The sequence below is a fragment of the Dasypus novemcinctus genome, chromosome 5 (genome assembly GCF_030445035.2).
Source record: "Dasypus novemcinctus isolate mDasNov1 chromosome 5, mDasNov1.1.hap2, whole genome shotgun sequence".
Classification (NCBI taxonomy): Eukaryota; Metazoa; Chordata; class Mammalia; order Cingulata; family Dasypodidae; genus Dasypus; species Dasypus novemcinctus.
The window spans coordinates 13833328-13977506 of record NC_080677.1 but is presented as its reverse complement, the minus strand read 5'-3'; the positions used below and the strand labels follow the sequence as shown (position 1 = coordinate 13977506).

At 41.6% G+C, this 144179-nt stretch overlaps 1 protein-coding gene across 7 annotated transcripts; it reads left to right on the top strand.

The window, feature by feature from the left end:
• The first annotated feature begins 27027 nt into the window (after positions 1-27027).
• LOC101425218 (zinc finger protein 596-like) lies at positions 27028-102729 on the top strand. 7 transcript variants are annotated; one of them, XM_058296734.1, is made up of 9 exons: positions 27059-27371; positions 30567-30651; positions 70217-70410; positions 82434-82508; positions 94624-94709; positions 96353-96479; positions 97228-97323; positions 97942-98024; positions 98429-102729. In XM_058296734.1, exons 5-9 carry the CDS (start codon positions 94698-94700, stop codon positions 99572-99574), a joined length of 1464 nt encoding a protein of 487 aa, XP_058152717.1. In that variant the 5' UTR covers positions 27059-27371; positions 30567-30651; positions 70217-70410; positions 82434-82508; positions 94624-94697; the 3' UTR covers positions 99575-102729. The 7 variants fall into 7 exon arrangements, with proteins under 7 accessions (XP_071071174.1, XP_058152718.1, XP_058152722.1 ...); XM_071215072.1 differs by having other exon boundaries at positions 27071-27371; positions 98456-102729; XM_058296737.1 differs by having other exon boundaries at positions 27077-27371; positions 98453-102729.
• Positions 102730-144179: the final 41450 nt, after the last annotated feature.

Genomic DNA, 144179 nt, shown 5'->3' with positions numbered 1-144179 from the left:
AAGAACACAGACTAAAGGGACTATGAATAAAGATTAGACTCTGAGAAGTTCTTGCTCACACATGGATATTAACAACTGTGAAACTACTATACATGTATAGTGGAAGAGGACAGTCAATCTCAATAGATGGCAGATGGTGGGAGAGAAACTTATCACTGTTGAAATGGGAAGTTGCAGGTAAGTCACTGGAGAAGGTTAGAATGATCCATTTGATAATTGATTAGATTTTTAGAATGGGTATGACTTCATGATTGGCTTATTACAGATTGTTCCATAAAGAAATATTTGTAATAGGTGTACATACAAAGCTTAGTATAGTCACATAAATTTCCTGACATTGTCAGTTGAGACTGGGGAGATGCAGGGATACATATGGTAAGCCCCTAGATCTCAGTTTTCAATTCTATTCTCCAACAAATAGAGCCATTTTCTCTGCCAGAAATTGCTGATTCTAGGGCTGGGGAAGGGAATAAACAAGGATGTTTTGTAGAACCTTCTAGTACCAAAAAGTAAGGAATTAGGTGGCAACAACTAAAAAAAATAAAAACCACAAATGCACAAACACACTCACACACACAGACACACAGTAAAATATGTGTAAAATTGAAGGAACTCCCAATTGCCAAAGATGGAATAATTTGAGCAACAATATAAATCATATAGAATTGCATTATAATCCAAAGTACAAGATGAATATACAAAGATCAGGATGATATGAGTAAATTGATGAATAAATGGGGGAAGGATAGAATTATCCAATCCAAATTGTTTTTCCAATTTATTGATATACACAGTCATCCATGGAGGAGATACATAATTCCCCACTCCTTAAGGGTGGCTATGTATAGTGACTTACTTCCAAAATGTCTATACTATGGGGGAGGAGAAAAAGAGTAACTTACCAGAGAAGAAACCTGTCAAATAACATTGTAGGTGGGAATGAAAGTAATCATGCGTTAGTCAGCCAAAGGGATGTTGATGCAAAATACCAGAAATCTGTTGGTTTCAATAAAGAGTATTTATTGGGGTAGAAGCTTACAGGCACAAGGCCCTAAAGAGTCCAACTCAAAGTTACTTCCACAACAAACTCTGTTGCCACATGTTGACATAAGATGGCAGACGATGTCTGTGAGGGTTCAGCCTCCCTTTTTCATTTTAAGGCTCCATGGGTTAAGCGTCTTCCAATTTCAGTTGTAGGCTAGCATAAGGTTCATTTATCTCCTTGGGGCTTGTTTCTGTCTAGGCTCAGTTGCTCTGTTCTCTTCACATGGGCAGTTGTAGACTATCAGGCTCATCTCTCTTTGAGGGGCCTTTGACATGTCTAATGAGCTGTCTCTCCTCCTCTGTGTTCTTCTCTGTGTGTCTACTCCCCTGTGAGTCTATTCTATCAGTTTACCATGGGAACTGGGACTCAATATGGAGTTTCACTCAAATGATGAAGTTGAATCAAAACAATAATCTCAGCATAATTTCTTTTACAATCTAATTATATTATTTATTTATTTATTTATTTATATTTTTTGAAGATACATAGATAACAAAAAATGTTACCTTAAAAAATATGAGGTAAGGCAAGATGGCATCTGAGTAAGTATACTGTCATCATCTCTCTTACAAAAGACCAGCTGTGTGGTGATGGAGTCCTAATGGAGCAGGCTGTTTTGGGAACCTGCAGAGCTGGAGGTGTTTGGACATCGATCTGGAGAGACTGCAGCAGTGTTTGCTCAAGGTAGAATTGCGGGTTTCTAACACTGAACACAGAAGCCATGGGAAGGTAAACACCTCCCCCCTCAGGGCTAAGAGCCTCGGCATTCACTGAAAATTGCCAGTCATGGGGAAGAATTTCCAAGCCCTGTGTCCCCCAAATGTGTGACTCCTAATCCTGTGTCCCCTGGACCCCCGTGGCCCATGCTAAATACCCTGAGTCCACATTCTCCCAGGCCGCTGTTTCCCCAGCCCAGCACTTCTGGAAATCCGGCATTGCTTTACCCCTCCGGACACGGACTAAATCTAGAAGTAGGAGAGTTTGGTGGGAGGTGCAGAGGGGCCAAAGAGTGCAGGTTCAATTTTCTGGTCCCCCCCTTTGTATTGAGTTTGGAGGAGATATTAGCTGACTTGGGGAGAGCCTAGGAATAGAGAAGAGGCAAATCTGCTGAGAGAGCCCAATTTACTTAAATACCCTGGATAAGAAACTTTGTCTAGGAGAAGGTGGAGTCAGAAAATTAACCAGCCCCTTGTAGCACACCTAAGGGAGAGGGACAGTAGGACATGCTTTACAGGCTTCCAATAGCATATTTAGGGTTCCTGGCAAGGGGTGGGTGCTCTCTCTAGAAATTAAGAGTCATTATTTTCTCAGGTGTTTTGGTTCACCAGGGACACATTTTAATTTCCCACAGGAGCCCTCACACAGCCTTCCTGCTGCCTTGGGAGAGAAGGAAGTGAGGAAGGGAGAAAGGGGGAAGGTCAGACTCCTAGGCAGTTTATTCAATTGCAAAGAGGATTCTTTGCCTGGGGCCTTGCTGGTCTATTCTGTGTGTCTGTTTTCTTGTTTTTTCTTCCTCTTTATACCCCCCACAGCCCTTTTTTTCTGTTTCTTTTTTTCTCCCCTCTCTCTGTTTTTTCTTCTTCTCTCTTTCTTTCTCCTTTCCCCCCCCCCCCCATTTTTTCATTTTTTTATATTAGTGCTGCAGGGAACATTTCTTATTTGCTGTGCTTCCTCATCCTCAATTTTCTCTTTTCTGTGTGTACTGACTTTGGTTACCAATGCTATCCCCTTTCCTTTACATCATTCTATCCTCCATCATTTATTGTTTCTCTTACATTCCACCTCTCTCTGTTTAACCCCCAATATTTCTGATTTTTATCTCTAATACCTCTAATCTGTTTTCTATCATTTATTCATCCTTTATGTTATTGTCCTCTCTTTTCTTTTTCCCTCTCTCCTGACCACACTGAACTTTTAATTCATAGTATATTCCTCCCCATATTCAGTTTAACATCTCATTATAGGTACTCCACATTTTACAGTTATAACTATACACAGCTTCCAAGAGTGTTATATACATTCTCCTAGATCTCACATGGTTCTTCTGCTAACACTCACTATCAATAATACCATTATATTTTTCTTTTCTTACCCCTTTTGCTTTCTCTGGACCAAATATTTTCCTCTGAGGGAACTTAGCCAACAACAAGGAAATAGAATAAGAAGAAAAAAGTGACAACATGCACACAAAAACAACTAATTAAACCCCAAGGCTAGAATAAGAAGATAATCAACAGAATAAACCCATCAAGATAAAATGATGACCAGACAGCAACAAAAAACTGCAGACCATACCAATAATAAGGAAAACATGGCCCAACAAAATGAACAAACTAAAAACCAGGAAGAGAAGTGGAACACCAAACAAAACATGTATCATTGACCAGTTCAATGAAGTGAAGGAAGAGATTAAGCACATTAAGAAAACACTTGGAGAGCATACAGAAGAAATTGTGATCATACACAAAAAGATCACAGAGATGATGGGGATCAATAGCACAATCCAAGAAATCAAAAATACATTCTCAGCAAATAACAGCAGATTTGAAAAGGCAAAGGAAAGAATTAGTGATGTGGAAGATAGTACATCTGAAATCAAATAGATAGTAGAATTAATCGATAAAAAGATAGAAAAAATCCAGCAGGGACTTAGGGACCTGAATGACAATGTGAAACACACAAGCATAGGCATCATAGGCATCCCAGGAGAAGAAAAGGGAAAGGGACAGAAGGGGTGTTGGGGGAAATAATGGATGAGAACTTCCCAAACATATTGAGGGAGATGAATATACATGTCCAGGAAGCACAAAGCACCCTGAACAGCATAAATCCCAACAGGATTACCACAAGACATATACTTGTCAAATAATCCAATACACAAGACAAAGAGAAAATACTAAAAGCAGCAAAAGAAAAGAGAGCCATCACATACAAGTGAGGCTCCATAAGATTAAGTACTGATATCTCATCTGAAACCATGGAGGCAAGAAGGCAGTAGTATGACATATTCAAGGTACTAAAAGAAAAGAATTTCCAACCAAGAACACTCTATCCAGCAAAGCTAGCATTCAAAAATGATGGAGTGTTCAAAATATTAACAGATAAACAGAAACTAGGAGAGTATGCCAACAAGAAGCCTGCCCTTCAAGAAATTCTAAAGGGAGTTCTGCAGGAGGAAAGAAACAAACAGGAGAGACAGAGTTGGAGGACAGTGTAAGAACAACTAAAACTACAAAAAGAGAAAAAAAAAATCAAACCACATAATACAAACACATTTCAAAGAAAATATGGCTAATATAAGTAATTCCTTGAAAGTAACAACACTAAATGTTAATGGATTAAACTCACCTGTTAAGAGACACAGATTGGAAGATTGGATAAGGAAAAAAGACCCATCTATATGTTGTCTACAAGAAATTCATTTTAGACCCAGGGATTCAGGGAGGTTGAAAGTGAATGGCTGGAAAACAATCTGACAAGCAAACAATAACCAAAAAAGGGCAGAAGTAGCTATATTAATATCAGACAAAGACAAAATAGACTGTAAATGCAAAACAATTGTGAGAGACAAAGATGGACACTACATATTAGTGAAAGGGATAATCTTTCAAGAGAAGGAACAATCATAAATATTTGTGCTCCTAATAAGGGTGCCTCCAAATATGTGAGGCAAACACTGGAAAAACTAAGTGAAAGAATAGATGCCAGGGAAACGGACTTTGGCCCAGTGGTTAGGGCGTCCGTCTACCATAAGGGAGGTCCGCGGTTCAAACCCCGGGCCTCCTTGACCCGTGTGGAGCCGGCCATGTGCAGCGCTGATGCACGCAAGGAGTGCCGTGCCACGCAAGGGTGTCCCCCGCGTGGGGGAGCCCCACGCGCAAGGAGTGCGCCCGTGAGGAAAAGCCGCCCAGCGTGAAAAGAGAGAGCAGCCTGCCCAGGAATGGCGCCGCCCACACTTCCCGTGCCGCTGACGACAACAGAAGCGGACAAAGAAACAAGATGCAGCAAATAGACACCAAGAACAGACAACCAGGGGAGGGGGGGAAGTTAAATAAATAAATAAATCTTTAAAAAAAAAAAAAAAAGAATAGATGCCTCTACAATTATAGTGGGGGACTTTAATACACCACTATCAACTTTGGACAGAACATCTCAAAAAAGAATCAATAAGGAAACAAAATTTTGAATAGCATATTAGTGGAGCAGGACCTAATAGATATATACAGAACATTACACCCAAATACAGCATATACATTCTTCTCAAGGGCACATGGATCATTTTCCAAGATAGACCATATGCTAGGCAATAAAAAAAGCCTCAATGAATTCAGAAAGATCAAAACCATACAAAATAATTTCTCTGACCACAGTGGAGTGAAGCTGGAAATCTGCAAGGGCCAGAGGCACAGATTTTGCAACAAGATATGGAAATTAAACAGCTGACTCTTTGAAAAACAGTGGGTCAAGGAGAAATCTCAGAAGAAATTAATAACTACCTTGAAACTAGTGAAAATGATAACACAACACACCAAAATGGATGGGATGCAGCAAAAGCAGTACTTAGAGGGAAATTTATAGCAATAAATTCATACATCAAAAAAGAAGCAAGACCTAAATTAAGGAACTAACTGCACACTTGGAGGAATTAGTAAAAAAACAACAAAGTAACCCCACAGGGAGAAGAAAGAAATAACAAAGATAAGAGCAGAACTAAATGAAATAGAAAATAAGTAGGTTCTTGAAAAGATAAAACCAACAGCTGGTTCTTTGAGATCAATAAAATTGACAACCCTTAGCTATACTAACAAAGAAAAAAGAGAGAAGATGCAAATACACAAAATAAGAAATGAGAAAGGAGATATCACCACTGACCCCACAGAAATAAAGACTATTATAAGAGGATACTTTGAAAAACTATATTCCAACAAGAAGGACAATTTAGAGGAAATGGACAATTTCCTAGAGACACATAAGCAGCGTCTATTGATGAAAGAAGAAATTGATGATCTCAACAAACCAATCACAAGTAAAGAGATAGAATCAGTCATGAAAAACCTCCCAACTAAGAAGAAATCCAGGCCAGAGGGCTTCAAAGGTGAATTCTACAAACATCCTTGAAAGAACTAATACCAATCTTTCTGAAACTCTTCCAAAAAATCAAAACAGAAGAAACATTGCCTAACTCATTCTATTATGCCAACGTTACCCTAGAACCAAAGCCAAACAAAGACACCACAAGAAAGGAAAATTACAGACCAATTTTCCTAATGAACCTAGATGCAAAAATCCTCAACAAAACACTAATCGTATTCAACAACATATTAAATGAATTATACACCATGACTAAGTGGGATTCATTCTGGGTATGCAAGGATGGTTCAACATAATAACATTTATCAATGTAATGCACCATATAAACAGATTGAAGGGAAAAAAAACATGACCATATCTACAGATGCAGAAAAAGCATTTGACAAAGTACAGCACCCTTTCTTGAAAAAACCCTGCAAAAGATTGGAATACAAGGAAATTTTCTGAACATGATAAAGGGTATATATGAAAAACCCACAGCCAACATCATTTACAATGGTGAAATCCTAAAATCTTTCCCTCTAAGATCAGGAAAAAGACAAGGAGGCCCACTATCACCTCTTCTATTTAACATTGTCTTACAAGTACTTGCCCAAGCACTGGAGCAAGGACCAGATATAAAAGGCATTCATATTGGAAAGGAAGAAGTCAAAATTTCATTATTTGCAGATGACATGATTCTATACATAGAAAACCCTGTGAAGTATATAAAAAAGCTTCTAAAATTCATAAATGAGTTCAGTACAGTTGCAGGTTCTAAGATCAATGCACAAATTCAGTAGCATTTCTGTACACCAATAACGAGCATCTCAGGAGGAAATCAAGAAACAAATACCATTTACAATAGTAAATAAAAGAATCAAATACCTAGGAATAAATTTAACAAAAGATGTAAAAAACTTACACAGAAAACTACACAACACTGTTCAAGGAAATCAAAGAAGACTTAAATAAATGGAAGAATATTCCCTGTTCATGGATAGGAAGACTAAATATTATTAAGATGTCTATCCTATGAAAACTGATCTACACATTCAATGCAATCCCAATAAAAGTCAACACAGCGTTCTTTAAGGAACTAGAAAAACTAGCTATGAAATTTATATGGAAAGGAAAGAGGACCCAAATAGCAAAAGATACATGGGAAAAGAAAAACGAAATTGGAGGAATCACACTACATACTACAAACTACATACTACAAAGCTACAGTAGTGAAAACAGCATGGTATTGGCACAAGTAGAGACACGCAGACAAATGGAACTGAATTGAGAGTTCTGATATAGATCCTCATATATATAGTCATATAATATTTGATAAAGCCACCAAACTGTCTCAACTGGGAGAGAATGGCCTATTCAACAAATGGTGCCTGGAGAACTGGATATCCATAGGTAAAAGAATGAAAGAGGATTCCCGAATCACACCTTATACAAAAATCAACACAAGATGGATCAAAGACCTAAATATAAGAGCCAAGACCATAAAGACTTTGGAAAGCAGTGTAGAGAAGCATTTGCAGGACCTTGTAATAGGAAATGGCTTCATGAACTTTACACCAAAAGCACGAGCAGCAAAAGAACAAATAGATAAATGGGACTTCCTCAAAATTAAAGCCTTCTGCATCTCAAAGGAGTTTGTCAAGAAAGTGAAAAGAGAGGCTACACAATGGGAGAAAACATTTGGTAACCATATATCTGATAGGAGACTTATAACCTGCATATATGAAGAACTCCTAATCTCGAAAATAAAAAGACAAACAACCCATTTAAAAAATGCTCCAAATCTCTAGCTATAAGGGAAATGCAAATCAAAACTACAATGAGATACTATCTTACTTCCATAAAATTGGCAGCTATGAATAAAACAGAAGACTACAAGTGCTGGAGAGGATATGGAGGAATGGGAACACTCATCCACTGCTGGTGGGAATGCAGAAGGATCCAGCCATTCTGGAGGAGAGTTTGGAGGTTTCTCAAAAAACTAGCTATAGATTTGCCATATGACCCAGCAATGCCACTGCTGGGTATTTACCCAGCAGAACTGAAAACAAAGACACAAACCAATATATGTGCACCAATGTTCATAGCAGCATTGTTCACTATCGCCAAAAGTTAGAATCAACCCAAATGCCCATCAACAGATGAATGGATAAAGAAAATGTGGTATATGCATACAATGGGATACTACTCAGCTTTAAGAACAAATACACTACAAACACCTGTGATAACATGGATGAATTTTGAGAACCTTATGTTGAGTGAAGCAACCCAGGCAATGAAGGACAAATACTACATGACCTCAATTATATGAAATAAGTAAACCAAGCTTCCTCAGAGAGCTAGAGATCAGATGATAAACTTAAAGGAATTTGGAGGGTAGAGGAAGTTTGCAAGCTGACACCTACCTGGGTGAAATCTATGATAAGCTGGAGGTAAGTATTTTTACAGGGAAAGGATAAAATGGGGGTATAGGGATACCTTTGGGTGGGACTTTGTGGGCTTAAGGGGGGTAGGGATGGGAGGATGGTAATATGGCCCAAGAAATTGGGCAGAGGATGGGGGAACATATGAACATAGAAGATTGTCAAGTATGTGGTTGAGACTATAATGCTGAGAAAACTTTTTCAAAAATATAGTAAGGAAGGCTACCTGTTTAAGATGCTTAAAGGGAAGAATCTGACACAGAACAGGCTTCTAGGGAGTGTGTGAGTGCTCATTTTGTCATAGTGGGTTATATAATTGAATGGAGACCCAGTCAATGAGAGTGAAGGTATACCCACATACTGGGGAGGAATGATGTTCTCAAATAGAGGGAACTGTGTCTCTTAAGAGAAATGGTGGCTCCCAATGCATTAGGGCAGTTTTGAGCATGTCAAACCCTCAACATTGTTGCAATTGTCTATGAACATGGCCCTTCACGCAATGAAGAGTGATTGTTACTGTGAGCCCTGAGGGGAGGGGAAAGAGGTATTGAATAGTTGGAATCAGTGTAACTGTGGGGCAATGGAAGTGTTCCACAAGATTACACAAGGATGGATATAGGACATGTTAAATTACACCAAAAATGTATTGGGGCATATAGGCTAAAATGTAAATCATAATGTAAAACATAAGATAACTAAAAACTTAGACAATTGTATAGTCTAAAATATAAACCACAGTGTAAACCCAAGTGTAACCTTGTTTGAAAGCTCTTGTCTCAATATCTGTACATCAGTTGCAGTAAATATAGTATGAACATGTAAAAAGATTATTGCTGGTGAAGGGACAAAGTGCCTGATGTTGAATATGTGGGAGTACCATATATTGTATATATGAATTACTGTGGTCTAAAACTTTTGTGAAGACAAGCTTAATAATTAAAAAAAGAAAAAGAAAAAGGACGTAGACACTGAGGAAGAGATGGAAGAAGTTGCCTTGCCAATGTGCATACAGGGCAACAGTTATTGCAGTGATGGAAAGCAAAACACGAAAAACTAAGTTTTTCATTTTTTAATTCTTGATACCCCAATTTATTTTTACTTTAATTAATCTAAATTAGTATGTATTCTCTATTTAACCTTTAAACCCATCACTATATTCCATTTTGCTATTAATGGAACCTGACAATATATTGACCTTCATTTTCAGGGAGGTTTTGGACCACAGAGATGTTTGATGGTGGTGGGGGAGGAATAGTGGTGTGGGGTGTTATTGGTGGGGGTCACATGGTTGGGAGGGAGTTCTCTAGGGCTTATGTGCAGGGTGCATTAAAATGTTTGGGTATTTTCATAGTAGTTACAGTTGGGAACGACGGCTGGGGGATGCTGAGTTCCTGGTAGGGGGAGCTCTGTCACTTTCCCTAACAGAACAGCAACAATCCCCTGAGTGCAATGGCTAAGACCAATAAGGAAGGATGGTCCAACAATGAGCCCTTGATGCTAATGACTAATGCTTGTGTGCCTGTGTGACTGAAATAAGAACTAGGCCTAGAGCTGCAGGGTGCCTAAGAGTTACCTCCTGGGACTCTCCATGTTGCTCAAATGTGGCCAGTCTTGAAGCTAAACTCAGCATGTAAATGCATTGCCTTCCCCCCAGTGTGGGACATGACTCCAGGGGTTGAGCCTCCCTGACACCGAGGGATTACTACCGAGTACCAGCTGATGATGTGGCTGGAGAATGACCTTGAACAAAAGGATCAACTCACCAGCAGAATATCTCAGTCTACATGTAATATCAGGAGTTAAAAATGCTTTTTGACCTTGAATAAATGGGGTAAATGGAAAGGACAAATGAGTTTTTATGGCTATGAGTCTCCAAAAAAGAGCCAGGAGGTCATCAGAGGGGTCACCCTTCACACACCTCAGCAGAGTCCCAGAGACAGCTAAAGTAGATACAACCCCAGGTATTGGTTCTTCTGTGGGCTACAGAGACCCACAGGTTATATGGTCATGGCAGATGGACCTCAGTGCCTTGTCATTTGACCCTATTTTGGAGTTTGTGTTCCTGAGTGTGATAGAGTTGGACTCCATCTTTGTTCACAAGCCTCTCCTGTCACTTTTACCAATCCTGTGGTTGGCACTGGGGTTTAGTGTATACTCAAGGGACCTGAATCTCTGAACTGACCATGTGATAGCCAAGTCCTGAGCCTCAACAGACTTGCAACTCCTACCCTCTGGTTTATTGGACTTACCCCAGCCAGCTAACAGCTAGGTGAAGGAGGTTAACAACCACACCAGGGAGCCAAGAGTGCCTACAACTGCAAACAGGAGAATTGCATCCATCATCCAAGTGGAATCTAAGGACCCTCTAGATACAGAGGTGGAATGGACATAACCATCCCAGGGTCCACAGAATGGAGGAATAGAGTATGGATTAGAGTGGATTTACTGATATTCTATTCTGAAACTATTGTGATTAGTAATGGAAGTAAATGTAGCATTGAGATGGAGAAAGTGGCCATGGTAGCTGCTGAGGGTGGGGAGTGGGAAGAAGAGATGTGATGTGGGGGCATTTTCAGGACTTGGAGTTGTCCTGGGTGGTACTGCAGGGACAGATTCAGGACCTTGTATGTCCTCCCATGGCCTTCTGGGTAGACTGAGGGAGAGTGTAAACTATAATGTGAACCTTTGACCATGTGGTGCAGCAGTGCTCAGAGATGTATTCACCAAGTGCAATGAATGTCCCATGATGTTGGAGAAGGTTGTTGTTATGGGAAGAGTGGGGTGATGGGGGTGGGGAGATACATGGTGACCTCATATTTTTTTAATGTAACAAAAATAAATAAAGACAAAGAAAATAAAAAAATATATGAGGTTCCCAAATACACACATCCCACCCCCACCCCCACCCCTCCCACATCAACAACCTCTTTCATCATTGTGGCACGTTCATTGAATTTGGTGAATACATTTTGCAGCACTGCTGCACTGCATGGATAATAGTTAACCTTGTAGTTTACACTCTCCGCCAGTCCATTCAATGTGTTTTGGCAGGATATACATTGTCCAGTATCTGTCACTGCAATATCATTTAGGACAAATCCAACTCCCAAAAATGCCCCAACCTCTCATCTCTTCTTCCCTCTCTCTGCCCTCAGCAACTACCATGGCCACTTTCTCCACATCAATGCTACAATTTCTCCCATTACTTGTCACAACAGTTCTATAGTAGAATACCAGTAAGTCTGCTCTAATCCATATTTTATTGCTCCATCCTGTGGATCCTGGGATGCTGATGTCCACTCCACCTCTATATTGAGAGTGGGCTTAGACCCACATGGCTGATGGATGTGATTCTCCTGCTTGCTGTTGTGGGCACTCTTGGTTCCCTGGTGTAGTGGTTGACCATCTTCACCTCCCTGCTAGCTGACCTGGGTAACTCCAATGAAGAGGAGAGTAGGATTTGCAACTCTGCTGAGGCTCAGTGCCCATCTGGAACATGACCAGTCCAGAGATTCAACTCCCCTGAATATTCACCAACCCCAGTGCCAAGCACAGGTTCAGTAAAAGTGACAGAAGAGGCATGTATAGAAAGGTCACATCTGAGTCCAACTCCATCACACTGATGGAACACGAATTCCAAAGTAGGGCCCACTAACAAGGTGCTGAACTCCAGAGCCATCTGCCATGACTGTAGATCCTGTGTGTCTCCATAGCCCTCAGGAGCACCAGTACCTGGGATTGTATTTACTTTGGCTGTCTCTGGGATCCTGCTGAGGTGTGCATAAGCACAACCCCTCTGATGACCTCCCAACTCTTTTTTGAAGACTCTTAGCCATATAAATTCATTTGTCTTTACCATTTCCCACTTTTATTCAAGTCTTTTTCTAGTTGAAATTAACATAATTTAATTATCAGACATCTCAGCTGACTCTAATACAATCAAAAGGTTATCATTCCCAGAGGAACTGACCAGTTTACAAACATAATCTATATCTTTTTTGGAATTCATAAATAATATAAAAATGCTATACAATAATAGTGATAAATCATCTTGAGAGTATGTACCCTTGAGATGGAGTGATGAGAAAAGTACTTTTCTAATGTGGTGTTAATCTCATAAAACACTGAAGCATAATCATGAGAAGAACATCAGGTAAATATCAATTGGAAGACATTCCACAAAATTCCTCACAAGTACTTCTGAATATTTTCAAGGTCATAATAAACAAAGAATGCACTATCTTCATAATTTTTCTGTAAATCTGAAATTATTCTAATATAAAAATTTATTAAAATACATTGTTATACATTTCCTAACATACTTTTGTTTAATCATTCTTACTATTCATTGGTATTAAGACTCTCTCTTTGTTACTGTGGGGGGAGTGGTGGGGTGGGGGTGGTGGGGGCGAATGGGGACCTCATATTTTTTTAATGTAATATCTTTTTAAAACATGAATAAATTGGGTAGAATTTGGAAAAAAAAAGACTCTCTCTTAACCAGCCCTATTGTTTTTGTAAACACCAAAATAAATAATCCAGAATATAAAATATCAAATGGAAGTATATTATATGTGTTTTATGTTTGAAAGTCAATGCATATATGTATAATTACTTACTATACGTTACAATATTATCAGGGCTTTTGGATGTTTTTCTGGTTTATCTGAGTCTTGTGTTCCCTCTCTAAACAGTTGGTCATCAAAAACCAGGGACAAGATTCAGGTATCATGGAATATATTTCGAATCATTTTTGAATATTTAAACACCTGGCTTATTGGGGGGAAAACACTCCTAGTATGTAAAGGCCAGGAGAGAGGAGAAAGATAAAGAACTACTCATTCAGGATCCTCACATGTGTCTGGGTAGTCAGGGTAGAAGAGAAAAAGGAGGGGACAGTTGGGAAGTGAGTTTATTATTTAGAAACTTAGGACCTGTAGTCGTCTTTCTTCCTTTCAATGTTTCCCTGCAGTTTGGGTGACTTTTCTCTATAGTCACAAGATGAAAGACTGGATTTAAGGTAATCAGAAAAGGGGAAGAAGCATGAGAGGAGTAAAAGGAACAGCTTGGTCAGGAGAAAGAGGACTGTCTTTGTCAAGGTCATTACTGTTTCGTTAATCATTTTACCCCCAATGACTTGCACTATGCCTGCTCTCTGGCAGATATACAACAATTGAATGAGTAAATAAATGAATGAATGAAATAGATTCTGGTAGTCACTGGGGAAAAGTACCAGTGCATAAAATGGGAATATTTTTAAATTATATTGAGAAGAAATAAGGAGCTGAGTCACTAGAAACAATTACGAACATGGTCATGAAGGATAGTCTGGAAAATAAGCTCAGTCTTCTCAGTTTCTGACATATCTACTTAAAATCAAAATTCAAATTGAGGGCATTAAAACTGATATTACAAAAATAAAGAGAGTTATAAAATAATACTATTAAAAATTGTACATCAAGAAATTAGATAGGGAAGTGGACTTGGCCCAGTGGTTAGGGTATCCATCTACCACATGGGAGGTCCGCGGTTCAAACCCCGGGCCTCCTTGACCCGTGTACAGCTGGCGCATGTGCAGTGCTGATGAGTGCAAGGAGTGCCGTGCCACGCAGGGGTGTGCCACGCAGGGGTGTCCCCCACGTAGGGGAGCTCCACGCGCAAGGAGTGCACCCCGTAAGGAGAGCCGCCCAGCGCGAAAGGAAGTGCAGCCTGCCCAGGAATGGCGCCGCACACATGGAGAGCTGACGCAACAAAAAGAAACACAGATTCCCGTGCCGCTAACAATAGAAGTGGACAAAGAAGAAGACGCAGCAAATAGACACAGAGAACAGACAACCGGGGCAGGGGAGGGAAGGGGAGAGAAATAAATAAATAAATCTTTAAAAAAAAAAAAAAGAAATTAGATAATCTAAATAAAATGGACAAATTTCCAGAAGCACACAAATATCTCAAAGTGTCCCAATAAAACCAGAAAATCTCAAGAGCTATATCAAGTACAGAGATTGAATTAATGTCCAAGAACAGATGGCTTTGATGGAGAATTCTACTAAAGATTAAAAGAATAAGAAAGTGTCAAGAGGAGAGAACATTCCCTAAGTTATTCTAAGGGGCTAGCTTTATTCTGGTACCAAAGTTAGATAAAGACAGCAAAGGAAAAGAAATTAAAAAAAAAAAAAAGATTTATTTATTTATTTATTGTCCCCCCCTTCCCCTCCTCCTGCCCTGATGTTTTTGTTGTCTGTGTTGTCTTTTTTCTCATTTTCTCTCCTCCAGGATTCATGGGGATTCAATCCTGGAGACCTCTGATGGGGAGGAGGTTCCTTGTCAACTGCACCACCTCAGTTCCTGGTTTCTGCTGTGCTTCACCTTGACTCTCCCCTTGTCTCTCTTTTGATGTGTCATCATCTTGCTGCATAACTCATGTGCGGGGCACTGGCTTACCAAGCAGGCACTCGTGCAAGCACTTGTGTGGGCATTCATGTGGGCACTGACTCACCACACAGGCACTTGTGTGGGCACTGGTTTGCTGTGCAGGCACGCTTTCTCTTCTTTTTCACCAGAAGGCTGCAGGGAACGAACCCAGGTCCTCCCATATGGTAGGTGGGAGCTCTATCACTGGAGCCACATCTGCTTCCCAAGGAAAAGAAACTTTGAAAACAAATTCCTTTATGTATAAAAATGCAAAATAAAAACTTCAACAAAGTCTAAATTCAACAGGATATTAAAAGGATTATTCACTACAGCAAAAGAGGATTTATCCCAGGAATGCACTGATAGCTCAACATAAGAATATCAATCAATCTAATATATTACATTAATGGAATGAAGGGAGAAAAACACAAGGTCATCTCAGTTGGTGCAGAAAGGATTTGGGGGAAAAAATCCGAGACTCTTTCATGAAAAAGACACACAATAAAGTAGGATTAGCAGGGAACTTACTCAACATGTTTAAGGCAAATTCAGAAAAAAAACAACAATTATTATAGTACTCAGTGGTGTAAGGCTGAACGTTCTCCCCCTAATATTGCACAAGCAAGCCTGTTTTTATCTCTACTATTCAGTATTGTACAAGAAATTGTAGCCAAAGAAATCAGGAAAAGCAATGAAAGGCATCTAAATTTGAAAGGAATCAGTATAACTATCTCTATTTAAAAATGACATGATCCTATATATAGAAAATCCCAAAGACTCAAAAGGAAAACTATTACTATTAATGAAATCATTCAAAAACTTTGGGGATGCATTTTAACATGTAAAAATCAGTTGTGTCTGAAAGCAGGAGAATTGCATCCAGCATCCATCTGGAATCTAAGCCCCCTCTTGATATAGATGTGGAGTGGACACAACCTTCTAAGGTCCACAGGATGGAGGAATAGAGTATGGATTAGAGTGGACTTATTGATATTCTATTCATGAACTATTGTGATTAGTAATCAGAGAAAATGTGGCATTGGTGTGGAGAAAGTGGCCATGGTGGCTGCTGAGGGTAGGGAGTGGGAGGAAGAGATGTGATGTGGGGGCATTTTCGGGGGTTGGAGTTGTCCTGGATGGTGCTACAGGGACAGTTACCGGACAACGTATGTCCTCCCATGGCCCACTGGGTGGGATAGTGTGGGCTATGGTGTGGACCATTGACCATGAGGTGCAGCGGTGCTCAGAGATGTATTCACCAAGTGCAATGAATGTCTCATGATGATGGAGGAGGTTGTTGTTATGGGGGGAGGAGTGGGTGAGGGGGGTGGGGGTTATATGGGGACCTCATTTTTTTTAATGTAACAGTAAAAACATAAATAAATAAATAAAGACAAAAAAAAAAAAAGATCCTCTGCTACTAAAAGGCAAAGAGAAAAAATCAGTTGTGGGTCATTGGATTTTTTCTTTTTGCCAAGTGCTTTTCTAAGAACCCATCATCATTAATTTTAATTTGGAGAAGATGATAGTACCAAATTCTATTCTTTCAGGCCAGCCATGTAGAACTACAAACTTCTCTTTTTAAAATTTATTTTAAAAGAGAATACAGATGCCAACAGCCATGTGCCCACCAAGGAGAAACTTGAGAAGGTTCAAGTTGCTCACAGATACCCACAAGCCTTTTCTGACTCCCAGATGGGACATAGAATCCTTCCTGGGCATGGTGATTCACTGATTCACACCCAAAGTACTGGGGCAGCTCTGTCACTTGCATCATTTCATTTTGCGGACCTGCAGTATAACAACACGAACTCACTGTTTTGGGTAAGACAATTCTGTATGTCTTCCTACAATCTTCAACTAAACACTCCTGAGTAAAATCTTCTCCAGCACCAAACATCAAGGGAAAGTGAACCTGCATGAGAGGGAGAACCCTGTGATCTTTGTATGCACGGTCAAAATTCCAAGGGAAGAATGAAACTCATCTCAGGAGAGTAAGTCCACCCAGGGACATGGAAAGGCACAGAAGACTGCTGCATGCCCCACCATTACATCCTGGCACAATGTGCAGGGGAGGTCATGGCAATGCTTAATCCCCAACATTTGCTGTATGCCTGGGTGGGAAGAGAGCACATCAGCCAGTCTCCCTGCCTGCCATCAGCCAACCCCCTTTGCTTAACATACAGTACAATTAACACCACTTTCTATTTGTACAAAGACCAAAGTTATAGAGCCCTGTTTTACAGAAACTTGCTGGCCTCCTACCGCTTGCCTAAGTGACAATGTGTCCTGGTTGCCAGGCACTTCTTTTCATCTAAGACAGAACCCTCCACAGGATTCTTTACAGTTAGTTTTGGCTAACAGGATAATGACACTCAGAAGCAGAGCTCCAGGTTGTCCCTGGGCAGCTTTGTGGTGCTCTGTTGATGATGGATGAAAGCTGGAGACAACTCCAAGTTCATAAAGTAAAGTACTGACATACTCTAAGGAGGCCAAAAGAGCCAGTCAAAATGATTTCTGCCTGTGCTGAAGAACATCATTCAGTCTGTGAGAAGACTGCCCTGATGACCAGCCTAAGAGGCCATGAAGTCCTCTGTGATGGAGGCTGGTCCTCTGCTTACTCTGTGTTTGGCAGCTCTCAATTCAAATCTGAACAGCTCTTCACTCAAGGATACACTAGACCTTCTGGAAAATGAACAGAATAGAGACACACTTAAGCTTTCATCTGATGGAATGGTGATGGATCACCTTTAAAAACAGACTCTGTAACTCCAAAAGGCAGCAGAATCCCTCCAATCCCAAATGACTGATGCTAAAAGGACCTTTAAAGGCCTCTCAGATGAATGGAGAACAACTTCAGAAGAAAATAACAGATGGTGTGAATAAACACACTTATCTTCAAGTAAATCTATAAGTGATTGCCCAAGAAACTGTGGGATGGAAACAAAGGGGGCAAGAATTGAAGGAACAGTTGAAAGTGATGGGACATTCCAAGCAAGAATGAAAGAGGTTGTAGAGGATAAAGGGAGCCAGATAAATTTTCTCACTGAAACCAAGCTATAGATGTTAAATTGTCTAATCACTTAAGGGAAACTTGCATGGGTGAAGACAATTTGGAATTAGACAAAAAGAGGAAATCAGAAAATGGAGTGTACATAGTTTATGAATCAGCAGTTGGGCTGAGTAAAGTATTACTATTGTGAACTTCATTTTTACCTCTAAAAGGCTCAAAGGAGCAAAGCAGGAAACATTCAGGAAAGTAATGAAGAAAAACAAAGGACTGAACAAATTACAGGATACATAACAAGCCTGCAGAATGATCAAGCATCTTTGCAGTGAGAAAATTTACACCGGGAAAATGAGATAGAAAACTTCAGATGAAACTTCAAATACTTTCTGAAGTACATCAAAAACATGGCCTGTAATTTAGAGAAATTCATTGAGAAGGAATCATACTGCTTGGCAATAGAGGAGAAACTTCCAGAAGTGTATAGAAATATGAACCTCACATATCAGAGGTGTGTCTTCTACAATAAGATGGCTAAAGATATAGACAACGAAATGGAAATAACCAATTCCTTGTGTTACACCACGATGATACACTATTAGAAGAAACCACAGGAAATGGGAATAGAACATGTCCAAGGAGAGAAAGCTCAATGAGCTAAGGAAGGAAAATGATTACAACAGAAAATATTGGTGAAATAGTTGAAGGCTCAGGTTTGTCCCAGGTGGCCCTCTTGATCCTATTGTCCCAAATCTGCAACCTTTGAGTCTAAAGGTTTGATTGAGTTTTCAAAGCTGCTGACTTCTGCCCATCCTCAGCTACCATCTGCCAGGGTTACAGTTTTTAAAAGTAATTTTGAGGGAAGCAGACGTGGCTCAACTGATAGATTGTCCACCTACCATATGGAGGATCCAGGGTTCGATACCCAGGGCCTCCTGACCTGTGTGGTGAGCTGGCCTACACGTAGTGCTGCCATACACAAGGAGTGCCCTGCCATGCAGGGGTGCCCCTGTGTAGGGGAGCCCCATGCACAAGGAGTGCACCCCTCAAAGAGAGCCGCCCCACATGAAAAAAGTACAGCCCACCCAGGAGTGGTGCTGCACACATGGAGAGCTGATGCAGCAAGAGATGCAACAAAAAAGAGATGCAGTTTCCCAGTGCTGTCAGACAATGCAAGCAAACGCAGAAGAACACATAGTGAATGGACACAGAGAGCAGACAATGGGGGGGAAGGAGAAAAAAATAAATCTTTAACAAAAAAAAGAGTATTTTGATTGATCTCCTTTTAGTTTAACTGCTGCCATTTAATTGATGCTCTTGCTGAACTATCTTACTACTATAATTTCTGGGCTGGTATGTTACAAATAAACATTTTTCATTAGAGCTATTTTGGAAAATTCCATTTTATAGGATTCTGTAGAATTTGACAATGTAACCATTGTGCTTTTTTAAAAGGTTTTTAAAATGTTTCCCCCTTCCCCTCCTTCCCCACTCTCTCCCCCCTCCCTCCCCCTCCCCTGCTATCTTTTGCTGTCTGTGTCCATTTGCTGTGTGATATCCTGTATCTATTTCTCTTTTGTCTTCTCATTTTTTCTCCTCTAGAATTCACTGGCATTCAATCCTGGGGACCTCTGATGTGGAGAGAGGTCCACTGAGGTTGCGCCACCTCAGTTCCTGCTTTCTGCTACACTTTACCTTGACTCTCCCCCTTTGTCTCTCTTTTGTTATGTCATCATCTTGCTGTGTGACACTTGTGTGGGCACTTGGCTCACCACACAGGCACTGGCTCACTGCATGGGCACTGGCTCACCACATGGACACTCATGTGGGCACTCGGCTTGCCACACAGGCACTAGCTTGCCATGCAGGCACTCGGTTCAACATATTGGCACTCATGTGGGCACCCGCCTCACCATGCAGGCAGCTCACCACGCGAGCACTCAGCTCTGCACATGGGCACTGGCTCTCCATGCAGTCATGCTTTTCTCTTCTTTTTCACCAGGAGGCCCCAGGGATTGAACCTGGGTCCTCTCATATGATAAATGCCCTATCACTTGAACCACATCACTTCCCCTGTGCTTAATTTTTTTTTTATCGCCCACCCCGCCCCCCCCTTGAGTTTTTTGTTTGCTGTCTGCTTTCTGTGTCCATTCGCTGTGCATTCTTCTGTGTCTAGATTATATTTTTATTTATTTATTCCACCCCCTTGCAGATTGCTTGCTGTCTGCTCTCTGTGTCCATTCACTGTGTGTTCTGCATTTTTATTTGTCTCCCTTTTTGTTGCTTCACCCTGCTGAGTTGGCATTCCGTGGCACGTGCAGGCCAGGCCATGCTCTATGGTGCTTCCAGGCCGCTGGCTCTCCGCATCATGCGAGCAAGCCTGCCTTCACGAGGAGGCCCCGAGACGTGAACCCAGGGTCTCCCATATCGTAGACAGGAGCCCAACTGATTGAACCACAGCCTCTTCCCTCCTGTGCTTGATTTTGAAAAAGGTCTAGTAGGTTTGTTTATGATAGCCTTGTTCTTTAATATAAATATATATTTTTGTGAATCAAAGAAAAACAAAACACAGACACACAAAGCAAAATAAAACTATAGGCATTTTCCACTCCTAAAAACTATACAGAATAATCAAAAATTATTTTTGAGCATATGTGATATATCTGCTTCAAATAGGAAGTTTCATTTGAAAAGACACATCTGGAACATTGTCAGCAGAAATATGGTAAAGTTCTCCATTACCAGTTTCCTTGGCTTGTTTTGAATGCATCATAAGGTCCTTCACCCACAGGAAAATTAAGCTCTCACAGCTGGCCCCTATTATGGCCCCAATACTTCCTTGAGCACTTACAGTAGCTATTTCAGGGAGGCTGGCATTCTGTGTGAATTATTAATAATTTTCTACTAAGGAGATGTACTATGAAGAATATAAGACTTTTGTTGAATAGACCCTTGTACAGAATGGTGACAGCCAGCCTAGGAAAAACAGACCAATTCTAACAGTAAGGAGTACATATAAGTATGGTAAAATATCTGTACAAAAGGCTTAATATAATGTAACCCAGTTACAGTTGTGCATAGAATCTGAAATACCTAAAAATCTTGCTGCTGTAAAATTGTCCATTCTTCAGAATCCTATTTCTGCCCTATAGTTTGCAATTCAGAAGACCCTCAACTGGAAAGCTTCATATAAAATATCAAAGAGTTTCTAAACTTTTCACGTAGCACAATATCCATGCAAAGATCCACTCAGGGCTATGTGAATTACTTAAATCTATCCATAAACTATATTTGATATTCTTAGGTGTTGTGAATGTATATTTAGTAAACACTCTGGTTAACTTTTTTAAGGTGACCTTTATAATGCTTTGTTCTTTCCATCACTATATCTCAGTGGCCCCGACATGTCAGGCACTCTTCTAAGCAGTGGGATTACATCAGTAGATAAGCAGATGTCTTTCCTCGAAGGGAGTATATATTATTTTGATTCTAATTAAAAACAAAATAAATCCCAAGGAAATCAATCATTACTAATCCAAGCTTTCACAATGAAGAAATCTAAGCTTTACAGAAGATGAGTCACATGCTCAGGTCAGGTCAGTGGCAGTTAGGAAAACCAGCCAGGGCTGGGGATGCCTGATCTAGTCACCTGTCACCAATAGCTGGTACCCCAAAGAAATTGATCATTGTTTTATGTGAAAGACCTCAAATGCAGGTAAAAACATACCTGCTTTACAAATGTTACTCCCATGAGTATCTGTTTCCTAAAAAAAAAACCCAATGATGTAGACTGATTTTAATCTGGTTAGAAATTCATGCCCTGGAGAATCAAGGCTAGGTATAGTCAAACCTGCAGCCAGGCAGGCTCTCCAGAAAGCCCCTAAGTCCCACATTTCTGCAGCTCTGGGGAGAAGTAGGGACGGTGGTAGAACAGGTATCCCCCTTGCTGCTCAGCCAGCCATCAACCACCCCTCTTTCAATTCCAGAATATCTCTGAGGAAGAGTGTTGCAAAGATTACAAACAGGATCCAAACCCCAGAAAAGGAAAGGGGTCTCTTCTCCACACCAGCTGGATCCAGACTGGAGGCTGGGGCGTACCTGGCATCCAACCCTGAATATCCCAGCATCACACGGTCAGGGATTTGGGTGTGAGATGCAAAACAGAGACATTTAACTTGCAGGAAAGTGGTTTGGGCATGAAGCTCCTCTGGGCAGTTTCCAGAAGCTAGGGAAGGCTAAACTCAGGAATCAGAACCCTGTCATATTCTACACCAAGGGAATTGAGGAAAGATCTTCCGGTGAGGACTGGGAGTTTCTTGTAACTCCCTCACTGCTATTTCATCTATTTCAATGGACTGTCTCTTCTTGCCCTAAAGTGCCAAAATTGAAAAAGTAAACACTGTTTCTGTTTGGGAGAGATGTCCATATGGACATAGGAAGTAATTACTTCAATGGAAGAGAGCCACTGAAAATGGGCGCCCTGGTGGCCCTACACTTATCTGGGGCTCTTTGGTTGCTCTGACACCATTCCTTCTGCTTTACAGGGTGAGACATATAACAGCAGGTAAAAGGAGATGCAAAGTGGTTGGACACAGAGTCCTTACAGCAGAGCATGCCAGGAGCTGGAAGACCTGAGCTGCAGCCTAAAGCCCCTTCACCCACACTGCCCAGCACAGGTGCGGGGTGTCAGGTCACCTTTACAGGTCTGAGCTCCCTCCAGGCAGACAGTGGCCCCTCACAAGAAGACCCCTTTTCCCCAACGTCTTCTTCCTGGGGCCTGCACCCCTCCCTGGCTCTACCCTATAGTCTGCCCATTCCTGCCAAACTGGGTCAGGCCTGTGCAGTGCCTGCTGAACTCAGACCCCAGTGGGGTCTCTCCCTGGGTAAAGCCCCTCATTGTCTCAGAGAAAGTGACCTGAATTCTGGAGGACTGGGAGCAGGCTCTGAAATCCTTGCTGCCCTAATCCCGCCCCTCCAAGCCACCCTTTGCCCACAGCTCCCTGCTCCTTGCTGGTGGGGCAACACCTTCAGGGTAGGGGGCCTTATTTATTCAGAAAACATTAAAACTGCCAAAACCAGGAAAATATGGCATACTTTAAGGGCTTACTGGACTTTATCAAAGATCCCTTAACACATACAATTTAGGAATATACTCAGTTGGAGATAAGGTCAAATCTGAATCTGAGTCCATGTGGAACAAGAGATCTAGGCCCTGCCCAAGAGTAGTCATGAAAGGACATGAGAAGAGATCTTGTTTTCTTTGCTTACTTGACTCACAATCTGGTATGCTATACCCTAAAAACTGTTATTATGGTAAATCATGGTCAATATTATGGTGCTTAATCCCCAGGAGGCCTAGTTAAAAGCAAGAAAAGAAGGTCATTGTTCCACTCAAGCATAAGAAAGAATTAAAACGTTTATTATGCTTCCTAATAAATGATGGGGCATTTACTTTACATAGATCTCCTTTCATATGAGGAGACTAAATGACGATCAGGCTGAGACCTGAAGACTGAGAAGGAGGCAGCCAAGTAAAGTATGAAAAAAAAAAAGCACATTCCTGGCTGTAGTCACAGAAAGGGAGAATGTGCAGAATGGGGAAAGGAGTTTACTAGTTCAGGGAAGAGAAGAGAGAATCAGGGGAGTGGTTGGGAATTCAATTGTAGAGTTAGTCTGAAGGCAGATCATATGGAGCCTTGGTAGGACAGGTAGGACATGTTAACTTTGAACTTTATTCACAGAATCTATACATGGAAAGGGGCCGAAACCATAATGTGACTGGGGCGGGCGGGGAGCAGAGCAGAAGCAGCAGGATGAGCCTGGCTCTAGAGCTGCTGTGGTAGAAACAGCAGGAGATAAGGATGGAGACCAAGATTCAGGCTACACTCTGCAGGGCATCATTATTTTCAGTGTTTATTCCCTGTAAGCTTTAGGACATTTATGCTTAGAGAACTGAGGAATAACTTAATGAATCAAATAATCGGAGGAATGCTCATGTCTGTCTGGCCTACTGAAGTAGGGAACACAAAACAGACAAGTAGTAGGTTCTTCCTCCTCTACTGAATCTGTCCTAACAATTGTATGTTAGGGAAATTCTCGAAAAGATGGACATGAGCCTAGAGTGAGAAAATATTCCTAGGCCCACTACAGTGGACCTTGGCTATGTCAATGCTGGTCCTGCCTCAACAACGTTGTCCATCCCTTTACATGTCCTCTCCCTCGGTCTAGCTTCCCCTTGGCATAGAATCCTGTGTTCTCCTCCCATTAAGTCTCATCCAACACTAAGATAACAGCAGCCCCAAAGCCCCCACCATGCTAACCACTGTCCTCTTGCTCTCTTTTCAGAACTAAGCTTCTTAGAACACTTACATGCATTCCCTCTCTGCACTTACTGGTCTTTATTTCAACCCACTTGATCCTGAGCATGTCAACCCTAACAACCACTCCACGTTGCTGAGATTATTTCCAATTACTTTCAAATTTTTACATGCAATGGCCACTTTCCTTTATCATGCTTGGTCTTTTCTTCCAGGTTTTGCAGCACTGTTTATAGATATGATTGTATTCTACAGCCACCACCATCCTGGCTTCTCCATCTTTCCTCTTGGGTTTCCCTCTAATTCTGTTTCTTACCTCTCAGTGTCCTCTTCCCGTTAACCCCTTACATGTTGATGGTCACCAAGGTTTACTCTTCTGCTCACCTCCCTTCTCACTCAACCTACTCTACTTGAGTGACACATCCAAACCTACGGCTTAAAATCCCTCAAAATGGCCGTGACTTTCAACTTTCATATCTAGCAGATCCCTCTCCTGAGCCCCACATCTGAATTTCTCACTGTTCTCTCACAGGCACCTCAAACTAAAGCTGCTACTCCACAATTCTTACTTTCAGGATAAATGTCACCTCCACCTACCCAGTTCTCTAAACTAGCAGTTGGAACGTTTCCTTGATACTCCCAACTGTCATTCTTTGGCATTAGTCATGAAGCTGCATCAGCACTACTTATGTATGTTTTACAATTTCACTGCACCTCCTCATTCCTCTTGTCATAAACATAGTCCAGGATTTCATCGCTTACAGCCTGAAAGATTTCATCCCAGTAGTTTCTCAGCCTCAGGTTTGATGTTCCTCAGATTTATTCTCTGCACTGCTGCTCAGAGATTTATAAAATTAAAATGACCTTATCTAAAATCTTTCAATAGTTATTGTAGTCAGCACAATAAAATTCAAATTCCTCAGCATTCTAGATCAGAAATCTAATAGGCTGGCTGAGATCCACCTCTGCAGCTCATCTGCCACCAAGACCTCGGAGCTATCACACAGTAGATGTCAGTATATGTCAGAGAGAGTCCGATGGAGCAATCCCTCAAGATGGTAATAAAATTCTGGTCAAGTAAGTTTGCAAAAGTGGGGAAACATTTAAACACAGCAGTGGGCATTGAGGATATACAAGAAAGCATTGGAGAAGGCAGTGCTTGATAACTGATCTCCAGTTTTTCACTGAATACCTACTAACATCTCTGTGTTTGGGTCAGTTTGAGAAATGTTATTGAAGACATTTGGGAAAACTAACTTTTCTGACAAGGTGATATGCACTCTTCCCACTCCATCTCTGGCTGGGTTGTCATCCATTTATTCGGTCATTTCTTCATTCCAAAACACTCATGCTCTGTGTGAGCCAAACTAGCAAACATATGACTAAAACAGTCAGGATAAATGCTTTGAACTTGGCAGCACAGTGGGTGCAACTTGCTGGGGGAGATCTAGAGTCACCTTTCCTCCTCCTCCTTTGGAGAGGTATCTCTGAGAAAGTTTCAGTATTTTACTTCATGTAGTTTGAGGCTTATGTGTTATGTGTTATGTGTGCATATATTTCACTTATTATGTATTCTTGGTGAATTTATCCTTTCCTGGACTGGGAAAAAATATTTTCTGGCCATATTCATCCATTCCTTCTTCCACAGCCATGTGCTGAGCAGCCATCCTGAGGCTCCAGGTGTCCTAGAATTCTGTCATCACCCCTGCTCACCTCTACTGCCTCAGCCTTCACAATCCCCCACCGGCATTCTCCTCCTCAGGCATAGTGAACTTCACTCATTCTCTCAGGAGGTTATGCTTATGCTTGCCTCTGGGCCTTTGCATGTACTCTTCCCTCTCTGGACCAGCATCTAGCTGGCACCTTTTGGCCTTCAAGGTGTCAACTCAGTGGACTCTTCCCCATGAAGTCCTCCTGCCTCCAAGGCAGGTGGCTGCCCCTCCTCTGGACCTGTCCCATTATAGCACACCCCCTTGTACTGCATTTGCTTCTTTAATTGTCTGGTTCCTCCACTCAACTGGACAATTCTTAGGGCAGAGTAAGGACGTGTTTTGACTGCTGTTTTACTCTCAAGAAGTAGCCCAGAGCTCGGTACTGAGGAGACTGTCATTAAGGGTTACAAGCATAAGTGAATCCCCTTAAAGTCCTGGGATCCAAAGTGGGAAATCAATCCAGTGCAGTTGCTTCTATATTCAGCAAGTGCCTAGGACAATCATTCACATTTAGCAAAATGCGAATGAGGAACTAATTATGATTGCATTTAAAACCATAAGGCCCTGAGAGAAGATGCACTTCATCTCAGCAGTGGGAAAGAAAGGCAGGAGTCCAGAGAGCTTCCTCCCGCCTTGGTCGTTCAAGAAAGAGCTGATCTCAGTCCTAAAATCCTGCACAGCGAAGGTTCTTAGCTTTCCAGAGTTTGAGATGGAAGGTAGAAACTGCACTGGAACAGAACGTACAGGCTACTGGGGCTGGACATCCATCCCTCCTGCCTGACAGAAGAGAGAGATGCAGCTTGTGAAGATGTGCTGGGGGTCTGCAGGGCATCCAGAGCCTTGTTCACACCAAGCCCCCCTGAGTCCAAGGGCCTCCCCGCGGCCATCTGCGCGGTCAACCCTAGACTCTCAGCGTGGCCCTGGGCTCACTCTACCCCTACAAGCAGGGCGTTTGCGGAAGTTTGGTTTGCAAACTTCATCAGAGAGAGACCCACCTGCTACCCGTCGGGGTCTGTGAGCCAATGCGTGAGGGCGCGCGGGCCCGAGTCAGCGAAACGCACGGCGCAGCCGCCACCGCCAAACCGACATGTTGGAGCCAGCGCCGCCGCCTCCTTCCCTGCACCCTCCGACCGGGACTGAGAGGGGGCCGCCACTCCTCCGCCTCTGCGCCCGCCGCCCGCCCCGCCTGGGCCGCAGCCTCTTGCGTCCGCGTCCCAGCCCCGCCGCTCGCCGCCTCCGCGCTCTCCAGGCCCAGCCGGTTCCCCAGGCCCCGCGGGTTCCCCCGCCCCGCCCCGCTCCGCTCCTCCGCGGGCCCGCAGCGGCCGCCGCGCCAACATGGACGCCGCCAGCGCCTTCGCCCGGGAGGTGAGGGGTGCGCGGGCCGCGGGCCGGGCCCGCTCGCGAGGCTGAAGGCTTTGGGCGGGCGGGGGTGCTTCCTGCCCGGGCTCCCGGCGGCGGGGCCTGCGCGGAGAAGCCATGGGTCCGGGCCTGGTTGCGCCGATGGCCGCGGGCGCGGACCCCACCCGCCACTGCAGCGCTTGCAGAGTCCGCTAACGTCACCCTTGGAGGGCCCGAGGCTCCTGCTCGCTGCTCCCGCCCCGCCCTGGGCTCCGCGGCGCCGGGAGCCAGCTGGGGGAGGCGGGGGGCTTAGGACGCGGTGCCGCTGGCGTGCGGGGTCGGGGGAGGGGAGCGGGAGCGTCCTGCGCGCTGGGCGGAGCGGGGCCTCGGGGCTCCGGCTGCTCTGGCCGCTAGTGGCTCCTGGGCTCTGATCCCCGCAAGGGGAGTTGGAGAGTGTTCACCCTCTCCTCCGGGATTCGCACGCCTGGGAAGCGGGGTTAGTAAGTGGACAAGGGGCGGCTTCTTTTCCTTTAGAGTCGTGCCCATAACCCTCTTACAGCTCTGTGACCCAACGTAACCCCGAAAAAGTTGGATGGGAAAGAGGATATTTGCACTTCCTCAGTCCACTAGTAATCCAGCTTTGCCCTCCAGTCCCCCACCCTAGGCCCCCCTCTCCAGGTCATTCATTCTGGGCTTCCACCTGAGGATACGTTTACGTGTGAAAAGCTCCCCAAACCCGGAAGGAAGCTGTTTGCCGCCTTAAAGCTCTCCAGTTGCCTCTCAAATCATTCCAGGTGCTGGCCTTGTGTAGGGCCCCATCCTAGTTACCAGAATGGATTGGGGGACGGTGGGGGGTGGCTTGACCACTGGTGATTTATTAATAAAATGTTGTTACAGGTGGAAACTATTGTCGTGTGTTGAATTGGACTTTCTTCCACTAAGGATAAACCAAATCTGAAAAAAATCTGATATGATAGTTTGAGATGTCTTGATAACGTTATTGAAAAAACTTGGTGCATCACACTAGATTTTCTTAGTTTGGTTTATAAGAGAATTATGGTGTGGTAACTTTCGTTTCTATTTGCAGTGCTATAATTTGAGAGCTTCCAGTTTTGGGGCATTTACTACCGTTTATTGCCTTACAAATTAGTTTAGAAATTATTTGTTTTCCATTAATGGGTACATAAACTATTGTAACTGCAGTAGTTGCAGCAAGTATTGAACAATGTCTTGCAAAGTTCATTAGTGATGATTTTCAAAGTAACATAATAGTTCCTAACTTCGATGGTCAACGAATTTATGATAATACTCCCAGGTACTTCAGGTTTGAAAGTTGACTTTGTTTATTTGAAGGTATGATTCATTGGAATATTGGCTCAATAAGGGCAGGGCCTTTGTATTTTCTTGCCCCCACCTCAGCAGGTGCTCAGGAAACACTTGTTTAAGGAGTATTAAATAAGAATGCAGATAATTTTTTTTTTTTTTACAAATTTGAAGTACACTTCCCTCCAAAAGTAAGACCTAACCATAGACTATTTTTAATGAATGGCAATTTAAATGAACAAGGAAGAGGATTTTTAGAGTACTCTTAAAATCAACATATTTAATTCTGCATTTGGCATTATGGAAGTTGACATTAAGCACATTATTAAGTAAAGTATTTTCTACTAACCCTAAAAATATGTGATCTAGCACTAGTGTTTACTTTGAAAAAGCAATATTAGGAATGGTATTGATTACTTATAAAGGGAAGTGGGATTTAAAAATTGCAAAATGAAAATTTTCTTATTGTTGCTCATTTTCCTTCTCAAATAATTTTCTTTTATATTCTTTGGCCTTTTTTATCAACAGAAAATCACATTTTGTTAGTTTATATTCTTAATTGAAGCTGTCTCTTGCTAAATTTAAACTTTCTGGCCACATTAGTCTGACTTTAAAATCCATCTTCTTGTGTCTGCTTGAGTTGTAGTGATTCTGAAATGTTTCTTCCAATTCATGATATTAAAGTTGGGAGAATATGGATTCCTCTATGTTATCGGCTGTTCTCACAAAAGAATTTAAGAATATTCCAGTTAGGTTAGGTCAGTAAAAGAGTTTATTGAGAAATGAGAGAAAAGAACAGAAGCCCAACCCACGATGTAGATGCCTGCTCTTCCTGGGAAACAGAAAGCATTTGGTTTGAGGAGCTGCTTTTATTAAACCATCATTCTCCCCTCCCATTTCCTAATGTTGGGGTAAAAGCCCCAGCTCTTTGCTGTCCTTATTGGTTGCTCTACCTTTACGTGTCATTGGACCACTGATGAAGCCTTTTGGTTGGGGTTATCCAGGAACAACGGTGAGGCCTGCTTGGAGTTATGGGGGGCCTCCCATTGACCCCAGAAAGAATTCCAATTGGGATCTTGTAGCCAGGGTCTAGGCGAGCTCTTTCCCGCTTTGTTCTTAGTAGCAGCCTTTCCTCTGGGTGATTCTGAGAGGGGTCTCAAGGCCAGTTCTCTACCGGGTCTCAGCTGTGACTCGTCTTTTCCTTTCCCTGTACTAACCTGCCCCAACTACCCCCTCAGAGAGTTTACTCCCTTACTCTTAAGAGGGAGCTGAAGGGGATGGTCATTCTTCTGTGGCAGCTTCCTGCTGGTTAGGGGGAGTAGGCCCTGTCTGACAGGGTCTAAGATTCCATGGCTCTTCTGTTGAGGTTATGGTAAGATGGGTCTGGCAGTGTGGTTGGAACTGGATGAATGAAATCCCCATGTGACTAATATCTTGTTCTGGAAGGCATTGATTCTGGAAGAAATAAACTTAGTGCGAATTTTGAAGATTCATTGTCCCTCTAAAAGGATGAAGATGATGGTAAGTGGCCTAAAAAGGGGGCCATCTGTGACATACTAGACCACAGGAGTGAGAAAGGCAGGTGCCTCCAGAGGCTGTGTCCTCCTGAAGTTGGTGGGCTTCATGTTCGAATGCTGTCTAGAATTACTCCAGAGTGATTACATAGAAACAGCTTTCTTTCTTGAAGCTTCCGACTAGTTCTTTTATTGGTGTAGTATACTCAATGGGGATTTAAATGGGCACTGAGGAACTGATAGTTTCTGAGGTTCTGAAGATAAAAGGGAAATCATAGTCATGATGTTGTAGAATATTTTGCAGACTTCACAGCCTGTTTTGGAGCTCTTTTCTCATAGCAATATTCCTTCTTTATTGATATATGTAAACTTTCTCTCTTCCTAGCAAAGAGAAGTCCAAGGAGTTATCATCTTCTCTTTGGAGCCCAATTCTGAACTCTACCAACTGTCAGAGCTACTGATTACTGCAGGTGAGCAGAGCACTGCTGTGATGTAAATACAAGGATGGGTGGGTGGGCAGATGCAGGCTTGTGGTCCCCCAAGTACAAGCATAGAGGGAGGCTCTCACTTGCTTGATGAACTGTTGGCAGGCATTTATAGGGGGACCAAGGATGGTGCTCAGACTCAACAATGTTCCATGGGGAAGAGTGGAAAAATAAAATGAGAGCACTATATTTGTCACTATGGGCCTCTATGTGTGTGAGATAGAAACAAGGCACAGAAGTGGGTGTTACGGATGGAGCCACAGGTCACAGATATTTCAGCACAGTGTGCTGTCATCTGCACTGTCTGTGCAATGCACCAAACATGAAGTGGTGGATGGAGAGTATATTAGTTAAGCAAAGGGGTACGGATGCAAAGTACCAGAAGTCTGTTAGGTTTTATAAAGGATATTTATTTTGGGGTAGACTTTCAGTTACCAGGTCATAAAATGTAAGTTACTACCCTCACCAAAGTCTGTTGCCACGTGTCGGAGCAAGATGGCTGCTCACATTAGCAAGGGTTCAGGCTTCTTCCTCTTTAAGGCTCCATGGTCCCAGATTCTTCCAATATCAGCTGTAGGCTGGGTTAAGTCTAGTCTCTCTCCCGGAATTCGAATATCAAAGCTCCAACTAAGTCTTCTGCCTTGTCATTTTCTCTGCAATTCCCAGTCCACCGAGGTGGCGGGGACTCATCGTCCTACTGACGTGGCCCAATCAAAGTCATAATCATAATTTAACCAAGTAAAAGTGAAATCGCTGAATCCAATCCAATATAATATTCCCAGAGGAACTGACTAGTTCACAAACATAAACCAATACCTAATTTTGGATTTCATAAACAATACCAAACTGCTACAGAGTTACATGACAAGGGCATAGGGCAACACACTAACCATTACAAAATCTAGGTGGTAGGTCTAGAGCTGTTTTCTGTATGATCTTTTCAGCTTTCTTGCATTTGACATATTTCATAATGAAATTTGGGGGGAATAATTGTGTGGAAAAGAGATGGAGAGTAAAGATGGTGTGTGAGCAGGTGTGTAACAGATGGTATACATAGGAAGCCTGTGATGTGACTCAGCAGCCCCCACGGAGGGGACAAGGGAGGTGCCCCACGTGGAATCCCGGTCATGGTGATGGTTGGGGAAGGACAGAGAACAGGTGAGGGTACATTCCATTCAGAGAGGACGACAAACACAACTGCCTCAGGACTGAGGAGACCTCAGGTACCCCCAGGTCCACTAGGTTCACTGTTCTGGAGAACCCTCTCAGGCCAGGCAGAGTTCTCATGTTTTGACCAACCATTCCCTTCAGGCAGTGAGGCCTGGATGTAGCTTCTCTGGTCATAGATATTAATGGAGATGTGCCCACCCAGCACAGTGGTTATTACCACCAAGCAGATGTCCACTGAAAACTGAAGAGGCCAGATTGTTACCTAGAGAACTGAGACACTGCAAAAGGTGTATCATTTCTTTGAACATACAGACAGAAGGGAACAGGAGTTAATCTCCAACCCTGAAGAGGCCCTCTTGGACACTGTGTCACAGAAATTTTTTCTTACAGGACCCTCCCCCACCAAACCTCCTCAATGTTACTGTTTGAACAATGTTTATGAAACAGCTACCCTTTGTGGCATCACCTTTTACTCTTTCTTTCCCCACTATGCACAACTTATGCTTTAAGGGGTCACCTGGAATAACTTCAAATCCTTGGCTCTCTTGGTGGGCCATGCCAACGGGGACCCCATAACTACCTCTGCAAATCAAAGTGGTGAACACTGCAGTATCGCCTGAAGCAAGTTGTGGAGCTTCTGCTTGTGATCCAAAATCTCCTAAAAGGGGGAGACGTTATACCCACCATCTCCCCATACAATAGCCCTATCCCTCCATTTCTTAAAGCCTCCACCATTGAAGGACAATTAACCCCCAAAATACTATCCTCAGTGCACAAGGCCAGCCCATCAAAACTCATATTCCCAACTTCTTTTAATTAATAGAAAGTATATGAAATATTACAGGCTATTACTTTGCTGATACTGAGTTGGCCAACTTATTTTAGTCCATGGAAATACATATTATATATTATATATATATATATATATAAAGTGTATGTCCTCACTGGTTCCCAGTGGATAACCACCTGGAAAGTGAAACTCCAGCAAACTGGCCAGCAGTGATGACAATAGCCCCAGCGCAAATGGTTTGTTGCTGGAGATGATAATGCCCTCTCCACAAGGCAACCAACAACAGGGACTGTACTTCTTTCCCTAGGACTTGCTTTTACCAGGCCTGACTCACTTGTACCATGCTACCTACACCTTAGGTACCTACACCTTAACCAGGTATCCTGGTTAAGAGATGTTTTCACCAATATGACGCCAGCAATAATGCTTTTATTTATTTTTAAAAGATATATAGAGCACACAAAATTTTTCAAATTAAAATATAGGGGGTTCCCATAAACCCCAGTCCCCACACCCTGCACTTTTCACACAACGACAACTTTCATTAGTGTGGTAGATTCATTTAATTTGATGAATACATTTTGGAGCACTGCTGCACAACATGGATTATAGTTTACATTGTAGTGTAAACTACATAACTCACTACATTCAGTGGGTTATGGCAGGATATATAATGTACTGCACCTGTCCCTACCATATCATTCAGGACAACTCCAAGTCTTGAAAATGCCTCCATATCACTCCTCTTCTTCCATCTCACTGCTTTCAGCAACTCCTGTGGTCACTGTCTCCACATCAATGATATAGTTTCTTCCATTGCTAGAGTTACGATGTTTCATAACCATTGTTCAAGTAGAATACCAGTTAGTCCACTCTAATCCAAATTTTATTTATCCTCCTGAGGACCCTGGGATGGGATGTGCACTCCACCTCTCAGTTGAGAGGGGGCTTCAATCCCACACAGCTGGTGGATGGGACTCGCGTGCCTGCAGCTGTAAAGTTTCTTGGTTTCTTTGTTCGGTGGTTGCCTTTTTGTTTGTTTTTTGTTTTTTATTTTTTTTATTAAATTGTCTTTGTTTTTAAAAGATACATAAATCACAAAAAAATGTTACATTAAAAAATATACAAGGAAGCGGACTTGGCCCAGTGGATAGGGCATCCGCCTACCACGTGGGAGGTCCATGGTTCAAACCCGGGGCCTCCTTGACCTGTGTGGAGCTGGCCCATGTGCAGTGCTGATGCGTGCAAGGAGTGCCATGCCACACAGGGGTGTCCCCCAGATAGGAGAGCTCCACGCGAAGAAGTGCGCCCTGTAAGGGGGGCCACCCAGCGTGAAAGAAAGTGCAGCCTGCTCAAGAATGGCGCCACCCACACGGAGAGCTGACACAACAAGATGATGCAACAAAAAGAAACACAGATTCCCGGTACTGCTCATAAGGATAGAAGCAGTCACAGAAGAACACACAGCGAATGGACACGGAGAGCAGACAACTTGGGGGGGTGGAGAGGAAGGGGAGAGAAATAAATTAAAAATCTTAAAAAAAAAAATGAGGTTTCCACATACCCTACACCCCACGCCCCCACTCCTCCCACATCAACAACCTTTTTCATCATGGCGGCACATTCATTGCATTTGGTGAATACATTTTGGAGCACTGCTGCACCGCATGGATTATCGTTTACATTGTAGTTTACACTCTCCCCTAGTACATTTAGTGGGTTATGGCAGGATATATAGTCCAGCATCTGTCCCTGCAATATCATTTAGGACAACTCCAAGTCCTAAAAATGCCCCCACCTCTCATCTCTACTTCCCTCTCCCTGCCCTCAGCAACTTCCTTGGCCACTTTCTCCAGATTAGTGCTACAGTTTCTTCTATTACTAGTCACAATAGTTCTGTAGTAGAATAACAGTAAGTTCAATCTAATCCATATTTTATTCCTCCATCTTGTTTGGTGCTGGAGGAATTGGTGATGTCCACTCCACCTCTTTATTGAGAGGGGGCATAAATCCATGGCTGATGGATACAATTCTCCTGCTTGGAGTTGTAGGCACTCTTGGTTCCCTGGCATGGTGGTTGTCCATCCTCACCTCCCTGGCAGCTGACATGGTTAAGTCCAGCATACTGGAGAGTAGGTCCTGCAACACCACTGAGGCTCAGGGCCCAGCATGCACATGGGCAGCCCAGAGATTCAAGTCTCTTGGGCATACACCAACTCCAGCACCAACCACAGGTTCAGTAAAAGTGACAGAAGAGGATGCATAGAGAGGTCACATCTGAGTCCAACTCTATCACACTGAGCAGCACAAATTCCAAAGTACAGCCCACTGGCAAGGCCTCGAACTCTGGAGCCATCTTCCATGACCGTAGGACCTGGGTTTCTCCATAGCCCTCAGGAAAAGCACTACCTGGGTTTTTATCTACTTTGGCTGTCTCTGAGATCCTGCTGAGACATGCATAAGTGCAATCCCTTTGATGACCTCCTGACTCATTTTTAAGTCTCTTAGCCATATAAACTCATTTGTTTTTAACATTTTTATTTAAGGTCTTTTCTAATTGCATCACCAGCCGCTGCTTAGTAGAAATCCCTCAGCACCAGGGAGGCTCATCTGTGGAAGTCATGTCCCATGCTGGGGGGGAATGTAATGCATTTATATGCTGAGTTTCGCTTAGAGAGTGGCCACATTTTTGTAAAATGGAGGCTCTCGGGAGGTAACTCTTAGGCACCCTGCAGCACTAGGCCATGTTGAAATTTCAAGTACCACAGGCTCATAAGCATAGGCATCAGTATCAAGGGCCCATCATTGGACCATCCTTCACTGGTCTTTGCCCTTGTACTTGGGGGATTGTTACTCTACCATCGGGGAATGCAACAGAGCTCCCCAGGATGGGAACCCAGCACTCCCTCAGTTGATGTGAGAATCTCTAACTACGGTGTCAATACCCAATGAACATCCGAACATATCTCTATACCCTATATGCATGCCCTGTCAAACTCCTTCCTATGCATCCCCCATCAATAATACCCCACACCAGTGCTCCTCCCCTGCCATATTTGAACTGCTTTGTGATCCAAAACGTCTTCAAATTGAAGCCTAATATATTGGCAAATTCAATTAATAGGAAAATGAAATAGTAATGATAGATTTAAACATTTGAAATAAAATTCATAATAATTTAGAAAAACTAAAAGTAAAAGTATTGTGGTGTAAAATGAAAAATATTAAAATTTTTTTTTGACATTTTGCCTTTCAATGCTGTAATAGGTATTGTCCTGTATGTACAGTGGCAATGCAGTTTCTTCCATTTCTTCCTCAGTGTCTTACATCTTTTTTTTTTCATTATGTCTTCAGAGAACTTATAGGTCACTTTAAAATCACATTCAGGATATAGGGGACTCCCATATACCCCATATCCTCCCCCTTATCTCCCTTCCCCAATATTGATCTTTTTACATGTAGATGTTACATTTGCTACAGCTGAGGTACAAGTATTGAAACATAGCTACTAACCATGGTCGGTAGTTTACATTATGGTTTACATTTTAGACTGTACACTTTTATAAATTTTTGGTGAAATTTAACATGGCCTGTATCCATTATTGCATGATCATGCGGAATAATTCCATTATCCCCATTTACCCTCTCTTCCATCTATTCTATTCGTCTTCCCCCTCCCCTCGGAGCCCACAGCAACAACCAAACTTCACTGCTTGAGAGACAGGATTCATAGATACTTGCAACAAAGCCAAGGGCTTGACACACTAGTCTGTCCTCCCCCAACAGGAGCCATCCATGCTCTGGAGACACCCTCCCCTCTGTTTGAGAATATCAGACCTCCCCAGCATAGGGGTACAACACCTTTGTGCTCATATGGATTTCCGTCCACTGTTATCGCATACTATGACAAGATCAGCACTCACACACTCCCTAGAAATCTGCCCCAGGTGCACCCTGTGCCAAATGCCCCCCATCCAACTCCCTAAACCAGTAACCCTTCCTTATTATATTGTCTAAAGGGTTTTCTCAACATTATACTTTCATGTACTGCCAATCTCCCATGTTCGCCAGCTCTACCCCCAAAACCTCCCCCTAATTCCATATACCATCCAACCCATCTTCCCAACCCTAGCCCCCGTCAAGTCTTCACAGCCAAATGCAGTAGTTTCCCTGTACCCCTGTCATCCCTTCACTGCACAACTACTTACCTCTACTTTATCAAAGATTTTTCCCATGTGGTTATAGGCTCAGAACCTTCCTCTCCCCCGCTACTTCCTATAAGCTGATCTTCTAGACTCTAGCTCTCTCCGATGGTTTTATTTGCATAATTCATATCAGAGAGGTCATATTGTCTTTGTCCTCCAATGCCTGGCTTGCTTCACTAAACATCAGGTCTTTAAGATTCATCCATGCTATCCCATGTTAGTACTGTATTCCTTCTTACAGCTGAGTAGTATTCCCTTGTATGTATATACCACATTTTGTTTATCCATTCATCTGTTGATGGGCATTTGGGTTGATTCCAGTGTGTGGCAATGGTGTATATAATGTTGCTATGAACATTGGTGTGCATATGTCTGTTTATGTCCTTGTTTTCAGTTCTTCTGAGTATATACCCAGCAGTGAAATTGCTGGGTCATATGGCAAATCTATAGCTAGTTTTTTGAGGAACTGCCAAACTGTCCTACACATTGGCTAGATCCTTCTACATTCCCACCAGCAGTGGTTGAGAGTTCCCATTCCTCCACATCCTCTCCAAACTTGTAGTGCTCTGTTTTATTAATAACCACCAGTCTAATGGGTATAAGATGGTATCCAATTGTAGTTTTCATTTGCATTTCCCTAGTAACTAGTGATGTTGAGCATCTTTTTATGTGTTTTTTATCCATTTGAATTTCTTCTTTGGAAAAGTGTCTGCTCAAATCTCTTGCCCATTTTTTAAATGGGTTCTTTGTCTTTTTATTTTTGATATATAGGATTTCTTTATATATCCTGGGTATTAGACTCCTGACAGATATATGGTTACCAAATATTTTCTCCCATTGTGTAAGCTCTCTTTTAACTTTCTTGACAAACTCCTTTGGGGTTCAAAAGGTTTTAATTTTGAGGAAATCCCATTTATCTATTTTTTCTTTTCACTATTCATGCTTTGGGTGTGAAGCTCATGAAGCCATTTCCTATTACAAGGTTCTGTAGATGCTTCCCTACATTGTCTTCCAAGGTCTTTATGGTCTTGGCTGTTTGTATTTAGCTCTTTGATCCATCTTGAGTTGATTTTTGAATAAGGTGTGAGATGGTGTTCCTCTCTCATTCTTTTGGATATGGATATCCAGTTCTCCAAGCACCATTTGTTGAAGAGGCCATTCTCTCCCAGTTGAGTGGGCTTGGTGGCCTTATTGAATATCAGATGACTGTATATGTGAGGATCTATATCAGAACTCTCAATTTAGTTCCATTATTCAGTATGTCTATCCTTGTGCCAATACCGTGCTGTTTTGATGACTATAGCTTTGTAGTATGTTTTAAAGTCAGGTGGTGTGATTCCTCCGATTTCATTTTTCTTTTTCAATATGTCTTTGGCTATTTGTGGCCTCTTGCCCTTACAAATAAATTTCATAGTTAGTTTTTCCAGTTCATTTAAAAATGCTGTGTTGATTTTTATTGGTATTGAATTAAATTAATAAATAGGTTCGGGTAGAATAGACATCTTAATAGTATTTAGTCTTCCTATCCAAGAACAGGGAATATACTTCCATTTATTTTAGTCTTCTTTGATTTCCTTTAACAGTGTTGTGTAGTTTTCTGTGTAAAAGTCATTTACATCTCTTGTTAAATTTATTCCTAGGTATTTGATTTTTTAATTTACTATTGTAAATGGTATTTTTAAAAATTTCTTCCTCAGATTGCTCATTATTGGTATACAGAAATGCTGCTGATTTTCGTGCATTGTTCTTATAACCTGTGACTTTACTGAATGCATTTATAAACTAGCTCTAGAAGCTTTGTTGTAGATTTCTCAGGGCTTTTATGTATAGGATCATATTGTATGCAAGTAGTGAAATTTTGACTTCTTCCTTTCCAATCTGGATGCCTTCTATGTCTTTTTCTTGCCTCAGTGCTCGAGCAAGTACTTCTAACACAATGTTAAATAGTAAGGGTGATAGTGGGTATCTGTGTCTTGTTCCGATCTTAAAGGGAAAGACTTTAGGATTTCACCATTGTATAAGATGTTAGCTGTGGGTTTTTCATATACGCCCTTCATCATGTTCAGAAAGGTTCCTTCTATTCCTGTCTTTTGCAGTGTTTTTATCAGGAAAGGGTGCTGTATTTTGTCATAAGATTTTTCTGCATCTATAGATATGATCATGTGATTTTCTTCTTTCAATATGTTTATGTGGGTATTACATTTATTGATTTTCTTATATTGAACCATTCTTGCATGCCGACCCCACTTGGTCATGATGTATAATTCATTTGATGCATTGTTGAATATGATCAGCAAGTATTTTGTTGAGGATTTTAGCATCTGGTTTCATTAGAGAGAGTGGTCTGTAATTTTTCTTTCTTGTGGTGTGTTTGTTTGGTTTTGGTATTAGGGTAATGTTGGCATCATAGAAAAAGTTAGGAAGTGTTCCTTCTGTTTTGATTTTTTTGAAGAATTTAAGTAAGATTGGTGTTAGTTCTTTCCAGAATGTTTGGTAGAATTGACCTGTGAAGCCATTCAGCCCAGGGTTCTTCTTAGTTGGGAGGTTTTGAATGACTAATTCTATCTCTTTACTTGTGATTATTCTCTTGAAATCATCAATTTCTTCTTTCATCAATGTAGGCTACTTATGTGTTTCTAGGAATTTGTCCATTTCCTCTAAATTGTCCTTCCTGTTGCATGTAGTTTTTCAAAGTATCCTTTTATGATACTGTTTATTTCTGTGGGGTCAGTGGTGATATCCCCTTCCTCATTATTCACACAGTATTTTGCCCCAACTCAGCCGTTTTTTTGTAAGAGTTGATGTAAGTGCATTTAATGTAATGCCATCCTGCCTCTTCCATTTAGAATAAAACAGGGACTTTTCAATTTGTCAGGCTGTGTGAGCAACTCTGGGGTAGATAGTACCATAAGGGGCTGTTGTATTGTCATAATGTCTTAGCATCCTAGACCCTATCAAATCCCTCAGTGTCCATCGAGACACCTGCTCAAGACAAACAGCTATTTCCTTTGCTCTCATCATCCTACCTGGGTTAGGCCCCTTCAAAAGTCAAAGACAAATTCCCCAATCACCACTCTTTCTTCACCAACTGCTAGTGCCCCACCCATATAACACTACAAAAGAATAGTCCCCAGGTCCACTGTAACCTTTTACTCACCGCCAGCTTGCAGGGGCATACAAGAATTATATGTTTCCCTACGTGACCCTATAGGAAGTACCACTCCTCTCTATTCTAGGACCTGTGACTACTAATCAACTTTTCTTTCACAAATCTCTAATGTGGATTGTCCTTGCTTCCCCTGCCTATCTATATAAAGAGCTTTATAATATCTGTCTGTTCAGAAAATTGTAATTATCATTTAAAATACAACTTGGTACTAAGCTGTTTAAAATGCAGAGCTCATTAAAATCTTCCCCCATAGTCAAAGACACAGCAGAGGAAATTAGGCTCTTACTTTTCCCACTCTTTTCATTTATGAAAAAAAAAAGGGCTGAGCCAAGTTAAGGAGATCAGATTAAGGATGCCAGTCTGCCCAGCGTTCCTCTCTTGTGTGTTCCTGCATTTGCTATACAGAGGGGACACTGAGCCTCTCAGAGAGCCTTGAAGCTGCCTTTATATTTAAAAAATTGACAAAACCTCTTCTCAAATTCTAAGACATCATCATTATGATGACCACAGAATGCATTGGGGTGTCTATCCCAACCCCAGGGAATGGCCACCATCCTCCAGGTCAGAGAGAAGAAACAAGTCAATTCTGGCAGCAGGCAGGACTATGACCACTTGGCTAGAGGGTATGTCCCCATCCGCAGCCCCGATTCATCTGCAGCCACATGCCCATCCTCACTCGTGAGCCTGCCAGGAGCCTCCTCCCCATTCAGAGCCTCATTCCATGAGGAATCCCATACCCATCTGGATCCCACATACCCATTTGCAAGGTGGGCACATTCATAGTCATGTCAGTATCCAGAGCCTCATATGTACCTGATGTTTAGTCCTGGCTCTTTGACATTTCATGGTGGCTACCACCTCCTATATGACCTGTCCCTCCTCTGGATTCTTGTTGGCTCCAGTATTTTCCCAGAGATCTGGGGTTTCTGACTCCCCTGGAGAGTACCCTGAAGCAATATGGGGCTGCTAGTTTTCACAGGTTTGGGAGGATCGCCTCCAGGGCTGAATCTCCAGACAGGATCTCCCTGGAGGATGGGGGCAAGACCTTGTTGAAAGATCCCAGTGGCATGGAGCATCTGGCAGACAGGAGCAAGTTGCCTCCTGCAGAATAAAGGAAACAGCATGCCAAGGCTGCAAGGAGGCCTTTAGATATGGGGCTATGTATTTCAAGACATGGAAACCCTAGTAGCACATGTGAGGCTTAACCCATTTGCGAGGGGGACCAGTACTTGTTTGCTTGAAACTGTGCACCTTATCAGGCTATAGCTTGGGATGGCCATTGCCCTGTTACAGGCAGGTGGGGGTAGTTCTGGAAAGAACCCATGTTCATACACAGAGCCCCCAGTCACAGCCAGGACTCAGCAGGAATTGTCCTCCCCTGAGCAAGGCGACCACCCGACCCATTTTACATAGGCTGCCAGGAAGCTTGGAAATGAGTGTGTTGCTATAGGTTGTTTTCTTATCATGTAATGTATCTTATATGCAGAAGAATGGGAAAAAGAAAACAAAACAAAACAAAAACCAAGAGTAAAACCTCAGTTAATCACCCACAGTAAGAAAGAAACCAGGAAACCCTATGCTCCCTTCCTGTTCCCCTCCACCCTTACCTGGTGGTCACTTCAGGTATGGTGGGCATGTGAGAATCCTTCCTTTACTTTTCCTTCATTTTAAAAACAATTTACTGAAGTATATCTTTCATACATGAGCATATATAAAAAATAATTATATAGTAAAAGTTGTAAATTTATAAAACAAATACGCTGTGCATATTTGTATCATATAGGGCTCCTATACATCACCCAACTACAAATACCTTTCTTGTGAAACATTTGTAAGAAATTATGAAATAGCTTTCATCAAAGTTTTACTTATTAACTATAGTTCATATCTTATATTTGGTCTATTTTTCCCCAACCAAATCTATTTTTTTTGTTTGTTTATGAACCATATAATTTATCCAAAGGGCACAATCAATGGCATTTGGTATAACCATCAAATTGTGCATTCATCACTTCAGCATTTTCATTACTCCAGAAAAAAAACAACTATCATACATGATCATACCCATATGTTAGTACTACTTATTATAAATCCTATGATGTGCTTTCACCATTTTTATTCATTTCCCAACACTGGCAAACAAATTTTTACTAATTCTTCATGGATTAAACATAAGTTTTCAATTCTCTATTTATAATATATTCTCTAGTGATGTATATTCTAGTTATTAAGTCTATGATTTTGTTCATTAATTTTAGTGATAGCAAGATCATACCATATATGTCCTTTTGAGCCTGTGTTGCTTCACTCAACATAATGCCCTCAAGATTCATCCACATTGTCATAAGCTTCATGATTTCATTTCTTCTTACAGCTGAATCATAGTCCATCTTATATACATACTTGCTTTTTTTATCCATTTCTCAGTTGATAGACACTGATAGACACCTGGACTTTTTCTATCTTTGGCAGTTGTGAATAATGTCCCTGTGAACATTGGCCTGCAGATGTCTGTTCATGTTACTGCTCTCAGTTCTTCTGGGTATATTGCTAGTGGTAGTTTTGCTGGGTCACACAGTAGATCTATTTCTGACTTCCATAGGAACCACCAAAATAGACATCCACAGTGGCTGTACCATTCTACAATCCCACCATCAGTGAATAAGTGTTCCTATTCTCTGTGTGCTCTCCAACACTTGTAGTATTCTGTTTTGTTAATAGTGTGCGTTCTAATAGGTGTGAAATGATACCTCATTGTAGCTTTGATTTGCATTTCCATAATGGCCAGTGATACTGAATAATTTTTCATGTGGTTTTTCACCATTAAAAAAAATTTCAATTCAGGTCTTTTGCCCCTTTTAAAATCAAGGCATTTGTCTTTTTTTGATGTTGAGTTATAGGATCTCTTTATATATTATGCATATTAGACCATTACATATATGTGATTTAAAAATATTTTTCTGCCATTGAGTAGGCTGCTTTTTTACCCTATTCACAAAGGCCTTTGAGATGTGTGTTTAAATTTGAGGAGGTCCCATTTATCTATTTTTCTTTTGTTACATGTGCTTTGGGTATAAAGTTTAAGAGACCCCCACCTACTAAACAGTCTTGTAAATGTTTTCCTACATTATTTTCTAGGAATTTTATGGTCGTGGCTTTTAGGTTAGGTCTTAGATCCATTTTGAGTTGATTCTGTATAGGGAGTGAGATAGGGGTCCATTTATTGAACAGACTGTTCTGTCTCAGGAAAGTAGACTTCCTGGGCTTATCAAAAATCAGTTGATCATATAGTTGAGGATCTATTTCTGAACTCTCAGTTCAATTCCATTGATCATGTGTCTATCTTTATGCCACTATCATACTGTCTTGACGACTATAGTTTTGTAATACACTTCAAGGTCAGGGAGCTTGAGTCCTCCATATTAGCTCTAATTTAGCTCTTTTTTAGGATGTTTTTTCACTATTCAGGACCTCTTTTTCTTCCAAATAAATTTTTTTTGCCTTTATTTATTTTTTTAATATTACATTCAAAAAATAATTAGGTCCCCATATACCCCCCACCCCCTTCACCCCACTCCTCCCCCCATAGCAACAACCTCCTCCATCATCATGAGACATTCATTGCATTTGGTGAATACATCACTGAGCACCGCTGCACCTCATGGTCAATGGTCCACACCATAGCCCGCACTCTCCCACTTTCCATCCAGTGGGCCATGGGAGGACATACAATGTCCAGTAACTGCCCCTGCAGCATCACCCAGGACAACTCCAAGTCCCGAAAACGCCTCCACATCTCATCTCTTCCTCCCATTCCCCACTCCCAGCAGACACCATGGCCACGTTCTCCACACCAATGCCACATTTTCTTTGATTACTAATCACAGTAGTTCATGAATAGAATATCAGTAAGTCCACTCTAATCCATATTCTATTCCTCCATCCTGTGGACCTTGGAATATTTGTGTCCACTCCACATCTATATCAAGAGGGGGCTTAGATTCCACATGGATGCTGGATGCAATCCTCCTGCTTTCAGTTGTAGGCACTCTTGGCTCCATGATGTGATGGTTGACCTTCTTCAACTCCATGTTAGCTGAGTGGGATAAGTCCAACAAACCAGAGTGTAGGAGCTGAAGTCTGTTGCTCCTTCCAAATAAATTTGGTTATTGACTTTTCTGTTTCATAAAGTAGGCTCTTGGAATGTTCATTGTTATTGCATTGAATCTATAAATTAGTTTGGGTAGGATTGACATCTTTATAGTGTTTAATCTTCCAGTCCAAATGTGCTTCCATTTGTTTAGGTCTCCTTTGATTCATTTTAGCAATGTTTTGTAGTTTTCTGAATACAGATCCTTCACTTTCCTGTAAAGGGTCAGTATTCCCACAGCCAACAACATACTCAATAGAGAGAGGTTGAAAGCTCTCCCTTAAATTCAGGAGCAAGATAATAATGCCCACTGTCACCACTGTTCTTCAGCATTGTGCTTGAAGTTCTAGTTAAAGCAATTGGGCAAGAAAAAGAAATGAAAGGCATCTAAATTGGAAAGCAGGAAATAAAACTCTCACTTATACAAATGACTTGATCTTATATTTAGATAATCCCAAACTGTGTACAACAAAGCTATTAGAGCTAATGAATGAGTTCAACACAGTGACAGGATACCAGATCAACTCACTATACTATACTTTAAGTGTAATTTTTCTGTAAAAGTAAATGTAATACTTCTCTAAAAATAAAGTTTATTATAAAAAATCATTTTTTTTATTATGGTAAATATACTGTATTTTTTTTCCAAATTCTACTCAATGTATTCATTTTTTAAAAAATATTACATTAAAAAAATATGAGGTCCCCATTCACCCCCACCACCACCACCCCACCACTCCCCCCATAGTAACACTCTCCCCCATCATCATGACACATCCATTGCATCTGGTGAGTACATCTCTGGGCATCGCTGCACCCCATGTCCTGTGGTCCACACCATAGTCCACACTCTCCCATGTTCCATCCAGTGGGCCATGGGAGGACATACAATGTCCGGCAATTGTCCCTGGAGCACCATCCAGGACAACTCCAAGTCCCGAAAATGCCTCCACATCTCATCTCTTCCTCCCATTCCCCGCACCCAGCAGCCACCATGGCCACTTAAAAAATCATTCTTAACTACACCAATTATCTGTGCATCTGTTTTGAGGTAAAAATAAATGAAGAAAAATAAAAAATATTTTCTTGTCATAGTTTTTGCCCTCTAGTTTTAGTATCTATTGATGATTCTTATAGTAATTATCATTGATAATTACAAAATGAAGATTTTTATCCACCATACTATAAATTCACCAAAATGAATTTGTAGTATACATATATAAATGTATATTTGCGTGAATGATGGATTCATTCTTATTTTACTCAGTAGGTTATAATTCATTACTATACTTTAAAATACCATATTTGATAAACAAATTTTCCCAGATTTGGCCCATGAGAACTTATTCAACCTAACACTTATGTCCTCTCTGTGTATCTGTAGCATTAGTTGATCACTTCCTTTCTTTCTGGCACAAAAAGATGCTCCAGGCACATCTTGTATTTTCTCTGTCCCATCCCAGGAATCAGCCATTTCTTCAAGAATCCCTGGTTCCTTTCCCCAGAATGGTATTTAGAAACCAGGATCTTGATGCTAGATCCCTTCATTATAACGGGAGTCATTGCATTTAGTTCCTTTTAGTGGGAAAATAGGAAATACATTCATAGAGTAAACCCAGGAGTTCATATTGATACATCCAGTTCCATTTCAATACCACAAGGTTCTTCCTAGCCTTTGCCATTCCATATTTTTACAGCAGTGAGAAACTTGGCTCCTAACATCCTGAATATATATATTTTTACTCAATTCTTCAATATACAGTAGCTTTAGAGTTGCTAATCCATACCTCTATGAAAAGAAAGCCTATTACATAAAGTTCTATATTTGTTTTCAGTTCTTTTTGTGTTTTGACTTGAGGTTATATAGTCAAAGTTCTTTGTTCAGAAGATACTTGGGCTAATTCTTTTGTTTTTTCAGTTTAGTATGTTATTCATTTAAATTATATTTCTTCCCAGGGTTTATTTCTCTCTGGGATCAGCTCCTTTGTTTTTTCCACAAGATCAGCTGTAGACTATCAAGCATACAGCTCTGTCTCTCTCTCCCCAAGGCTTTTACCATGTCTAAGGACCTGTCTATTCTTCAGTGGGTGGGGACTCAATACCCTACTAATGTGGCACAATCAAAGTCCTAATCATAATTTAATCATGCCTAGGTACAGACCAATTTATAAACATAATCCAATATCTATTTTTGAAATTCATAACTATATCAAACTGCTACACCTTTACTTCTTTTTTAATGTAAGCATTTAGGGCTATAAATTTCCCTGTCAGCACTGCCTTTGCTGCATCTCACAAGTTTTTTTTAAACAGTTATTATTAAAGTATATCATTCATACATGAACATGCATAAATAATAAGTATATAGTAAAGGTTGTGAACTTACAAAATAAACATGCATAGCATCATACAAGGGTCCCGTACATCACCACTCCACCAACACTTTCCATTGTTGTGAAACATTTGTTACAAACTATGGAAGAGCATCATCAAAATATTACTATTAACTATAGTCCCTATCTTACATATGGTGTATTTTTCCCCCAACCCACCTAATTTTTAAAATATATATTTATTTATTATAGAGATTGTGAACTTACAAAACAATCATGCATATGTGTAGAATTCCCATACAACACCCCTTCACCAACACACCACGCTGTGGTGGAGTATTTGTTACAGATTATGAGATAATGTTATCAGACTATTACCACCAACCATGGTTCATTGCGTACATTGGGCACACTTTTTCATACTCCCCCACCCCATTTTCAACACAATATATCTTAACATTGATGCAAGAATATTATAGTATTTTTGTTAACCACAGTCAATACCATGCAATATTTGTCCTCTTCTGCCTGGCTTAATTCACTTAGCATAATGTCTTCAAGATTCATCCATGTTCTTAAATGTGTTCCAATTTCATTTCTTCTTATTGCAGCATAATATTCATAATATGTATAGACCACATTTTGTTTATCCATTCATTGGTTGGTGGACACTTGGCTTGTTTCCATCTTTTGGCAATTGTGAATAACGCCACTATGAATATTGGTATGCAGATGCCTGTTTGTGTCACAGTTTTTTGTTCTTCTGGACATATTCTTAGTAGAGGAATTGCTTGATCATATGGCTGTTCTATATTTAGCTTCCTGAGGAAATGCTAAACTGTCTTCAACAGAGGCTGCACCATTTGACAATCCCACAAACAGTGGAGTGTTCCTTTCCACAAGTTTGTTGTTGTCTGTTTTTTAAATAATGGCCATTCTGTGTGGTGTTAGATCATATCTCATTGTTGTTTTGATTTGCATTTCCCTAACAGTGATATGGAACATTTTCTTCATGTGCTTTTGGCCATTTGTATTCCTTCTTTGGAGAAATGTCTATTTAAATCTTTCCCCCATTTTTAAATTGAGTTGCTTGCTCTTGTTGAGTTTTATGATGTCTTTATATAGACTAGAAATCAAACCCTTTTGGATATATGGTTTCCAAATATATTCTGCCATTGAGTGGGCTGCTTTTTCACCTTCTTGTTGAAGTTATTTGAATCACAGAAGTGTTTAAGTTTGAGGCAGTCCCATTTATACATGTTTTCTTTCATTACTCATGCTTTTGGTGTAAGGTTTAAGAATCCTTCACCTACCACCAGGTCGTAAAGATCTTTCCCAATGTTTTCTTCTAGGAGTTTTGTGGTTCTTGCTTTTATATTATGTCTTTGTTTTGTTTTTTTTAAAGATTTTATTTTTTATTTATTTCTCTCCCCTTCCCCCACCCCCAGTTGTCTTCTCTCTGTGTCCGTTTGCTGCATGTTCTTCTGTGACTGCTTCTATACCTATCAGCGGCATCAGGAATCTGTGTTTCTTTTTGTTGTGTCAGCTCTCTGTGTGTGCAGCACCATTCTTGGTCAGGCTATACTTTCCTTCACACTGGGCAGCTCTCCTTATGGGGCGCACTGCTTGCGCATGGGGCTACCCTACGCGGGGGGACACCCCCATGTGGCACAGCATTCCTTGCACACATCAGCACTGCTCATGGGCCAGCTCCACACGGGTTAAGGAGGCCCGGGCTTTGAACCACAGACCTCCCATGTAGTAGGCAGACGCCCTATCCATTGGGCCAAGTCCGCTTCCCTGATTCATTTTGAATTAATTTTTATATAAGGTGTGAGATAGGGGTCTTCTTTCTTTCTTTTGGCTATGGATATCCAGTTCTCCCAGCAGCATTTGTTGAATAGACTGTTCTGGCCCCCACTGGGTGAGTTTGACAGGCTTGTCAAAAATCACTTGGTCATAGATGTGAGGGTCTGTTTCTGAACCATCATTTCGGTTCCGTTGGTCTGTGTGTCTATTTATGTCAATAGATGCCTTATGTCAACAGTTTACTACTGTAGCTAGGTAATATGTGTTTATTTATTTATTTATTTTTAATTTTTTTGTCTTTATTTTTTAATATTACATTAAAAAAATATGAGGTCCCCATATATCCCCCCACCCCCCTCACCCCGCTCCTCCCCCCATAACAACTACCTCCTCCATCATCATGAGACATTCATTGCATTTGGTGAATACATCTCTGAGCACCACTGCTCCTCATGGTCAGTGGACCACACCATAGCCCACACTCTCCCACAGTCCACCCAGTGGGCCATGGGAGGACATACAATGTCTGGTAACTATCACTGCAGCACCACCCAGGACAACTACAACCCCCAAAACTGCCCCCACATCACATCTCTTCCTCCCACTCCCTACCCCCCAGCAGCCAGCATGGCCACTTTCTCCACACAAATGCCACATTTTCTTCGATTACTAATCACAATAGTTCATGAATAGAATATGAATGCGTAAGTCCACTCTAATCCATACTCTGTTCCTCTATCCTGTGGACCTTAGAATGGTTGTGTCCACTCCACATCTATATCAAGAGGGGGCTTAGATTCCACATGGATGCTGGATGCAGTTCTCCTGCTTGCAGTTGTAGGCACTCTTGGCTCCCTGGTGTGGTGGTTGACCTTCGTCACCTCCATGTTAACTGAGTGGGATAAGTCCAATAAACCAGAGTATAGGAGTTGCACGTCTGTTAAGGCTCAGGGCCTGGCTATCACATGGTCAGTCCAGAGATTCAGGTCCCCTGGGTATACGTTACACCCCAGCACCAACTGCAGTTCCGGTAAAAGTAACAGGAGAGGCTTGTGGACAGAGATCACATCTGAATCCAGCTCCACCACACAGAAACACAAACTCCAAAGTAGAGCCAACTGAGATGGCACTGAACTCCATCTGCCATGACCATAGAACCTGTGGATCTCTGTAGCCCTCAGAAGAACCAACACCTGGGGTTGTATCTACATTATCTGTCTCTGGGACTCTGCTGAGGTGTGCATAAGGGCAACCCCTCTGATACCTCCCAGCTCTTTTTGGAGACTCATAGCCATATAAACTCATTTGTCCTTTCCATTTCCCCCTTGTTTCAGGTCAAAAAGCATTTTTAACTCCTGGTATTATATGTAGACTGAAATATTCTGCTGGTCCGAGTTGACCCTTTTATTCAAGGTCATTTTCTAGTTACATCATCAGCTGGTACTTGGTAGTAATCCCTCCGTGCCAAGGAGGCTCATCCCCGAGAGTCATGTCCCACTCTGGGGGGATGGCAACACATTTACATGCCGAGTTTGGCTTGGAGACTGGCCACATTTGAGCAACACAGAGGCTCTCAGGAGGTAACTCTTAGGCACCCTGCAGCTCTAGGCCTTGTTCTTATTTCAGGTGTACAGGCTTACAAGCATAGTCATTAGTATCAAGGGTTCATTGTTGGACCTACCTTCTTTTTTGGTCTTTGCTGTTGCACGTGGGGGATTGTTGCTGTTCCTTTAGGGACTGTGATAGAGCTCCCCTGGTTAGGAACTCAGCATTCCCTCAGTTGTTGTTTTTAATTGTAACCACTATGAAAATATCCAAACATTTTTATGTACCCTGGATACACATTTTGGAACACTGCTGCACCAAATGGATAATATTTTACCCTGTAGTTCACACACTTCTCCCAGTACATTCAGTAGGTTATGGCAAGATGTATAAAAGTCCAGCATCTGACCCTGCAATATCATTTAGGACAATTCAAAGTCCCAAGAATGCCCCACATCACATCTCTTCTTCCCTCTCCCTTCCCTCAGCAACTACTGTGGTCACTTTCTCCTCCTCAGTGCTATAATTTCTTCTATTACTAGTCACTATAGTTTTATAGTAGAATATCGGTAAATCCACTCTAATCCATATTTTATCCTCCATCCTGTGGACCCTGGGATGGTGATGTCCACTCCACCTCTAGATCAAGAGGGGACTTAGATTCCACATGGATTATGGATGCAATTCCTCTGCTTTGAGTTGTTGGCATTCTTGATTACCTTGTGTGGTGTTTGACCATCTTCACCTCCCTGTTAGCTGACCTGTGTAAGTCCAATGAACCAGAGAGTAGGAGTCGCAACTCTGCTAAGGCTCAGGGCCCAGCTGGCACATGGGTAGTCCAGAGATTCAAGACCCCTAAGTATACACCAAACCTACCACCAACCACAGGTTCAGTAAAAGTGCCAGAAGAGGCATGTGTAGGAAGGTCACATGTGAGTCCAGCTCTATCACATTTAGGAGCAAAATTCCAAAGTAGGGCCCTCTGACATGGCACAGAACTCCAACTCCATCTGCCATGACCATACACCCTGTGGATCTCTGTAGCCTTCAGGGAACCAGCACCTAGGGATGTATCTGCTTTGGCTTTCTCTGGGGTCCTGCTGAGGTGTGTGGAAGCGTGACCCCTCCGATGACCTCCCGACTCTTTTTGGGAAACTCTTAGCCATATAAACTCATTTGTCTTTGCCATTTCCCCCTTTTATTCAAGGTTAAAAAGCAGATTTCAACACTTCATCCAAACTGTAGGCTGAGATATTCTGCTGGTCTGAGTTGACCCTTTCATTCAAGCTCTCTTTCTAGTTGTATCAGCAGTTAGCAATTTGTAGTAATCTGCTGGCACTAGTGAGGCTTCTCCCTAGGAGTCATGTCCCATGCTAAGAGGAAGGTAATGCCTTTACATGCTACATTTGGCTCAGAGAGTGGCCACATTTGAGCAACCTGGAGGCTCTCAGGAGGTAACTCTTAGGCACCCTGCAGCTGTAGGCCTAGTACATATTTCAGGCACACAGGCTCATAAGCATAGTTATCAGTATCAAGGGCTCATCATTGGACTATCTGTCTTCACTGGTCTTTGCCCTTGCACTTAGGGGATTATTGTTGTTCCTTTGGGGAATGTGACAGAGCTCCCCTGGGTAGGAACTCAGCACTCCCTCAGTTGACATTTGTAACTGCAACTATTATAAAAATACCCAACATATATCAGAACATTTTTATGTCCCCTATATACATGTCCTGGAGAACTCTCCCCCATTCATGTGCCCCCCATCAGTAACACCCAACACCAGTGTTCCTTCCCTGCCATAGTTGAACCTCTCTGTGGTCCAAAACTTCTTCAACAATGAAGCCTAATATATTGCCAAGTTCAATTAACAGGAAATTGAAATATAGTGATGGGTTTAAATTTTAGAAATAGAATACATAATAATTTAGAAATACTAAAATAAAAATAAATCAGTTTATTAATAAAATGAAAAATATTATAAAGCTCTGTTTGAAATATTTTGCCTTTCATCACTGTAATAGGTGTTGCCCTGTATGTACAGTGGCAAGGCACTTTCTTTCATTTTTTCCTGTGTCTACATCCTTTTTTTTTTTTAAAGATTTTATTTATTTATTTATTTCTCTCCCCTTCCCCCCCCACCCCAGTTGTCTGTTCTCTGTGTCTATTTGCTGCATCTTCTTTGTCCTCTTCTGTTGTTGTCAGCGGCACAGGAATCTTTGTTTCTTTTTTGTTGCGTCACCTTGTTGTGTCAGCTCTCCGAGTGTGCAGCACCATTCCTGGGAAGGCTGCACTTTCTTTCACGCTGGGCGGCTCTCCTTATGGGGCGCACTCCTTGCGGCGGGCTCCCCTACGCGGGGGACATCCCTGCGTGGCAGGGCACTCCTTGCGCTCATCAGCACTTCGCATGGGCCAGCTCCACACGGGTCAAGGAGGCCCGGGGTTTGAACCGTGGACCTCCCATGTGGTAGACGGACGCCCTAACCACTGGGCCAAGTTCGCCACCCTTTTTTTTTTTTTTTCTAACTTTAATTTTGTCTTCAAAAAAGTTTTAGATCACTGTAATTCAAATACACAATATAGGGTACTCCCATATATCCAACATCAAACCCTTTACTTGTCCCTAGCAATGATCTTTTTACATGCTCATGTTATATTTGCTACAGGTGATGTACAGATTTTGAAACATAGCTATCAAACATGGCTCCATTTTGTTTACATTATGGTTTATATTTTAGACTGTACAAATTTCTAAATTTTTAGCTTTCTTATGTTTTACATTATGGTTTACATTTTAGCTTATAGACTTTTATGCACTTTTGGTGTAAGTTAACATGTCCTGTATCCATCATTGCATGATCTTGTGGAACAATTCCATTGCCCCCAGTTGCCCTGCTTCCATCTACTCTATACCTCTCTCCTCCTCCCCTCAGGGCCCACAGTGACAATTAATCTTCACTACTTGAGGGACCAGATTTACAGGTACTGCAACAATGCTGAGGGCTTGACATACTAGACTGCTCTAACTAATGGGGAGCCACCAATTCTCTCAAGAGACACAATTCCTTCTATTTGGGAACATCATGTTTCCCCAAAATGTGGGTTCACATTCACACTCATTGTATGGGTCGCCACCCAATGATATAACACACTGTAACAAAATGAGCACTCATACGCTCCCTAGAAGCTTACCCCGTACCAGATACGCCCCCCTTAAGCACCTTAAACACGTAATCCTTCCTTACATTTTGTAAAGAGTTTTCTCAACATTATAGCTTAATCATATACCTGACATTCTCTCATATTCAAATGGTTTCCCCCAGTCCTCCCCCCAATTCCTTGGGCCATCCTACCCATCCTCCCAATCCTAACCCCCCTCAAGCCCACAAAGCCCCACCTGAAGGTATCCCTATGCCCCCATCTTATCCCTTCCCTGTACAAATACTTACCTCCAGCGTATCATAGACTTCACCCCTGTAGTCATCAGCTTGCAACCTTCCTCTCCCCCCAAGTTCCTTTAAGCCTGTCTTCCAGTCTCTAGCTCTCTGAGAAAGCTTGGTCTGCTTGTTTCATATCAGATAGGTAATGTAGTATTTGTCCTTCATTGTATGGCCTCCGTCACTCAACATAAGGTACTCAAGATTCATCCATGTTATCTCATGTGTTTATACTGTATTCCTTCTTAAAGCTGAGTAGATTTCCACTGTATGTATATTTCACATTTTATTTATCCATTCATCTGTTGTGGGCATTTGGGTTGATACTAACTTTTGGCAATAGTGAATAATGCTGCTATGTACTTTGGTGTGCATGTATTGGTTTGTGTCCTTATCTTCCGTTCTTCTGGGTATATACCCAGAAGTGGAATACTGGATCATATGGCAAATCTATAGATAACTTTTTGAGAAACTGCCAAACTGTCCTACAGAATGGCTGGACCCTTCTGCATTCCCACCAGCAGTGAATGAGTGTTCCCATTCCTTCACATCCTCTCCAGCACTTGTAGTCCTCTGTTTTTTTCATAGCTGCCAATCTTATGGGAGTAAGATGGTATCTTATTGTTTTGATTTGCATTTCCGTAATAGCTAGTGATTTTGAGCATGTTTTCATGTGGTTTTTAGCCATTTGTATTTTTTCTTTGGAGAAGTGTCTGTTCAAATCTTTTTCCTATTTTTTAAATGGGTAATTTGTCTTTTTTATTTTTGAAATATAGGAGTTCTTTATATATACAGGCTATAAGTCTCTATCAGATATATAGTTACCAAATATTTTCTCCCATTGTGTAGGCCATCTTTTCACTTTCTTGATAAACTCCTTTGAGGTGCAAAAGGCTTTAATTTTTAAGAAGTCCCATTTATCTGTTTGTTCTTTTGCTACTTGTGCTTTGGGTGTGAAGTTCATGAAGCTATTTCCTATTACAAGGTCCTATAGATGCTTCCCTACATTGTTTTCCAAGGTCTTCATGGTCTTGCTATTATCTTTAGGTCTTTGATCCATCTTGAGTTGATTTTTGTATAAGGTGTGAGATGGTAATAATCTTTCCTTTTTTTGCATATGGATATCCAATTCTCTAGGCACCATTTGTTGAAGAGGCCATGCTCTCCCAGGTGAGTGGGCTTGGTGGCCTTGTCAAATATCGGATGACTGTATATATGAGGATCTATATCAAAACTCTCGATTCATTTCCATTGGTCAGTGTGTCTGTACTTGTGCCAGTACCATGCCATTTTCACTACTGTAGCTTTGTAGTATGTTTTGAAGTCCGGTAGTGTGATTCCTCCAGGTACATTTTTCTTTTTCAATATGTGTTGACCATTTGGGATCTCTTCCTTTCCAAATAAATTTCATAGTTATTTTTTCTAGTTCATTAAAAATTGCTGTGTTGATTTTTGGTATTGCATTGAGTCTGTAGATTAGTTTTGGTAGGACAGGACTTCTTAATAATATTTAGTCTTCCTATCCATGAACAGGGAATGTTCTTCCATTTATTTTATTTAGGTCTTCTTTGATTTCCTTGAACAGTGTTGTGTAGTTTTCTATGTATAAGTATTTTACATCTTTAGTTAAATTTATTCCTTGTTTTTTAATTTACCATTGTAAATGGTATTTGTTTCTTGATTTCTTCCTTAGAGTGCTCATCATTGGTATACAGAAATGCTACTGATTTTTTTTTGCATTGATATTATACCCTGCGACTACTGAACTCATTTATAAGTTCTAGAAGCTTTGTTGTACACTTCTTAGAGATTTCTGTGTATAGGATCCTGTCATCTTCAAACAGTGAAATTTTGACTTCTTCCTTTCCTATTTGGATGCCTTTTATATCTGGGTCTTGCCTCAGTGCTTGTTCCTGATCTTAGAGGGAAAGATTTTAGGATTTCACCATTGTAAATGAAGTTAGCTATGGGTTTTTCATATATACCCTTTATCATGTTCAGAAAGTTTCCTTCAAATCCTATCTTTTGAAGTGTTTTTATCAAGTAAGGGTGCTGTGTTTTGTCAAATGCTTTTTCTGCATCTATAGATATGATCATGTGATTTTTTTCCTTCAATCTGTTTATGTGGTGTATTACATTATTTGATTTTCTTACGTTGAACCATCCTTCCATACCAGGAATGAAACCCACTTGGTCGTGGTGTATAATTCATTTAATATGTTGTTGATTTTCAAGTATTTTGCTGAGGATTTTCGCATCTAGATTCATGAGAGAATGTGGTATATAATTTTACTTTCCTATGGTGTCTTTTTTGGCTTTGATATTAGGATAATGTTGGCATCATAAAATGAATTAGTCAATGTTCTTTCTGTTTTGATTTTTCAGAAGAGTTTAAGCTCTTTCTAGAATGTTTGGTACAATTCACCTGGGAAGCCATCTGGCCCAGGGCTCTTCTTAGTTGGGAGGTTTTTAATGACTGATTCTATCTGTTTACTTGTGATTGGTTTGTTGACATCATCGATTTCTTCTTTTGTCAATGTATGCTGCCTATGGGTGTCTAGGAACTTGTCCATTTCTGTTAAAATGTCTTTCTTGTTGGAATATAGTTTTTCAAAGTATCCTTTAATGATAGTCTTTATTTCAGTCGGGTCAGTGGTGACATCCCCTTTCCCATTTCCTTTTTGTGTATTTGCATCTTCTCTTTTTCTTTGATAGTCTAGCTAAGGGTTTGTCAATTTTATTGACCTTCTCAAAGAACCAACTCTTTGTTTTGTTTCTTTTTTTGAGAGCTTTCTTATTTTCTATTATTTGCTTCTGCATTGATCTTTGTTGTTTCTTTCTTTCTTTGGTGCTATTTTGTTGTTTTTTAAAAATAATTCCTCCAATTGTGCAGTTAGTTCTTCAATTTTAGCTCTTTCTTCTTTTTTTGATGTATGAATTTATGGCTATAAATTTCCTCACAGGATAGCTTTTGCTTCATCCCATAAGTTTTGATATGTTGTGTTGTCATTTTCATTGGTTTCAAGGTAGTTATTGATTTCTGTTGAGATTTCCTCCTTGACCCACTGTTTTTCTAAGAGTGTGTTGTTTAGCTTCCATATCTTGGTGCCAAATCTGGGTCTTTGGCCCTTGTAGATTTCCAGCTTCATTCCACTGTGGTCAGAGAAATTATTTTGTATGATTTCAATCTTTCTAAATTCATTGAGACTTTCTTTGTGGCCTAATACGTGGTCTGTCTTCGAGAATGATCCATGTATACTTGAGAAGAATGTATATCCTGCTGTATTTGGATGTAATGCCTGTTAGGTTCAGATCCTCTAATATATTGTTCAATGTCTTTGTTTCTTTATTGATTCTCTTTTGAGATGTTCTGTCCAATGGTGATAGTGGTTGTTAAAAGTTCCCCACTATAATTCTTGAGGCATCTATTCCTTCACTTAGTTTCTCCAATGTTTGCCTCATGTATTTGGAGGCACTCTTGTAAATGTTTATGATTGTTCTTTCTTCTTGAAAGGTTATCCCTTTTCCTAATATGTAGTGTCCATCTTTGTCTCTCACAATAGTTTTGCATTTAAAGTCTATTTTCTCTGATATTGATATAGCTACACCTGCCCTGTTTTGGCTATTGTTTGACTATAAGATTGTTTTCCAGCCATTCACTTTCAACCTCCTTGAATCCCTGGGTCTAAGATGTGTTTCTTGTAGACAGCATATGGATGGATTATGTTTTCTTATCCAATCTTCCAATCTTCATCTCTTAACAGTTGAGTTCAATCCATTGACATTCAGTGTTATTACTATCGAGGAATTATTTATATTAGCCATATTTTCTTTGCATTTGTGTTTGTCATATGTTGTTTAATTTTTTTTTCTCTTTTTGTCATTTTAATTGATCTTACATTCTGTCTCTCCTGTTTTTTTCTTTTTTCCTGCAGAACTCTCTTTAGTATTTCCTGAAGGACAAGCTTCTTATTGACATACTCTCTTAGATTCTGTTTATCTGTGAATATTTTGTACTCTCCATCATTTTTTAATGCTAGCTTTGCTGGGTAGCGTATTCTTCATTGGAAATTCTTTCTTTTAGTACCTTGACTATGTCATACCACACTGCCTTCTTGCTTCCATGGTTTCAGATGAGAAATCAGCCCTTAATCTTATGGAGCCTCCCTTGTATGTGATGGTTCTCTTTTCTCTTGCTGCTATTAGTATTTTCTCTTTGTCTTGCGCATTGGATAATTTCACAAGGATATGTCTTGGGTAGGCCTGTTGGGATTTATGGTGTTTGGGGTGCGTTGTGCTTCCTGGTCATATACATGCATCTCCCCCTATAGGTTTGGGAAGTTTTCAGCCATTATTTCCTCCAACACCTCTTCTGTCCCCTTTCCCTTCTCTTCTCCTTCTGGAATGCCTATCATGCATATGTTTGTGCATTTTGCATTGTCATTCAGGTCCCTAAGTCCCTGCTGGATTTTTTCTATCTTTTTATTGATCAGTTCTACTATCTGTTTGATTTCAGATGTACTGTCTTCCACATCACTAATTCTTTCCTCTGCCTTTTCAAACCTGGTTTTATTTGCTCAGATTGTATTTTTGATTTCTTATATTGTCCTGTTGATCCCCATCATATCTGTTATCTTTTTGTGCATGATTACAGTTTCTTCTATATGCTAAGTGTTTTCTTAAGATGTTTAATCTCTTCACTTCACTGAATTGGTCCATGATATATGTTTTGAGAGCTTTAATTATTTGTTCAGTGTTCCACTTCTCTTCCTAGTTTTTAGTTTGTTCATTGTATTGGGCCATGTTTTCCTGATTTTTGGTATGGTCTGTAGTTTTTTGTTGTGTCTGGTCATTTTATCTTGTTGGGTTTATTCAGTTGATTAGCTTCTTCACCTCTGGGCTTAAGTAGCTGTTGTTTCTGTGTACATGTTAAGTCTTTGTGACTTTGTTCCTCTTATTCTATTTCCTTGTCGTTGGCTGAGTTCCCTTGAAGGAAAATATTAGAACCAGAGAAAGCAAAAGGGGTAAGAAAATAAAACATAATAGTAGTATTGATAGTGAGTGTTAGCAGGAGAACCATGTGAGTTCTAGGAGAATGGATATGAACTCACATAAGCTATGTGTAGTTATAACTGTAAAAAAGTGGAGTACCTATAATGAGATACTAGTAAACTGAATATGGGGAGGAATATAGTATGAATTAAAAGGCCAATGTGGTCAGGAGAGAGGGAAGAAAAAAGAGAGTAATATAAAGAGTGAATAGAAGATAGAAAACAGATTAGAGGTATTAAAGATAAAAAGTCAAATATTGGGAGAGAGGTGGAATGTAAGAGAAACAATAAATGATGGAGATAGTATGATGTAAAGGATAGGGGATAGCATTGGTAGCCAAAATCAGTCCATTCAGAATAGAGGACATTAAGGATGAGGAAGCACAGCAAATAAGAAATGTTGCCTGCAGCACCTAATATAAAAAAAAGAAAAAATAATAAAAAAGGAAAGAAAAAAGAAAAAAAGCAAGCAAGAAAAGAGAAAGGAAAAAAAGGAAAAGAAAAAAGCCATGGGGGGGGGGGGGCATAAAAGGGAAAGAAAAACAAGAGAACAAACCAGCAAAAATGACCAGATAAAGCCTCAGCAAGGAATCCTCTTTGCAATTCAATAAACAGCTTAGGAGTTTGACCTTCCCCCTTTTTCCCTTCCTCACTTTCCTCTCTTCCAGGGCAGTAGGAAGGCTGTGTGAGCTTTCCTGTATGAAATTCATATGGGTCCCTGGTGAACCAACTCACCTCAGAAAACAATGTCTCTTAATTTCTTGAAAGAGAGCACCTACCCCTTGCCAGGAACCCTAAATATGCTATTGGAAGCCTGCAAAGCCCATCCTATCGTCCCTCTCCCTTAGGTGTGCTACAGGGGCCTAGTTAATTTTCTGACTCCACCTACTCCCAGACCAAATTTCCTATCCCAGGGCAAATGTTTAACTAAATCAGGCTCTCTCAGCTGATTCACCTCTCCTTTCTTCCTAGGCTCTCCCCAATTCAGCTGATACGTTCCTCCAAACTCAATAAAAGGGGGCATCCAGAAAATTGATCGCGCACTCCTTGGGCCTCTCTGCATCTCCACCTAAACTCTCCCATTCCCAGAGTTAGTCCTCGACCAGAGGGGTAGAGCAATTCCAGGTTTCTGGGAGTGCTGAGCTCAGGAAACAGAGCCCTGTCAGAATGTGGACTCTGGGTATGTAGGTCTGCAAAATGTGGGTTGTGGGGACTCAGGGAACACAGACTTGGGGTTCATGCATTTGGGGAACATGGGGCTTGGGAACACTGCTGCATGACTTGCAGCAATTTGGGAGTGCTCCGCCCTCAGCCCTAGGGGGAAGGGATTTACTTTCCCATGGCTTCTGAGTTCAGTGTTACAAACCCGCCATTCTATCTTGAGCAAGCACTGATTCTGCTACAGTCTCTCCAGATCAGCGTCCAGATACCTCCTGCCCTGTAGGTTTCCAAAACAGCCCGCTCCAGCAGAATTCCATCACCACACCACCAATCTTTTGTGGGAGAGATGACGACTGTGTACTTACTCTGCCACCATCTTGCCCCACCTCCCCTCCTGAATTTCTCGATGTGCTTTTTGGACACTGGTATCTACGTCCCTCAATAGGATTGGGAAATTTTTTACCATTATTTCTCCAAATATTCCTTTTGCCCCTTTTCCCTTCGCTTCTCTTTCTAGGACACCCATGACATGTATGTTTGCACGTCACTTGCTGTCATTTAGTTCCCTGATACCATGTTCAATTTTTTCATTATTTTCTTCATCCATTCTTTTGTATGTGCACTTTCAGAGACCATGTTTTCAAGCTCACTGATCCTTTCTTCTGCTTCCTGAAATCTGCTGTTTCATGCCTCCAATGTATTTTTAATTTCATTTATTGTGCCTTTCATTCCCATAAACTCTGCTATTTTTCTATGTATGTTTTCAAATTCTTCTTTGTGCTCCCTTAGTGTCTTCTTAATATCCTTGATCTCTTTAGCCATCTCATTGAATTTATGGAGATTTGTTTGAATATCTGTGATTAGTTGTCACAACTCCTTTATGTCATCTGCAGGCTTATCTTGTTCCTTTAACTGGGCCATATCTTCCTGCTTCTTGATATGGATTATAATATTTTGTTGCTGTCTTTGCATCTGGCTTATTAGGTGTATTCTGGGTGCAGTTTCTCCCTTTAGTTTAGGGCTTTCTTGTCTTTTCTCTCTTGCTCATTGTATTGTAGCAGTCAAGGATGTAGTTGGTTCTATGAGCTATGGAGGCTGAAGCTGCCCATGTTGCCCCAGGAATTAAAGAAGGTTCTCCCTCCTTTCTTCTCTGTCAGGTGTAGGAACAGAGCTGCAGCCATGTATAATAATCCAAGCTGGGCAGGACAAGACTGTCTATACTTGCCCAGAGAGACAGATGAAGCTTCACACCCCTTCCTCCCCTACCTGGGGCAGGGATGAAACTGCAGTTGTATGTAGAAATCTATGCTGTGTGGGTCCAAAATGACCACAGTTTCCTAGGTAAACTGATGTAGTACCAGCACCCTTTCCCTGCTGGGGGTGGGGATGGACCCTCCAGAGTGCCCAATCAAATTCAATCAAATACACCTGCGCTTGCCCTAAGAGGCTGCAGGAGTACTTTCTCTTCTGACCTTTAGGGGGTGAGAATGGAACCACTGACGCCCAACAGTTCATTCCCAGGTGAAAAAAATCTGCCATTGCTCAGAGAGGCCAAGGAAACACCATCTCCCTCCTATCCTATTGGGTTGTGGGGCAGTATCCATGGGCACCCAATAGTCCAGTCTCTTTAGGCCAAGAGTACCTGCCATTGCCTAAAGAGGCTGAGGAAACAGCAGACCCCTCCTATCCTATTAGGGTATGGTGTTGGATCCACAGGCACCCAACAGTCCAGTCCCTTTAGGCCAAGAGTGCCTGCCATTGCCCAGAGAGGCTAAGGAAAACACCAGACCCTTCCTATCCTATGGGGTGGCAGAGTTGGAAATGAACTCAAAGGTGCTCAGCAAACCAGTTCATTTGGGCTGAATATGCCTGCATTTGTCCAGAGAGACTGAGGAAACCCAGGTCCTTTCCTATCCTTTTAGGGTACGGGTTGCAGCCCCAGATATCCAACCATTCAGTCTGTGCTGCCTGAAAGCACCTGCAGTTACCTAGCAGGACCCCCAGCTTCCTCCCTGCTGGAGGAGGTGCTAGAGCCAAGGCTAGGGCTGCAATCCAGTCTTGGTGGAAAGAAGTCAGTCTCTAACTTCACTGTGATTTTCAGTCATTCTGGCTTCCTCTCATGCTGGGGATGGAGTTAAAATGGTGGCTACCAGCCTCTTTCCAACTTGGACAGGTTCAAACCCTATTTGTTCCTAGGATTATACTTTAGTCAGCTGAGTCTACCAATCAGTAGCTGAAGTTGTTAGACAGCTGTCTCTTCTTTCCCCATTTATGGGAAATGAGGCTTCTACCTCCAACCTTGGGCTAGCTCCTGAGGTGGCTTGCACTACTGGAGTAGTATGGGAACTGGCCTCTGTGTGTAGCTTGCAGTTTCCCAGAGAGGTGGTGCACTTGTCCCCAGCCTCCTCCCTGCTGGAGGTAGGGCTAGAGCCAAGGCTAGGGCTACAGTCCAGTCTTGGTGGAAAGAAGCCAGTCTCTAACTTCATTGTGATTTTCAGTGAGCCCTGCTACCCCTTATGCCAGGGGCAGAGTTAAAATGGCAGCTAACGGCCTCTTTCTGACTTGGACAGGTTCAAACTTTAGCTGTTGTTAGGATTATGCTTTAGCCTGCCAAATTTACTATTCAGTACCTGAAGTCAGTGCCACACCGTGTCTTCCTCCCCCATTTTTGGGAAGTGGAGTTTCCAGCTCCAGCCACAGAATAGCTCCCGAGGAAGCTTTCACTGTGGGCCCTGACCTCCACCGTGTGGAGGGCTCTACTCACAAATCTTCACTGCAGATGAGCAGTCTTCTCCGTCCATGCTTCCAAGGATATTGCAGGATGCTCTTCTGGTCTCCTGGGGCCCCCAAGCAGGTGATTTAGATAGCTCTAGGTGATTGCTAACTGCCCTGTAGGATAAGGTGACTCTTGGAGCACTTTACCCTGCTGCCATCTTGGCTTCCCCCCCTACATCCCATAATTTTTTGATGTGTTGATACTCTTGCAATTTCTTCTTTCACCCACTGATTGTTTAAGAATATGTTGTTTGACTTTGATATATTTGTGAATTTTCCTGTTTTCTGGCTATTATTGATTTCCAGTTTCTTTCCAATATGATCAGAGAAAGTGCTTTATTATAATTTCAATCTTATAAATTTATTTAATCTTGTTTTGTGATCCAACATGTCATTTATCCTGGAAAATGATGCATTAGAGCTTGATAAGAATGTACATCCTGCTCTTTGGGGTGCAATGTTTTGTTTATGTCTGTTAGGTCTAATTCATTTATCATAGTATTCAAGTTCTCTGTTTCCTTTGATCCTCTGTCTAGATTATCTATGGATAAGAGTGGTGTATAGAAGTCTCCAACTATATAGGTACACCTATTTCTACCTTCAGGTTTGCTGTGTATTTTTGGACTCCTTGGTTAGATGTGTAAGTATTTATGATTGTTATTTCATCTTGGTGGGTTGCCCCCTTTAATAATATATGTTGTCTCTCTTTGTCTCTTATACTAGTTTTGCATTTAATGTTATTTTGACTGATATTATTATAGCTAACCCAGCTTTTTTTTTTTTGGTTACTGTTTGCATGGAATGTCTTTTTCCAACATTTCACTTGTCAACCTCTATGTTTCTTTGCATTAAGGTGACTCTTGTAGATCACATATAGATGCAGCACACTTTTTAAATCCATTCTTTCAACCTGTTCCTTTCAGTTGGGGAATTTAATCCATTAACATTCAGGTTTATTTCTGTAGAGGCAGTATTGACTTCAACCGTCGTTTTTTGGTTTTTATATGTCATACTTTATTTTCGTATTTCTTTTTACCCTTTTAGTTGCCCATTATTTCATTTCTATATTCTTCTCCAAGCCTCTCTCTTCTGTCTTTTCCTTTCAACCCACAGAAATCCCTTTAGTATTTCTTCTGGACAGGTCTCTTGTGGATGGACTCACAGTCTGTATCTCTGTGAATATTTAAAACTCCCCCTCAGTTTTGAAGAACAGGTTTTCCAGATAAAACATTTGGTTGGCAGTTTTTCTCATTCAGTATCTTAAAGTATATCATATCACTGCCTTCTTTCCATCATGTTTTCTTATGACAGTTCAGCACTTAATCATATTGCTGTTCCCCTGTATGTGATAAGTCGTTTTTCTCTTACTGCTTTCAGGATTCTCTGTCATTATGGCGTTCTGATTAGTATGAGTCTCAGAGTAGGTCTATTAGGATTTCTTCTCTTTGGAGAATGTTGCACTTCTTGGACATTGTTTTAATGTCTTTCATTAGAGTTGGGAAATTTTCAGCCGTTATTTCCTCAGATATTCTTTCTACCCCTTCTCCCTTCTCTTCTGCTTCTGAAAACCCATGACCTGTTTGTTTGTGCACTTTATGCTGCCATTCAGTTCTGTGAGACAATGCTCAATTTTTCCATTCTTTTTTCTATCTGTTCTTCTGTCTGTAAAATTTTGATTGCCCTCTATTCCAGGTAGCTGATTCTTTCTTCTCCCTGTATAAATCTGCTGTTGTATGCCTCTGGAGTAATTTTTTTTAACAAATAAATTTTATTAATACATATTAATAAAGCATAAATCATCCAAAATATACAACAGTGGTATTCAGTATAAACACATAGTTGTGCATTCATCACTTCAATAATTTTTAGAGCATTTTCATTATTTCAACAATAATAATAATAAACAGAAAGCAAAATAAACAAAAAACTCATCACCTCTCAATCTCTCTTTGCTTCCCCTACCATACATAGCTGCTATTCTGTTTCTGTCTCTCTAGCTTATTTGTCTTTATATTTTGTAAAAACTGTCTTATATATGCAATATCACCCTTGCATTTTGTACAAGGTTTATACAATCTCATAATACATTATATTTTAGCTTTCCTTCTAGTAATATACATAACCTCAGGCTTACCCTTTCAACCACTGTTGTACCCATATAATAGTTCTTCTCGTTACAAGCACTATTATGTTCTTTCACCATGTCTATTCATTACCAAAGATTTTTAAACAACCTTTTTACCAGTTCTGCACAGATTAACTCTCAGCTTTCCATTCTTTACTCTCATTCTATTTTCTGATGACTTATATTCTGATGATTAGTTCCATGATTTTACATAATATATTTAGTTCATAATTGCACAATCATGCAATATTTGTCCTTTTGTTTCTTGCTTGCCTTACGCATCATAATGCCCTCCGGGTTGGTCCATCTTCTCATAGGCTTCATGACTTCATTTCATTCATAATGGAATGTGTAATATTCCATTGTGTGTTTACACCACAATCTTTTTATCCATTCATTAGTTGATTTACACCTGCGTTGTTTCCAGTTTTTGACTGTCTTGAATAATGCTGCTATGAACATTGGTGTGCAGATGTCTATTCATGTCACCCTCTCAGTGCTTCAGGGTAATACCTAGTAATGGTATTGCCTGGTCACATTTAAGTCTATATTCAACTTCCTTAGGAACTGCGAGTCACTCCTCCGAGGTGGCTGTGCCATTCTACATTCCCATCAACAGTGAATAAGCATTACTATCTCACCATATCCTTTCAAACTATTTTTTTAAACGAAATATATATTGTGTAATTTTATTTTATTTATTTATTTATTATTCATTTTTAAAAAATATTACATTCAAAAAATATGAGGTCCCCATTCACCCCCACCACCCCCACCCCACCACTCCCCCCACAGCCACACTCTCCCGCATCATCATGACACATCCATTGCATTTGGTGAGTACATCTCTGGGCATCACTGCACCTCATGGTCAGTGGTCCACATCATAGCCCATACTCTCCCACATTCCATCCAGTGGGCCATGGGAGGATCTACAGTGTCCAGTAATTGTCCCTGCGGCACCACCCAGGACAACTCCAAGTCCCGAAAATGCCTCCACATCGCATCTCTTCCTCCCATTCCCTGCACCCAGCAGCCACCATGGCCACTTTTTCCACACCAATGCCACATTTTCTTCAATTACTAATCACAATAGTTCATGAATAGAATATCATTAAGTCCACTCTAATCCTTACTGTATTCCTCCTTCCTATGGACCTTGGATTGGGTGTGTCCATTCCACATCTATGTCAAGAGGGGGCTTAGATTCCACATGGATACTGGATGCAATCCTCCTGCTTTCAGTTGTAGGCACTCTTGGCTCCATGGTGTGGTGGTTGACATTCTTCAACGCCATGTTAGCTGAATGGGGTAAGTCCAGTAAACCAGAGTGTAGGAGCTGAAGTCTTTTGAGGCTCAGGGCCTGGCTATCATATTGTCAGTCCAGGGATTCAGATCCCCTAGATATATCTTAAACCCCAGCACCGACTTCAATTCCAGTAAAGTAACAGGGAAGGGTTGTGAAAAGAGGTCACATCTAAGTCCAGCTGCATCACGCAGAAACACCAACTCCAAAGAAGGGCCAACTGACATGGCAGTGAACCCCATCTGCCATGACCATAAAACCTGTGGGTCTCTTTAGCCCTCAGAAGAACCAATACCTGGGCTTGTATCTACTTTATCTGTCTCTGAGACTCTGCTCAGGTGTGCATAAGGGCAATCCTTCTGACAACCTCCAGACTCTTTTTTAGAGACTCATAGCCATATAAACTCATTTGTCCTTTCCATTTCCCCCTTAATTTAGGTCAAAAAGTATTTTTAACTCCTGTTATAATATGTAGACAGGGATATTCTGCTGGTCTGCATTCAACCTTTTATTCAAGGTCATTTTCTAGTTATGTCATCAGCTGGTACTTGGTAGTGATCCCTTGGTGCCAGGGAGGCTCATCCCCGGGTGTCATGTCCCACACTGAGGGGAAGGCAGTGCATTTACATGCTGAGTTTGGCTTTGAGACTGGCCACATTTGAGTAACACGGAGGCTGTCAGGAGGGAACTCTTAGGCACAGTGCTGTTCTAGGCCTTGTTCTTATTTCAGGTGTATAGGCTCACAAGCATAGTCATTAGTATCAGGGACTCACTGTTGAACCCTCATTCCTTCCTGGTCTTTGCCGTTGCACCCGGGGGACTGCCACTGCTCCCCTAGGGACCACGACAGAGCCCCCCCCCGGCAAGGAACCCAGCACCTCCCCAGCTATTGTTTTTAATTGTTTCCACTATGAGTATATCCAAACATTTCCATGCACCCCAGACACATGCCCTGTATAACCCCTGTCAACCCTATGTCTCCTGTCAATAACATCCCATACCAGTATTCCTCTGCTGCCATTGTTGAACCACTCTGTGATCCAAAACTTCCTGAAAAGTGAAGCCCAATATAATGGCAGGTTCTCTTAATAGTAAAATGGAATATAGCGATAAGTTTAAAGGTTAGATATAGAATACATATTGATTTGGAAAAATTCTACATCCTATCTTTTTCTTTTCTTTTTTCCTAATTATTGAGCTTCTCTTCACAAGAGCCATAGATCACAGTATTTCATATATACAATATACAGTACTCCCACATATCCAATATAAAATCTTTTCCCTTCCACAGCAATAATCTTTTAACATATTCATACCATATTTACTGAAACTGATGTACAGATATTGAGACAATAGCTTTCAAACAAGGTAACATTTGTATTTACATTGTGGTTTATACTTTAGGCTATACAATTTTCTAAATTTTTAGTTATCCTATGTTTTACATTATGATTTACATTATTAGTCTGTCGGCCCCTATATGTTTTTGGTGTAATATTACATGTTTTATATCCATCCTCATGTACTCTTGTGAAACACTTCTATTGCCCTCACAGTTATGTTGGTTCCATCTATTCAATATCTATTTCCCCCTCCCCTTGGGGCCCACAATGACAGTCAATCTTCATTTCTTGAGGAGCCATGTTCAGAGATACTTGCAGCAGTGTTGAGGGCTTGACATGCTCAACTGCCCTAATGCCCTGGGAGCCACCATTTCTCTTGAGAGATACAGTTCCCTCTATTTGATGGCATTAGTCCTCCCCAGGATGTGGGTATACTTTCACTCTCATTATATGGGTCTCTACCCGATGGTATAACCCACTCTGGCAAAATGAGCACTCACATATTCTCTAGGAGTCTGTCTTACATCAGATTATCCCCTTTAAGTATCTTAAACAGGTAACTTTCCTAATTATATTTTGAAAAGGTTTTCTCAGTATTATACTCTCAACGAACACCTGATATTCTCCTATGTTCGTTGCGACGGCTTGCTCGGTTGGTAGAGGTGGGGTCTGGCTGCGGACGAGGGGTCGGACCCGCTTGGGACGAGGGGTCGGTCCCACCTGGGACGAGGGATCGGTCCGGCAGCAGACGAGGGATCGGTCTCACAAGGGGTTGCGCGGTTCGGCTGACGGGGTTGCCCGGCGAAGCCAGCGACGAAGGGGTCGCCCGGAGAAGCAGGCGACGAACTGGGGACAAGGGAGGCCAGGCCCTTGTCGGGGGCTCTCAGGACTGGAGGGCGCACGGCAGAAGAACTACCGCGGAGACAAGGTAAACACGCAAGTCCACTTTACTGAGGGAGAGGCAACAGTTTTATAGGGGCTGGGGAAGGCTGATTGGTCGAAGCCACACCCTGTTCTGATTGGTTGCCGGCGAAAGGTCAGTGGGCGGTACTGGACGGGGGAGGGGTGGTGGTTAGGGATTGGCTGTCGCTGTTGCTGGGGGAAGGGGCAGGGTTTAGGGATTGGTGGCTGCTGTTGCTGGGGTGGAGGGCAGACTTGAGTTTCCCGCCCACGCCTGGCTGTTGCTGCTGTCGGGGGAAGGGAAAAGGGCGGGCTGGATTTTTCCGCCCACACCTGGCTGTTGCTGCTGTCGGGGGAGGGGAAAAGGGCGGGCTGGATTTTTCCGCCCACACCTGGCTGTTGCTGCTGTTGGGGGAGGGGAAAAGGGCAGACTGGAATTTTCTGCCCTGCGCCTGCGCAGGGAGAAGGAAGAAGAAGGGTGCCGCCCCACAAGGCATCGGGTGGTGCCATCTGGGAGGAGGGGCGGCCGCGGAAGCATGGCTGCCGAGAAGGGGAGACCCGAGGGCACTCTGCGCCCATGCCGAGCTTCCTTCAGGGGTGGCGGTGGGCCCGACCAACCACCCTATTATGGGGGCAGCGGCTTGGCCTGCCACGGCTGCTCCCCCGCCAGGCCAGCAAACCACACTTCAGCCCGAGGGGTGACCGCAGTTCGTATGTTGCCCCACCCTCCCCCCAATCAAACATTTTTTTCAATTGGATAGTTTGTCTTTTTATTGTTGAGTTGTATGATCTCTTTATATAACATGGATATTAAAGACTTATATGTGATTGCCAAATATTTTCTCCCATTGAGTTAGCTGCATTTTCACCCTTTAGAATCCTTTGAGGTACACTAGTATTTAATTTTGTGGAGGTCCCATTTTTCTTTTGTTGCACATACTTTGGGGTTAAGTTTTAAGAAACTATCACCTACCACAATATCTTGAAGATGTTTTTCCTATCTTTTCTTCTAGGAGTTTTATTATTGTAGCTTTTATATATAGGTCCTTGATCCATTTTGAGTTAATTTTTTAACAAGGTGTGAGATAGGCATCCTCTTTCTATTTGATATGGCAATCCAGTTCTCCCAAAGCCATTTGTTGAATAGACTGTTCTAGCCCAGCTGGGAGGGCTTGATAGCCTTGTCAAAAATCAATTGACTGTAGATTTGAGCATTTTTTCCAGAGTTCTTGATTCAGTTCCATCAGTCAATCTATCTCTCTGTAGGTTAGTTCTGTGCTGTTTTTACCATTGTAGCTAAGTAATATGCATTAAAGTCAGGAAGTGAGAGTTCCTCCAACTTCATTCTTCTTTTTGTAAGACATATTTGGCAGTTTGGAGCCACTTAACCTTCCAAATAAATTTGGTAATCAGTGCGTAGATATTTAGTATAGTTATTTCTTCTTGGTGACTTCCCCCTTTTATTAATATATAATTACCTTCCTCATCCCTAATACCAGTTTTGCTTTTAAAATCTATTTGGTGTGATATAAGTATTACTACTCCTCCTGTCTTTTGTTTACACATTGCATGGAATATCTTTCCAAATTTCACTTCTGAGTTCTAGACCTGAACATAAAACCTACACTCATAATCTCACCAGTAATTTGGACTTATCACATTTTGAAAAGATACTCCTCTTTAATAATCCAAACCTACTTGAATTAATTTACTTGTCATCCACTGACTCAATAAAGAAACATTGGAGCTATTCTTCATTCAAACTATTGGTGTTTCTAAGAGAGATTTTCTCTATGTAAAAATGATTAAATCTCTGTTATGCATGCAAAGCAACCTTGCATTTTTCCCTTTAAATTGTCTCTTCTAAAGTGTCTCTTAAATTCCATAGAGCCAGAGTCTTTTAGTTGCTAGTAGGAACCCATGCCTTTGGATAGGCCTAGTTCAGAGTTGATCTCCAATACATACACTCTTATGAAAAAGAGAGATGATCACCTATCTCAAGAAAATTGTAGGGTAACTAGACTGAAAATACATGGGGAAATATAAGAAAACTGTTAACATGAAATAATTGCCAAAAATTCACACTATGAAAATAAAAAAGATTGTAATTATTTTAATTTGAGAAGAGTGAATGAATAAAGAAAAGGATAAATATTTATTTGGATATACATACCTGTACATAAAATGGAAATGCATTGCTTAGTTTTACTACAGAAGTAACTTATTCTTCTATATCTTCAGACTTTTATGAAGAATTTTCTGATTTTATTTTTTTAAAATTAGTTAAAACCGGACCAGCAAGATGGTGGTGGAGTAAGGAGCTCCTAGAGTCAGCTCCTGCTACAGGGCGGTTAGTAAACTCTCAGAGCTATCTGGAGCTAGCTGAAGCACCTGTTTCAGGGCTCCAGGAGACCAGAAGAGCATCCTGCCACATCCTTGAAGGAATGGAAGGAGACTGCTATCTGCAGAGAAGATTTGTAAGTACAGCACTCCACGCCATGGAGGTCGGTGCCCGTCCTCCACTGGAGGCACAAGCTGCCTCAGGAGCTGTTCCGTGGCTGGAATTGGAAGCTCCGCTTCCCAAGAATGGGGAGGAAGAGATGGTTGGGCACCAACTTCAACTACTGTTGAGTAAATTCAGGGGCTAAAGTATAATCCTGAGAACAGCTAAAGTTTAAGCCTGTACAAGTCAGAAAGAGGCCAGAAGCCACCATCTTAACTCTGTGCCTGGTATGAGGGGAAGCGGGGCAGACTGAAAATCACAGTGCTGGTGGGGACCAGCTTCTTTCCATTCAGATCAGACTACAGTTCTAGCCTAGTCCCCAGCCCCACCTCTGCCAGGGAGGAAGCTGGGGGACCTTCTCCAGCCTCTCTGGGAAATTACTGGCCAAGCTGCAGAGGCTGATGATTGTCCTACTTTGGCAGAGTAAGCTGCCCCAGGTGCTATTCTGTGGCTGGAATTGTAAGCTCCCTTTCCCAAAAATGGGAGGAGACAGTTGGCCACTGATTTTGGCTGCTGATTGGTAGACTTGGCTGGCTAGGGTGTGAATATGTCCAAGTCAGAGGGAAGCCAGTGGCCATCATTTTGACTCTGCCCCCAGCCTGAGGGGCAGCCCAACTGACTGAAAATCACAGTAATGATATGAACCAGTTTCTTTCACCCAGATTGGCCTGCAGCCGTAGCCTACGCTTCAGCCCCACCTCTGGCAGGGAGGAGGCTGGTGGGCCCTACACAGCCTATTCAGGTAACTGCAGGTACATTTGGCTGGCACAGACTGAATAATCAAAAGTCTATCAGGGCAACTGTGGTCATCTTGGACCCGCACTGCATAGACTGTTGACCACGCTTGCAGCTCCATCCCTGCCCCAGGCAGGGGAGAAAGGGGCGTCAAGCCTCATCAGTCTCTCTGGGCAACTACAGTCGAGGCCTGCACAACTTGGATTATTCCACACAGCTGTGATGCTGTCCTACCCCTGGAAAAGGAGAAAGTTGTGAGAAACTTCATTGTTCCCTGGGAAAATGAGGGCAGCTTAAGCCTCCATAGCTTATAGCACCAACTACATTCTTATCTCCTACTGCACAACCAGCAAGGGAGAAAGGGCAAGAAGCCCTAAACTAAAGAGAAAAACTACACCCAGAATAAATAAGAAGATATGGCCTAGTTAAAGGAACAAGGTAAGCCTCCAGATTATGTAAAGGAGATGAGACAACTAATCATAGATGTTCAAACAAATTTCCTTAATAAGTTCAATGAGATGGCTTAAGAGATTAAGGATATTAAGAAGACATTGGATGAGCACAAAGAATTTGAAAGCATACATAGAAAAATAGCAGATCTTATGGGAATGACAGGTACAAGAAATGAAATTTAAAAATCATTGGAATCATAAAATAGTAGATTTGAGGAGGCAGAAGAAAGGATTGGTGAGCTTGAAGAAATGGCCTCTGAAAAAGAACATACAAAAGAACAGATGAAGAAAAGAATGGAAAAAAATGAACAAGGTCTCAGGGAAATAGATGACAGCAAAAGACATGCAAGCATACATGCTGTGGCTGTCCCAGAATGGGAAGAGGAGGGAAAAGGGGCAAAAGGAATATTTTAAGAAATAATGGTACCGAATTTCCCAACTCTATTGAAAGACATAGATATCCATGTCCAAGAAGCACAATGTACTCTCATCTGAAAAAACCCGAATAGACCAACTCTGAGACACATACTCATCAGAACGTCAAATGCCAAAGACAAAGAAAATTCTAAGAACAGAAAGAGAAAAGTTATGCATAACATATAAGGGATACCCCATAAGATTAAGTGCTGATTTCTCACCAGAAACCATGGAGGCAAGAAGATGGTGGTATGATATATTTAAGATACTACAAGGGAAAAACTTCCAGCCAAGAATCTTATATCCAGCAAGATTGTCTTTCAAAAATAAGGGCGAGATTAGAATATTCACAGATAAACAGAAACTGAGAGAATTTCCAACCAAGAGACCAGATTTTCAGGAAATACTAAAGAGTATGCTAAAGCCTAAAAAGAACAGGAGAGAAAGACCTGGAAGAGAGTCTAGAAATGAAGATTATATCAGTAAAAGTAACCAAAAGTGTCAAAAGAGTGGGGAGAATAAAATATAACAGATAAAACTCAAGTAGTCAGGAATAAAGTTAACGAACGATGTAAATCACTTGTATTCAGAAAACTGCAACTCAATTTTTTTTTAAGATTTATTTATTCATTTCTCTCCCCTTCCCCAACCTCCCCTTTCCCCCCTCCTGGTTGTCTGTTCTCTGTGTCTATTTGCTGCATCTTCTTCTTTGTCCACTTCTGTTGTTGTCAGCAGCATGGGAATCTGTGTTTCTTTTTGTTGCGTCAGCTTGTTGTGTCAGCTCTCCATGTGTGCAGCACCATTCCTGGGCAGGCTGCACTTTCTTTCATGCTGGGCAGCTCTCCTTACGGGGCGCATTCCCTGTGCATGAGACTCCCCTACACGGGGGACACCCCTGAATGGCATGGCACTTCTTGTATGCGTCAGCACTGCGCATGGGCCAGCTCCACACAGGTCAAGGAGACCTGGGGTTTGAACTGCTGACCTCCCATGTGGGAGACGGATGCCCTAACCACTGGGCCAAGTCCGCTTCCCCAACTCAATGTTAAAAGATCAAAAATGATCTAAATAACTGGAAGAACATTCCATGTTTGTGGATTGGAAGACTAAATATCCTTAAGATGTCAGTTTTACTTAAAGTGATATACAGATTCAATGCAATCCCAATAATAAGTCCACCAGCATTTCTTTTAAAACTTGAAAACACAATTATCAAATTTATTTGAAAGGATAAGGGGTTCTTAATAGCCAGAAACATCTTAAGAAGGAAAAGAAAACTTACATTTCCAGACTTTAAATTATTTTACCTAGCTATAGTGGTAAAAATAGCATGGTACTGGCATAAAGACAAACACATGAACCTATGGAACCAAATTTATGGTCAGAAACAGACCCTCACATGTATGATCAGTGATTTTTGACTAGCCTGTCGAACTCACACAGCTCAGGCAGAACAGTCCATTCAACAAATGGTGCTGAAAGAACTGAATATCCATAGCCTAAAGAAAGAAGGAGGACCCCTGTCTCACACCTAATCCAAAAATTAACTTAACATGGATCAAAAATCTAAAAATAAAAGCAAGAACCATAAAGCTTCTAGAAGAAATTATAGGAAAATATCTTCAAGCCCTGATGGTAGGTGGTGGGTTCTCAAAGGAGTTAAGAGGAAGACTGAGATGGACTACTGATGTTTAATGTATATAGAAGTTTTAATTAGTTTTAATATGAACGTGTGGAACAAATGGTAACAAATAGTGAGTAACACCTATTTTATAAATGGGGATGTGGCTGAAAATGGTAGTCTAGAGATGTAAATACCAATTGACTGAATTCTAGAGAATAATCTAGGAACTGAATAGCACAGTAAACCAAGAGGTGGATGAGAATTGCGGTTGATGGTATAGATGCAAGAGTGTTCATTGTGAGCTAGAGCAAATGTACATCACTACTGCAAGGTGGTGGGAATTTAGAGGAGCTTGGGGAAAAACAACTGGAGTGACCTATAGACTGTGGTTAGGAGTAATAATGTAATATGCTTGCATCTATGCCAAAGATATACTGTGTTCATGATGGGGCAGTAAGGACAATGTGTCCCAAATGTACACTATGGATGTGGTAACAATCAGATGATATTATTTTATCTGTAATAAATGTTCCACCACAGTATGGTGTGTTGATAGGATGTTGTTTGAAAATTCTGCACATGTGCATGATTATTTTTTAAGTTAAGGCATGGCAAAGGACAGAGTTGAGGGCTTTTAATGTTGGAGTTTTGATTTTGGAATTTGATGCTGAAGGTGGAGCCCCAGGGAGAGAGACAGCTGTTTGCCTGATAGTCTACAGCTGACCTTGTGGAGAGAGTCAAAGCCTAGAGAGCCTCATAGTTCACAGCTGACCTTGTGGAGCAAACAGAGGAGCTGAACCGAGAGAAACCCAGAAAGCCTGAACCCTCACAGACATCAGCAGCCATCTTGCTCTAACACGTGAAAATAAACTTTGGTGAGGAAGTAATTTATGCTTTATGGCCTAGTATCTGTAAGTTCCTACCCTAAATAAATACCCTTTTATAAAAACAAAAACAAAAAATAATAATAATAGGGTGGGTTGGGGAAAAATACACCACATGTAAAATGAGGACTATAATTACTTCTAAGATTTTGGCAATATTCTTTCATAATCTGTAACAAATGTCTCATGACAATGCAAAGTGTTGGTGGAGGGTTGTTTGCTTTGTAAGTCCGCCACTTTTGCTGTACACTTATTGGTTATGTATGTTCATATAGAAATTATATAAAGATAATAATAACAATAAGGTGGTTTGGGGGAAAATACTTTGGTTAGTAGTAATATTTTGACAATGCTCTTTAATCATTAGTTAAAAATGTTTAACAACAATGCAAGGTATTGGTGGTAGGTTGAGTTATGAGAGTCCTGTATGATGCTATATATGTTTTGTCACAACTATTACTATACACTTATTTATGTTTATGTATGAATGATATACTTCAATAAATTTTTTTAAAATTAGTTAAAACCAATGACCTCTAGGAAACTGCAGGCCATGCCATGGAGGCCAGTGTCCATCCTTCTCTGGGGGCATAAGCCACCTCAGGAGCTAATTGTGGCTGGAGTTGGAAGCTCCTTTTCCCAAAAACAGGGGAAGAAGAAATGGTTGACCACTCACTTCAACTAGTAATTAGTAAATTTGGATGGCTAAAGTATAATCCTAAGAACAGCTAAAGTTTGAACCTGTCCAAGTTGGAATGAGGCCAATAGCTGCCTTTTTTTTTTTTTAAATCAATGGATTTGGGACTTTTTTCTTTTCCTCTCCCCTCCTCCATTCCTCCTCCCCCCCTTTCCCCAGTCTGCTCTCTGTGTTCATTCGCTATGCGTTCTTCTGTGTCTGTTGTATTCTTATTAGGTGGCTCTGGAAACCCGTCCTGGGACCTTCCGGAGTGGGAGAGAGGCTATCAGTCTCTTATGTCACCTCAGCTCCCTAACTTGTTGCATCACATACTGTCTCTTCTCTGTGTCTCTTTTTTGTGTCAGCTCCCTGTGTGGGTGGCACCACTCCTGGGTGGGCTGCACACCTGTGCGGAGCAGCACTCAGTGCACACGGTGGCACTCTGCATGCGCCATCTCACCACATGGGCCAGGATGCCCTGGGTATCAAACCCTGGACCTCCTATATGGTAGGCTGAAGCTCTATTCATTGAGCCATACCACTTCCCAGTAGCTGCCATTTTAACTGTGCCCCTGGCATGATGGGAAGAGGGACTGACTGAGAAATCACAGTGAAGTTAGGAACTGGCTTTCTTCCACCCAGATCAGACTGCAGCTCTAGCCTAAGTTCCAGCCCCACCTACCACAGGGAAGAAGCTGGGGGAACCAACACCAGCCTCTCTGGGTAACTACAGGTGCTTTCAGTGCAGAAGAACTTAATAGACACCTGTAGTTCCATCCCCATCCTGAAATAGGATAGCAGGGGAGCTGTGTTTCCTTACCTTTCGGGGCAACAGAAGGCACTTTTGGCCTGCATGTACTTGACTGTTAGGCTTCTGTGGATCCAAACACACCCCACAATAGGATAGGAGGGGACTAGCGTTTGCATAGCATTTCTGGTCAATGGCAGGGACTTACCTCCTGTACAGCTGGACTGTTGAGTGCCTGTGGATCCACCCCCAAACCCCAATAGGATAGAAGGGGACTGGTGTTTTTTCAGCCTCTTTGGGCAATGAGAGGTACTTTCAACCTATAGGGACTGAACTGTTGGGTGCCTGTGGACCCACCCCTACCCCCCAATAGGATAGGAGGGGGTTGGTGTTTCCACAGACTTTACAGGCAATGACCGGCACTTGCAGCCTGCAAGGACTAGACTGTTGGGGTCCCATGGATCCACCTCCACCCCCAATGGATATGTATTAGGTTTAGTCCAATTATCTTATTATTCAAGCTTTCTTGTTTCTTTACTGATCCTTTGGCCAGATGTTCTATGCAATGCTGAGAGTAGTATATTGAAGTCTCCATGTATTATTGTAGAGATATCTATTTCTCCATTCAGTTTTGCCAGTGTTTGCCACATATATTTTGGAGCATCCTAGTTAAGTGCATATACATTTATGATTGTTATTTCTCCCTGGTGAATGCCTCTTTTAATATATAATATCCTTATCTGTAATAACAGTTTTGCTTTTAAAGTTTATTTCATCTCATATAAGTATAGCTACTCCAGCATTTTTTTTTTTTGGTTACTGTATGTGAGGATTATCTTTTTCCAGCCTTTCATTTTCAATCTGTTGGTATCCTTGGATCTAAGATAAGTCTCTTGTAGACAGCATATAGATGGTTTATATTTTCTTTCCATTCTGCTGGTCTGTGTCTTTTGATTGGTGACACTCTACTCCAAAACACTTGAATATACATTCTTTTTAAGTGCTCATGGATCTGTCTCCAGGATAGACCATACGTTGTGTCACAAAGCAGATCTCAGTAAATTCAACATGATCAAAATTATACAAAGCACTCTCTTTGATGATAATGGAATAAAGTTGGAAATCAACAACTGGCAGAAAAAGGTAAAATTCACAAATATTTGGAGATTTAAAAACATACTCTTAAATAATCAGTGCTTCAAAGAAGAAACTTTGAGAAAAGTCAGTAAATATCTCTAGATGATTGACAAAGAAAACGCAACATATCAGAACTTATGTGATGCAGTAAAGGCAGTGCTGAGGGGGGCAATTTATAGCCCTCAATGCTTACATTAAAAAAAAGAAGAAAGAGCTAAAGTCAATGACCTAACTACGTAACTGGAGGAACTAGAAAAAGAGCAGTGAACTACTTCCAAAGCAAGTAGAATGAATGAAAGAATAAAGATGAGAGCAGAAAACCATGAAATTGAGAACAAAAAACAATAGAATTAACAAAACCAAAAGTTGGGTCTTCAAGAAAACAAAATAAGCAAACACTTAGCTAGACTTGATAAAGTAAAAAAGAAAGAAGCTGCAAATAAATTAAATAAAATATGAAACTGTGGGAATTACTACTGACCCCACAGATATGAAAGATGATAAGAGAATACTGTGAACAACTGTATGCCAAAACACTAGACAATATAGATGAAATGGAAAAATTCCTAGGAATACACAACCTACACTGGCCCTAGAAGAAAGAAGAGACCTAACAAATCAATCATAAATAAAGAAATTGAAACAGTGATCAAACAACTCCCCAAAATGAAAAGCCCAGGACTAGATGGTTTCACAGGTGAGTTCTACCACACATTCAAAGATCTAATACCCATCTTACTCAAGTGCTTCCAAAAAGTTAAACAAGAAGTAATGCTATCAAACTCATTCTATGAAGCCAATACCAACTTCATACGAAAGCCAGAGAATGGTATTACAAAAACAGAAAACTACAGGCCCATTTCCCTAATGAATATGCATGCAGAATTCCTCAACATAGTCCTTACTAATTGAACCCAACAACACATTAAAAGAATTATTCATCACGATCAAGTAAGTTTATAACAGACATGCAAGGGTAGTTCAACGCAAGGAAGTCAATCAGCATGATACACCACATTAATGAAGAAAAACTACATGATCCTATTGATTGACACAGAAAAAGCATTGACAAAATACAGCATCTTTCTTGATAAAAATACTACAAAAGGTAGGAGTTGAAGGAAACATTCTCAACATGATAAAGGCCATATATGAAAAACCACAGCTAAGATTGTACTCTTACGGTGAAAGACGGAAAGCTTTCCCCATGAGATCAGGTACAAGATAAGGATGCCCACTGTCACCATGTTTGTCAATATACTGCTCGAGGTTCTAGCTAGAACAATCAGTCAAGAAAAAAAGTAAAAGGTACACAAATCAGAAAGGAATAAATAAAACTTTTGCTATTTGCAAATGATGTGACCCTATAGCTAGAAATTCCTGAAAAATCTGCAACAAAGCTGCTAGAGATAATAAGCAATTTCAGTAGAATGTCAGGATACAAGTTCAATATGAAAAATCAGTGGCATTTCTAGGCACTTGTAATGCACAATCCGAAGAAGTCAAGGAAAATATTTCATTTACAGTAGTGACTAAAATAACCAAATACTTAGGAATAAACTTAACCAATGATGTAAAGCACTTGTATTCAGGAAATTACAATTCATTGTTAAAAAAATTTTCAAAAGACCTAAATAATTTGAAGAGCATTCCATGCTCATGGATTGGAATACTAATATCATTAAGATGTAAATTCTACCCAAAATTATATACTAGTAAGGTTCAATCCCAGTATAAATTCCACAAGCACTATCCATATGGTACAGCAGTGCTTCAGAATGTATTCACCAAATGCAATGAATGTGCCACGATGATGAAAGAGGTTGTTGATATGGGAGAGTGGGGTGAGGGGGGTGGGGGGTATATGGGGACCTCATTTTTGAATGTAACATTTTAAAAAAATAAAAATAATAAGTAAATTCCACAAGCATTTGGTAAACAAATGGAAAACACAATTATCAAATTTATTAGGAAGGGTTAGGGGCCCAAATAGAAACATCTTAAAAAGGAAAAGCAAAGTCGGACAACTCTCACTTCCAGACTTTAACTCATAATACATAGCTATGATGGTAAAAAACAAAACAAACAAACAAAAAAAACAGTATGATACTTATGATACTGGCATAAAGACAGACACATAGGCCAATGGAACCGATTGGTGGTTCAGAAATAGACCCTCACATCTATGTTTAAGTGATTTTTAACAAGGCTGTCCAACCCACCCAGCTAGGGCAGAACAATCTGTTCGACAAATGGTGCTGGGAGAACTAGATACCCATATCTAAAATAAAGAAACAGGATTCTATCTCACACCTTATACAATAATTAACTCTTAAGGGTTCAAAGGCCTAAACCACAAAGCTCCTTGATGAAAATATGGGAAATCTCTCCAAGACCTGGTAGTAGGTGGTACATTCTTAACTTTATACTGAAACATGAGCAGTGGAAGAAAGCATGGATAAATGGGACCTCCTCAAATATAAGCACTTTTGTGATTCAAAGGACTTTGTCAAGAAAGTGAAAAGGCAGCCTGGTCAATGGGAGAAAATATTTGGAAACTATATATTCGATAAGGGGTTCATTTCTTTCTTTATAAAGATCTCCTACAACTCAACAATAAAAGTACAACCAATCCAATTAAAAAGTGAGGCAGAGATTTAAATAGACATTTCTCCAAAAAGGAAATACAAATGGCCATAATGCACATAAAAATGTTCTATATCACTAACTGTTAAGGAAATGCAAATCAAAATGACAATGAGATACCATCTAACACTGCATATAGAATGACCATTATTTAAAAAATAGAAAACAGTAAGTCGTGGAAAGGACATGGAGAAATAGGAACACTTCTTCACTGTTCATAGGATTTTCAAATGGTACAGCTGCTGTGGAAGACAGTTTGGCCTTTCCTCAGGAAGCTAAATGTAGACCTGCTGTACAATCAAGCATTTCCTCTACTAAGAATATGTCCAGGAAAACGGATGTGACTCAACCAATTGGGCTCCCGTCTACCATATAGGAGGTCCAGGTTTCAATGCCCAGGGCCTCCTGATGAGGGCAAGCTGGCCCACATGGAGTGCTAGCCCATGCTGGAATGCTGCCTTGTGCAGGAGTGCTCCCCTGTATGGGAATGCCACCAGCATGGTAAGGCTGCCCTATGCAGGAGTGCCGGCTGATGCTGAGAGCTGGCGCAGCAAGATGACACAATAAGACACAGAGGAGAGAAAATAAGATGTAACAGAACAGGGAGTTAAGGTGGCACAAGAAAGTAATCACTTCTCTCCCATTCCAGAAGGTCCCAGGATCGGTTCCCAGAGCCGCCTAATGAGAATTCAAGCAGACACAGACAGAACACACAGTGAATGGACACAGAAAGCAGACAATGGGGGAAATGGGGAGAAATAAATAAAATAAATCTTTAAAAAAAAAAAGAATATATCCAGAAAAACTAAAAATTTTGACACAAACAGACATCTGCGTGTTGATGTTCATAGCAGTGTTATTCACAATTGCCAAAAGATGGAAACAAACCAAGTGACCATCAACCAATGAACGGATAAACAAAATGTGGTAAATACATATGATGGAATACTATGCTACAGTAAGAAGAAATGAAATTGGGACACATGATAACAGATGATTCTTGAAGATATTATGCTAAGTGAAGTAAGCCAGACACAAAAGGACAAATATTGCTTGGTCTCATTAATATAAACTAAATATGAAGGATAAACACATGGAGTTAAAACCTAGAGTATATATTATTAGGAGATAAGAGGAGGGTTGAGAATAACTACTGATGCTTAATGTATATAGAAGTTTTAATTAACTTTACTGTAAAAGTGTGGAAATGGATAGAGTGGATAGTAACACATAATAGTGAGTAGCAGCTGGTTTATATATGGGATTTGGCTGAAAAGGGTAGTCTAGGGATGTATATGTCAATTGAAAGAGAGCTAGAGGATAATTTAGGTACTGAATAACAGTGAACCCAGAGATGGATGAGAATTGTAGTTGATGGTACAGATGCAAGAGTGTCCTTCTGTGAGGTAGAGAACATGTACATCACTATTACCGGGTGGTGGGAATGTGTAAAAGCATGGGAAAAGTACAATTGTTATGACCTATGGACTGCAGTTAACAGCAATACTTTAATATTCTTGCATCAGTGCCAAAGATGTCCTGTGTTGATAATAGGGCAAGGGGTATGGAAAAAGTGTGGCAAATGTACACTATGGATAATGCTTGGTAATAGTCTGATGGTATTGTCTCATAATCTTTGAAAAATATTCCACCATGGTGTGGTGTATTGGTGAAGGGCGGTTGTGTGGGAATTCTACACATGTGGATGTTTTTTTTTTTTTGTAAATTCACAACTTCTGTAATAAAATATATTTAAAAGAATAATAGTTGGGGGAAAAATACACATAAATATAAGATACAAACTGCAGTCAGTAATAATAGTTTGATGATACTTTTGCATAGTTCGTAACAAATGTTCCACGAATTAATGCAAGGTGTTGGTGGAGGGGTGATGTATGGCACCCCTGTATGATGTAATGTATGTTTACTTTGTAAGTTCATAATTTTTACTATATACTTATTGTTTATGAATGTTCATGTATGAATGATATATTTCAATAAAAATATATTTAAATAAATAAATGAATTGAAAGGAAAAATTAGTTAAAACCCATCCTATTCATAAGGAAAGCAACAATTATACTTGATCCTTCATTGTGGGAACCACCAATATTTTCAAGATTGGAGGGTTTTGTGATTCTTAGAACATCATCCAGATCTGACAGGCTGAAACATATGCAGGATGGTCTTTCTCTTGCTTGATAATAAAGTATACACATTGCAGAACAATGAAAATATTTTTCCTTGAATAAATTTTTTCAGAACAAATATTATCTTTTGTATAGGTAGAGTTGCACTGATTCCTACCCTGGCAAAAATATTGTTAGATTAAAACTCCTCTTAGAAATGGAAATTCATAGGAAGCTTCTTCCTAAAGATTCTGTAATTACCCAGTACAACAAAATTTGTAAAACTGTGAGACTTCTTAGAAAAGACAGGAAGGTTGATTTTGAGACTTTTTAAATGACGTGGATTACACAATCTGCTTTGCTTAGTTACATCTACATGGTTTACCTAATTTATGGATAAGGATTGTGTTAAAGAAGGCATACCTTGATTAGATTTGTCTTGACTGTCATCTGAGTTAAACAAGTTTTGGGGATTACACATCCGATAAGGTTATAAAACTGCATAAAAAGGGAGCTTATTATTAATTGCTGCTTTTTCTACTGTGAAAGGAGCTGTAAACTTCAGAGTGTGGTGAAAGCAACCTCAATAAGACATTGATGAATGCCTTCTCTGTCCACATTTTGGTGAGTAAGGGAGAAAAACTTAACCAAGCAGAAGAGTCTTCATTTATTGTGTAAATTGGTTTTTGTTTGTTTTTGTTTTTTAATACCAAAAGGTGTTTTATTAGAGTGCAGGCATTTGGGCCATGCCATCTGAGGTCAGGTTATGCAATTGTGGAAACAGAATTATTGGGACATATAGTTCTTTAGTAATTTTAAAAAGGGAAACTCATCTAACACGACCATTCAAGGAAGGTTTTTATGCTGTTAGGCCAGTGGGAGAGAAAGACTAATGAACAAACAAACACATAAATGTATAATGAAAATTGTTGGCATGACCAGAAAGAATAATAGAATTGTAATACAGGCTCCAGGAAGGTCAAAGACTATCTTGGGTTGGGATTCATTGAAGGAATTTCTGAGGAAATGACAAACAGAGACTGAAGGAACATGCTTATGATTTGGAAAGTGTTCGAAGGGACTGTGACAGAAATGAAAGAGTATTCTATTGGTCAGTGCTAAAATATCTAGGCTTAAAGGAATTTGTGTATTTCTGAGTGGTAATTTCAAATTCAATCCTTGGATGTCTGGTCGATTACTAACTAAATTTCTGTAAATTTAAGGGAAATATTTTGTTAAAGCAGTATAAACTTGGTTATATATCTTGATTGACATCCAGATTAATCCGAGAGTAACCTCTAGAAGAGGAGAATTTTTAAAAATTTCTGAGTGGGTGGAGGAAAAGTCTTGAGTTATATTTGATATTTTTGTGCCTACATTTGTGAAAATAGCTCTATTCTGTAATTTTAGGGCCAACAATAGAGTCAATTGAAACAATTGAAAAACTGATATTGTCAAGACAGTGTACAGACATGAACAGAAAGGGCCTATGATATAGTCTTGGAATGTTCTAATAATATTGTTTGAGGTACCCTGAAGAACACAAGAGAAAGGAGTGACTAGAATAGCTTACATACACTCAGGGGACTGAGAGGACAGAGAAGTCTAGGAAAAAATGTTCCAGTGCTTTTCTGTTTCCAAGTTATAGACTGAGACACAAACAGTGGATTTATTCATGGGGTGCTCATTGGAGATGGTAGCATGGTTTATTTAAGAGTAAATCAGGAATAAGTCCTCATTTGAGGCAGTGTTAGGAAAGGGTACATGTGCTCATGCAGTTTGCAAAAGGATGAACAGGTGCAAGAGAGAATACTCATACCAAGGGCATTTGTGTTCACAATGGAAGAGAAAAAATGAGTTTAAATGATAAGGTGACTGAAGGTGAGAACAGGGAGTGGTATCTGTTAAGGATTTCAATTTTAATCAATACAATAATTTCTGAAGAAAGAGGAGAGACAGAAACTCAATTAGAGACATTTATCATAATCAGGTCTAGGACTTCCGGCAAGATGGTGGCTGAGTGAGCTTGCCTGCCGTCTCTCCTGGGAAGAGGCAGCTGGGCACCGCTGGAGGTTCTCCGGGACCAGGCTTTTTCAGGATTTTTTCAGGGCAGGAAGTGTCTGGACATCGATTTGGTGGGAAGGTAATGGAAAGGACTGGTCTATAAGATATAAATTGGGACTTTTCAGGAGGGGGAGGCAAGATGGCGGCTGAGTGAACTTCCCGGTTACTAGCTCCTGGGGGGAATCGGCTGGGAGGCATCGGAGACTCTTTGGGACCGGCTGTTTCGGGATTTTTCCTGGTCCGGAGGTGTCTGGACATCGATTTGGAGGGAAGGTAACAGAGAGGATCCATCTGTGAAATATACACGGAGATCCCAGCTACGTGTGGAGGATTCCCTCCTTGGGTAGGCGGAGCCGAGGCAGCTAGCACCGCGCGGAGCCCCGGCGGGCGGCGGCCAGGGTAGCCGAGTCCGGCCGAGCCCGGCTGAGCCGCGGCGGGCCGGGGGGCGGAGCCCGGCTGAGCTCAGCTGAGCCCAGCCGCGCCGCGCCGCGAGTGGGAGAGCCGAGCCGCGCTGCGCCGCGCCGGGCGGCGGGCGGGAAAGCCGAGCCCGGCCGAGCCCAGCCAAGCCTGGCGGCGGGGTTTCTGTTCTTTGGTTTTTTTTATTTTTTTTATTTTTTGTTGTTGTTGTTGTTGTTCTTTTTTTTTTTTTCAATCCTCTCTTTCTTGTCCCCAATATTCTTCTTATACTATTTTACCTTAACAATACAATAGGTCCTACAGGAAATACCTCACATTTGCTGGGTTTCCTCACCCTCCACTGCCTCATTTCTCTGTGAATAGATTTAGCCTATCTACACTATCCCCTTTCCCCTACAACTTGTTATCCTCCACCATCTGCTATCTCTCCTATATTCCATCTCCCTTTCTTTGATCCACAAAGTGTCTAACTCTTAATTTCTAATACCTTTGTTTAGTTTTCCATCTGGTATTCGTCCCTGGAACTATTACCTTTCTTTTCTCTTTCCCTCTCTCACGAAAACAATAGCCTCTTAGTACGTACCACATTCCTCCCATATTCAGTCGTCTACCTCATTATAGGTACTTTCCTACTACTATAACTCTACACAATTTACATGATCTAACCTCCATCCTCCCAGAACTCATATTGTTGCTTTGTAAACATATATCACCAATACTACTTCACACTTTTTCCTTCCTTACACAATTGACTTTCCCCAGCACTAATACTTTCCTTTAAAGTGAGCTTAACTAGCAATAAGAAATTGGAATAAGAAGAACAAAGTGACAAAGAGAAGATATAACACTTACGCAAAAACAACAGCTAATTAATCTCCAAGACTAGACAAAGAAGCTAAGGAACTGATTAAACCCGTCAAGAAAAAATGTTGACAAGACAGCAACAAAAATCTACAAACCAAACCAGTAATCAGGAAAACATGGCTGAATCCAGTCAACAAACTGAAAATCAGGAAGGGGGGCAGGACTTCGCACAAGCAATGAAAGATCTCAGAACATTTATCACCGACAAATTTGATGAAGTAATGAAAGAGGTTAACAGCGTGAAGACAACACTCGGAGGGGAAATTGCAGACATGCGCAAAAAAATAACAGATATGATGGAAATGAACACCACAATTCAAGAAATCAAAAATACACTTGCAGCAAATATCAGCAGACTAGAAGAGGCAGAGCAGAGAATTAGTGATGTGGAAGACAGTGCATTGGAAATCAAACAGATAGTAGAAGTGGTCAATAAAAAGGTAGAAAAAATCCAGATAGGACTTAGGGACCTGAATGATAACGCAAAACGCTCAAACATACGTATTATAGGCATTCCAGAAGGAGAAGAGAAGGGAAAGGGGTCAGAAGGAGTGTTGCAGGAAATAATGAATGAAAACTTCCCAAATCTACTGAAAGAGACAGATGTACATATCCAAGAAGCACAGCGCACTCCACTGGTCATAAACCCCAACAGGCCCACCCCAAGACATATACTTGTCAAATTATCCAATGCTCAAGACAAAGAAAAAATTCTAAAAGCAGCAAGAGAAAAGAAAACCATCACATACAAGGGAAACTCCATAAGATTAAGTGCTGATTTCTCATCTGAAACGATGGAGGCAAGAAGGCAGTGGTATGATATAGTCAAGGTACTAAAGGAAAAAAATCTCCAACCAAGAATACTCTATCCAGCTAAACTAGCATTCAAAAATGATGGAGAGTTCAAAATATTCACAGATAAACAGAAACTGAAAGAGTATATCAACAAGAAACCTCCCCTTCAAGAAATTCTTAAGGGAGTTCTGCAGGAAGAAAGGAAAAAACAGGACAGTCAGAGATGGAGGAGAGTGTAAAAGCAACAAGAAAGACAAAAATAGAAGGGGAAAATAAAATAATACAAACAAAATATAACAAACACAAATCCAACCAAAATATGGCTACCATAAATAACTCTCTAAACGTAATAACACTGAATGTCAACGGATTAAACTCACCTATCAAAAGATTCAGACTGGGACACTAGATAAGGAAATACGACCCATCTATATGCTGCGTACAAGAGACACATCTTAGACCCAGAGACTCATGGAGGTTGAAAGTGAATGGCTGGAAAACAATCATACAAGCAAACAACAACCAAAAAAAGGCAGGAGTAGCTATATTAATATCAGACAAAATAGACTTTAAATGCGAAACAATTGTGAGAGACAAAGAAGGATACTATATTTTAGTGAAAGGGACAATTTGTCAAGAAGATCGAACAATCATAAATATTTATGCTCCTAACAAGGGCGCCTCTAAATATGTGAGGCAAACGCTGGAAAAACTAAGTGAAAGAATAGATGCATCTACAATTATAGTGGGGGATTTTAATACACCACTATCAACTCTGGACAGAACATCTCAAAAGAGAATCACTAAAGAAACAAAACATTTGAACAGTATATTAGAAGAGCTGGATCTGATAGACATATATAGATCATTACACCCAAACACAGCAGGATATACATTTTTCTCAAACGCACATGGAACATTCTCCAAGATTGACCATATGCTAGGCCACAAAGAAAGGCTTAATGAATTCAGAAAGATCGAAATCATACAAAACAATATCTCTGACCACAGTGGAGTCAAGCTGGAAATTTGCAAGGGACAGAGACCCAGACTTCACACGACAATTTGGAAATTAAACAGCACACTCTTAGAAAAACAGTGGGTCAAAGAGGAAATCTCAAAAGAAATCAATGACTACCTTGAAACAAATGATAATGATAACACAACATACCAAAATTTATGGGATGCAGCAAAAGCGGTACTGAGAGGGAAATTTATAGCCATAAATTCATATATCAAAAAAGAAGAAAGAGCAGAAATTGAAGAATTAACTGCACATTTGAAGGAATTAGAAAAACAACAACAAAGTAACCCAACAGGAAGAAGGAAGGAAATAACAAAGATAAGAGCAGAACTAAATGAAATAGAAAATAAGAAAGCACTTGAAAAAATAAACAAGACCAAGAGCTGGTTTTTTGAGAAGATCAACAAAATTGACAAACCTTTAGCGAGACTAACAAAGAAAAAAAGAGAAAAGATGCAAATACACAAAATAAGAAATGAGAAAGGTGAAATCACCACTGACCCCACAGAAATAAAGACTATCATAAGAGGATACTTTGAAAAACTATATTCCAACAAAAATGACAATTTAGAGGAAATGGACAAATTCCTAGAAATACATAAGCAGCCCATACTGACGAAAGAAGAAATTGATGATCTTAACAAACCAATCACAAGCAAAGAGATAGAATCAGTCATTAAAAATCTCCCAAATAAGAAGAGCCCAGGGCCAGACGGCTTCACAGGTGAATTCTACAAAACATTCCGGAAAGAACTAACACCAATCCTGTTGAAACTATTCCAAAAAATCGAAACAGAAGGAACACTGCCTAATTCCTTCTATGATGCCAACATTACCCTAGTACCAAAGCCAAACAAAGACACCACAAGAAAGGAAAATTACAGACCAATTTCTCTAATGAACCTAGATGCAAAAATACTTAACAAAATACTTGCTAATCGTATTCAACAACACATTAAACGAATTATACACCATGACCAAGTGGGATTTATTCCAGGTATGCAAGGATGGTTCAACATAAGAAAATCAATCAATGTAATACACCATATAAACAGATTGAGAGAAAAAAACCACATGATTATATCTATAGATGCAGAAAAGGCATTTGACAAAATACAGCACCCCTTCCTGATAAAAATACTCCAAAAGATCGGAATACAAGGAAACTTTTTGAACATGATAAAGAGTATATATGAAAAACCTAAAGCCAACATTGTTTACAATGGTGAAATCCTGAAATCCTTCCCTCTAAAATCAGGAACAAGACAAGGATGCCCATTGTCTCCGCTCCTATTTAACATTGTCTTGGAAGTACTGGCTCGAGCACTGAGACAAGAACCAGATATAAAAGGCATTCCAATTGGAAGGGAAGAAGTCAAAATTTCATTATTTGCAGATGACATGATCCTATATATAGAAAACCCTGAGAGATCTACAACAAAGCTCCTAGAACTCATAAATGAGTTTAGCAAAGTCGCAGGTTATAAGATCAATGCGCAAAAATCAGTAGCATTTCTATACACCAATAATGAGCAATATCAGGAGGAAATCAAGAAACAAATACCATTCACAATAGTAAATAAAAAAATCAAATACTTAGGAATAAATTTAACTAAAGAGGTAAAAAACTTATACATCGAGAACTATACAAGATTGTTCAAGGAAATCAAAGAAGACCTAAATAAATGGAAGAATATTCCCTGTTCATGGATAGGAAGACTGAATATTATTAAGATGTCTATCCTACCAAAACTGATCTACACATTCAATGCAATCCCAATAAAAATCAACACAGCCTTCTTTAAGGAACTAGAAAAACTAACTATGAAATTTATTTGGAATAAAAAGAGGCCCCGAATAGCCAAAGACATATTGAAAAAGAAAAACGAAATAGGAGGAATCACACTTCCTGACTTCAAAACATACTACAAAGCTACCGTAGTGAAAACAGCATGGTACTGGCATAAGGAGAGACACACAGACCAATGGAACCGAATTGAAAGTTCAGATATAGAACCTCATGTATATAGCCATATAATATTCGATAAAGCCACCAAACCCTCTCAACTGGGAGAGAATGGCCTATTCAACAAATGGTGCCTGGAGAACTGGATAGCTATATGTAGAAGAATGAAAGAGGATTACCATCTCACACCTTATACAAAGATCAATTCAAGATGGATCAAAGACCTAAATATAAGAGCCAAGACCATAAAGACCTTAGAAAGCAGTGTAGGGAAACATCTACAGGACCTTGTAATAGGAAATGGCTTCATGAATATCACACCAAAAGCACGAGCAGCAAAAGAACAAATAGATAAATGGGACTACCTCAAAATTAAAGCCTTCTGCACCTCAAAGGAGTTTGTCAAGAAAGTAAAAAGGGAACCCACACAATGGGAGAAAATATTTGGCAACCATAAGAGACTTATAACTTGCATATATAAAGAACTCATAGATCTCGAAAACAAAAAGATAAACAACCCATTTAAAAAATGGGAAAAAGATTTAAACAGACACTTCTCCAAAGAAGAAATACAAATGGCTAAAAAGCACATGAAAAAATGCTCCAAATCCCTAGCTATCAGGGAAATGCAAATCAAAACTACAATGAGATACCATCTTACTCCCATAAGATTGGCAGCCATGAAAAAAACAGTAGAATACAAATGCTGGAGAGGATGTGAAGAAAGGGGAATACTCATCCATTGCTGGTGGGAATGCAGAAAGATCCAACCATTCTGGAGGACAGTTTGGCAGTTTCTCAAAAAATTATCCATAGATTTGCCATATGACCCAGCAATACCACTGCTGGGTATATACCCATCAGATCTAAAAACAAGGACACAAACCGATATATGTACACCAATGTTCATAGCAGCATTGTTCACCATCGCCAAAAGTTGGAATCAATCCAAAAGTCCATCACCAGATGAGTGGATCAATAAAATGTGGTATATACACACAATGGAATACTACTCAGCTGTAAGAACCAATACACTACAATCGCACGTGACAACATGGATGAACCTTGAGAATCTTATGTTGAGTGAAGCAACCCAGGCATTGAAGGACAAATTCTATATGATCTCAATGATATGAAATAAGTTAACTGCCTCAGAGAGCTAGAGTCTGGAAAAGTGGCTTACTGGAAATCGGGGGGTGGAGGAAGGATGTGAGTTAATGTCTGTAGGGGTGGAATCTGTGATGAGCTGGGGGTAAGTATGAGCACAAAGAAGGGACAAAATGGGGGCAAGGGGTTACCTTCGGGTGGGGTTTTCTGGGTTTGAGGGGGGCTGGGGATGGGAAGAGGGGTAATATGGTCCAAGAAATAGGTGGGAGGGAGGGGCAACATACAAACATGGGAGAGTGCCAGAAGTTCATTGAGAACTAAATGTTGAGTAAAACGTATCAAAGTATAAGTAGGAGGGTTACCTGGTTAGGACGCTCAGGGGGTATGGTCTGATGCGGGAGGACTCCGGAGGGAATAGCTGAAGGCTCATTTTGCCAAGGTGGGTTCTACCATTGGGTGGGGTGGACCCATATCCTGGGGAAGACTAATGCCGTCGAATAGAGAGAACTGTATCTCTCGTGAGAAAGGACGGCTCCCAGGGCATTAGATTGGCAGGCGTTGTGGGCCCTAAGGGGAGGGGAAAACGGACGTGCAATGGATGGAACAAAGGTAAATAAGGGGGCAAAAGAGGAGTTATGTGAGAGTACACGAGGATGAATATAAAACAGCTAATATTACACCAAAAACATATAGGGGACGACAGACTAATAATGAAAACCATAAGACAAAACATAGGATAACTAAAAAATTTAGAAAACTGTACAACCTAAAGTATGGACCACATAGTAAGCACAAATGTTACTTTGTTTGAAAACTATAGTTTCGGAATCTGTACATCAGTTTCAGGAAATATGATATGAATAAGTTAAAAGATTATTGCTGTGGAAGGGAAAAGGTTTTATGGTGGATCTGGGGAAATACTGTATATTGTATATATGAATTTTGGTGATCTAAGACTCTTCTGAAGCTGACATTATGTTGGGATTCACTTTACGGGAAGTTTTGGATCACAGAGTGGTTCAACAATGGCAGCGGAGGAATACTGATATGGGATGTTATTGACAGGATATATATGGTTGACAGGGAGTTATACAGGGCATATGCCCAGGGTATATGGTAATGTCTATATATACTCATAGTGGAAACAATTAAAAACAACAGCTGGGGGGTACTGGGCTCCTGGCCGGGGGGTCACTGTTGTGGGCCCTGGGAGAGCAGCGGCAATCCTCCAGGTGCAACAGCAAGAACCAGGAAGGAAGGAGGGCCCAACAGTGGGCTCTTGATACTAATGGCTACACTTTTGAGCCTATGCACCTGCAATAAGAACAAGGCCTAGAGTAGCATTGTGCCTGGGGGTTTCCTCCTGACAGCCTTCATGTTACTCAAATGTGGCCACTCTCACAGCCAAACTCAGCATGTAGATGTGATGCATTCCCCCCAGCGTGGGACACGACACCCGGGGATGAGCCTCCCTGGCACCGAGGGATCACTACCACATACCAGCTGAAGAAGCAACTAGAAAATGACCTTGAATTAAAGATTCAATGCGGAACAGCAGAATATACCTATCTACATATAATAACATGACTTCAGGAAGCGGTTTGACCTAATGTAAGGGGGAAATGGAAAGGAGAAATGAGATTATAAGGCTGTGAGTCTCTAAAAAAGAGTCTGGAGGTTGTCGGAAGGAATACCCCTATGTACAACTGAACAGAGTCTAAGAGACAGATAAGGTAGATACAACCCCAGGTATTGGTTCTTTTGAGGGATAAAGAGACCCACGGGTTCTATGGTCATGGCAGAAGGGGTTCACTGCCATGACAGATGGCCCTACTTTGGAGCTGGTGTTTCTGCGTGATGGAAATGGACTCAGAGGGGATCTCTTTTCACAAGACTTGCATGCTACTTTATTGGAATTGTAGTTGGTGCTGGGTTTAAGATATATGTAGGGGATTTGAATCTCTGGACTGATAATATGACACCCAGGCCCAGAGCCTCAACAGACTTCAGCTCCTACACTTTGACTTATTGGACTTACTCCACTCAGCTAACATGGAGTTGAAGAAGGTCAACCATCACAACATGGAGCCTAGAGTGTCTACAACTAGAAGCGGGAAGAGTGCATCCAGTACCCATGTGGAATCTAAGCCCTCACTTGACATAGATGTGCAATGGACACAACCAATCCAATGTCCACAGAGAAAATGTGGAATGGGTGTGGGAACGGTAGCCATGGGGGCTGCTGGGTGTGGGGAACTGGAGGAAGAGATGAGATGTGGAGGCGTTTTCAGGACGTGGAGTTGTCCTGGATAGTGCTTCACGGACAATTACGGGACACTGTAGATCCCCCCAGGGCCCACTGGATGGAACGTGAGAGAGTCTGGGCTATGATGTGGACCATTGACTATGGGGTGCAGTGATGCTCAGAGATGAACTTACCAGGTGCAATGGATGTATCACGATGATGGGAGAGAGTGTTGCTGTGGGGGGAGTGGGGGGCGGGGGGGGTGGGGTTGAATGGGACCTCATATATATTTTTTTAATGTAATTAAAAAATAATAATAAATATTAAAAAAAAAATAATCAGGTCTAACATGACCATTGAATGAGAGAGAAGCAATTATTAATGAGTATGAATGGTGGAATAATTGTATAGATTATGATGCTCAGCTAAGGAGATTTGTCAAATTATATCATTCATCTGATTATTATTAATCTTACATCTTAAAAGTAATGTGACAAGTGAGAATATGTGAGATTCAAAACTATGGGACTAGGAGTGATTATAGAACATGGGGGAATGATCAATTATCAAGACCTAGTCTGTTTGCCGGATATATTCGAAGTCCTTAGGAATTGTGATTGTGCATATAGACCTAAGCTGTAGGTTAGTAATGTGCTGTGTCCAATGAAGTAATGAAAAAGAAAGGGAATTAGAGCCCCCTCCAATGGGGGAAGATGTGGTAAATAGATATTGGCAGAATGAATAAATACAGCATCAGAAATGTTCTTAGGAGGTATATGCAGAAATGAGTATGCCCTGATATTATTGGGCAATAAACATTAGGTGAGGTGTAAGCTAATGTTTGGGAAGTGGGTTCACTGCATTATAGGTTTCCTGGGACAGGGGAACTTGGGCATGGGGTGTAATTCTGTCAGCAAACTATCTGAAAAGGAAGTTTTGACAAGTTGAGGACTCAATTATTGATATGAGAGGTGACATTCCAGGTAAAACTTGGGTGTGGCAATGTAACCCTTAAAGAATTTGAGATTGGGAGACATGAAAAAATTCAAACTCTAGCCAAGTCTTTTCTAACCATGTAATTTTCTCTTATTATTAAATACTTCTGAATCTCCCTTTATGACATTTGTTATATGGGTAAGCTGTCTGTTTTTCAGTAGGATTATTGTGGGGAATTAAATTTTAAAAATATTTCATACTCTAAGCACATTGATTACAACCATTTTTCCTAAGATATGAGTGGCTGAATTAATCCTATCTCTCTTCATGATATCTTCTCATTATTTGTCCATGAAATGCATGTAATCATTGATGATATTTTAGAACAGAATTTACAATATACATTTCATTTACCTTACATAAATATTATAATGTGGGGATGGTGTGACTGATGATGATTAATAGAGGACAAGCTATCAGCTACCACTTCACTAAGATATCGATGGTTCATATAGATTTTCTCCCAAATTCATTTATTCTATGTCTTCTGAGCTTTGAGCCTCCTAATCCTATAAGGACTGTGAGACTTGACAATGATGTTATGAACAATATACATTTTCTATTTTTGAAGCAGGGGATTTTTATGAGTAGGTTTGCACCATGGGAGACATTGATCCCTCCCAATTGTTCAAGACCTTGTATTGATGAATCCTATAAAATATATACTTAAGTTTCTTGGTTCATGTCCAAATCCATTGGGGTAAGAATTAGAACTCAGTGTTGAAGGAGTTACATTGTTAGGTATCATGTGTTGAAGAACCAAGGACAGTGTTTCCCAAAGGTCAGCTTCAGGGTAAGTAGGAAAGGAATGAGGGTCCAGAAAACAGGGAATGGATATTGGAGAACCAATTTAAATTTACATAAACCAAGAATAATTATATCTAAGAAATTTCAGACTGCTTTATCTGGTAGTTGAGACTTAATCCCAGATGTGATATGGGTCAGGAATTCTTATGCTTTAGAATCAGGGATGGAATCAAAAGCCTCAACATCATGGGCTATTAAATAAATACAATTCAGTGATTGTCAAGTTCTTATCTGTACAATGAAGGTGTCTTCTTTATCAGTCAGAGAAACCAAGACCTCCAACCCCTTGATCCTAGGAGAGGAGACTCCTCCCATTCTTTCTCTTGGAGTACACTTCAGATTCCTGTTGATTGGGCTGGGTTTACTCCCAAGGGAAGGGTTTGGGATTCCTGACAGGTGGGTCTGAAAATTTTGATGAAGATTTGAGTCTTAAGGTTTCTTTCTCCATTCTTAGCTTTGCTCATATCATACTTCTCTGGTTGTGAGTGAAAACCAAGTATAAGACAGTTGTCACCTGAGCAATTGACAATGCAACCACGGGTGAGTAAGGAATTCTTCTTTAACTAAAATTGTACTTCTGTTACCAGCAGATGGTCATGTTTCTCCTCTTGGCATGAATATTCCTATTGTATTCAGGGTTTATTCAAGAATCTCAGCTTCACTTAAATTCCTACAAAACTCTATAATAGTTATGGTAAATTAGGGACTCATCACTAAGTAATCTCCTTTCTAACATTGCAGTAGTTTGTCCTGGCCTCCATTAAGTCTATGTATTCTCTGAAGTCATGAGAGATATTTATTTTTCTCACTGAAGCCATGGCATCATTGGAGAAATAATGCACTCATGGATCATGTTAGTAGCTATAATTGGCTAAGCATGCAGTGAACAGAGGTCATAGAGGTAAGAATAAAGTATTAAAGTTAGAAGGGCAGCTGAAGTTTTAGCAGGTACAATCAGTTTGCTGTTACAAATGCAGGGGTGTAGGGCTTTGCATTGTTGCCAGAAGCACAAAAGATAAATAAAAGGAAATGAAAAATAATTAATATATTTTCCCCAATTTTAACTTTCTTAATATTTTATTGGAATTTGTTTTCACGTTTTGAAATATTTTTTAAAAAGCTATAATTTTACTTAGAGTTGTTCCCAATCGTCCAATTTCAAAGTTTGTAAATCAACGTTATTTTAATTTTATAAATGGATATAATGTATAGGGAGTATTTTTCATTAAATATGGCTGTGCAGTCAGGAAGTATATAATAGGTAGGGGGAAAAAAATGTTTCTGTGAAACTTTCTGAAGATTTGGAGAGACCAAGAGCAATTAATGGGCTTCTTTTACTCTTTATCAGACAGATGAGATGAAGATACAAGAGAAAATTAAAACTTGTGTTTCTAGACCCTAGAGTAGTTGGGAATGGGACTATCCTACCACAAATAGTCTAGGGCCATCTTTCATTAAAACGTTCTCAGTGGTCCCAGGCTTGAGATCTGGAATGATATATTCTTCTATATGATAATGGACACCTAGTTATGTAGAGTTGATGGAGGCAGCACCTACTGATCCTGTGTTCTGTATGAAACCTTTCAGTTCTACAGAATTCTGGATATGTCCTCAAAGTCCCTGTCATTTTAATGCATAATAGGTCTTTGAATGACTGCAGCTAGAAATCAGTTCACACATTAGCTGATTGAATGTGTGAAAATGCATAACGTATTATCAAATGATTTTATAAATGGGATGAATATGTGCCCAACCTTTTTAGTGAATAACCTAACCATACACATTATTTAAAAATGACATACCATGAATGTAGCTTGCCTTCAGATAAGTCTGTGGACTTACTTGAAATAGATGGAAAAGTGTTTTGTGATGTTTGAAAGCAAGTTTTACAATCAGCATCAGGAAGTCAAAATTTTAAAAAATTTATTGGGAAATTTCCAGATATATTTCATACTTCATGTCATGTGATATTCCTGTGTTATGTATTCAGAATTTATACGTGTTTGTGAATGTGTCTTTAAGGCAAGTTGCAGTTCAACCCTAACAGTGATCTGACTAGAACTCCAAACACATTTCGAGCTCAATTATACAATTTCTGCTTCCTCAGTGCTGTCATTTATATCCTCACATGCAGGTCATTGGTAACGTTTCCCACATGAACAAAAATTTCTGTGATCTTTTAGGAGTTAGTGACCTTCAAAGATGCGGCTGTAGACTTCACCCAGGAAGAGTGGGCCCTGCTAGACTCATCCCAAAGAAAACTTTTCAGAGAAGTTATGCTGGAGATTATCAATCATCTTGTCTCAGTTGGTGAGTCATCAAAATGTATCATCTATTTCTATCTTCTATCTATCTACTTTCTAACTGTGTATATATAGTAAATCACCTTTCATTTATTTCTTCAAGTGTCTCGATCAACTTCTCTAATTTGTTTCCTTACATTTTTCTTACATGTATTTCACCCCAATAGAATTTAAGTTTCTTGAAGACAACTTAATGTCTTTCTTGAATCTCAATTTCCAATACTCAGGGCAATGTTGGCAACTTAATGATTAATTTTTGAATGGATAAATGAGTGATTATTTGAAATAAATATTATACTCCAAGGGCTATGCTGAGGTTTCAGAACACACTATGAAAATATCACATATATACTTTTCCAGATAAAATTGAGATAATTCTGATGAAGTTATGTTTATTGGATTATATTTGAACATAATAAAGCATAGTGTAAACAGTGGAAACATAGAATTTTTCCCCATTTAGAATTTAGAGGATTCTGTAGACTCTCCCTGAACTTGGCATGGGCAACAAATAAAAGTGGGTCCACTGAAATGGGCACATGGTCAAGTTTTACATCTTTCCTGTTGAGCTATTGTCAATGTTTTATTTTGAAGGTACTGTTGCATTGCTGACCTTCAATGCTTAACTTATTCTTTGCTAGTCTGACATGGACTTTCAATGTTTAACTTACTCTTTGCTGTCCTTATATGGACTTGGTGGTAAAGCACTGTTGTTAATACAACCTAAAATCCAGGGGCATTTTTCCTACAAACAGGACATGGGCTCTGCAAATCAGATGTGCTTTCTCATTTGGAACAAGGAGAAGAAGTGTGGAGAGAAGTAATAGGATTTCCACAAAACCAGAGTCCAGGTTAGTTCTAAGAACTTGTGCAGCTGTAGAAAGAGGCATTTTCAAATAATTAGAAGATGCTTGAAAATATCAACTTCAGGTTTCCTTAAGTAAGTTATCATTTCTGAAATGTAGGTGAGGATATTAGATGAATTTTCATCATGTGTGATCATTATTCCATACGCTTCCCAAGATTGATTCAAGTGTCTTTGACTTTAGGAAAGGAATACTCATTTGCTTTTGGAATACATAATGCTCTCTGTTAAGATCCTACTTTTGGAAGCTTCTCCCTATTTTTTACCTCCCTGACATCCCAACTTCTTTTTCTTTGTCTCATATTTCAATACTGAAAATCTTTTCGACATTGGGTATGTTCCCAGTCTTTGAAGATTTTCTGTCTTTTTACATTCTTGTCTTGCCAGATTTTTTTCATATTTCTTATATTTCAATCTTGAAACTCTTTCATGACTGTAATGTCCTATAATTTTTTCTTCTGCCAAGAATATTCATTTGATATTCTTCCCAGCAAAATATGAATGCTTGCCACATAGTAACAGGGATATTTGGACCTTTCCAATATTTTCATTCCTGTAATGCTACTGTAAGAATTTATTGTGATTTTTTTTGTAATTCTTACAGGCAGAAAAGGTGCCTTTAAAAAACAAGAAGTGATAGTCACCCAAGCTGTCTGTAGGAAACATGCGTCAACCATCATATCATTGGTAAGCTTCATTGTGTGAATGCTAGTTTTCCAAATAAATACCACGGAGTGGAATAAATTAGGAATTCAGTACATTGCATAACCATAATGCATATTGGGATTAAATGCTAATCCAGTTAAATATCTATGATAATTTGAATTTAGAGAAAAAATAATCTGAACTCCAAACTCTAAGGTGAGTTCGTTAAATATGGTTCACATAGATAATCTTGGAAACATCATGGAGTTCAAATTGATCAGATTGGTCTGTAATTGAATTACCATAATAGGAAATATCTGTGCATGGAGGAGAGTAATGTGTACATGAAACTAACTTGTCTGAATGGGAGATTATGACAGGAGGATCAGTCTAGAACTCATACCTAGTAAAATGTGGAAATTCATGAATATGTTCCAATATTTCAGAGTCTCTCATCTACTTTCCCGCAGCAGAGATCCTGCACTCACAAGAATTCCTTTAAATGTAATTATCTGCAAGATAGTTCTACTCACAGATGCACAGTGGCTTCACATACATCAGTTCACCTGACAGAGAAACCATATGTCGACAAATCACTTGGAAAAGTCCTCAACAACCATTCATCTCTTAGTCAAGTTGAGCATATTCACACTAGAAGTAAATCATATGAATACTGCCAAAGTGCTAATGCCTTAATGAAACACTCTGGCATCAGACAATACATTGGAAGTCACATTGGTGAGATACTCCATGAATGTCATCAATGTGGGAAGGCTTTCAGTCGAAATTCTCATCTTAGACGACATGAGAGAACTCACACTGGAGAGAAACCCCATGAATGTCCACAGTGTGGTAAGGCCTTCAATCGATATTCCCATCTTAGAGAACATGAGAGAACTCACACAGGAGAAAAACCCTATGAATGTCATCTATGTGGGAAAGCTTTCAACCAAAGTTCTAATCTTCAGAAGCACAAGAGAACTCACACTGGAGAGAAGACTCATGAATGTCATCAGTGTGGGAAAGCATTCCATCGATATTCTCATCTGAGACAACATGAGAGAACTCATACTGGAGAGAAACCCTATGAATGTCATCAGTGTGGGAAAGCTTTCAGTCAAATTTCTATTCTTAAACGACATGCAAGAACTCATACTGGAGAAAAACATTATAAATGCCATCTTTGTGGGAAAACCTTCTTTTATTGCTCTTCCCTTAAACTACATGAGAGAACTCACACTGGAGAGAAACCCCATGAATGCCATCTATGTGGTAAAACTTTCAGTCTAAGTTCTAATCTTAAAAAGCATAAGAGAACTCACACTGGAGAGAAACCCCATGAATGTTATCTATGTGGGAAAGCTTTCAGTCGAAATTCTCATCTTAGACAACATGAAAGAACTCACACTGGAGAGAAACCCCATGAATGTCACCAATGTGGGAAGGCTTACAGTCGATATTCTCGGCTTACAGAACATGAGAGAAGTCACACTGGAGAGAAACCCCATGAATGTCATCTGTGTGGGAAAGCATTCACTCGTGGTTCTACTCTTAGGCAACATGAGAGAATGCACATTGGTAAGAAACCATAAGAATATCATCTATATAAGAAAACCTTAATTGTTCTATCCTTAGTGTGAGATTACTTGAACTAGACAGTATCACTACAAATGTCATCAATTGTGAGAAAACCATCAGTCCATATTCTCACCTTAGATGAGATGGGAGAATTCACACTATAAAGGTTTTGGATATGGAAGAGACTTCACTTATACATTTAATCTTTAGAGGTACTGCGAACTCAACATTGAACAGACATTATGTTTGTAATCAAGTGGACGTTCCTGTAGTCATCCATACTACTTCAGTTGATCAAGGAAATTAATACTGGAGAAAATGCGTATGGATGTCATCTCTGTTGCAAAGTTCAGTTTCTGTGAGTGATAGTGTTTGAGGGGCTTGGATAAATAATTGGGTATCTGAGGGCTGAGTTATGGATATCAGTTGTGGAAATGTTATATAAGTTTGGGGATAGGAAAATGTGTAAAATCTGTGATTTGAAAGCCTTCTAGGAGAAATCAACATTGGTCTGTAGTTGCCTCTTATGAGTCAGTCATGGGCATTTTTTTGGGTCAGTTATTACATGTTTGAAGGGAACAAATGGAAGACTTTGCTTTGCTTCTGTTTTTAGAGAAAACAATACTCCATCTGATTGACTAGAATCTTTAACAGTGGGGAGAGGGTCTTGCACATAGTGGTTCACTTAAAAAGTAGAGGTTCATATAGTTTTCATTGTCCCTTCCTGATGGCACAGTAGTATTAGTCCAGCCAGAACCCATGGAAAGGATCATCTTGTTCAAAATCTAACAATTCATTGATTCCTAAATCTACAGAGACCATAGGCAATGTCATTATGGTGATCCACTTTTGGATATTCTGTCCTTGACATTATTTATTGGAAAATCAAGATCCAGAACATGCATATATGGAAACCTTACAGATAATTTCATCCATAATGTTAAAAGGCTGCTGAATAATTTCCTACTATAATGTGGGCAGCTAGAGGTATTTTTCTCACCCCTACACCTCATATTTTATGTAATATTGAAATACTAAATGTTTACCCTAAATAGAAAACTAAAGAATGTCTTCTCATCATTGTTATAAGCGATATAATGGCAGACAGCTTACTGTTGGCTGATGCATAAGTGAACAAGCCCTGAACATCTGGTGTCCTCAGGAAGCCAGGTCAGGGAGGCAAGAGCCTTTGTCTGGTTTTACATCTGCATCACTGTTGATGGGAACCTCTGTCACCCCCTCATGCAAATGTGTCTTTTCAAGGGGACCTTCAGAAGCACCATAATGAATTTACCCTGTCAGTAGGCACTTCCAGTGGGTATTGTTACCCAGGACCCAGGCTATGATGAGGTTTTCTAGCCTCAGGAGGACCTGAGAACTCTTGGTAATCTTTTCCATTTGGACCAAGTTCTGATAGTATACTAGAAGTGGCCTTTTGCAAGAGCATTGGTGGGATGTGTCTGGGAAATAAGTGGTCTATAAAATCTATGGCTCTGCTTTCCATGTGACCCAATATAGAGGTGCCAGGAGGATACTAAGACATGTTGTATGCTGGCAGAGTGGCAACACCTACTGTCCAGTTCACTGGACTCACCTAAAGTAACTAACAAGGTGGCAGACTTGGCAAAGTGTTTGGGGCATCTGTCTACCACACGGGAGGTCTGCAGTTCAAACCCCAGACCTCCTTGACCCATGTGGAGCTGGCCCATGTGCACTGATGCACGCAAGGAGTGCGTGCCACACAGGGGTGTTCCCCACGTAGGGGAGCCCCACGTGCAAGGAGTGTGCCCTGTAAGGAGAGCCGCCCAGCATGAAAGAAAGTGCAGCCTGCCCAGGAATGGTGCCGCACACACAGAGAACTGACACAAGAAGATGACACAACAGAAAGAAACAGATTCCTGTGCCACTGACAACAACAGAAGCAGACAAAGAAAAAGATGCAGCACATAGACACAGAGAACAGACAACTGGGGTGGGAGGAGAGGGGAGAAAAATTAATCTTGAAGAAAAAAAAAGTAACTAACAAAAGGATGATGATGGACAGTGCCCATCCCAGAAATCAGAGAGTATCTACAATGGCAAAAAATTTAGTTCCATCCATCTACCCCATGGGATGTAAACTCAATCAGAAACAGAGTGAGCATCACCCTCCCAACTCCTCATGACTGAGGAATGAAGAAACATAAGGGAGGGGGGCATTCAACAATGGACTAAGGCAGATTTACTATCTTTCTAGCAATGGAAGAGCTTGTATCATTAATATAAAGGCAGTGACCACCAGAGGTTCTGTAGTTAAGAAGGGAGAATAGGTGTAACATGGGCCTTTTTTTTTTTTTTTTGGAACCTTGGAATTGTACTGCATGACATTGCAAGGACAGATACAGGCCATTATACATTTTATCAAAACCAATAAAAGTTATGTGGTGTAGTGTGAACTATAACGTAAAACATAGACCAAACTAGCAGTGCTTCAATATGTGTTCATCAATTGTAGCAAATGTACCACACTAATGAAAGATGTTAATAGGGGAAAGAGGGTGAGGGGGTGGTGTATTCAGGAATCCCTTATATTTTTGATGTAACATTTTTGTAAACTTCTTTAAAAATTAAAAAATTAAAAAATTATAAAATTTTAGGGTGTTTTCTCCTGACCAAACAGAATAATTGTTTACTCTGAATTCATTATTTATTAAGTGGCCTTCATAAGTTAATTTCAGCCAGAGTATCCAAATTTGTTGCTTATTTTTTGGTTTTGCCTTTATTTTCTAGTTTCCATGGTGCTAAATTATGAGATACATAATTTTCTTAAAGCCATAGTTTGAATGTACTTGTTCTTATTTGTATCTATCATAATACCACAAAACCATCTGAAATGTGTCCTGCTGAAATGAATCCTGATATATGGTCCACTTAAAATAATGATTTTGGAAAAAATATTTTGCAGTTAACTGCATACTAGATTCTCTATTTTGGGTATTTGTAATATACACTAATATATTAAATGTCCTGCACTTTTTGAAAAAATGCATTAATTTAAACCATTATTTCCAAAACTTTATTTGGTACTCCATAATATTTTGTGGATGGAAAGAGCCTGTGTGTTGGATCAAAATGAAGCTAGATGTATTTCATGAAAATAAAAAAGTAATCTCTCATCACCAGTGGATTCTATTCTACTTGTCTATAGAGTAGTTTCCTTGAGACAGTAGTTCATACATCCAGTAGGCCAGTGTGGTCCACCATGTTGACTGTTTGGCTGCAATGAATGTAGAGTGATGCCCAAATGCTGATAGAGCCAAGAGATTTGCTTAGATTGTTGACTCCAGGAAAAGCTGGTATCATTGGGGCCATTGGATGACGGGATTGTCCATCACTGTGAGATAATGTGGGGAGAGAAAAAGACAATATTATTTAACACCTCCTTCCTTGCCTCCTGGGGATCAAGATGTCCTTGCCCAATAACTTGAGGTAAGGATTGCCAAGTATAGCCATTCAGCCTGTCAGAGACCTCAAGCCACAGTGTATGCAGGGACTCATTACGTCTTGTTATTTATCCTAGTCCTTCCAGGACTGATCATCCAATCTGGGGAGGTAAGTCATATCCTGGGCCACTTTGATAGAGTCAGTGAGTTCTTCCACATGTGCTGAGAGGTCAGAAGTTACATGTGTCACCAGAGGAACCAAGTGCTGTGGCCATGTTTCCATGGAGTTCTACAGGACAGAGACAACTTCCTTAACTCCAGAGTGGGATTAGGGGAACTTAGAGTAACATCACTGTGGCCCAGATGACAAATCAGCCCCAGGGATTGTGTTCTCAATTGGGTATGATGAGGTTGGGATTCCTTTACAAAGCTGTAGACTAATCAGGCAACTGCCTGGACCTGCAACCCCTCAGAGCTCAGTTATTTCTCAACATAGGTTGCAGGGTTGTTTCTCTTCCACTAGAATGCAGTGTTCAATGTCCAAATATCTAATTACACAGGGCTTCCACCCAATAAGTTCTTCTTCCAGATGGCCTTTGTGTAGTTTTTACTTGAGTTACCCATTCAATATTCTGTTGCCCCATTCTTGAAGGCCATAGGGAACATGAATGGCCATTATGATGCAATGGGAGCACAACAATTGCTAGGCAACATTTGATGTAAATGAGATATATTGATGTGATTGGAGTCTTGCATATCTAATCACATGGTCTAGTGTTTTCCAGTGCTGGTTGTGGCATCCATATGAGGAAAGTGAATTGCTATCCCATGTCTATATTATGTTCCTAAAATGGTGAAACTCCACTGGAACCCTTGACTAATGGTAAGCCATCTAAGTGGTCAAGTTGCCACTCTCATGCTGGTCCTTGACCCCAGCTAAAATGGCCTTCCACACCATGCTTTATGGTCTAAAGGCATAGACATGGGTCACATGACAGTTCTGAGTCTTTGGCCTTGGCCTCTCCTAGAGGAAGTCCTCATGATTTGTCCATCCTTGTATCTGAGTTGGGCTTCTGTGTCCTATTTTGTGGTGAATCCAGGGGGCAATCAGAGCAACTTGTTGAGTACATTGTTCATCGGCATGGAAATTCCTTTCATATTGGGCTTTAAAATGTCTTTGCAATAGGTATCAGCAATGGTGACAAATTGATCTCTCAAGATCACAAGCTGTTGCCATAGCTCTTATGCACACATGGAGGAGTTTCTTATAATCCATTCATTGATTTGCCATCCTGGACCAGATGGATAGGCAGTTTGCAAGAGCCCATGAATCTGTAAATATGTAGCAGAAAGTTGTGACTTGCCTGCACAGTCATCACCACCACATAGTGTACAAACTATTAGACAGAACACCCTCATCTGCTCTCAGTAGGTGCCATTCTTGGGACAGATCATCATAGTAGCCCAATGGATGCCATGAGCTATGAGTTTGGCCATCTGATCTTTAAACCAAGACATACTCTCAGCTTCGCTGGCCCATTTACCTGGACACTTTAACAAAATGTAATTTTGTTCATAGAGCCAGGTAACTCCCTGCAGTCCTTCTGAGGTTTGCTCTTGGATGTACCATTTCCATTTAATGACACTGCTTTGTTCAATCTGTCTGACTTTATTACTTTATTAGTATTACTGAATACCCACATGACAATGGGCCCTCTGACCTAAGAGTCACAGAGGACACAGGAATGGTTAAATTCTCAGTCTGCACCAACTCTCAGTAATAGGGTGAAAACTGTTGATGGAAAAGGTAAAGCCTATTTAGTGGCCACCTTGGATAGTTTCCATGTCTAAAAACCCATGTGCTGGTACACTCACTTTTTTTTTTTTTTTTTTTTTTTTTTTGCCACAGATGCCCATCTGTCTAGGGACAAGTTTCTGAGACATGTACTTCCATGGGACTGACAAGCTCCATTTGCCCCTTTGGCAGAGCTGTGCCACAGCACATTGGTGACAAATTGGTCATCACAGGAAGGCATGTGGGGCAAGCATTGACTGGGAAATGGGGTGTCCCTGGTGGTTCAGTAGGGGTGGGGTCTTTCAGGTACTGAAACAGGCAGGGTGGCATGAGACAGCACATACTGCCTGAGCATGCCTCATTGGATGTGATGTTGGAAGCCAAGCAGAAGCACACCTCATTAGAAGCTCTTGATGGAATGCCCAGGATCCTGGGAAGCCCTCAGCCTCCGGTCCACAAGACTGATAGCCAGGCACTACCAGCCATGACAACTCACTGCCTGCCTTCCAGCTGCTGCCCTTTGTGCAGTCTGTGTGTGCGAGCCAGGAAGGAGATGTACAACAGCAGTAAGTGTGCCTGGGTGCCTGGTGATGCCAAGCAGTGACAGGTAACCCTCCGCCAAGCTCTAGGGACATGAAACTCCAACAGCTGGGCCAGTCTCTGCAGATGGCACAGGGTAAGGTTGGCCCTTGAGGCTCCCTGCTGCAGCAGCCATTATCTATGGTCATAAAACCCTGAACACAGCAGAAATTGCCAGATCTCAGGAGCTCATCAGGGTCAAACATGGTTAGTCCTCAGATGGGAAACTCCCAGGGAATACCAGGTGCTATAGGCTTTCTCCAGCTGCTTGTCTCTCGTTTTCTCCTCTTGCACAGGGGATAAGACCTACCACCCATGCCTCAGACCCCCTTGGGCATGTTCATGACCACTGCTCTCAAGAAACCACTGGGCACTTGCAGCATTTCCAGGGCCCTACCACAGTAGAAGGAGAATAAACATTTCCAGAAGCAAAACAGACAGACACATGCCTGGAGCCCATCCTTACTGCACAGGCCAGCAGGATTCAGAGTGTAAGACTCTTGAGACCTCCGGTGGCAGCAAGGGTACATCCCAGGCTACCTCGGCTGGTACCTGGCCCTAGACCAGGGCCTCCCTCTGAGGGCCCAGCTCAAGCCTGAGCTCCCAGATCACCTTGGCCTCCCCAACACAAGCTCTCTCTGTTGTCCACCTTGAAGCCACTAGCTAGCTGAGAGCCAAGGTCCAAGGACTTGGTCTCCACCCCATCTGGCTGCTCCTCTGGACGTCCCACCCCAGATCTGCCATGTGCTGGGAACTTTTCCAGAGAAGAGTTGAGAGGACTGAGTGGCCTGCTTTCTTGTGTGGGTGGAGACTGAAACAGAGCAGGGAGTTCCCCAGGCCTAGCATGGGCAGGTTTGCAGAGGCTCCCTGCTGAACAAAACTATTGATAGTTATGGCCCCACGAGACATTTCCCATCAGAAGGAAACATGAAGGGTAGGAAGTGCCTCCAGGTTTTTTTTGAAGCCTTGGGAAAAGCGAGGAACCTCTTCCCCTCTCCCTCTGGCAGATCTTCAGGGATTCTGTGACACCCCAGGTCAGAATCCATTGTTACTATGGCCTCGGGTGGGCAGGGGTGGGATGGGGCCGGCAAGGGTTGTCGGGGTCAGCATCTGCCTCTAACCCCACCGCCAACCTCCTGCCTCAAGGCCTTTGGGAGGAAGCCTGCCCAGACAGCAAACTCTGGGAGGGGTTCGTGGAGTCCCCACGCACTGCTGCGCTGGTTTGGGAAATCCCTTCCAGGCTCCAGAGCCCAGCGTCTCCTCCCAGACTCCGCGCCATCTGGCGGTCCTAGGCTGACCCCATTTCCAACCTCCCAGTCCCCTCCTCCCTAGCGATGACGCCTCCAGAAGGCCTGCCTCCAAGCCCAGGACCTGCCAGTCTCTATCTTGGCCTCTGGTTGGGGTTTCCCTTCATGGGGGACCGGGATCTGAGCCAGATCTGGCCCCACTGCTGAGTTGCACTGCTGTCCCCCGTGCACAGTGTGTTGTGTGAGGGCGCTGAGGCTGGCCAGTGGCCTTAGCGCCAGTGGCTCCGGCACCGCCAGGTGCAGTGGCCATCCGCTTTCAGTGTGGCAGGTTCCCAGCGTGGCTCCCAAGACCTAGGACGGAGCCTGGCAAGGGTCAGGTGCTGCTGGAGTTCCAGGGGCGCTAGGCGCTAGGCGGGAGGACAATGGGTGGGCGGGGTGCAGCAGCTGGAGGTTCTGCAGGTTCCAGCCCAGGCAGGGATTGTTGGAGGAGAGAGCTAGAGCTGCGAGGAGACCAAGGCCTGGAGCGGCCTCTTCACCCTGACCTGGTCTGTGCAGGCAAGTCCTGGATGGGCAGGCCTGGCAGACCTGGGCGACCAGCCGGTCCAGAGGAAAGGCTGGCAGGGTGGCCTGCTGCCCTCGGGAAGGCCGGCAGGGGCAGGCGGCCCTGACTAGTTGGGGGTGGGCTGGGCCCCAGAGAGGGCCTGGGGCACACACACACACGGGAGTCTGCCTGACCCGGTGGGGTGTCACAAGCCAAGGGGCGGTGCCTCGTGTAGCCTGCGTGGCAGGGTGCTCAGGGCCCTGCCCCCTTGGCCTCTAGTCCAACAGACCAGTAGCTGGACACTCTAGGGGCTGCATCGCCTTCCTACCACCACCCTTGCCCTCACTCTCTTTTTCTTGGTTCAAGCCAGGGGGAGCTCACCAGCTGGGAGGCTCACCACTTGGGACAGGGTGCCTGGGAGGTAATTCCTTTTGTTTAAGCCAAGAAAAAAGAGGTAAATCACTTTAAATATTGGTATTCTTTTATTACGGCTACATATCTTGGCAGACACCTGTCACCTGGTGAACTGTGAATCATGATGGAGCACCACCACCATGGACAATTTTAGGTTTTGTCCCTGTCTGAAAACCTTGTGATTTAGAAGTGCAATTTGGGGTCCTTATTCCCACAACTTTTCGGGATCCCAGTGTTGGCAGCTTGCCTCAGTTTTCCCAGGAGCGTGAGGTGGTGGCAATTTTGGCACACATCCTTATTGGAATCCGAGATGGGGAGGCACTGCCCCTGCCGATAGGGCGTGGGCACAGGGTGTGCCTTGCTCCCCGACTTGGTTTTGCCTGGATCTCCTGTGAACATGCCCCCTCTCCCCCACCCTCTGTCAGTCTGCCACGTTGTGTCTCTGGAGTCAGCACTGCTTTCTAGTCACATGGCTATGTCCTTTCTTTTTTCTTCCTCTTCACCCTGATTTCTGGCTTCTAAGACTTCGATGTTGTGTTCTCTCATTTTTATTTTATTGTGGTAAAATATACATAATATAAAAATCATTTTAACCCACTTAAGTGTAAAATTCTGCTTCATTTAAGTACACTGACAATTTTGTATAAATTTTACCACTATTTCCAGAACATTTTATCATTCCCCAAAAAACTCCTACCCATTAAGCCATAGCTCCCCATTTCCCTGACCCCCTTCAACACTCTTCTGATTTCCGTGTCAATGAATTTACTTCTTTTAAGTATTCCATATAAGAGAAATCATTCAGTATTTCTTCTTTTTTGTCTGGTTATTTCACTGAGCGTGGTGTTTCATACTTCATGCAGGTTGTAGCAAAAAAAAATTTTTTTAATCAGCCTTATTCACACACCATGCAAGCCATTCAAAGTGTACAATACATGGCTTTCAGTGCAATCACATACTTGTCATTCATTACCACAATTTTAAGCATCAGTTTTGCATTCTCTACCCTTAGTTTATCTCTTGGTAACCTATATTATAAAATTTAACTCCATGAGTTTGCTCCTTTTAATTAGTTCATATTAATGAAATTATATATGTCCTCAAGATTCATTCATGTTGCAGTATGTATCAGGTCTTCATTCTCTCTTACAGCTGAATAATATTCCTTCTGATTAGTAGAACACATTTTGTTTATCCAGTCACTGGTTAATTGACACTTCTGCCATTTTCCTCCTTGGGCAATTGTGAATATTGCCACTATGAAAATCGAGGTGCACAAGTTTATTCACTTCATTCACTCTTTTCAGTTCTTCTGAGTATATACCTAGTAGCTGGATCTTATGGCATTTCTATGCAAAGCTTCCCAAGGAAATGCTGAACTGTCTTCCACAGAGGCTGTATTATTTCACATTTCTACCAGCAGTGAATAATTGTTCCTGTTTGTCCATATGCTAACACTTCTAGTTTCTGGGTTTTTGTTTGTTGTTTTTATTTTTTCTTAAGACTGGCCATTCTCGTAGTGTAAAATGATATTGCATTGTGGTTTTTTGTTGCATTTCCCTAATAGCTAGTGATGTTGAGCATCTTCTCATGTGCTTTTGTCCATCTGTATTTCCTTTTTGGAAATGTGTCTATACACGTCTTTTGCCCATTTTTAATTAGGGTGTATTTTGTTTAGTTGAAAGATTTATCTATTATTAATATTAAACCCTTATTGGATATGAAGTTTCCAATTTTTTTCTACCATTCCATAGTCTGTCTTTTCAATTTAGTAGGTCCCATTTATGTGTTATGGCTTGTGCATTGGGTGTAAAGTCTAAGAAATAACTGCATACCACCAGATCTTAAATATGTTTCCCTGCATTTTCTTCTAGGATTTTTAAGTTTTATATTTCAGTTACTGATCCATTTTGACTCAACTTTTGTATAATGCATGATATAGGGTCTTCTTTCATTCTTTTGCATATGCATATCCAGTCCTCCCAGCACCATTTGTTGAAGAGACTCTTCTGTCCCAGTTGAGAAAAATTGGCAGCCTTGTCAAAAATCAGTTGACTATAGATGTGAGGTTCTATTTCTGAACTGTCAGTTCAATTCCATAAATCAATACGGCTTTCTTTGTCCCAGTATGATGCTGTTTTGACCACTGTAGCTTTGAAATATTCTTTATAGACAGAAAGTGTGAGTCCTCCAATTTCGTTCTTCTTTATGAAAACGTTTTTGGTTATTTGTTGGCCCTTAACCTTCCAGGTAAATTTGATCAGGGTCTTTTCTATTTCTGCAAAATAGGCTGTTGGAATTCTTGTTGGGGCTGCTTTGAATCTGTAAATCAATTTGGATAGAATTGATATCTTCCATGAACAAGGCATGCCTTTCATTTATTTAGGCATATTTTGATTTCTTAATGCACTTTTTTGTAGTTATCCAAGTCTTGAACCCCCTTGCTTACATTTATTCCTAGACATTTGACTCTCTTCATGCCTGTCATAAAGGAAAAACGTTTTCTTGATTTTCTCATCAAATTGTTCATTAATATTGTATAGAAACATTATTTATTTTTGCACATTGATCTTGAATCCCACCACTTGCTGAAGTCATTTATTTTAGTATCTTTGTTGTAGATTTTTCAGGACTTTCTAAGTATAGGATCATGGTATCTTCAAATACTGAAAATTTTACTTCTTCCTTTCTGATGTGGATAACTTAAATTTTTTTCATGCTTAAGTGCTCTACCTAGAAAATCTCATTCAAATTCGAGTAACAGTGGTGACAGTGGGCATCTTTGTCTTCTAGTGGGTTGTAGGAGGAATACTTTGAGTATTTCATCAATGAGGATATTAGCTATGGATTTTTTTGTCTTTAATCACTTTTTAAAAAATTACATTAAAAAAATGAGGTCCCCATATACCCCCCATCCCCCTCACCTCACTACTCCCCCCATAGCAACATTCTCCTCCACCATCAAGAGACATTCATTGCATTTGGTGAGTACATCTCTCAGCATCGCTGCACCTCATGGTCAATGGTCCACATCATAGCGCACACTCTCCCACGTTCCATCCAATACCCAGTAACTGTCCCTGCAGCATCAACCAGGACAAATCCAAGTCCCGAAAATGCCTCCACATCTCATCTCTTCCTCCCATTTCCCACACCCTGCAGCCACCATGGCCACTTTCTCCACACCAATGCCACATTTTCTTCGATTACTAATCACAATAGTTCATGAATAGAATATCAGTAAGTCCACTCTAATCCATATTCTATTCCTCCATCCTGTGGACCTTAGATTGGTTGTGTCCACTCCACAACTATGTCAAGAGGGGGCTTAGATTCCACATGGATGCTGGATGCAATCCTACTGCTTTCAGTTGTATACACTCTTGCCTCCATGGTGTGGTGGTTGACCTTGTTCAACTCCATGTTAGCTGAGTGAGGTAAGTCCAATAAACCAGAGTGTAGGAGCTGAAGTCTGTTGAGGCTCAGGGCCTAGCTATCATATGGTCAGTCCAGAGATTCAGATCCCCTAGGTATATATTAAACCCTAGCACCAACTACAATTCTGGTAAAGTAACAGGAAAGGCTTGTGAAAAGAGATCACATATGAGTCCAGCTCCATCACAAGAAACACCAACTCCAAAGAAGGGCCAAATGACATAGCACTGAACTGCATCTCCCAAGACCATATAACCTGTGGGTCTCTGTAGCCCTCAGAAGAACCAGTACCCGGGGTTGTATCTACTATATCTGTCTCTGGGACTCTGCTCAGGTGTGCATAAGGGCAACCCCTCTGATAACCTCCTGGCTCTTTTTTAGAGACTCATAGCCATATAAACTCATTTGTCCTTTCCATTTCCCCCTTGTTTCAGGTCAAAAAGCATTTTTACTCCTGTTATTATATGTAGACAGACATATTCTGCTGGTCCGAGCTGACCCTTTTATTCAAGGTCATTTTCTAGTTACATCATCAGCTGGTACTTTGTAATAATCCCTCGGCGCCAGGGAGGCTCATCCCCGGGAGTCATGTCCCACGCTGGGGGGGAAGGCAATAAATTTACATGCTGAGATTGGCTTCGAGACTGGCCACATTTGAGCAATATGGAGGCTCTCAGGACGTAACTCTTAGGCATACTGCTGCTCTAGGCCTTGTTCTTATTTCAGGTGCACAGGCTCACAAGCATAGTCATTAGCATCAGGGGCTCATTGTTGGACCTTCATTCTTTTTTGGTCTTTGACATTGCACTTGGGGGATTGTTGCTGTTCCTTTAGGGACTGTGATAGAGCTCCCCTGGCTAGGAACTCAACACTCCCTCGGTTGTTGTTTTTAATTGTTTCCACTATGAAAATATCCAAATATTTTTATGTACCCTGAATATATGCCCTGTAGATCTCCCTGCCAACCATGTGTCCCCTGTCAATAACATCCCACACCAGTATTCCTCTGCTGCCATTGTTGAACCTCTCTGTGATCCAAAACGTCCTTAAAAGTGAAGCGCAATACATTGCCAAGTTCCCTTAATGGTGAAATGGAATATAGCAATGAGTTTAAAGGTTAGATATAGAATACATATTAATTTGGAAAAATTCTACATCCTATCTTTTTCTTTTCTTTTTTCTAATTATTAAGCTTATCTTCACAAGAGTTTAAGATCATAGTAATTCATATATACAATATACAGTACTCCCACATATCCATCATAAAACCTTTTCCCTTCCACAGCAATAATCTTTTTACATATTCATACCAAATTTACTGAAACTGATGTGCAGATATTGAGACAATAGCTTTCAAACAAGGTAACATTTGTGTTTACATAGTGGTTTATATTTTAGACAATACAGTTTTCTAAATTTTTAGTTATCTTATGTTTTACATTATGATTTACATTTTAGCCTATCAGCCCCTATATATTTTTGGTGTAATTTAACATGTCTTATATCCATCCTTGCGTACTCTTGTGAAACACTTCTATTGCCCACACAGTTACATTGGTTCCATCTATTCAATACCTATTCCCCCCTCCCCTTAGGGCCCACAGTGACAGTCAATCTTCGTTTTTTGAAGAGCCATGTTCACAGATACTTGCAACAGTGTTGAGGGCTTGACATGCTCAACTGCCCTAATGCCCTGGGAGCCACCATTTCTCTTGAGAGATACAGTTCCCTCTATTTGATGGCATCAGTCCTCCCCAGGATGTGGGTATACCTTCACTCTCATTATACGGGTCTCTACCCAATGATATAATCCACTCTGGCAAAATGAGCATTCACATATTCCCTAGGAGTCTGTCCTGTGTCAGATTATCCCCTTTAAGTATCTTAAAACAGGTAACTTTCCTTATTATATTTTTGAAAACGTTTTCTCAGCATTATACTCAACGAAATACCTTACAATCTCCTATGTTCATATGTTGCCCCACCCTCCCCCCAATTTCTTGGGCAATATTACCCATTTTCCCATCCCTAGCCCCCCTCAAGCCCACAAAGCCCCACCAAAGGTAACCCTATGCGCCCATTTTATCCCTTCCTTGTACACATACTTACCTCCACCTTATCATAGATTTCACCCATGTAGATGTCAGCTTACATCCTTCCTCTACCCCCCAATTTACTCTAAGCCTATCATCCAGTCTCTAGTTCTCTGAGGCAGCTTGGTTTACTTATTTCATATCATTGAGGTCATGTAGTATTTGTCCTTCAATGCCTGGGTTGCTTCACTCAACATAAGATTCTCAAGATTCATCCATGTTATCACATGTGTTTGTAGTGTAATTTGTTCTTAAAGCTGAGTAGTATTCCATTGTATGTATATACTGCATTTTATTTATCCATTCATCTGTTGATGGGCATTTGGGTTGATTCCAACTTTTGGCAATAGTGAACAATGCTGCTATGAACATTGGTGTGCATATACTGGTTTGTGTCCTTGTTTTCAGTTCTACTGGGTATATACCAGCAGTAGAATAGCTGGGTCATATGGCAAATCTATGGTTAGTTTTTTGAGAAACCGCCAAACTGTCTTCCAGAATGGTTGGATCCTTCTGCATTCCCAACAGCAGTTGATGAGTGTTCCCATTCCTCCACATCCTCTCCCAGCATTTGTAGTCTTCTGTTTTTTTTCATAGGTGCCAATCTTATGGGAGTAAGACGGTATCTCATTGTAGTTTTGATTTGCATTTCCCTGATAGCTAAAAATTTGGAGCATTTTTTCATGTGCTTTTTAGCCATTTGTATTTCTTCTTTGGAGAAGTGTCTGTTTAAATCTTTTTCCCATTTTTTAAATGGGTGGGTTGTTTGTCTTTTTATTATCAAGATATAGGTGTTCTTTATATATGCAAGTTACAAGTCCCCTATCTGATATATGATTACCAAATATTTTCTCCCATTGTGTAGGCTCTCTTTTTACTTTCTTCACAAACTCCTTTGAGGTGCAGAAGGCTTTAATTTTGAGGAAGTCCCATTTACCTATTTGTTCTTTTGCTGCTCAAGCTTTTGGTGTGAAGTTCATGAAGCCATTTCCTATTACAAGATCTTGTATATGCTTCCCTACAGTGCTTTCCAAAGTCTTTATGGTCTTGGCTATTATATTTAGGTCTTTGATCCATCTTGAGTTGATTTTTGTATAAGATGTGAGATGGTAATCCTCTTCATTCTTTTACATATGGATATCCAGTTCTCCAGGCACCATTTGTTGAATAGGCCATTCTCTCCCGGTTGAGAGGGTTTGGTGGCTTTTTCAAATATTATATGACTATATGTATGAGGATCTATATCAGAACTCTCAGTTCAGTTCCACTGGTCTGTGTGTCTCTCCTTGTGCCAATACCATGCTGTTTTCACTACTGTAGCTTTGTAGTATGTTTTGAAGTCAGGTAGTGTGGTTCCTCCAATTTCATTTTTCTTTTTCAATATGTCTTTGACTATTCGGGGCCTCTTTCCTTTCCAAATAAATTTCATAGCTAGTTTTTCTATTTCCTTAAAGAATGCTGTGTTGATTTTATTGGGATTGCATTGAATGTGTAGATCAGTTTTGGTAGGATAGACATGTTAATAATATTTAGTCTTCCTATCCATGAACAGGGAATATTCTTCCATTTATTTAGGTCTTCTTTGATTTCCTTGAAGAGTGTTGTGTAGTTCTCTGTGTATAAGTTTTTTACATGTTTAGTTAAATTTATTCCCAGGTATTTGATTTTTTTATTGACTATTGTAAATGGTATTTGTTTCTTGATTTCCTCCTGAGCTTTCTCATTATTGGTGTACAGCAATGCTACTGATTCTTGCACATTGATCTTATAACCTGTGACTTTACTAAACTCATTTATAAGTTCTAGAAGTTTTGTTGTAGACCTCTCAGGGTTTTCTATGTATAGGATCATGTCATCTGCAAATAATGAAATTTTGACTTCTTCCTTTCCAGTTTGAATGCCTTTTATATCTGGTTCTTGCCTCAATGCTCGAGCAAATACTTCTAAGACAATGTTAAAAAGAAGGGGAGAGAGTGGGCATCATTGTCTTCTTCCTGATCTTAGAGGGAAGGATTTTAGGATTTCACCATTTTAAACAGTGTTGGCTGTGGGTTTTTCATATATAGTCTTTATCATGTTCAAAAAATTTCCTTCTATTCCAATCTTTTGGAGTGTTTTTATCAAGAAAGTGTGCTGTATTTTGTCAAATGCTTTTTCTGCATCCATAGATATAATCATGTGATTTTTTTCCCTTCAATCTGTTCATATGGTGTATTACATTGATTGATTTTCTTATGTTGAACCATCCTTGCATACCTGGAATGAATCCCACTTGGTCATGGTGTATAATTCATTTAATGTGTTGTTGAATACGATTAGCCAGTATTTTGTTAAGTATTTTTGCATCTAGGTGTCCCCGTCTCCTTCCCACCCAGTATTGGCAGCCGGCACTGCCCCTCCTTCTCCCCTTCTCCATCTTCCGCCTAGCCGTTATCTAGACAGCCCACACTTTCCCCTTCCCCTCCCTTGCTCCTAACCTCTTAGCCAGCTTACTGTCCAGTAACCGCCTACGCAAGCAACAGCACCCGCCGGCACCAATCAAGTCCCTTTATGTATCCCTAGACCCTATAAAACCATGTCCCCTTCAACAATAAAGTAGACTTGTGCCTAGACCTTGTCTCTGTGGTGTTCTTGCTTGCACCGTGCGTCCCCCGTGCCTGAGCAGAGAGAGCGAGGGCTCAACGGCTTTGTGCCGAACCCCCTCCTCTCCTTCGACCGCGAGGCAGCCCCCGTCCGGAGAGCCCGCCCGGCCAACCGCGCCGACCCTCCCGGAGGCCCGCTGCTGCCCACAATTGGCGCCCAACGTGGGGGCCCGCTTCTGACACACCCCCCCATGTTCTGCTCAAGGTAGGGACTCTGCGGCGTCCAATACCCGACATGGGTGCTTCGCTTTCCTCCCGGCAGGTCCCGCAGGTTCGGGCCCTGGCCGCCCTCTTGGAGACTAACCAAGTCAAAGTCTCCGTCAGACAGCTCCAGCGCTACTGGGACTTGCTCCTCCCGTTCAATCCCTGGCTCACTACCTGCCCACTCTGGAGCCCCCAGACTTACGCTAAACTAATTGACCGGGTCACCTCCACCATGGAACATGAGGGGAAAACGTTTCCTCCCGGTCTTCTACCTGCCCTTGTGGCCATTCACGCCTGCTTGCAGGGCGTGCCCACTCCCGCGGCTGAGACTTACCCTTGCGACTCCCGCGGAAGCGGTGCCTGTGCCGAACACGATTCCCATGCGGACAGTGATACAGAGTCGCTCTCAGCCCAGTTGGAGGCCGCGCTCGAGCTCGACCCCCCACGTGTGGCGGATTCTGACTCTGATCAAGATGGCGAACTTCTGCCTTCTTCTTCGCGGAAGAAGGGGAAGTCGGCTCAAAATGGCGCGAAGTCAGCCCGAGATGATGCACTTCCTCCTTCTTCTTCGAAAAAGGGGAAGAAACTCAACTCCCCGCCCCTTCCTGCTTCTTCACGGAAGGAGCCTCCATCTCTATACCCTCCCCTTCCTGTCTCGGCACCATCTTACCACTACCCGCCTAACCCGGAACCGGAAGTGCCATGTCCGCCATCTTCCGACGATGACCTAGATAACGAGGGTGACCGGCCGCCATCTTATGCGCCGCCACAGCCCCTCCCCCACTGGGACTATCCTTCCCCGCGCGCTGATGAGTCCTTCCTGAAGCCTCCCACCGCCCCGCTCGCTGATCTTTACCCACTAAACCCCAACCGTTCTGCGGCTAATCCCCAAGTGTGGGTCCCATTCTCGCCCAAAGATATGCAGGCCCTCCGTGCCGCCATCCGAGGAGATGGGCTCGCCAGCCCCCACGCGCAGGACCTGCTCGAGTGCATGTCCGTTGCTCGCTGCCTCCCATACGATTGGATCTCTCTCGCTAGGGGCACCCTCCCGCTGGGGCAGTTTGTTGACTGGCGCGCACACTTCGCCGCCAAAAACGAAAGGCAAATCGCCGAAAATGCCCGCAACGGCACCCCCTACCCTCCCAACGCGTTCCTTGGACTGGGGCATTATGCTGCGCCCCTGAGATACGCGGGCCTCCCACAAGGCTTCTTTCTCCAACTGAGGGAGTGCGCCCTTCGGGCTTTCCATAATTGCGCGGCCTCTGCCCCGGAGCTGCTTACCCGGCTCTTTCAAAAGCTGGAGGAGCCCTTCACCGATTTCATGGCGCGCGTCCAGGCCACTGCCGAGCGCAAGGTAGTCGGCACGCAGGCCCAAACATCCTTCATCAAGGACCTCCTGCAGGAAGGCACGAACCCAACATGCAAGGCAATCATCAGACCGCTGAGGGACAAACCCCTCCACGATTGGGTCCTAGCCTGCTCCGGCGTCAACGTCCAGGCCTCCGCCATGGCCCAAGCCATCCTTGCCGCTGTTTCAGCCTCCGAGTGTTTTCGCTGCGGCGAGGTTGGTCACTACGCCCGCGAGTGCCCCAACAAGTCGCGACCTCATCCAGGCCCACCTGAGATGAGCCATCCACCCCGGCCGCCTTCTACCCCGTGCCCGCGATGTGGAAAGGGGTACCATTGGGCCCGCGACTGCCGCGTCCTCAATGTCACTCGCAAGCCTTTAAAAGGCCGTGGGGGCAAGCCTCAACCCCGCAACAAAGAGACCACAGCGACTCAGCCTCCCCACCCCTGAAGGTGCTCTGGTCCGTTCCCATTGCACCCTCCACCAAACCTCTTCTCTCCATTCAAGTTTCGGGCTGCTGGCTCACCGGGTTGCTGGATACAGGTGCAGAAATCTCCTGCATCCCGCTCGAACAGGCCGGCCACCTTCCCCTCACCGATGGGCCCCTAGTAGTCAGAGCCACTGGTCAAGCACCCTCCCAGCAGGTCGCCCAAGACATCGCCTGGAGAGACGCAGAGGGTCACCAAGGAACCTTCTGCCCCCTCGTCCTGAAGGAAATATCACAAGTGCTTTGGGGCCATGACATCCTGCATCAATTGGGGGCCGTTCTCACCGCATCGCCGCCACAGCTGCCCCCCCCAATAGCTTCGGCCATTGTTCGCGTTCAACCTCCGGCACCCGTTCCTCTGCAGTGGGATACAGAGGAACCCATCTGGGTGGAACAATGGCCTTTCTCAATCCCTAACTTGGACATTCTCAAGGGACTGGTAAGCGAACAGCTGCGAGCTGGGCACATCGAGCCCTCCACCAGCCCCTACAATACACCAATATTCTTCATTCAAAAGAAAAGTGGCAAGCCTCACCTGCTACAGGATTTGCGAGAGATCAACAAGCACATCAAACCAATGGGGTCGCCACAGCCTGGCCTGCCCCATCCCACAGCCGTCCCTCGGCATTGGTTCGTCGCTGTCCTGGACATCAAAGACTGTTTCTTCTCTATACCGCTCCACCCGGCCGATCGGCCAAAGTTTGCCTTTACGGTCCCTCAAACCAACCATCGGGAACCAGCTCAGCAATATCAGTGGTGCGTGTTACCTCAAGGCATGCGGAACAGCCCCGCCATCTGTCAGTTATACGTTCGGGAAGCCGTCCAGCCGCTCACGCAATACGCCAACATCATCCACTATATGGACGATCTGCTTGTCGCGCATCCCTCCGAATCGGGATTGCGCACCATGCTCGACCACCTACTGAGCCACCTGGAAGACTTGAACCTCAAGGTCAATCCACAAAAACTGACCACCCACCCACCATATCAATTCTTGGGGTTCTCCATCACCTCCACCGTGGCACCACAAGCACCCAGCATCAGGATCCCCGATGTGCTCACGCTCCACGAGCTACAGCAACTTTGTGGTCAAGTCAACTGGCTGCGCCCAGCGCTTCCTATCACCACCCAGCAGCTCCAGCCTCTGTTCCGGCTCCTGTGCTCCGGTGGTCTGCTCTCATCGGTCCCCAACAAAAGAATCCACCTCACCGAAGAGGTGAAGGGAGCTTTACTACAGCTCAACCAGGCCCTCGAGCGCTGCCAACTTCAGTGCTATGACCCCGATAAGACATTGCTGGGACTGGTTCTCCCCACACGGGGCACGCCCACTGGCTTGCTCTGGCAGGATGGGCCCCTTCTCTGGGTACATATGGCAAAGAGCAAGCTCAGAAAGATCTGCCCGCAAACCACCCTCTTCGTCCAGCTCGCTACCGCCCTGGTCGATCAGGCCACCCACCACTACGGCTACCCGCCGAACACTCTCGTGTGGCCACTGACTGTGCAACAAACTACCACCTTGCTGTGGGAGTCTTCAGATATGCAGGCGCTCATGGAACTCTACCGAGGGGACTTCGATAACCACTTTCCACAGCATCGGTTACTGCAGGGCCTTCCCCTGCTAGAAATCGCCGCCCCCGGCCATTTCCCTTTTCCGTCCAGCAAGCCTCTTCCAGACACCACCATCATCTTCACAGACGCCTCCAAGACTAAGTTTGCCGCCATGGTCTTCGCACCCGGCGAGCACCAGCCACGTTCACATGTGCGCCTCCATCAATCCTCTGTGCAAGTGGCCGAACTGCGTGCTGTCATCTTAGCACTCCAAACCCATCCCCACTGTCCACTGAACATCTTTACAGACAGCCTTTACTGCCTACAAGTCTGCCAAGTCATCGCCTTTTCTGCGTTTTTTCCGCCCGACAACTCAGCGAGTGAAAGCATCAACGTCGCTCTCCTGGACCTTCAAGAGCTCATAGAGAACCGCCAACAGCCTTGGTTCATCGCTCACATCCACAGCCATTCCGGCCTTCCCGGGCCCTTGGCCCACGGCAACCACCTTGCTGATCAGGCCGTTCACCTGCTTCCAGCCGAGACCACCGTCGCAGTCGGAGACCTCATCAATCAGGCCAAGCTGCTGCACGCCAGATTTCACTTCTCAGCAGCTGGCCTCCACAAACTCTTTCCAGACCTCCCAATCCATACCTGCAAACATGCCGAACGTGCACTCCATTGCTGCCCTTGGGGCCGCTCCAACCGCAGGGAGTTAACCCTCGTGGGCTCCGCCCCAATTCCAGATGGCAACTAGACGTCACTCACGTCCCCCAGTTTGGCCGATGGAAATACCTCCACGTAGCCATCGACACCTTCTCTCATCTCTGCTACGCAACTGCGCTCACCGGAGAAACGGCCAAGCACGCCATCCAAGCGCTCAGAGAATCTATTCTTTTCATGGGCGTTCCATGGGACATCAAGACAGACAACGGACCTGCCTACCGGAGTGCCTCCTTTGCCGAATTCCTCAAGCTCTACGACATCACCCATCACTTCGGCATTCCCTACAATCCGTAGGGACAAGGCCTAGTAGAGCGTGCTCACCAGTCTCTCAAAACCCTCATTCTCAAGACATCTGCCGACCAGCCGCGTCGCAGCCCTCGCGACGTCGTCACAGAGGCCCTGATCCGACACAACCTGATGACCTTCAATGCCCAAGGCTTTTCACTGGTCCACATGCACTGGGGGCCTACCTTCCGGCCCACCCCTGCACCACTTGTCCTCTGGCGTGACCCGCAGACCACCCAATGGCATGGACCTGCCCCTCTCTTAGCCCAAGGACGGGGATTCGCCTGCATTTTCCCTGAATCAGAGCTGCAGCCCATCTGGGTCCCAGGACATCTCATCAAGCCCCACACCGCTGAGGCTTCCGCTAACGCTGACACCAATGATCCTCCTAACGAGTTGCCTACCTAACTTGCCTCCTTCCCATCGCTGTTTCCTTTGTAGTTTTCTCTCTCTCTTTTGTCTCCACAGATGATTCGCTGCCACGCGGGTAGTTCCGTTCTTCCCATTGCTCTCATCGTCATGCTTCCCTTCATCTCCCCGGCCGTTGTCAACTCAGCCCATCAATGCTCCAATTGGACCCTCCAGTGCTGGCAAGAGGAAGCCTTCCTCATCATCAGAAAACTACTGCCCATGCCTGAATCCCCACCCCTCGCCGTTGGCCCCAATAAAGTCCTCAATCCCCCTGCCTCCCCCCCTTCCAGCGGCACCCCCCCTCGTCCATCGCTCCCCAGCCATGGCCCCCCCTACCAAGTATTCCAGTCCCCTTCTCACGTTAATCTATGCATCCTACTTATCTCTAAATACTTCTCACCCCAACCTCACCAAGAACTGTTGGCTCTGCCTCTCCCCCTCCCTTCCTATCTATGAGCCTGTCGCCGTTAACTTCACGTTCAACGAATCCACTTCAGTATACCCAGCCGAGTGCAACTGGAACACTTCCTCCGTCCCCCTAACCTTTCAATCTGTTTCCTCCACAGGACGCTGTGTTCATTCTCGTCAAGGTTCCCACCCCTCCCTTAGTGCTTGCTCTAACTACTCCTCTCCCAGTGCTTCCGCCAAGTTCTTAATCCCCCTTAACACCTCCCAATGGCTTTGCACCTCCACCGGGCTAACCCCCTGCCTCAATGTCGCCACCCTCAATGCTACCCATGAGACTTGCCTGCTCATCCTTCTCGCTCCTCGAGTCGTTTACCATTCTGACCACGAATTTTTCTGCCGTGTGCTGAGCAGACAAACCTCCCTCCACTTACAAAGGAGAGAACCTGTCACCGCAGTCCTAACAGTCGCTACCCTTCTAGGTCTTGCAGGGGCAGGCACAGGGATCGCCGCCCTTGCCACACAGTCCTCTGCCCTCTCCTCTCTCAGACAGGCCATCGACGAAGATATCACCTACCTTCAAAATGCTGTAAAACATCTAAAAAATTCTCTCAATTCTCTCTCTGAGGTAGTCCTCCAGAACCGCCGTGGCCTCGACCTCCTCCTCCTTAAGGAAGGGGGTCTCTGTGCCGCCCTTGGAGAGGAGTGCTGCGTATATGCCAACTCCACTGGCTTAGTCGAGGACAACCTGAGAAAGGTCCAGGAGGGATTGGATAAGCGCCGCAAAGAGCGAGAAAATGCGAACTATTTTTCCAGTGTTCTCCATACCCTCCTCCCATACCTCCTTCCATTTTTAGGCCCACTCATCATCATCATCTTAGCCCTCACTGTAGGACCCTGGGCCATCAAAAAAATAGTCTGCCTCGCCAAAGACCAAGCCAACAAGGTATTCAGCTCCTTTGTGCAGGTTCATTATCAACGCCTCGCCACTAAAGAGCCACCACCAAGCCATCCGCCACGCTCCTCCCGCCCCCGCTGCAAACACCGAACCGCATGCCTGTAACCTCCTGTCTCCCTTTCCTCACTCATCTCCCTCCTTCTCCCCCAATCGGGCGAGGGGTTCAGGAACATCACGACCCCGTTTTGCTGGCAGAGCTCGGTGCGCGCCAGGCGCCGGCGTGCGCCGACCCCAGCAGCAGGCACACGCATCCTGGCCAGACGCTGTGTCCTCTGCAGCTGAGAGCAGCTGGGAGGGCCCTCTGCTTCTCGCCGACAGCCGGTCCTCGTGGTCTCCCTCCTCCCCTCATCTTACCCCAGTACCCTGTCCCATACTGCCCCTGCTGCCACCAGTTCACCTCCCCCGAAGCACATACTTTTAACAAAAGGGAGCAATTGTCCCCGTCTCCTTCCCGCCCAGTATTGGCAGCCGGCGCTGCCCCTCCTTCTCCCCTTCTCCGTCTTCTGCCTAGCTGTTATCTAGACAGCCCACACTTTCCCCTTCCCCTCCCTTGCTCCTAACCTCTTAGCCAGCTTACTGTCCAGTAACCGCCTACGCAAGCAACAGCACCCGCCGGCACCAATCAAGTCCCTTTACGTATCCCTAGACCCTATAAAACCATGTCCCCTTCAACAATAAAGTAGACTTGTGCCTAGACCTTGTCTCTGTGGTGTTCTTGCTTGCACCGCGCGTCCCCCGTGCCTGAGCGGAGAGAGCGAGGGCCCAACGGCTTCGTGCCGAACCCCCTCCTCTCCTTCGACCACGAGGCAGCCCCCGTCTGGAGAGCCTGCCCGGCCAACCGCGCCGACCCTCCCGGAGGCCCGCCGCTGCCCGCATCTAGGTTCATTAGAGAAATTGGTCTGTAATTTTCCTTTCTTGTGGTGTCTTTGTTTGGCTTTGGTACTAGGGTAATGTTGGTATCATAGAATGAGTTAGGCAATGTTCCTTCTGTTTCAATTTTTTGGAAGAGTTTCAGCAGGATTGGAGTTAATTCTTTCCGGAATGTTTTGTAGAATGCACCTTTGAAGCTGTCTGGCCCTGGGCTCTTCTTACTTGGGGTGTTTTTAATGACTGATTCTATCTCTTTTCTTGTAATTGGTTTGTTGAAATCATCAATTTCTTCTTTCGTCAATATAGGCTGCTTATGTGTTTCTAGGAATTTGTCCATTTCCTCTGAATTGTCATTTTTGATGGAATATAGTTTTTCAAAGTATCCTCTTATGATAGTCTTTATTTCTGTGGGGTCAGTGCTGATATCTCCTTTCTCATTTCTTATTTTGTGTATTTGCATCTTCTCTCTTTTTTTCTTTGTTAGTCTCACTAAGGGTTTGTCAATTTTATTGATCTTCTCAGATAATCAGCTCTTGGTCTTGTTTATCTTTTCAAGTGCTTTCTTATTTTCTATTTCATTTAGTTCTGTTCTTATCTTTGTTCTTTCTTTCTTTCTTATTCCTGTGGGGTTACTTTGTTGTTTTTTTTTACTAATTCCTCCAAATGTGCAGTTAGTTCTTCAATTTTTGCTCTTTCTTCATTTTTGATATATGAATTTATAGCTATAAATTTCCCTCTCACTACTGCTTTTGCTGCATCCCATAAGTTATGTTATGTCATGTTATCATTATCATTAGATTCAAGGTAGTTATTAGTTTCTTTTGAGATTTCCTCTTTGACCCACTGTTTTTCTAAGAGTGTGCTGTTTAATTTCCATATCTTGGTGTGAAATCTGGGCCTCTGGCCCTTGCAGATTTCCAGCCTCACTCCACTGTGGTCAGAGATATTATTTTGTATGATTTCGATCTTTCTGAATTCATTAAGCCTTTCTTTGTGGTCTATCATATGGTCACCTTGGAGAACGATCCATGTGCACTTGAGAAAAATGTATATCTTGCTGTATTCGGGTGTAATGATCTGTATATGTCATTAGATCCAGCTCCTCTAATATACTGTTCAAATATTTTGTTTCTTTAGTGATTCTCTTTTGAGATGTTCTGTCCAAAGTTGATAGTGGTGTATTAAAATCTCCCACTATAATTGTAGAGGCATCTATTCTTTCACTTAGTTTTTCCAGTGTTTGCCTCACATATTTGGAGGTGCCCTTGTTAGGAGCATAAATATTTATGATTGTTTGTTGTTCTTGAGAGATTGTCCCTTTCACTAACATGTAGTATCCTTCTTTGTCTCTCACAATTTTTTCACATTTAAAGTCTATTTTGTCTGATATTAATATAGCTTCTCCTGCCTTTTTTTGGTTATTGTTTGCTTGTAAGATTGTATTCCAACCATTCACTTTCAGCCTCCATGAATCCCTGGGTCTAAGATGTGTTTCTTGTAGACAGCATATAGATGGGTCATATTTCCTTATCCAGTGTCCCAGTCTGAATCTTTTGATAGGTGAGTTTAATCCATTGACATTCAGTGTTATTACTTTCAAGGAATTATGTTAGCCATATTTTGATTGGACTTGTGTTTGTCATATTTTGTTTGTTTGTTTTTTCCTTCTCTTTTTGTCTTTTTTGTTGCTCTTACACTCTCCTCCAACTCTGCCTCTCCTGTTTTTTCCTTTCTTCATGCAGAACTGCCTTTAGTATTTCTTGAAGGGGAGGTTTCTTGTTGTCATACTCTTTCAATTTCTGTTTATCTGTGAATATTTTGAACTCTCCATCATTTTTGAATGCTAATTTAGCTGGGTAGAATATTCTTGGTTGGAAATTTTTTCTTTTAGTACCTTGACTATATCATACCACTGCCTTCTTGCCTTAATGGTTTAAGATGAGAAATAAGCAATTAAACTTATGGAGCCTCCCTTGTAGGTGATGGTTTTCTTTTCTCTTGCTACTTTTAGTATTTTCTCTTTGTCTTGAGCATTGGATAATTTGACAAGTATATGTCTTGGCATGAGCCTGTTGGGGTTTATGATGTTTGGGGTGTGTTGTGCTTCCTGGACATGTACATCCATCTATCTCAGTAGATTTGGGAAGTTTTCAGCCATTATTTCCTGCAACACCCCTTCTGTCCCCTTTCCCTTCTCTTCTCCTTCTGGGATGCCTATAATACTTATGTTTGTGCATTTTGCATTGTCCTTCAGGTCCCTAAGTCCTAGCTGGATATTTTCTATCTTTTTATCAATCAATTCTACTATCTGTTTGATTTTAGATGTACTGTCTTCCATGTCACTAATTCTCTCCTCTGCCTCTTCTAATCTGCTGCTGTTTGCTGAGAGTGTATTTTTAATTTCTTGAACTGTGGTGCTCATTCCCATCATATCTGTTATCTTTTTGAGTATGTCTGCAATTTCCTCTCCAAGCATTTTCTTCATATTGTTAATCTCTTCCTTTACTTCATTAAGTTGGTCTCTAATATATGTTTTGAGATCTTTAATTACTTGTCAGATGTTCTCCTCCCCTTCCTGGTTTTTAGTTTGTTCATTGGATTCAGCCATGTTTTCCTGATTATTGGTTTGGTTTGTAGATTTTTGTTGCTGTCTGGTCATCATTTTATCTTGACGGGTTTAATCAGTTCCTTAGCTTCTTTTTCTAGTCTTGGGGATTAATTAGTTGTTGTTCTTGCATAAGTGTTATGTCTTCTCTTTGTCACTTTGTTCTTCTTACTCTAATTTCTTGTTGCTGGGTAAGTTCACTTTGAAGGAAAATATTAGGGCTAGGGAAAGGAAATTGTGTAAGAAAAGAAAATGTGTAAAGTAGTATTGGTAATAAATGTTAACAGAGCAACAATGTGAGATCTGGGAGAATGGATATTAGACTCAGGTAAGTTATGTAGAGTTACAGCAGTATGTAGAGTACCTACAATGAGACAGTCAACTGAATATGGGGAGGAATATAGTATGAATTAAAAAGCCAGTGTTTTCATGAGAGAGAGAATGAGAAAAGAAAGACAATAATATCGAGTGGATAAAAGAGAGAAAATAGAACAATGGTATTAGAAATTAAAAGTTAGACAATATGGGGACCAAAGAAAGGGAGGTGGAATGTAAGACAGTAGATGATGAAGGATAGCAAGATGTGGGAGAAAGGGGATAGTGTAGGTGGCCAAAATCAATTCACACAGAAACCAGGAAATGGAGGATGAGGAAACACAGCAAATGTGACGCGCTCCCTGAAGCACCTATTGTATAAATAAAATAAAATAAGAAGAAAAAGAGAGAAAAGGAAAAAAAGAGAAGAAAAAAAGGGGGGTGGGCAAAGAAAAGGGAGGGAAACAAGCAAGAAAAAGAAAAGAAGAAAAAAACCCCTAAATAAATTAAAAAGGACCTTGGGGGATACAATGGGAGAAAAGACCAGGAGATAATGCAATGTTAGCAACCAAGACAATAAAAAAAAAGACAAAAGAAAAGAAAAGAAACCACAAACACCAAGGGCTAGGACAATCAAGGACCTCAGATGGATCTCAGGGCATGGTGGATTCAGGGATGGGAAGTCTGTGATATTACAGTTTCAAGAGGTGTGAGTTTCTGGAGTGTGGGGACACAGACCTGGGAAACACGCATCTGGTTAACAGGGACCCTGGGAGCACCGAAGTGCAACACAGCCTTCAGGGATCCCCACTGCTGGGTGCCAGCCCTATGGGGAGGGGTCACGCCCACAAACTCTGACCTCTGTGTCAGAAACCCAAAATTCCACCTCTCACAAGAATCTCCTTCATCACTGTCTCACCAAATCGACTTCCAGACACCTCCCACCCTGCAAGCCCCCGAAACAGCCTGCCGGGGGTGCCACTGTACTACAAACAGTTCAGGGGCCACCACAGATGGGCCGCCAGCACTAGGGGGAGGAGCTCTAGCTGGAAGCTCTGACCTCCATGTCAGAAACCCAAAATTCCACATCTCACAGGAATTTCATCCGTCACTGTCTCAACAAATTGACTTTCAGACACCTCCCACGCTGCAAGCCCCCAAAGCAGCCTGCTCAGGGCTTGTGAACTCCCCAGTGCAGCAAAGGCTCTGGGAATTGCTGCCGCCAGGCTGCCAGCCACTGGGGGAAGTGTACCACGTGCAGCCCCAATCTCCGTGAAAGAGACCCAAAATTCTACCTTTTACAAGAATCTTCTCTGTCACTGTCCCACTAAATCGATGTCCAGACACCTCCTGCCCTGCAAACACCTGAAACAGCCTAGTCCAGCAGGACTCCAACCCTACTCAGCCACTTCTTTGCAGGAGAGATTACAAGGGGCACTCACTCAGAAGCCATCTTGCCCCGCCTCTCCTGGATTTTTAATATATGTCTTTATCATGTTGAGTAAGTTTCCTTCAATTCCTCTATTTCTTTTTTAATTTTTTGTCATTTAAAAACTTTAGTGTATATATCATTCATACATGAACATACATAAAAAACAAGTGTGTAATGGGAGGTCCGCGGTTCAAACCCCAGACCTCCTTGACCCGTGTGGAGCTGGCCCACGCACAGTGCTGATGCACACAAAGACTGCCCTGCCATGCAGGGGTGTCCCTGCATAGGGGAGCCCCACATGCAAGGAGTGCACCCCGTAAGGAGAGCCGCCCAGCGCGAAAGGAAGTGCAGCCTGCCCAGGAATGGTGCTGTACACACGGAGAGCTGACACAACAAGATGATGCAACAAAAAGAAACACAGATTCCCATGCCACTGACAACAACAGAAGTGGACAAAGAAGAACATGCAGCAAATAGACACAGAGAACAGACAAGTGGGGCAGGGGGAGGGAGAAATAAAATAAATTTTAAAAAAACAACAAAAAACAAGTGTGTAGTAAAAGTTGTGAACTTACAAAACTAACTTGCATATCATCATACAGAGCCCCCAAATATCACCCAAAACCTTGCATTGTTGTGAAACATTTGTTACAAACTATGGAAGAGCATCATCAAAATATGGCTACTAACTATAGCTCATATTTTACATTTGGTGTATTTTCTCCAACCCACCTGATAATTAGTACCGTGTATTAGTATAGTATATTTGTTATCATTCATGGAGGAGCTTTCTCATATTGTTCTGTTAACCACAGTCCATCTTCCACTACAGGATTCACTGTATTATACAGTCCCATGCTTTGTACAGTCTTTTCAGAGTGTATACTCAGTTGCTCTCATTTTAATCACAGAGTTGTGCTGTCGTCTTTGTCAATTTTAAAACATTTTCCTTTCTCCAAAATGAATTAATCCCATATACCCTTTTATCCCCTATTGTGGTACTTAGAATTAATATATCTTGTTTGTCATTGCTGAAAAAATATTACACAATTTCTGTTATACATATAATGGCCTGAATCTGTCATTGCAATGTCATTCAGGACAATTCCAAAGTCCCCAAAATGTCTCAATATTATACCATTTTTCCCTCTCTGTCCTCTAAGAATCTCCACTGGCCATGGCCTCCACAACAATGATATAAGTTCTTCCATTGCTAGAATCACAATAAGTCTGTAGTAGAATAACTGTAAGTCCACCCCAGTCCATGATTCATTCCTTAGTCCTGAAGATTCTGGGCTGATGATGCCCACTCTGCCTCAAATTAAAAGGGGGCTTAGAGCTCATGGGGCAGATGGATGGGAATATCTTGCTTGCAATTGCAGACTCTCTATTCCTTGAGATGGTCATTGTACATTATCATCTCCTTGTTGTCCTCGGTGAGTCCAATCAACTGGAGAGTAGGTGTTACAACTCTGTTGAGATTCAGGGCCCAGCTGGCACATGGACAGCTCAAAGGTTTAAGTCACTTGGACGTACACCTATCAACTCTAATACTAACTATAGGTTCAAATAGAAGGGACAAAAGAGCCATGTGAAGGGAAACCACAACTGAGTTCAGCACTTTTACACTAGGGAGCATAAAACCAAAGTAGTGTCCCCTGACAAGTACCAAACTCCTGAGCCATCAGCCCTACCTATAATTTCTGCATGTCTCCAGTGCCCTCAGGAGCCCCGCTATTTGAGACAATATTTACTTTGGCATTCAATGAGATACTGCTGAGATATAGATAAGCGTATCCTCTGGAATGACCTTCTGACTCTCTTTGAAGTCTCCTAGCCATATAAATTCAATTGACTTTACATTTTCCCCCTTTAATTCAAGGTCTTTTTCAAGTTGCATTGCTAGTTGGTGCTTGGTAATAATTACTTTGGTAACAGGAAGGCTCATCCCATGGGAGTCATATCCCATGCTGGGGGGGGGGGAGGTAATGCATTTGTATGCTGAGTTCAGCTTAGAGAGCCACCACATTTTAGCCACACAGAGGTTCTCAGGAGGTAACTCTTAGGCACCCTATAATACTAGGCTAAATTTCAATTTAAAAGTAAAGCTTCATAAATACAGTCATCAATATCAAGGGCCCATCAATACTCCATCCTCCTTCACTAGTCACTGTCCCTGTACTTGGGGGATTCTTGCTGTCCCATTAGAGAATGTGGCAGAGCTCTTCAGGATGAGAATTTGACATTCTTTTGGTTATCATGTGACTCTCCACCCACCATGACAAAGCCCCATGAACACTTGAACACATTCATATGCCTTATAGGTATGCCCCAGGTGAATCTCCTCCCATGTATCTCTCTAAACTGATACCCTGCACCAATGATCCTCCAATATCATAGCTATAATCTTCCTCTGATCCAAAACATCTTCAAAAATGAAGCTAAGGGAAAAAACCAAATTAATAAGAGAATGAAGTGCTAGTTTTAAAATAACAAATAAAATTTAAAATTTAAAAATTGGAATAAAAAATTTAAAAATTTTAACATTATGTCCTCCATCACTGTAAGATCTGTTGTATTGTATGTACAGTGACATTTTCTTCTGTTTATTCCCCCAGTGTCTTATTTTTTAATTTTGACTTCAATGAAGCTTTAGGTTATAGAACGGTGACATATAGAATATAGGGGATTCCCATATACCCAATGCCTTTCCCCCTTCCTCATCCCTTATTAATAGCTTTTTATATGCAGATAGAGCATTTGGTTTTTTATTTTGCTTTTAAATTTTTTAATTTTTTTTAAAGATACATAGATCACAAAACATGTTACATTTAAAATATGAGTTTCCCATATACTCCCCCACCTCCTGACTCCTCCCACATAACAACCTCTTTCATCATTGTGACACATTCATTGCATTTGGTGAATACATTTTGGAGCACTGTGACATCACATGGGTTATAGTTTACATTGTAGTTTACTCTACCTTAGTCCATTCAATGGGTAATGGCATGATATATAATGTCCTGCATCTGTCCCTGCAATATCACTTAGGACAACAACTCTAAGTCCAGAAAATGCCCCCATATCATACATCTTCTTCATTCTCCCTGCCTCAACAACTCCTGTGGCCACTGTTGCCACATCAATGATACAATTTCTTCCATTGCTAGACTAACAATAGTCCTATAGTAGAATACCAGTAAGCCCACTCTAATCCATATTTTATTCCTCCATCTTGTGGACCCTGGGAGGGTGATGTCCACTCCACCTCTAAGTCAAGAGGGGGGTTAGATCCCACATGGCTGATGAATGTGATTTTCCTCCTTGCAGTTATAGGCACTCTTGGTTCACTGGTGTGGTGGTTTGACTATTTTAACCTCCTTGTTAGCTGACCTGGGTAAGTCCAATGAACCAGAGAGTAGGAGCTGCAACTCTGCCAAGACTCAGGGCCCAGCTGGTACATGGAAAGTCCAGAGATTCAAGTCTCTGAGCATACACCAACCCAAGCATCAACCACAGTTTCATTTAAAGTGACAGGAGAGGCATGTGTAGAAAGGTCATATCTGAGACCAACTCCATCATACTCAGGAGCACAAATTCCAAAGTAGGGCCCACTGACAAGACACTGAACTCCAGAGCCATCTGCCATGACCATAGAACCTGTGTGTCTCCATAGCCCTCAGGAGCACCAGTACCTGGGGTTGTATCTATTTGGCTGTCTCTGGGATCCTGCTGAGATGTACATAAGCATGACCCCTCTGATGACCTCCCAACTCTTTCTGAAGTCTCTTAGCCATATAAATTCCATTTTCTTTACCATTTCCCCCTTTAATTTAAGGTCTTTTTCTAGTTGCATCACCAGCTGATGATTGGTAATAATCCCTCAGCACCAGGGAGGCTCATCCCTGGGAGTTCTGGGGGGAAGGTAATGCATTTACATGCTGAGTAAACTCTTGGGAGTTTACTCTCAAGAGGTAACTCTTGAGAGTTCTAGGCCTAGTTGAATTTCAGGCACGCAGGCTCATAAGAATAGTCATCAATATCAAGGGCCCATCACTGGACCTTCCTTCTTCACTGGTCTTTGCCCTTGTACTTGGGGGATTGTTGATGTTGCATTGGGGAATGTGACTAGGAACTCCCCTGGCTAGGAACTCATTTGTTGTGTGTAACTCTACCTACTATGACAATACCCAACAAATATCCAAGCATTTTTATATACCCTATATACATGCCCTCAGGAACTCCCTCCCAACCATGTGCCCCCATCTATGACACCCTACACTAATGTTCCTCCCTGCCATAGTTGAACCCTTCTGTGATCAAAACTTCTTAAAAAAATCAAGCCTAATATATTGCCAAGTTCAATTAGAATGAAAATGAAATAGTAATGATAGGTTTAAAGATTAGAAATAGTATACATACTACTTTACAAAAAGTAAAGTAAAAAATAAATTGGAGTATCAAAAAATGAAAAATATCATAAAAGTTTGTTATTGACATTTTGATTTCATCACTGTAATGGGTGTTGCCCCGTATGTACAGTAGTAAGGCAATCTCTTCCATTCCTTCCTCAGTGTCTGCATCCTTTCTTTCTAATTTTTAATTTTCTCTTCAAAAAAGTTTTAGATCACAGTAAAGTCACATAAACAATATAGGGGACTCCCATATACCCTATGTCAAACTCTTTTCCCCCTTTCCCAGTAATGATCTTTTTACATGTGGATGTTATATTTGCTACAGCTGATGGAAAGATATTGAAACATAGCTACTAACCATGGTTACATTTTGGTTTACATTATGGTTTATATTTTAGACTGTACACTTTTATGAATTTTTAGTTACATTATGGTTTCCCATATACCCAAAGCCCTTTCCCCTTCCCTGCCCCTTATTAATAACATTTTACATGTGGATGGTGCATTTGTTACAATTTATGTACAAATATTGAAGCATTGGTAATAACCATGATAAATGGTTTAAATTATGCTTTATATTTTGGATCATATACTTTTATTGGCTTGACAAAATTTGAAGTACCTATATCCATCATTTCAAGTTCATGCTGAAAAATTCTAATGTCCTAAAAATGACCTATGTTCCATCAATTCTATTCTTTCCTCTCCCTTGCTTTCTACCTTGCTTTCAATTGATATTTACATCCAGAGATTAGCCATTTCAGACACAATCACTTTTAAAAATCAGCAGTATTAGTTATCACACTAACCTATACTTATCTCTTGATAAGGGGTTACTGTCAACTCTCTATATTTCCACACTTTCATAGTAAAGCTTAATAAAAATTCTTTTTACATTAAGCATCGGCTCCTGTTCTCAACCCATATTCTATATACTAGTAATCCATACTCTGTACTTTACCTCCATGAGTTTACCCATCATATTTAGTTCATATTATTAAGACCACAGAATATTTGTTCTCTCTCTGGATCCAGCTGAGCACTGGTCTTCAAGTCACTTCATTGGCTTCCCTCTCCCTATGTGCAGCTGTGTTCTGGCTTGAGTGCTCTATCTCCTTTGACTTCCATTTTCCCCAGCCAACTGGGTCTCCCCTCTTTAGCTACTCTCTCCAATTGCCCCTCCAGGCCCAAGCATCCCTTTTGCCAAGGAAATCTGCCTACCTCCCCACAGTTGCTAGAGGAAGAGTGCAGCTTTTTCCCTACTCTGCTATCTTGGATCATCCATCCCTTATTTTTTTAAAGCTTCTCTCCACAGCCCTCGTGGTCTCTTCCACTGAGTCAGTTCCTCTACTTCTTCCTTCCCTGGTTGCTAATTCCTGTCTCCAAAATATTTACAGACTCAAGCTCAGGTGATACCCCATACTCATCTTTCTTTTCCCTCCCTTGAAGATGTCATGTGGTCCAGTGCAGGTCACGCTAACCCACTTGTAATTAATTCCATGACAGGATAGTCTACTATCCTGGAAGGCAGGTAAGGGTATGATGAGACTTCTTTTTGCTACATCCCATGACAGCAACCACATGAAGCTTTTGCAGTTTTATGTAGGTTCAGTAAATGTACTAGGGCTCAAACAGATTCCCAGGAAATGGTGGTCCTTGAGGTTCTGCAGATTTAAACCACAATAATGATGTTTGTAGGATCTTTTGCAGAATTCACAGCCTATTTCCGACCTCCTCCCCCAAATCACAAGTACTTCTTTATTGACATATGTATACTTTCTCTCCTTGTAGCATAGATAAGTATAAGGACTTATCACCTTCTCTTTGCAGCCTAATTCTGAGTTGTACACTGTGCACCCTCAGATCTACCAAGCACTGCAGGTGAACAGAAAATAATGGTTTGGTGTAAATACAGTTGTCATGGGTGGGCACATGCAGGCTTATGACCTTCGAAGTGCAAACAGCATAATGCTCTGAATTGCTTGACTAATGCATGTTGAGCATTTATAGGAGATGTGTGAATGGTGTTCAAATGCAACAATGTTTTCTGGGTAGAGGAAAATTAAAATGAGATGCAGTTTGTCACTGGGGGCAAGTATATTTGTGTGAGAGAGAAACAGAGTACAGAACTGGGAGCTATGGATGGAGTCATAGGTCACAGATATGTCAGAACTATGTGCTGACATCTGCACTGGCTTTGTGATACACCAAACATGAAGTGATGGATGGAGATTTCTGTGACAAGACACAGGGCAACACACCAACTATTAGAAAATCTGGGTGGGGGTCTATGGCTGTTTTCTCTATGATCTTTCCAACTTTCTGCATTTGGAAATTTTCATAATGAAATGGGGGTATTACTGTGTAGAAAGTAGATGGGGAATAAAGATGGTGTATGTGCATGTGTATAGCTGATGGTATAAAGATGAGGCATGTCGTGTGACATGGTAGCCCCAGAGAGGGGACAAAAGGGAGATGCCCTGGGTAGGACCCCAGCCAGGGTAGTGGCTAAACTAAGTCAGACAATCGGGTGTAGAGACCTTAGGATGAGGACAGCAGATGCAAGTTCCTCAGGCCTGGGGAGATCATATGTGCTCCCATGTCTCCTGTGTACTCAAACCTCTGCAGTGAGCATGAGACTCCCTAACTTGACCAACCATTCCTTTCCAATGTGAAATCCTGTATCTCTAATGTGTGCCTATTTAATTTCCCTTTTAAAAAGTTTTACAATTTTTTCCCTTAAAGATTTTGATTGCCTTTTGTTATATTGATCTGTAGATATTTGCTACATTTTGATAGCATTTATATTTTCTAGTTTGCCCTATTAGAATACAGAAATAGACATGATTTTCTATATTATTCTTATATTCACCTACCTTGTATTCTAATACTTTACCTGCGGATTTTTTATTATATATTTTCAATGTAAATTAATATATATGATTAGATTTATTTCTTCCTTTCTAAGCCTTATGCCTTTTAATCATTTATTTTTCTAACCTTGTTTACTCTACCTAAAGACCATAGGACCTAGGTGTTTCCATAGCCCTCAGGAGCCCCAGTATTTGGAGTAGTATCTACTATGGCTATGAGATCCTGCTGAGATGTACATAAATGCCACCCATCTGATGACCCTGAATCACTTTGAAGTCTCTGCCATATAAACTCATTTGTCTTTACCATTTCCCCCTTTTATTCAAGGTCTTTTTCCAGTTGCATCAACAGTCAGTGCTTGGTAGTAATCGCTCAGTGCCAGGGAAGCTCATCCCTGGGAGTCATATCCCATGCTGGGGAAAGGTAATCCATTTATATGCAGCATTTGGCTTAGAGAGTGGCCACATTTGAGCAACATGGAGACTCCCAGGATGTAAGTCTTAGGCAACCTGCAACATTAGACCAAATTGAAATTTCAAGCATAGTCATCAGTATGAAGGGCCAATCAATGGATCATAATTCTTCACTACTCATAGCCCCTGTGCTTGGGGGATTGTTGCTATTCCATTAGAGAATGCAGCAGAGCTCCCCAGAATGGGAACCCAGCACTCCCTCAGTTGTCGCATGAGTCCCTAACCACTGTGGCAATACCCAGCGAACTTCCAAACATGTCTATATACCCTTTATGCATGCCCAGGTGAACTCCCTCTCATGCATCCTCCATCAATGACAGCCCACACCAATGTTCCTCCCCTGACATAGGTGAACCCCTCTGTGATCCAAAATGTCAAAAATGAAGCCAAACTCAATTAAGAGGAAAATGAGATAGCAATGAGAGGTTTAAATATAAAAATAAAATACATAATTTAGAAAAACTACAGTTAAAAAAATGGGGTATTAAAAATGAAAAATGTTTAAAAATTTTTTGACATTTTGCTTTTTATCACTGTAATAACTGTTGTCCTGCATGAACTGTGGCAATTTCTTCCATTTTTTTTCCCTCAGTGTCTTCTTTTTTTCATTATGTCTTCAAAGAGGCTTTATGTCACAGTAAAGTCACATACAGAATATAGGGGATTTCCACTTATGATTTTGCCCATGTGGGCATTGGCTCATAACCTTCTTCTCCCTATTTACTGTAAGTCTATCTTCCAGACTCTAGCTCTCTGAGATGACTCAATTTGCTTAATTCATATCAGAAAAGTGATGTAGTATTTGCCCTTTAATGCCTGGCTTGCTTCACTCAACATAAGGTCCTCAAGATTCATCCATGTTATCTGGTGTGTTAGTACTGTATTCCTTCTTACAGCTGAGTAGTATTCCATTGTATGTATATACCACATTTTATTTATCCATTCATCTTTTGATGGGCATTTGGGTTGATTCCAACTTTTTTTTTTTTTTTTATTCATTTAATTCCCCTCCCCTCCCCCGGTTGTCTGTTTTCTGTGTCTTTTTGCTGCGTCTTGTTTCTTTGTCCGCTTCTGTTGTCGTCAGCGGCACAGGAAGTGTGGGCGGCGCCATTCCTCAGCAGGCTGCTCCCTCCTTTGCACTGGGCGGCTCTCCTTATGGGTGCACTCCTTGCGCGTGGGGCTCCCCTACGCGGGGGACACTGATTCCAACTTTTGACAATAGGGTATAATGTTGCTGTGAACAGTATATATCTGTTTGTGTCCTTGCTTTCAGTTCTTCTGGGTATACACCCAGCAGTGGAATTGCTGGGTCGTATGGCAGATCTATAGTTAGTTTTTTGAGAAACAGCCAAGCTGTACTCCACAATGGCTGGACCATTCTACATTCCCACCAGCAGTGGATGAGGGTTCCCATTCCTCCACATCCTCTCCAAGACTTGTAGTCCTGTTATTTTAATAGCTATGAGTCTAATGGGTGTAAGATAGTATCTCACTGTACTTTTGATTTGCATTGACCTAATAGCTAGTGATGTTGAGCATCTTTTGATGTGCTTTTTAGCCATTTGTGTTTCTTCTTTGGAGAAGTGTCTGTTTAAATCACTTGCCCATTTTTAAACGGGTTGTCTTTTTATTTTTGAGATATAGGATTTGTTTATATAGCTGGATATCAGGCTCCAATCAGATCTATGGTTACCAAATATTTTCTCCCATTGGGTAGGCTGTCTTTTCACTTTCTTGACAAACTCCTTTGAGGTGCAAAAGGCTTTAATTTTGGGGAGGTCTCATTTATCTATTTTTTCTTTCTCTGCTGATGATTTGGGTAGGAAGCTCATGAAGTCACTTCCTATTACAACCTCCTGTAGATGCTTCCCTACATTATTTTCCTCAGACTTTATGGTCTTAGCTCTTATATTGAGATCTTTGATCCATGTTGAGTTGGGTTTTATATAAAGTATGAGATGGTGTTCGTCTTTCATTCTTTTGCATACGGATATCCAGTTCTCCAAGCACCATTTGTTGAAGAGGCTATTCTCTCCTAGTTGAGTGGGCTTAGTGGCCTTATCAAATGTCAGAAGTCTCAATTCAGTTCCATTGGTCAGTATGTCTGTCCTTGTACCAATAACATGCAGTTTTGACCACTGTAGCTTTGTAGTATTTTTTTTAGATTTATTTTTATTTATTTCTCTCCCCGCCCCCCCCCCCCCCCCCCGGCCACCAGTTGTGTGCTCTCTGTGTCCACTCACTGTGTTCTTCTGTGACTGCTTCTATCCTTAACAGTGGCACCGGGAATGTGTGTTTCTTTTTGTTATGTTAGCTCTCTGTGTGTGTGGTGCCATTCTTGGGCTGGCTGCACTATCTTTCATGCTGGGCAGCTCTCCTTACAGGGTGCACTCCTTGCATGTGGGGCTCCCTTACAAGGCAGACACCCCTGCGTGGCAGGGCACTCCTTGCATGCATCAACACTGCACATGGGCCAGCTCCACACAGGCCAAGGAGGCCCAGGGTTTGAACCATGGACCTCCCATGTGGTAGGTGGACGCCCTATCCATTGGGCCAAGTCCACTTCCCTGTAGTATGTTTTAAAGGCAGGTAGTGTGATTCCTCCAATTTCACTTTTCTTTTTCAATATGTCTTTGACTATTTGGGGTCTCTTGCCCTTCAAAATAAATTTCATAGTTTTCCAATTCGGTAAATACTGCATCAGCTGGCACTCCCACATGAGGTGACATTCCCAGACAGGGCTGCTCTCCTGCACAGGGCCAAATTCCTGTGTGGGCCAGCTCATTGCATGGGCCAGCTTGTTCTCACCAGGAGGCCCTGGGCATTGAACCCTGGACCTCCTATATGGTAGACAGGAGCCCAATTGGTTGAGCTACATCTATTTCTCCTGCTTGAATCTGTTGAACTGTGAAATGTATGTTGAGATATTTTATTTCTTTTTGCTTCATGTTAGTTTGTTTGTTTTTAAGATTTTGTCCATTTCATCTCACTTGTTGGCATATAACTTCGTACTATGAATGGTTATTTTTGTCCTAAAGTCCTCATTTTCATTACTGATTTTAGCCATTTTTGTCCTTTTTCTTTTTTCTCTGCCAGTCTGGATAAAGGTTTGTATGTGTTATTGATCTTTTAAAAAAGCCAGCTTTTGGTTTTATTGAGTTTCTCTATCATTTTCCTATTCACTATTTCATTTATTTCTGCTACAATCTTTTATCTTTCTTCTGTTGAGTTTGGCTTTAGGCTGTTCTTCTTTATCTAGTTTCTTTGGAAATGAAGTTAGGTTATTGATTTGTGGTCTTCCTTTTTTTTTTTTTTTGAGTTTATTTCTGAATTCTTTATTTCATTCCATTGTGGTATGTCTTTCCGTGAGCTAGTACCATGCTGTTTTGATTTCTGCGTCTTTTTTTTGTCTTTATTTTTTTAATGTTACATTAAAAAAATATGAGGTCCCCCCTTATATTTTAATATAGGTATTCACAGCTATAAAGTTCCCTCTACCACTGCCTTCATTGCATCTCCTGAATTTTGTTTTCTTGTATCTTCATTCTCTTTCATCTGTTGCTAATTTGAAACTTTTATCAATATACTTTTTGACAACTGTAATCTTTTTGAGTTAAACTCTATTTGTTGGAACAATAATATAGCCATTTTGGCTCTGTTTTGATTACTATTAGGATGGAACATATATTACAAATGTTACCTTTCAACCTCTTTATTTCTGTGTATCTAAAGTGAGTCTCTCGGGAAGCGGACTTGGCCCAGTGGTTAGGGCATCTGTCTAACACATGAGAGGTCTGCGGTTCAAACCGCAGGCCTCCTTGACCCATGTGGAGCTGGCCCACATGCAGTGCTGATGCACGCAAGGAGTGCCGTGCCATGCAGGGGTGTCCCCATGGAGGGGAGCCCCACGCACAAGGAGTGTGCCCCATAGGGAGAGCCGCCCGGTGCGAAAGGAAGTTCAACCTGCCCAGGAATGGTGTTGCACACAAGGTGAGCTTACACAAGATGATACAACAAAAAGAAACACAGATTCCCGGGCCACTGACAACAACAGAAGTGGACAAAGAACATGCAGCAAATAGACACAGAGAACAGAAAACTGGGACAGGGGGTGGGGAGGAGAGAGAGAGAGATAAATAAATAAAAAACTTAAAAAAAAATAACGTGAGTCTCTTGTAGAAAGCATATAGATGGATCAGGTTTTTAATACAATCAGCCCTTCCTGGTATTTAATAGGAAAATTTAATCTGTTGATATATAAGGTAATAAGTTATAATGAAGAATCTACTTTTGCCATTTAGGTCTTTGTTTACTGTATGTCTTGTGTTTTCCTTTCCTCAATTGTTCCATTTCTCCATTCTTTGTATTTATTTAATTTTGTAGTGTACATTTGGATTCCTTTCTTTTTTGTCTAGTTATTTTCTTAGTATTTACCTTCGAAGTTAGTTAATATTTTTAAGTCCTAACAACCTACTCAATTAATACCCACAGACTCTGAAACATACAAACACACTAATCTTATATATCTTGGCCCCTGCCCATTTATATTTATATTGTCTCAGATTGCATCTTTGTACTTTGTGTAAAAATTGTTTTATCTCTCTTCTTTTTAATTCATATAGGGTGTCATGTATGGAGATGGGTTTAAACAAAAAATACTGTATACTAATATATTTATATTTACCAAAAATATTTATTTCTTCCTATGGCTTCAAAGTACTGCCTACTATCATATTAATGCATTTTAGCCAGAAAGACTACCTGTAGAATTTTTTTTAGGCTATGTCTTCTGTTAATGCAGTCTTATAGATATTCCTACTCTGTAAATTTAAAATCTACTACATTTTTGAAGGATAATTTTGCCAGATATAGACTTCTTGGTTGAAAGTTGTTGGTTTTTTTTCTTTAAGGACCTTAAATATTTCACCCTACTGTCTTTTGGCTGCCCTGATTTCTAATTTGAAATCTGCTTTTTGTATTATTATGGATCCCATATATGTGACATGACACTTCTCTTGCTGCTTCCAAAATTCTCTGTTTCTCTTTGGATTTTTAGGATGTACCAGGGATTAAAACTGGTACTTCATACCTGGGAAGCAGGTGATCAACCACTGAGCTACACCTATTCCTGTTTGGATTTTGGTATCACTATAATGTATCTTGTGATCTCTCTATGCCTATCCTGTTTGGAATTTGTTGAGCTACCTGGATATGGATATTCATGTCTTTTATCAGTATTAAGAAATTTTCAGTCATAATTCAAAAACATTTTTCTGTCCTCTCTCTTTCTCTCTCTCTCTCAGGGAGGACTCCAGTGAGGCATACTATGGTATGCCTGATGGTTTCCAAAAAATTTCCTGGGTTCTGTTAAAGTTTCTTAATTCTTTCTTCCTTCTGCACTTCATCCTGTATAATTTCAAGGGTCTTCCTTCCAAGTTCTCCAGTCCTTTGTTCTTCATCCTCAAATATGTTGGTGAATCCATCTATTGAAATGTCACTTAAAGTACTATACTTTCCAGTACCAAAATTTCTCTTTTGTGTCTTTAATATTTTCTAGATCATTGGACGTATTTGGTGGAGCTCAATTAACATCTTTAAAAAATAACACTGTTAATGTACATTTGTCTCAGGGCTGGTTTCTGTAAAATATTTCTATGATGTGAAGGAGCCATATCTTCTTGTTTCTTTGTATGATTGGTAATTTTTTGTTGAGAACTGGACAGAGTCTTATATTATTCTATGTCTGTAAACCTCATTCTCCCACTCCCCAGAGATTGCTCACTTTATTTTCTTTTTGAGGGTTTGCGAGATCAATCTGTACCTTTTCTAACTATTTTGCTCTATAAGGTGAAAGAATAGGAATATAAAAATGGAGACACTACATCATTAATTCCCCTCTGTCACTATTGCCTGAGAGAATTTGAAACAACAGCTGCCCTCTTTGTTGGCCCCCAATGATCTGAAATAGTTGATCTCTCTGGGATGTAGTCTCAGCCCCATTAGTACTGTGAAATGACAGCAACATTTTCCCTCATCTCTGGTCTACAGACCCAACCCTCTCAGAGCAATGAGTTGCTGACCTGGCCTTTCCTAATATATGGAGGGCAGGCCTTACCCTTCTCAGACCTATCTCATGTTGACCTTACTCTTCCCAAACCCTTGGGGAATGTGCTCCACCCTCTCTGTAAACTGGAGTGGCAAAATTCTCCCTGAACAGTGTGCTGGAACATCACCCTCTTCAAATCCTGGGGCAAACTCACCCTCTCTGTACAACACATGGGTGGGGTAATTCTTTTTGCCCAAGGAGCTGTCTTAATTCCAGATCTCAGCATCCATGGTTTTCCTCTAAAAGCCATTTTTCCTTCCATCTCTCCCCTGCATGTCCCTTTTATTCCAGGCTAACAGTGATTTTCTTCATACAGCTCTCTTTAAAAGCTCATTGGTTTAGTGTGCAGGAAGCAGGGGTCCAAGTCATCAGGCAGAAAGACTTTCCACAAGCCTTTCCTAGATAGCTTCATTTTCAATCCTGATTTACAAGTTCCAAGTTTAGGTCGGTCATCAAAGAGGCACTATCATCTGGGGGCTTGATTTCCAGAGACTTGGAATTTCTGGAATTAGTTTCTGGTTTTGTTTTGCCCAACAATTCAGTTCTCAGCTTCTCTCTCTCCTTGATTGTTTTACTATAAGCTGCAAGGAGAATCCAAGCCACATTCTCCAAGTTTACTTTGTAAAGTTCTTCAGCTAAATGCCCAGGCTTGTCATTTTCAAATTCTGCCTTCCATAAAACATCACAAGTTATTCTTGTTAAGTTCTCTGCAACTTTAAACACTGATCACATTTCCTCCAATAACAGATTCATTATTTATTTGTAAGGCCTCATAAAAAGTCTCTTTAGCATCCATATTCCTACTGTCTCTTCAGAGCAATTTAGGCCTTTTCTATGAGGCATCTCAAAATTCCTCCAAAAAATACTCCTTATCCATTTATAAAAGTGTTCCAGCATTTTGGTAATTGTGAAAGCACCACCCCACTCTCTCGACACCAAAATCTGTATTAGTCAGCCAAAGGGGTGCTAATACAAAGTATCAGAAATATGTTGGTTTCTATAAAGGGTATTTATTTTGGGTAGAAGCTTACAGTCACAAGTCCCCAAAGAGCCCAACTCAAAGTTACTTCCTCAGGAAACTCTGTTGCCACATGTTGACACAAGATGGTGGATGACATCTGCGAGTGTTCAGCCTCCCTCTTCTGTCTTAAATCTCTGTGGGTCCACCTTCTGATCTCAGCTATAGGCTGGCATAAGGCTCATCTTTCTTCTTGGGGCTGGTTTCTTTCCAGGTTCAGCTCCTCTGTTCTCTTCACAAGGTCAACTGCAGACTATCACGTTCATTTCTATTCCAGGGGCCTCTGCCATATCTAATGAGCTGTCTCTCTTCCTCCATGTTCTTCTCTGTGTGTCTACTTCCCTGTGAGTTCTGTTTGACCAGCCCACCACATGTGGTGGGAGGTGGGACTCATTGATGAATCAAACTATAATGATATGGCTGAATCAAAACACAAATCTTAACATAATTTAAGCAGACATCTCAGCTGAATTTAATAGAATCAAAAGGTTTTCATGCCCAGAGAAACAGAACCATTTTCAAATATAATCTATATCTTTTTTGGAATTCAGAAATATGAATTCACAAACTGCTACATATCAACAGTGATAAGTCATTATGAGAGGATGTTCACTTGAAATGGAGTGATGAGAAAAGCACTTTTCTACTGTGACTGAGGCATGATCATGAGAAAAACACCAGGTAAATATTAATTGCATATTCCACAAAATTTCTGACAAGCACACAAATATCTCAAAGTGTCTCAACAAAACCAGAAAATCTCAATAGATCTATAAGGAGTAAAAAGATTGAATCAATGTCCAAGAATAGATGAGTTTGACAGTGAATTGTACTAACCATTAAAAGAAAAGTGTGAAGAAAGAATATTCATTAAGTTATTCCAAGGGACTAGATTTACTCCTTTACCACTGTTAGATAAAGACAGCAAAGTAAAAGAAACTTTAAGACCAAATTCCTTTATATATAGAAATGCAAAAAAGTTCCTACAGAATACTGGAAGACCTAATTCAACAGCATATTAAAAGATTATTCACCACAACAAAAGAGGATTTATTCCAGGAATGCACAGCTGGCTCAACATAAAAAAAGCAATATAATACTCTACATTAATGAAATGAAGAGGAAAAGACACAAGATTATCTAAGTTGGTGTAGAAAAAGCTTTGGAAAAAAAAATCAAAGACCCTTTCATGAAAAAGATCCTCAATAAAGTAGGAATGGTAGAGAAATTATTCAATATATTTAAAGGAAACTCTGAAAACCAACAACTATTATCATACTCAATGATATAAGACAGAAAGTTCTCCCCCAATATTGGATTCAAGACTAGAAAGCCTGTTTTGCTTTTTTGGTTTTTTTTTGGGGGGGGGATTTTTTTTTTCCTTTTTTTAAATGTCTTTTTTTTAAGAAACATAAATCTCATAAAATGTCACATTAAAAAATTTCAGGGCGGCGCCTTGGCCCAGTGCTTAGGGCGTCCGTCTACCACATGGGACGTCCACAGTTCAAAATCCCGGGCCTCCTTGACCTGTGTGGAGCTGGCCCATGCGCAGTGCTGATGCGTGCAAGGAGTACCCTGCCACGCAGTGGTGTCCCCCACGTAGGGGAGCCCCACGTACAAGGATTGTGCCCTGTAAGGAGAGCCACACAGTGTGAAAGAAAGTGCAGCCTGCCCAGGAATGGTGCTGCCCACAGGGAGAGCTGACACAACAAGATGACGCAACAAAAAGAAACACAGATTCCCATGCCGCTGACCACAACAGAAGCGGATGAAGAAGACACAGCAAATAGACACAGAGAACAGACAACCAGGGTGGGGGGGGGAAGGGGAGAGAAATAAATTTAAAAAAATAAAACTCTTAAAAAAAAAATTTAAGCTTCCCATATACCTCACTTCCCACCCCACCCCTCTTCCCACATCAACAATCCCCTTCATCAGTGTGGCACATTCATTGCATGTGATGAATACATT

Excerpts from the sequence above, each read along its gene's own strand:
- LOC101425218 (XM_058296735.1), top strand. Across the intron at positions 97,324-97,941 it reads TCCACAAAACCAGAGTCCAG|GCAGAAAAGGTGCCTTTAAA; the intron begins GTTAGTTCTAAG and ends TAATTCTTACAG. Across the intron at positions 98,025-98,428 it reads CGTCAACCATCATATCATTG|AGTCTCTCATCTACTTTCCC; the intron begins GTAAGCTTCATT and ends CCAATATTTCAG.